Source organism: Thermobia domestica, chromosome 2 (genome assembly GCF_964235325.1).
Source record: "Thermobia domestica chromosome 2, izTheDome1.hap1.1, whole genome shotgun sequence".
In the NCBI taxonomy this organism is placed as follows: domain Eukaryota; kingdom Metazoa; phylum Arthropoda; class Insecta; order Zygentoma; family Lepismatidae; genus Thermobia; species Thermobia domestica.
In genome coordinates, this window is record NC_137455.1 from 311,023,946 (window position 1) to 311,168,124 (window position 144,179).

Consider the following 144,179-nt stretch of genomic DNA (forward strand, 5'->3'; position numbering starts at 1 on the left):
TCTATTATATAACATCCTTGATTCAAACGGTCAACTCTACTTGGGTCCTATTTCTTGATTGCTTAATTGATTTAGTACATCGTTCCTTTTAGTAACGAAGCTACATGAGATGTAGACATACAGTTTAACGAGAAATCCGAACCACATGAGCTTCCGCCGGGAATCGAACCCGGGCCTTCTACGCCATAAATGCATATACTAATCTCTTAGCCACGTGGGTGCTCTCGGTCCTCATTCTATAGTTGATACAGCTGCGTTCGACATACAAGCGTTACAGGCTGAATAGTACATATGATTATCAGGTTAAAACTATTCCCCTTAAAGAAAACAATAATGAGTGTCTAATTACGCAGATGCTGTAACTATCAATTCAAACAGCTTTAAAGTATCATTTGACTGTTTGTCCTTAAAGAGCACCTTGTAAAATATGTAGTAATACGAGCTGACACATCAACATATCACTGGAATTTTCATCTAAAGAACGTGTCACGTCTCGCTATGGTTTGGTTCTTTTTTTCTTATTATTTCATTACCTTCCTCTTCCACATACACTCAGTCACTTACTGCTGCTTCTGAAATATGATCAACTTCTCCTCCAAATAACGCATCACTCTACTAGTATATGTAGAGAAGGGTAATTATAATGTTCAAGGACCAAAGTTTCTACATTTTATAGTTTTTATCACCACATACTCAATGTTATCAAAAATGTTATATTATACTCCGAAATAAGATCAATACATGCGCATATTCAAGAAGAAAGCTCAGCCTGAATTCGGAGAATATGAAAAATATAGAAGTCGCTATTATCAAGACTAGGCCATTTTATAAACTTAATTGCAGAAAAGTCTACTCTTGCTCCCTCCGAAAATAAATCATGGATACAGCACTAGGCTATTAAGTTCCTTCTGTGGCAGGATTTACGAAATAGCATTATATAGCATCATTATATAACTGTAGCATGCATGATATAGAAAATGTCATTTTCTTGTGGTTAAAATGTAGTAAGGAAAAGAATGAGTGCTAATCTATCGTTTTACATATTGTTCTGAATTTATAGATTTTTAATATCACACGATTATTCACCGGGGCTAAAGGAAACGGTGATGATGAGAATGAGTCAAATAGTGGAATAAAGAAAGTGGGAGGAAATGCGAGAACCCCCAGAAAATCCACGTACATTCTATTTTCCCACCAGAAGCGAATCCAGAACAGACTCTTGGGGGGAGGGCAGTGAGGGCAGAAATCACTGTTAATTAGAGTTACTTTAGTTTTATTTATGAACAATCCGGACTTTTGCACCAGTGGTGGCTGTGTCGCTGGAAGGCAAACGGTCATTCGCTCCTGAACCCTCCTATGTTGCCAAGCACAAATCTCACTTCACGCGAGCTAGAATTGAACCAAGGACTCCACATACCAAAAGTAAGCGTTCTAATCCTGTACCACTGCAGCCCAAAGTATACAAATGTTTTTGTTTTTGGTAAAAACGTATTTCTTGAAAAAGTGTGTGATGTAAGTAAGACATTTTTAGTATAGTATCTTTCTACACTCCCCCTCCCCTCATTTTCAATTGAACATACTTTTTGTGCCATTTTTCACTAAATTATTAAACTTATTACAAATACGAGTAACTCTGAAAGTATTAATCAAAATTAATTTACAGTTAAACTTTAAAACTTACTGATAATTTTATGTTAGATTGTATATTGAATTATCGAAAGAATTAATCAGTAAGAGGGTAAGAGGCAATTTGGTGATGGAAATAATTTTCACGTGAAATCATAATAATCATAGAATTCATTGCAACGGATATGATTTAGTTTAATTTTGAGCAGAGATTGACGGTCATTACAATCAAAGATGACGAAATAGTAAAGAATCATCAAATATACTCTTAAAGTGGACATAGCATTTAAAAACATTAAAACCAAAAAAAAAAAATTGAAATAATATATATAATTTTTTAGAAATAATAAATTTAATTGTGTACAACATATAACAAAAATGCGTACCGGTACTTGTTTTTCAGCCTGTTGTATTAACTCAGCGCGAATCTGCAATGTAGGAAATAAAGAAGAAACTAATTGATTTGTGCATTTCTTGAATTTCATCACACACTCAATTTTCCAGTGATCATTAATAGCTGTATTTGTAACGTAAACGGTATTCAGAATCTACCTGTTTTGTATATATATAGGGCCAGATCCAGGATTGGCTGAGGGTGGGTGCACCAATAACTACTAAAATAATCATACTGAAACTCTTCAAAGTGACATGTGACAATATTCTTTACCCCTGACAACACTGATGCATAGAACTGAGGAAAGTATTTTAAAGAGGGTCGCAAGTGTTATGCAGGAAAAAATGTTCTCTCCTCGTGGTTTCTGATTTCTTCCCTACTTGACAAATGTTATATTGTTTTGCTTGGTGAATTCTTTTCCTTCAATCTTCAGAAAATCAACTTAAACTATTGCTTTTGCAAAGCTCTGCTTTCTTTTAAGCCCCAAACGGAAACATGATGGCAGAAAGTTTCGGGAAATGTTGCGCTTTTCGCTGCCAGCTTCTCATTTTAGGTAGTGTATATTTACAACGAAGGGGGGGGGGGTGCAAAGGCACCTTTGCACCCCCCTGTATGTATATATATATAAATGAAAGTGATTATGTTTGTGCCTTAAAAACTCTTGAACCAAGTGACCGATCTCGATCAAATTTTCAACATAGATGAGGTTCGGACTTGGGATGGTTTTTATAATTTCAATTTGACGGTGCAATTTAGAGGATATATATAAATGATCGAAAATGACCGATATTACTGTCGAATTCATAGTTTTTGGGGTCTCTAAGTTGATTGATAACAGTTTTGATGTCCTTTATGCCAGAAATAAAACGTATTCTCCCAGTGCAAAGGATGGGCATTCTGCTAGTAAAAAATAAAGCTACAATGAAATAAATTAGAACCTTTTTTAAGTTGAAAGTGAATGCAGAAATCATTATTTCGCCAGGAAAAAAATTTCTTCGATTGGTTGTTGTTTACAATCCTTGTCAGTATCGAGGCTATATGAGATCTATAATTCGAAGTGGAATTCGAACCACTGTAACGCGTTCAAATCTAAAGGCATTTTCCCCCGAAAATCGAATGCGGGACGCAAGACCTGGTGCACCAAAGACGTGCTCGCTAGCTATTAGATCATCGGTATGGAGGACAAATAATTCTTCGAGGAAATAATCATAACAAACACTATACCTGAGTCATTACATGAGATATTAGTGAAGTTCCTAGACTGTACATTCTCTTCAAAAAATAAAACAAAAAGACACTGAATTGCAAGGGCCAACCAGGGCAAAATTTTCACTCGTGGCAAAATTACTTTGTGTCCCCCCTAATCCTAGCCTATGGCCCGCTATGAACAATACCAACTCCCCCTCCACTCTTTCTTCAACATGTAAGGTCTCCATTTGTCGATACAGGCTCTCTAGTACTATGAAACTCTCTTCTTCCATGGTGGAATGGAAAAAGATGATGTAATTGACGCTACTTTACAATAATGCGTATATAAACCAAAAACATCAGTAGAAAATATTTTTATAAAATTTACTTTTTAAGGCTCGTTTTTGTGCCCCCTGTCTGTGGAGTCCATGGCAATTGCACGGGTTGCCCGGCCCTTAGTCCGCCCCTGCTGAATTGGGTAAATGTTACGATTTATAAAGTTCTGTTCTAACAACCCTCATACAATATATTATATACAGAGTGTTTCAAAACAACACCGAAAACGTTTCGGAGGTGATTTCTAAACAATTTTTATAGAGGGAGTTTGGCTACAGGCATATAAATTGAAGTCCTCACAAACTATACCTCTATAAAAATTGTTGCAGAAGTATCTTAGGACTCTGAAACATGAATATTTGGATAGGGCACATACTACTTCCTAAGAAAGTCTTGATCCGATTACGGTAGTTCCCACAGTATTGGAGTTATGGACCTTTAAAGTTCAATTTTTCATGTTTTCGGCAGTCTATAACTCCGAAAGGAAGTGTTTGTGCACCCAGGTTGGTCTATACTTTTTGTCTTATTTTGGTGTCAGGAATCACCTGCCAAAGTTTGTCGGTGTTGTTTTGAAACACCCTATATCCCAGCAAGAATAAATGGATCAATCTATAGCATTAATGTTCCCTTTCTTCCTCGTTGCTAAGCCTCTGTTTATTGCACTTCGGTTATTATCTCCTTTCAGTATTGTAAAACAATTTTGAACCCATACGGACAAATGAAGCATTTTAGAAGTAATATTTATCACACTTGACTCTTGTTTAAACCTTATTTTCCCATACAGTAAAAAGGATGGGAGAAAATATAGGCCTAAGAACAAAAAAGTTAATTTACTATTTCCGCAATTTGAATTCAATTTGAATTAGCAATTTAAAATTGTTCCCAACGTGATTTTAGTTGAGAGGATAAAAAAAAAATTAAACGAGCCAGGCAGTCAACTTACGATACAGTTTTAGCGGATAGATGGCAGCGTAATCGCTGGTATGAGAATTGCTGCGTAATAAATCGCACTACTAACTCGACCTTCCGGCCAAAACGAAGAAATTAAGAGGTCCATTACAGGCAGTAGTAGCTTAACCTTGTTAATGTCGGAAAGATTACTGCTCTGGGAATAATATCAACAACAAACAAGTGTAAAGCTAGAAGCCTAACATCATAAAAACCATTCTTGCTGACAAAATCAAACGTCGATATTAAAGCGGCTAGGGCAAGTACGGACAGCTTAATATCGGTCAGTGATGCTATAAAAATTAAATGTTTGTAATTAAAGTACTGGTGTTTTGTGTGTTTTTTTATCGTTTCAGGCAAGAAAATAGAAAACTATTAATTGCTGACGTATAGATTATATCGGAGGTAGCTTGAAGGAAGATCTCCCACGTATTTAGAATTATTTTTTTGAATTTTAGTTATTCATTTCTTATTTTCATACTCCTTATTTATAGTTCTATTTTTATCATTAATTGGGGCCGCAGTGGCTCAGTGGCAGAGCGTTCACCTCTGGTGCTTGGGGTCCTTGGTTTTATCGCAGTTAGCGACAAGTGAACTTTGGAGTGGACAGACACCGTGTGCGTGTGTTTGTAGGAGTTCTCCCACTTCTTCACTCCATCATTTCATTCATTTCTCATTATTACCGTCTCTTTTAGCCTAACCGGCATAACCCTGGGACGTAAAATTTCATTCTTATCATTAGTTTTATTCATTTATTAAAATATCCTATATACTTCTGGTTTCTTATGGATTCTTTTTTCATTTCGAAATTGAGAAGAAAACTTTCGCACACGCTGCATTAAAGCTAATATCCCTGTTAAAATTGACAAAAAATTCTGGCATAAAGAATTGAATAATCGGCAGCAAATTTTAGCTGAAACCTCCTAATAATGAAGTGAAAATCATTCAATAACTGTTATTGTTTTTAAACTTCTATTTCTACCTTTACTCAGAATATAGGTCTAGAATTAAAATTGATCTAAAATTATCTTTTTAGGTTACATACATTATGGTATTAAACTATAAAACTAATAATTCTGGTTGGTCCGTTAGTACATCAATTCCAACAGGTTATCGAGCAGTCCTATGAAATATGTGACAAAATTTTAGAATTTAAAAATGAATTGTCCTATAAGTCAAGGCCTTACGATACATTAAAGCTTTACTATGAGAGCCTTAATAAAAAGTTGAAATCAATTTTGAGGTTCTTGAGTTATATATATGATACTGTAGACCCTACAATATCAATTCAAGTAACTAACCTAAGCGCATTGTGACGTCATTATTTCATGTAATTCTCTGGCGACTTAGCGAAGGTTGAATAAATAACTCTATCACTTAAAAATTACTAAACTATATTTTATATTCTGGGAATATATATATATATATATATATATATATATATATATATATATATGTGTGTGTGTGTGTGTGTGTGTGTTAATTAACTATACCGACAAACCAAAAGATGATCCCTCACATTAAATATAAGAGAAAAAGTGCATATGAACCTATGGCGAAAAGTGCATAGTTTCAGAGCTAGGGCTGTCCAAAATCGCGAAAAGGCTAAATTTCAAAAGGCCCTATTTCAAATTCCAGAAATTGTGAATGGTGAATCTTATCAGCGTAAAGTAAGCCACGCATACGTAATCCAAAAGTGCGGAATTAATCAATTTTCAGTAGGAGTACAGGATATTCTCTACATTGTGTAATTCTCAGATATGCTCTCAATAAAACTTTCAGATATATCCTGATTTCAAGGAGAGTCCAAGTAGGCAGGAGGTAAGCCTTAACAACAATAGACATCTAATGCTTCGGAGAGAAACCGAATGTGTTAGGAACCAGCAGCTCTATGTTCTTTTGTGTTCGAAATAATGTGTGATGCGATGTATTTCATCATGCTATATTTCACGTTTTCTTCCCTTATAAGCGTGAAAGAAAACATCAGTGCCAGGGGCGTCATTTAGGGAGGCAGGGAGCGGCATTTGCCCCCCTGAATTTGAGATTTACATAGATTGTATCAATAGAATAGCAGTACGTCAGTGAAAAACGCGAAATTTTACTTATATCAAGGGGGCTTGCCCCCCCCCCCCAAGCCAAATCTGAAATGACGCTACTGATCACAGCATGCGCTTTCCCGAGTGCAAGAGACCGTGCTGCTGACAATCTTTAACACTTCCGACATTGCGCCAAGTTATTCCATGTTCACTGCTATCAAGGCTTATCGTTAGCCTACTTTGGACCAATTATAAAGTCAGATCATATCTCAAAATTCGGTTGTTGCCATGTCTGTGAATTTCACCTGCAGGGAATACTCTGTATACCCATTGAAAATTAATGAAATATGCATTTTGGATTGCGTATGCGTGACCTCCTTTACGCTGATAAGGACCATCATCCACAGTTTCTCGAATTCGAAATAGGGCATCTTGAAATTTTCCTTTTTCCTGATTTTGGACAGCCCTAGCTCTGAAATTATGCACTTTTCCCACACAGGTCCATATGGACTTTTTTCTCTTATTTTGATGTAAGGAATCATCTTTTACAGTTTGTCAGTATAGTTCATTAACACCCTACACACACACACACACACACACACATATATATATATATATATATATATATATATATATATATATATATATATATATATAAAGTTTTATAGTTTTCTTTAAATTAGGTTAGTCTAGTGTTGGTAGCGCCTAGTTCTCCTAGAACCAATACACTTTTCTAATAAAAATTAGCATCTGTGGACCAGGACTTGTGAAATCTATTTCTTCTTCATTTACTAGGAGACATGTAACATATTTTGTACGTTATAAAGGTATTCTGCTTATGTAATAACTTGGGTGTATAATCACATGTAAATATAATTTTCAACCGAGTTGGGAACACTGTTATAATACTGATGAAGCGTTTGATGATGGTTTGTATAATATGTACTGCGTTATTAAAATTTCATGTGAATTTCTTATTTTTGTTTGAATCATAAAGTATCTCAAAATATTACCATTGTATGGACTTACAATTAATTAACCTTTAATGTACCATAGTTTTATTACTTCTGGCTATTAGCATCTGCAATTTAGAGGAAGTCAAATACAGAAATCGTGATCTTGGCTAAATTTAATAGGGAAGTAGATCTTGATACTTTGTAATCATGTGAAATCCTGTGTAGACCTTTGGTTCCGGAGTAATTAGTAATTAAAGGTTGGTCTTGAACTTAATCAAAGTTTCGCAAAATACATAGATAAAAACAAAAATTGTAACTTGTTCCTATTTAGATTTTTTAAAAAAGAAGGAAGAATACACGAAAAAATCTGCTAAAACAATAGTTTGAAGTTAAATGTTAAGTAAATAGATGCAGTGCATGCTTATAATAAAGAAATGAAATGAAATGAAATCTATGTTTTACGTCCCACGGTTATGCCGGGTAGGCTAAAGGAGGCGGTGATGATGAGAGATGAGTGAAATGGTGGAATGAAGAAAGTGGGAGGGTATAATAAAGAATTTAGAGAATTGATAAAAAAATGGAGAGCTCTTTTTCTTAGCGAACGGGAAATTATGATTCACACTTGAATTTACCATTCGCTTTCCTTAGCCTACAGTACATGACCACAGACAGCAAACTAAAAGATTTTGATTTCGTTTTCTTCCCAGAATTGTGGCTCGTTACATCTAGGAGTTAAGAGTTTGTTCGATTTTTTTACTTCCTTATTGATTCCTCACTACTTGGTTGGGAAGTGCGAGTCCACTGTAGAATGTTCTCGTCTTACTTGTTAGTTAAAATCTATTAATATCCTTTTCTGGTTCATTTCGTAGTGAATTGATAAAGTGAAACATTTAAATTGAGGTTATCATACCACAGGGTGGGTATAAAATATGAAAGAACCGATGAACAGCACAACATCACAATGGAAATTGTAATCACGTGTTCTCCACAGGTTTCATTACGCTTCTTCAAAGTGTCTATTACGTTTCGATGAATTCTTTTTAATGTATGATGATCCAATAAGAAACTCTACAGCAGTTCCAGAGATTCCAGTTCCAGAGCAGATCCAGCAGCTTTAAAATCATACGGTTCAGATTTAAATCATCCTTATTACGAGTTCCATGAAATTGCGGCCGAGTGACTAAATTTTCCATTCCACAAGATCCTTGATCCAACACAGCATCTAATACCATTCTTGACACATTTCCCCAAGTATTATAGCACGCTTCTTTGACTTTAGTTCAACGATTGAGGTCCGTTAGGAAACTCCACAGCAGCTTCAGTGATTATCCAGCGACTTTGATATACAACTGAGATTTCAACATCTCCTCAGTACAAATTCCATAAAACTGCGGTCGAGTGATTGTAAAGACCATTACATAAGACCTTTGTTCTAACACAGTAGTTTACAGTATTATTAAGACATTTCCTCAAAAAACTACCGGGTTCCTTGGAATTACTTTAAATGTCTGAAGATCCAAACAAGCAATTCCAGAGGCTATCCAGTATTTTCGATAATATTCACTTCAAATTTCGAAATTCTCCCTGTTACGAATTTCATAGGATTGCAATCAGGTAACTGTGAAGACTATTACATAAGGCCTTCATTCTAACACATGTTTGGCACCAATCTTAACACATTTCCTCAAACAATCTGCCGTGTTCCTTTAAATTCCTTCCAACGTTTTGTACCGTTGTCGTGGTTGGATAATGTTGCCATTACCAGCCCCTCTCCAGAAAGCCCAACTTTCACAAAAAGCTGAAAATCTCTTTCGCAAAAATAAAAGTTAGTCCTCCTGAGAAAGATATCCCCAAAAGATATGTATTTTTCAACGTCGCTAAACACACGTAAAAATGAAAATATAGCTGAAAAAATAATCATTAAGCACATTTATATATTCTCCCTTTATTAGTTGGAGGATACATATTTTTCCACACCGTTATAGTACACCACATGTTCTAACTTGAAATTTGTTCCAATATGACCACTTATTTATAAATCGGAGCAACAACTTTGGGTAATATTCTAAAAATACTATTTTTTCAACAAGTCTCACTCCTATTTAACTAACAAAATTGTTCAGCATATTGAATGACTGACTATTCTACATTAAATATACTCACATGTAGTAAGAATACAAGTAATAACACCACTAACAAAAATTAAACTTTTTTTTTTTACACAAGTTATATGTTTTACATACCGTTGAAGAGGACAAGTGATGGGTCCTTTCACTTGTTCCCTATTCATCGCTTACAGAAGATCTATTAATCATAATGCAAAACTGTGATCACATGATTGCTAAATAGCTATGCTACCAGGTCTCACAATTCAAAAGAACCAAATTATGTACATACATAAGTATTTACTGCAGTTCGACGAGCTAAGAAAATAAGAAACACGGGAAAAAGGACAGAAAAATGAAGGATGAACAGCGCTGTTCTACGATTTAACAAATATCCCTTAAACCATAATATAACATAAAGAAGTTAGTGGTTACTACCCCACAGTTTGAAGATCAAAAAAAGCAATTCTAGAGGCTATCCAATAGTCTACTTGAAATTTCAAAATTCTTTTTATTACGAATTCTATAGGACTGCGATCGGATGACTATGGTGCTCGTTTCGTAGAACTCTTCTTCTAACACAGAACTTGGTAAATATCCAACCAATGGAAATGATTTGTAAATAAAAATGTAGAACAATTGGTTATACATTATAGCCAACCTGTAGAGTGATTTTCATAGCACATGACAAAATTAACTTTTTAAAATGCCGCATTAGAATCTCGTGTATTGTAAACAAGATTAAAAGCACTACTTCAGACATAAGAACATCCATTTATTTTAATTAGATTTTGTAGTAAAAAAGAATTTCGAGGGGTACATATTTCGTCAATGACAGAGAAAAAAAAAATTTGTTGCTTTTATTTTACTCCTAGGATTAAATAGCAACCACAAAACGTTCTATATATATAAAAAAAAACTTCATACATGTTTGAAAGGGGAAAACCGCAATCGCGGGTAACTTAGTTCCCAGAATTTTTGATGCTTCAGTCTATTAATGTAAACAACCCTAATATTCCATACATGTTTACCATAAATAGTACAATAGCTTTTCAGTTGTTGTTTGGCCCCTTGACATTTCAATTTTAAACCACTTCATACGTTAATTGTAGAAAGTAGTTTTGCTAATTTTAAAACTGTACTTAACAAATAGTAGCAATTTTCATTAATTAGTTGTGCTGTTCAATAAAAGGCAAAATAGAAAACAGAAATTTAAAATAGATTCCCCAACTTGTTTGTTATTTAAAGAGCAATGACTGTGCTAGAATACTTTCTTCCAAACTCAAGTTTACATATTCAATTTTTCCATCATGTGTGTCATGAGAAATACACTGACACGTGAAGGTCCCACAAGTTGTTGCTCAAATCTAATTGGCACATAGCGCATCTGATAGAGCATCATGAGAAATGAACATGAGCAAAAATTAAGGTGCTATGCACCAGAAGGATAGGAGCTACGGGGCTTCAAAATTTGAATATCCCAAAAATTATATCATGGAATAATGTACGCTTAAAGTAAATATCTTGAAAACCGTTAAAGCAGTCAAAAAAGTTGTACAATATAATGAGAACAAATTATCCTATCGACAACCAAAAACAGTGTTATAATAGGTGAAGCAATGCTGCTAACTCAGCATAAAATATTTTGTTTGAAATAGCACCATATACAAGTGTAAACAGATTTAAAATGCACTATTATCACTAAAAGTAATAGTGAAGTGTAATGGTAGAGTGTTGCACACTGTTGGAGCTACGTGTGCTGAAAAAATTCAATGGGGAAGTCTCATATGTGGCAACAGATGGTAATAAAGGAATGCATTAGAAAAACTGAGGGTTTTGCATTATACTTCTGTAGCCCCGGTGATAAGCAGACAACTCGTGAAAACAAAATGATATACGCGAGGAAAGAAACACGTGTTTTCTAATTCTCTAGATTCTCTTATCAATATTTGGAAGAGTACTTTCTTGGTTTATGTCTTCCGTGTTAAGTGACATTCTTTCAGTTCCTCTCCTCCTACCCTATGATTATATCTGTTCACTTTAATACCATATTCACATTGGAAATATCATTATTTTATTACTACCACATTTAATTTGTAGTCGGCCCAGATAGCCGTGTGGTCTAGAAGACTAGACAAACGACATATTAGGGATTGCGCGTTCCAATCCCGCCTCGGACATGTTTTTGTTGTACTTTTCATCTTACATTTCATTGTTATCTTCCTCTTTAATAGTGGTTTGGATCTCAATTTACACTACAGGTCCCGCCCCATATAGCTTCGGATATTGACATAGGACATAAAAATGGCATCGCTCAATTTCGTTTTCCAAATGCATCAATATTTTGTGGCATTGTTGACATTTTGCTATGTTATACCATCGGTTTTATGCATTTGAACTAAATTTATAGTATGACACCCAGATTCCTTTATTACCATCTGTTGCCACATATCAGATTTTTCCATTACACATTTTCAGCACACCTACCTCCAACATTGTGCAACACTGTACCAGTACATTTCAATGTTATGTTTATTGATAATAGTGCATTTTAAAAATGAACTGAAATCTTTAGGTTTCACGTCCCACGGTTATGCCGGTTAGGCTAAAGGAGACGGTGATAAGAGATGAGTGAAATGGTGGAATGAAGAAAGTGGAAGGAAACGGGAGTACCCCGAGTAAACCCACGAGCACGGTATGCACACTTGTATATGGCGCTATTTCAAACAAAATTTTTATCCTGAGTTGGCAACACTACTTCGCCTATGGTAACACTGTTGCTTTTGATAGGGGATTTTGTGTTCATTATATTGTGCAACTTTTATTTTGATTGCTTTATCGGTTTTCAAGATATGTACTTTAAACGTACCTAATTCAATGATATAATTTTTTGAATATTCAAATTTTGAAGCCCGTAGCTCCTATCTTTCTGGTCCATAGCACCTTAAATTTTACTGATTTTCATTTCTCATGATGCTCTATCAGATGTGCTATGTGGCAATCAGGTTTGAGCGACAACTTCTGGGACCTTTCCGTGTGAGTACATACTAATTTGTTACCACATATCATAATTTAGTATCAATTAATTGGTCTGCTATTAAATTTTAGTTTTGTGTCCAAACTTTATTATTATTATTATTATTATTATTATTATTATTATTATTATTATTATTATTATTATTATTATTATTATTATTATAGTTGAGACTTGAAAATATGTTGTTTTATATTTCCGAACTATTCTATGCATAAGCATAGGATAGAACAGCTAGGCGTATACCCGCTTGTCTGTCTATTTGTCAATAGGTGTCAGATCAAAAACAGCAAGAAAAACTACAAGAGATAAGAGGCCCACGTGGCCTTTGTCAATCATGCTGTTTCCCCATCCCCATCGTTACTTGTGCCCGTAATGATTTTCTACTTATTCCTATTGCGCGAAAATCGTGATTTCCGGAGTATGTTCCGAGCCTAATGTTGAAGAACCTCACAAAAGTAACATAACCATCCAAAAAAATATAAGCAAACTAAAAAAGTTTTTGAAATTGTTTTATTTCATCTTCAACTGAAACACACCAGAGCAACCGCGGTGGCTCAGTGGTAGAGTGTTCAGCTATGGTGCTTGGGGTACTGGTTCGATCCAAGCTGACTCCTAGTGTACTTTGTGGTGGACACAAGTATGCTGTGCGTGGGTTTTCTCAGGGCTCTCTCGTTTCCTTACACTTTATGCATTCCACCATTGCTCATCGTCATTTTTCATCATCGTCGTCTACTTTAGACTAGTTGACATAATTGTAGGACGTAAAACTGAAAGCTTTCACTTCATTTTTTGAAGCACACCATAATCGAGAAAACAATTATGATTTTAGTACAATCCGCGGCATAAAATTTGTTACAAAAATTCTAAGTCCAAATTAATAACAAACTCTTGCCCACTTTTCCTATTCATTCCCGCAATACATGTATCAATCGATTAGTTGCTTCTAGTATTAATTCCAACTCCTCCCCGTCCTCCACCTCTCCTTGTCTAAAGCAGTGTGTCTGACGTAGTACACTCTTTCCATTCAGCTGAAAAAGAAACAGGAATCAAGTTTACAACGTTATAGCTTTAAAACAGTCTTTTCCATTCGTTTGTTCTGAAATATTTTTAAGAGCCTAAATTAAAGGAAAGTCACACAATCTCCCCAGAGCTTCATAAATATCTTTAGTTTCATTCTTTTCTTTCTTTAAAGAGTGCAAGCTAGTAAGATGCTCCCTAAGAAATCTATGGAAATTGCCAAGAGCTCTAAAATATCTACGGACAGAAACGAGTTTTATTCAATGATTCATTTAATGTCTTTTCAGTAAGTGCAAGCAAACGTTTCAGGGGCGTCATTTGGGCAGGACAGGAGGGTGTAATTCCCTCTCTCTTGAGCTTCATAACTACGTATTTTTTGATCAAATGTATAGTAATACACTAATAAAAAGTGAAAATCTTATGTCACCGGAGAATCTCTTCCTCCCCCCCCCCCAAAAAAAAAAGTCTAAAAGACACTGGTTTTAACAACAAACCGATAGAGTTACGATAGCACATTGCTAAAAAGCTTACATTTGGTTTCAAGAGTCGAGGGTTTGATCTCAAGCCATATGACTTCCTGGGTGACATTGAGAGAGAGAGATAGAGAGATTCAAGTATGGAGACAGAGAGGGATGATTTGTATACACAGATTTAGAATTGGGGAAAAAATGATCGGACAGCATTCGTATTATGACGAAAATTCTGATTTTGTGAAAGATAAGAAGGGAAGTTTTCGAACTCCGAGGATCACATTAGGCAGTTGTCGAATTAATGTGGAGAACTCTTTTTAGAGCATCAGATGATTACGAAAGGAGAGAAAGATCTTCAGAACTGAGGAATTAAGATTTTTAAAAATCTGATTTCGGCAACGGGTTTCGAACCACGAACCTTGTGGTTATCGAACCATGACTTTATCCATTCTGCTACGGAGAATTCTATTACTGGTTCACATACGTTTCTCTTAGCTGCGTTGAAAGCTACCTTAAGGGGATATTCCAAAAGTTGACTCGGTGGATGCGCCGTTCAGATAGGACGTAAACCTCTTGTAACTTAGTTACAATGTGCAAAATGACCTTCCTCTTCTTCAGGACACTTTTTAAAGTTTTAAAATTTGTTACTATTGTTTTAATTAAGTTACATTTGATAGAATCATCTGATAAAGTCGGGTCAAGCCCTGTGCGTCATTGTCTGTTAGGTGAATGGCTAATGTAAGTTACTTCTACGTGGATGGTCCGAGCTTCCAATCAAGACCATTTTTATTGATTATTTTATTTGAGCTACGCTCATACTGTATATTCCACAAGTTCAATTTTGAAGTAATGTAGTCACAGCTAGTTTAATTCGAAATAATTTTCCAATATTATATTTGTTAATAAATTTACATGGCACTCCTCACTGTTTGTAGCCCTGCATAAACGCTAAATTGTTTTAAAAGTATATTTTACTTTCAAGTTTTATTGTTTTCTTTAATTGTCCTTCAACTTTATTTTATAATTATTTTCTATTTCTTAATTATAACATATTTTCTATTTATATTGTATTCTATGTTACACGTTTATAATTTATATTTTATGTCTTACCTTTGAAGACGAGCTTTTGACAATTCAGAGCAGCAGGGACATACACAGGATGCAGGCCTTTGCAATCAAGAGCTTTTGCCCCTACGAAATCACTACTTTCTTTTGTAAATTATATCTAATTTTAGAGATGATGATAGCAGGGGCGGATTCAGGGGAGTGCGTTCGGGCGATCACATCCCCCAGAATAGGGAACTTTTTATACTTTGTATTTTAAAATTAAAACATATTCTAAGTATATTTCATCTTTGTATTATAAACTTAAATTAAAACCTAAAGTAGATAGGCCTTACTTTCTTAAGAAAGTTAATTCTGCAGAAGAGGTACTTCTCCTTTTCTAAATTTGTTTTTTCCTTTTCCTTTCTTTCTTTCTTTCTTTCTTTTTTTCTTTTCTTTTTTTTTTTTGCAATCCGCTCTTACCTTGATTTGAGTTCGAACGACCGCCCCTCCCAAACAAGCATCCTGGATCCGCCCCTGGATGATAGACATTTTAGTAAAATATGCCCTCAATCGCTGAAATAAATTCCTGTCAAGCTTTCGATCACTGAAATAAATTTCTGTCTACGGCCCTGCAAAACAGTGACGATTTTAGGGAGTGATCAGTTAGTAATGCCTCCCTGGAGCAACGACACTTCCCCAGAAGTCATATCTCCGATAATTCAGAATGTGATTTGTGCATTATCACTTTTCACTCTCAGTGTCTTGAAACGCACCAAAAAGGAACTGTTCTGAAGTATTTACTGGTTCTCCCTATGACCCCATTTCAATATGGCCAACCTTGGACATATACACATCTGAAATATCACCTTTTATGTCAGTGATCCCGAAAATTATCCATTCGACACAAATATAGGATATTTTCGATTCTTTATTCCTGTCACCCTCCCATTGTCAACTCGAAGCCAACCAAGGCTTATTTTGGACTTACGCAGCATCCACAGTGTCACTTTTCATCTTTGCATATGAATTCGACACTAATTTCTTTCGTATTTGACTACTTTTACATGTCACCTTCCCCTCTTGGTAGGAATTTTTTCAGTATCTCGCCCCCACAACTATGGAGAAATTTCAACCAACTAAGTAGAATTATAAATTATCATCTGAAACACAACAGTACGGGTGATCTTTTTCGCAGAGGAATTCGTTAACTATTGTTTCAATATAAATGTATTGGCATTTTTGCTGTCCATGCTGAAGATTGCCAAAGGGCTAAACTTCATCTGCACTATTGTGCAATGAATATAGGTTTTAGTGGTTTAACTTACTGAATGCTCGCTTAGATGTTGCTCTCGTCACAGAAAAAGTGATATACAGTTATAAAAGAAAAATGAAATGAAATATCTAATTTTTACGTCCCACGATTATGCCGACTATGCTAATGGAAAGAGTAATGGTGAGAAATAAATGAAATTGTTTAATGAAAAAAGTGGGAGGAAACGGGAGAAACCCGAAATACTAGAAGCAACTAATCGATTGATACATGTATGGCGGGAATGCATAAGAAAACTGGGCAAGAGTTTGTTATTAATTTGGATTTATAATTTTTGTAACAAAGTTTATGCCGCGGACTGTACAATTATGATTTTAGATACAGAGCTATACATTTTAGATGTTATATTTGAGATGATAGAAAACAACAAGTTTTTATAGCTGCTGTAGTTTATTTTCTGTTGGTTGGATTTTATGGCATCCTCACCTGTTTTGTTCATTCTTTTGGAAGGTGATTTTTTTTAAAAAAAAAATAACTTTTAATTAGCAACTTGTTTCCAAATATCTTATATTAAAGGAAATGTCGCTATGTTAAAGGAAATGTAGTTTGTGGAAAGCATAAACGGACATTTTATTTTATTTTTTTCTTTTCTGTTTATGTTTTATTCTTCCATGAATGCAGAAGTTCTTTTGTTGTATGGTTACTAATTTTTCAGAATCTCATTCTAGTTTCAATGCTTTTGTTGCACTTTTTATGCATGATAAGTTCTTCTATTGTTACTCTATGTAATTTTCATTCATGTGAAATGTGTATATTACAAACCAGATCTGACAAAAATATTCCTTAAAATTGTTCTTAACAATGCACTGCTGTGATCAAAATGAGTAATTTTGTGTCAAATTCTGCCACTGACAAGGTGCTCTATGGTTAATTCCTTAATCCTTAGGTCTGCTGTACCTCAGTGGTAGAGCGTTGACCTCTGGTACATGGGGTCCTTAGTTCGATCCCAGCTTGAACCAAGTGAGCTTTGTGGTGGACAAACACCGTGTGCTTGGGTTTTCTCGGGGTTCTTCCGTTTCCTCCTACTTTCTTCATTCCACCATTTTATTCATTTCTTATCATCATGATCTCTTTTAGTCTAGCCTTCGTAACTGTGGGACGTAAAGATTTCATTTCATTTTTCATTTTATAGAAGAAATAAAATCTTATAAATCATCTAATTCGATATTTTCTTTGTTACTTTACAAGATTTCTCCCTATCCAGAAACGACCATAAATGTAAATAAATAAATGAAAAACTCAGGACATTTATTTTATCGTCAACACAAGAAAAAATATCTTTGTTAATAACAACACTCATTATTTTAACCTTCTTTGCAGATAGAAACGAAGTTGTGTTCGGTCTTCTTTCTTTCAACTACACGTGCGTGAGCCTCAACCGCTAGAAGCAAATTGGTCCTTCGATATTCTCCTTAGCAAACAGGGTAAATAATTAAAATACTCCCCATCTTCTCCCCTTTGAGGTTTGGAATTACGTTAATTTTCACGTGAAGCAGAAAATCTAACATTAATCTCCGACCTTATTAATCTCAAACACAAAGAGCACGTGTATAATTTAGTGTTAAAGTCTAAAAGATAACTACTGTATAATTTAAGTTGAATTACATTGAAAATAAATTTCATAGAATTCCATAATGAAACAATTTAAAAGGTTTAACATTTTTTTATTATTACAAAGTATTTATCGTTTTCCTTTAATTTTTCCATTACTTTAATTTTATCATATTGCTGTGATAACATCTCATTGTTGTTATAATAACTGCTCAAATATATTATAATAACTATTCTGAAATATAGTACTAACTGAGTTTCCTAACTAAATTACTCTAAACTTGTTTACCAACATAATTTTGCTACTAACAAACTGCATTATTTGTGCAGTATAAATCAACAAGAGCAAGGTTCGTATATACACTACAGGTTGCGCCAGCCCAATCGTTGGATGTGTGACGTCACCGGGTAAGCAGACGCGAGTATTTTCTTGCAGCAAAATTCCCGTCCAAAGCCACAAAATTTCCCGATGTGATGCAAAATTTCCCGCTAACCTAAATAGATATAGTTTATATCTAGTAGTAAACAATTTTAAAAAATACCGCTTTAGACAGACTATGATGTACAATGGAATTCATTCTCGTAGTATAAAAAGGTATTATTTATAGTTATGCATGATAAGGTAAAAAACAATTTTTTAAAAAAATACTGTGTACACTTTTTTGTAACGAACACTATGTTATGTGTATCACTTTTCAGTGTGTATATCACTTGTCTTCTTCCTTCTTTTAGGAATTGCAGTTTAATTTAAGGTGCAGATATCTGTCTCTGTCGTCTGTCACCAATTATCTAAACGATATCAATCAATGAAAATGATCATAATTTAAACATAAATAAATGATTTAAAACAATAAACATTTCTACTTTTCGAATATTTTTATTAGTTTTGAAGATATTATAGAAAAACTAAAATTAGCGGTAGTTTAATTTCGCTGAAGAGAAGACCCTTAAAGAAAGTCCTCGTAAAGTGAATCTGCACTCATGAATGCAACTCCTACCCTGAGAAACAATTTTTAAGGCATTACGAATTAATTTCGTGAAGAAATAACTACATATAACAAGATAGCACATGATCGTTCCACACACATCATATACAGGCATATTGTCAATCTGTACGCAATAATCTGAGCATGCGCCAAAGTAATAACATGCCAGAACGTCTTAATCTTTTAAATCAAGAAAAATGAAAAAAATGTTTGCTTTTTTTTAAAAAAAAGTCACGGAATATTCTCAATCTACGCCAATTTTGGGAAGTCGCCTGTAGTACTTAGCACTAATATTCTTTAAGTTTATAATTATACAAAACAGATTACTGCTAGTATGCATCAAAATAATATCAATTGCTTTCCGTGTCCACATACTCAATTTTAGTGCCACCGCATAGCGATTTTCGTTTGTTTTATTTGATATAATGTTGGATAGAAATAGAACAAGTTCTAATTTAGAGCTGTTGTGTCAAATGTTGTAACCAACCAAAAGTTGCATACAACTTGGTATCATAAATGTTCAAATTCCACTTTGATGAAATATTTGATACAATATATGGTGGAATATTTGTTCGTCTATAGCGTATTTAAAAAAGTTGAGAATGTCTCCATTTCCCGTTTCCAGCCTATTTTAAAGAAAAATTCCCGCATTCCCGCCAGTGCTCAGAATTTCGCATTTTACGGGAAATTTCCCACAAACTGGCATCACTGGCTTGGCTGTGCTTACCACATGACGTCACACGTGTTCGGCATAGTTCGTAATCTCAGTTTGCGGCGCCCCCCTGAACAAGAGCAACTATTTCATTTATTCACCACTAACAGTGATATACATAGGTGCACCAAACATCACGTTCAAGTGTGCTAAAAATGCAACTAAAATATAAATGTTACATAGATTAATGTTTAAATTGTTTTACAATATATTATGAAAATTGAAGCATTTGCATGACGAAAGTAATCAAATACTATTATAGTTAATAGTTCTTAATTGCAAAGTTGCTATGAGCTATAATTGATTCGTATGTTTATATTTTCTTGTTGTGATAGGTAATGCAATAATCGCAGCATTTGCATGAAAAATTCGCTGTTGAAAGTTATTTCTGTAACGTATTTAACACATTTCTTTGATATATTATTATTATTATTAGTTTTTATTATTAGCCCGAACAAAATGTCGAATTGTCTGAAATTATGATGAGTATTTAAATAGAAAAAAGTCAATTATTTAGTATCTAAATTGTAAATGATTTATATAGAGTCCTGGTAATGAGTGATCGTCAATTGTTTTTCAAGGAATCTTATTTTAGCTGATTAAATTTAGATTTGTAACTGTTCACTGTAAACCTGAACGAATTCTAAAAATGGAGTGAATGTATACGTATATTTCACCAAGAGAGATAAAAAGAAATATGAAACATTTGTATAAGATTCCAAAAACCAAGAACACTAAACACACACTCCTATACATTAACACGTCATCTGCAAATTTCCTACTTGTCAGCTCCAACAATTATATTTCATTTCCATGTCTAACAGGGCAGTATCAAATATTAACAACTTTCTGACAACCTATCTAAACATATTATCACACATTAACACTAACAAGGTTTTACGTTCGAATCTCAAGATCATCCTCGTTGAAGCATTTTCCTAAAGGAACAAGGGGATAGTGCTTTCAATATTTTAGTAGGTGAACTTTGTTCCCCAATTGATTGATTGAATTGAATTGAATTGAATTTACGTCCTTTATCAGCGGTGAGGCTACACAGGAGAATATCTACAGTTTACAGTGAGATTTAAAACAACATAAGAGTACAATCTCTTGCAACTGAAGTCGAACCTGGGACCTCGTACACTAAAGATAAGAGCCCTAGTCACTAAGCTAACGGGGAAGATGTTTCATAATTCTTTCCATTATTGTATTGTCAACTTGCTAATAAGGAATCTGTGTCGAAATAAAATATACTCCGAGAAGTTTTAGTACAGTGCAGTGGCGTATTTAGAGGGAGAACTATCGGACTCAAGCCCCTTCCGAAATAAATTTGATGGGTTTTCGCATTCCACGTAGGGCTACAACAATAATCCTTCTCACCATTTCTAAGAATTTCATTAACTTTCCATTTTCTTATAGTCTTTGTTCACAAATAATACTGTATTTGTCAAATTTCATTCCATGTAAGAACTTGTGTTCTTTTTTCTATCTTTCGTCCAATCCACTCTTCTGTTTGTTTTTCTTGATTGTTACTTTCTTTCGTTTTTCTTATCATAGTTTCGACCGTTGTTGGATGTGATTTGAGTTGGCCGTCGTCAGTAACACCAAAACTAGGAGAAGCTGATAAGCGAAACTGATATTCCACACCAACTTTGGCGGATATCAACACAAGGAGACTTTAGTTATTATAGCAAAGGAATATTTACATCGTTTAATTATAAAGAAAACTAAATGTTTAAATTAAAGAAAATCAAGGGGGGGGGAATAAGTAACCCGGGCCAAGTAGGTCAAGAAGATGCGTCCTTTTTCTTCTATGATATAGAATAAAAGGTTAGATTCACTGTTAAATTTTTGTGTGTATAGTCATTCAGGGAATGACTGACAGTTGGAGAATACCGACACTTCTAAGCTTAAAACGCTGTCAATTCTACCTGGAAGTGAAGGAGTTAGCATAATCAGTACTAAGTAAAACTGTGGGGTGTATGGAATGTATATCTGTAAAAGTTTAAAAATGAGTAGAATAATTTGACGAGAAAGGTCTAAGTTTATGAGGTAAGGTGTAAGAGATATGTGAGAAGTTAAGGGTCACCGTAAAATCTGAGTATGTTTTGTTAAGCTCTTGTTTAGAAGTAAAAGTTGTATTGTTCAGCACTCATGGTGAATAACATACAGTTGAAAGTTGTGCAATTACAGGTAGTTGGTTCATCAGTGTGCAGTGTTTCTAACTTGCAAAAAATATAGTTAAGTGCAACATATACATTAGGGGTATTTTCAGCATATATATATATCAAAAATACCACATTAGTACATATAGGAAATAAAATATCTGCATCCTTTTTGCATTGCATGAGATGCTCCTTGCATTTGAACAAAATGTCAGTAGCCATAGCGACCGTAAAGAATGCAGTGCTACTTGCTACTGATTCAAGAGCTTTTTAAGTCCCTCGGATACATTACGTAACAGGTTATTTAAAGTTAACTGCAAGAAACATTTTGGGGAGCACACACTAGAAGAAAAGTTATATTAGACGGGTATGGGTTCATCCAAGAATATGAGATGTGGTTCTGTAAAGCGAAAGACAATAGTGCTAAACTGCACAGAAAAATAGTAAGATAGAAAAATCAAAAGAATGTACAGACATAAATATTGCAAAACACAGTTACAAAAATGAGAAAACTCAAGAAAATTATTGTGCTATCTGCCGTGGTTAGTTTACAGCAAAAACAATTCCACTGATTAAGTTCAATGTACAAAATATTTTCATCGGTTTAACTAGGACTGGGTTCTTCATCCAGACGATCCCTTTTTTGTGTTTCAACAATGTGAAATATCAGATAAATATGAGTACAATGTTTGCTCTTTCATGTATATGAAGCTAACACTAATATTTTAATCTATAACCACACTTTTGGTCTGCACTAACTCACATTTAGTACCTTTTTTTTTTAAAAAAAAAAAATCTTGTTTCGTATATTTCTTGTGACTGAACAAATTTTGTGATTATTCTTTCCCTCATTTGTAACTCAGTGTTATTTTCAAATATTTTCCGGAGCTGTAAATAAAGGTATTCTACATTTCTAAACATGTAGAATACCTTGTGGAATAGATTCCCGTGTTTGTTTAAAGTCCATGAACTACTTTACGAACTATAATGTGCGTTGTGGAATTATTAGTGACACTATTATAGTACGTAAGATTTTAATGTTGATATCGGTATTACCCCAAGAACCTGTCGGTCCTCCCCATAGAGTTGGAGAAGACCGACACTTCTTCATCGTTCATTTCAATTGTGCCTCTACAGCCACACATTGCTTTTGTGTAACATGTATTGTATCTGTCAACTAGCTGAAATAATATACTTAATCATGGGCTATAATTCGTTTCTTTAATAATTCATTACAATCTTGTAGTAGCGTTAATGTCCTTAGGGAGTCGGTATTGCCCCAAATGATCACATTATATCACATAAGATTCACCAGTCTACAATTCTTGCCATTAAAACTGCAATCAGTATATTTCAGCTTCAACTTGTCTCAACAATTTCTTTCAGGTAAAAACTTAAACAGATAAAACTGAATATTAACATTTTTTTCTAAATTGAAATCAGTTAAGTTGAAATGAGATTGCAAATATTCAACGTGTGTTTCTAGGAGCGTCATTTCGGATTTGCCTTGGAGGTAAGATCCTCCACCGACATACGAGTTTCACGTTTTTTCCCAGTACAGGATTAGCAGACAATTGATTAAAATATTAATTCTGAAACTCATATGGGCAATTGCCGCCCTTCTTCCCCGTATTGTGCATAGCCCTCCCCGAAACAAAATCCTAAATACGCTACTGGTACAGTGAGTTATCCTAAACGCTGAAAAGTAACATCTCCTGAACAGTGAACAGACTGAGGTGTGTGTTTCAGTCTCTCAGGTTTAGTTCCATGTTTCGTTGGCAGCTATTTTACTGTGGACAATGGATATAAGACAGTTTTTAATAAATATCTGTTCTACCTTTTTTTTGGTATAATACACCTCTTTTAAATTAGAAGGTTGACTACTTTGAATGAATATTCATAATAATTGTGGTTATGCATATTTGTAACTTAAATTTAACGTGGTGTTCTAGTGATTACACAAATTATAATTATGAGCACACTTTATGGAGACGCTCTCACAGAGGATACCCAATATCCTTTATACACTATGTACGCTCAAGTCCAAAATTATTGTCGCATATCTATAAATATGTTGTTCTAGGAATATATAATTGATAACGAATTCGCCCGGTATTTCTTATAATGTTAGTATGTGTATAATTGGCAGACATGTATGTGGCAAATTTTATGTCAAAAGAGCAGTAAATAAGAACAATAAAACGAAAATAAACTTTTCTTGTCCATTTAGCAACATTTTGTTTTACTCATTCTAATTTTCGTATTTATAATTATTTTCCTATGAAATTTACCACAAATATACATTCCCCGATTATATACATTGTATCAGAATTAAAAGTACCCTGCAAAATCATGATCAAATTATATTCTTACAAGAAGGCAGTTATAGATATGCGACAATAATTTTGAACATGAGTATACATTAGAAAAACTGAGTTTTCAGGTCTTTTGTGAGATAAATACTGCGAACTGAGAAATTATAACCTTTTCCATATTGTACAGGGGTATTTTCCTGCGAGTACAAGTTTCTTTTGGATTATGTTGAGAAATTAACACAGTCAGCAAGACAGTGACGTATTTTGTGGACTACCGGGCTTACCGGCAGCAGCCCTAGAATATGAACTAAATTATATTAATAATTTTATACTTTAGTATCTTCTTTCAATAAGTTTCTGAGAGTTGCATGTATTTAGAAAGATCCATTTATTTCTTTGCACGCAGCCTGTCTCGCGAACTTAAGAGGTCTTCAATATGACAACGCAGCAGAAACCACTCTCTAGCTACTACAGCAAGAATCATATCGGTGTATTACCCTTCGCTCCACCTCCGCCCACAGCGTACGAACGGGCAGCAAGGTAAAAGCAGTTGCCTCTAGAGAATACTCTTGGGCGTGAGTGAAGAGTAAACGGAAATTATACAAGTAATGACAGTGCATTTTGAGGGTCCCTGGGAATTGTTTTGGACATCATGAGCCTCGTTCCGTAGCAATTTGCGTTAATGCAACGAAAATTTTGTGTTTTATAGTAGTTTGCGTAGCTCTTACAGATTGAGGCTCCTTCTTTCCTAATCGCGTATTTCAGCGTTCATTATTACTCGGATAGCTTCCATTTGCTCTGGTGAGTATTGTTACCATCTATCCAATGCGAAATGTAGTGATACTTCATGCAACAAATAAAGGTAGAAAGTACGATCTTTTTCCGTAATACTAATAAGATAATATAAGTCTTGCTACTGAAGAGAAAATGATATTTATCTACTTGATAAAAGGATGGTGTAAGTTTTTTTTTTATTATTTTGGAGATTGTATAATAACGTAGAAACTAAAATCCAATAATAATAATAATAATAATAATAATAATAATAATAATAATAATAATAATAATAATAATAATAATAATAATAATAATAATAATAATAATAATGTAGATGTGTTATAAAGATTAGTGGTAGCCCAAGCCATCAAACCAGTATACGCCACTGCTGCAAGAGTACACTCTTAGTACAAGTATATTTTAGGCCCACACTAACTTCCCCCCCCCCCACCTCGAAGTACTTCAATTTCCACACTGATCAAAGCTATATGAGACGTGGATCAACAGCTTAATTAGGGATCTAAATTATATGAGCTCTCGCCGGAAATCGAATCCTCATTTCCCGCGTTGAAAATGCGTACAGTTATCATACACCTACAAGAAAGTTCCGTAGCTTTAGAGAAGGCCGTCCATTTCGTCCTTCCACTGGATCTAACACTGAAATAGCAAAACAATATTGTCTAACTACTTAAATATCCGTCTGTGGAACCACAGTGTTTCACATATTCAACAAAAAACTTCCTACAAAGAAATGGATAACAATATGGCTCAATCTTCAGAATGTCACTCTGTCTACGAAGGTTAAGAATCACAGGTATCTAATTGTGAATAAGCTCTTCCTTAATGATGTTAAGTACTGAAAAATATTGGTGCATTGCTTACGAATGCTTGTCAACATTGTAATCAACAAGGTAAGATTCAAAACAGACTGGTGTGCAATCTTCTGTTATCTGCAAAACTGTAACAACAATGTTAAGTATGATTTGCCGCTATGTTTGGCAATTCGTACGTACTATTTCCGTGTTATCCGATAACGAAACACAATACTGTGACGCAGGGGCGAATCCAGGACGGACTTCTGGGGAGGCGATGGGTTGTAATACTGTTACATAGAGCTACTTTTAAGAGCTCTTAACTCTGGGATGGGTTTTATTTATATATAAAATACGAAAGTTTCCTCTTCTGGGGGCGATCACTCCCCCCTGGATCCGCCCCTGCGTGACGTCTCACTTGGTTACTTGGTCAATCACTTTTGGAATACCAAGAACACGTATCTATATGAGAATAAGTAGTGTTATGTGATTTGTTTAAAAGGAAACGCTTGTAATCAATTTTTTGTTCAATGTAAAACCAAATAATTTACTCATTATTTACGCATACTGTATTATCAATATATGAACTAAGATGTCATATATTGATGTCATCGTAGAACTAAGATATCATATATTGTCATTTGTAACTATATACAAATGAATGAAATGAGAGCACAGTGGCTCAATAGTAGAGCGCTCACCTCTGGTGAGTACAGTCCGTGGTTCGATCCAAAGCCAAGGAATTTTATGGTGGACCTCGAGGTACTCCCGTTTCCTCCCACATTCTGATTCCACCTATTAATCCATCATCATTAATTTGCCTTAGTAATCGTCTCCGTAGCCAAACGGGCATAATCGTGGGACGTTAAACGGATAGATTTCATTTCAAATGAATAAAATAGAAACATAGAGATTATTACTTAAAAACTTATGATATTGAATGGCGATTCAAAATTGGCTACCAGATGTTTTACTATAATGAATATAGCACAGAAAAATCAATATTTTAATGTTATAGTTTTTAAAATAGTGAAACACATTTTATATTAAGGAAGTTATCTTATTTATTGAGTTTACTTTTGGATATATGATATAACAAAAGTTTCACTTCAATAAATTACATCTTGAAATACTTTTATATTTAACTTGTCTTTCTTTAAAAAAAGCAATGGCATTACCAAACATGACAATTAATATTCTGTAAAGGCAGTGGTGCCCACCCACCCTTATGTCCATGGCGCACCCCTCCCCCCCCCAATTGTCTATCCGTACGTGTTCTTCCATGAAAAAATCTTTTTTGATTAATTTTTACACCTCCTCAAACATATTTATATAGATTTTTAACCCCCCCAAATATTTCAATGATGCAGTTTGCGTCATAGTCCTTCCTGTGGGCACCCCTGGTAAAGGTAAATTAGAATCTCTTGTATTTTTAAGACCCATGAACCTATTATTAAGTACTACTAAGTAGAATATAACTTCTTTTGACTTAGCATCAAATCATATCTTTTTTTTAGAACATAAAATACGGAAAAGTCAAAACTTTACGAATAACTCTCTAACATCAGTCAATGACAGTATCCTGAAATCTGATAAAAAAAAAGTTTACCCACAGAAATATGTGGGAGCGAAGTAAGTCTGTCTGTGCATACTCAATTAACTTAACGTGTTATAGACACCAAAGCTAAAAGCGCGTAGCCTTTGATCTTTGGTTTGATTTACGCAACTTTAGTAGCACCTCAAAGTTAGTTAATATGTTATAAAATCAGTGGGGAATTCTAACCAATCGTTGCCATACTCACCCTAACACACTACGGAACGTGACTTTAATATATGAGACAGACATCAATAGTATATTTCTTCCTCGTAGTGAGATTAGAGGCTAAGTATTGATGTGATAATTGACTTCAATTGAAGATTTCGGTGCAAGAAGGGGACAGCTCCAATTGTATATTTTTTAAAAAAAGAAAAGGAGTTAAAACTCAACTTATTTCATTTTAGCCTCCAAACGTTTTGTAAAGAGGGGTGCTATTATAGGGGGTGAAACCTTTCTTCAGAAAAAGTTTGGAGGCTAAGGTATTGATTTTTTTAACGTTTTTTCTTTCAACCCTGAATCAAATATATAATTGAAGTTTTTGCACCGAGATCTTCAATTTAATGTACTATATAAAGAAAAGTTAGCAATTCTTCGAGGGAGACAGAAACATTAATAATTGAAACAATAATAATAAGCGACTATCGTTTGGCATTATTGAACTACAGTGCCCGAGAATTATCCTGGCAGTGACGTAGACTTCGCTCTTGCTCAAATGCCATCCCACTGGTTAATGCAGATGCTTCGTTCAATTCAACGTCCAATCGCAGGAAAGTGAAAATGCGCGAACACAAATACCAACTTAAAAGCACGATCCGTTCTCTACAACAGGAAACCGAAAGGAAATGAACCGAAATGGGAGATTCGTTTTTGATAAATATACTTGTCATCTTTGTATAACGATAACTGGAGTTCGAGGAGACATAAATGCTACATTTTTTGCTTTTATATTTAGGCCTACATAACTTTCATGAAGAATATGGTTATTTTATATTTGAATTTTATATTATAAGTATGTGGAAAATAAATTTTAATGATAGACATTTATGTTTATTCTGTTCTAACAACACTCAGATTTCAACATGCTACAAACTTTCGTTCTATTGAAGATAGACACAAATATGCAGTGAACGAAATGGGAAGGGAAGTCCAAAGTTTATTTTAAAGAAATCCCCATGTCTTTACCTATCACGGTCCTTGAGTTAGAGGATGATATATGAACGTGTTTCCTGGTCGCGGAAACAGAGCGTGGGGGTTAGTGAATGTAGCTTCGAAAAGTATATTTACCAATAGGACATAAGAACAGCACTTCCAGGAAAAACACACAAACACACTAAAAACAAAAGCGAAATGAAATGAACTGGAAATCGCGTGTTTTCTTTCTGTAGGGCTGTACAGTCTGTGCTGACTGGTGAAAGTCGTCAATCCTTTGTTTTATTCTCGTTCTCGAAATTTTGTGTATAAGAATGGGTGATAGTACCTTAAAGAAAGGCAAGCCGTTGCATTGTGATGCAGGAGACATTGTTTTTAATGTTCACAACTTTTCCTGCAGCAAACAATAATAAATCTGACAGTGTTCATGAAACCTCCCGAGCAATATGTGTCAGTGAGAGATCCGTGTGGCGAATTGTGAAAGAGAAGGAGTAAAGTCTGAACAACCCGTCGTAACACTCTAAAAAGCAAGGCCAAATACACAGAAAAGACAAATTTAGATTCTTCCGATGTAGTAGTTCGTAGAACAATTCACAATCTCTATGCTGAAGGCATTGTCGCCGCCTAAATTATTGTGCGAATTTACGAAAAGCATTGACTTCAAAGGTTCTGACGGTAAGTGGGCATTACAACAAACACTGCGCAAGTTTGGATTTAGGTTTTAAAAAAATTCTATTGGAAATAGAAAACTGCTGTTTGAAAGAAAAGATATTGTCGTTTGACGACATAAATATAGGATCTAATCTTATTTTTTCTTTCTTTGTCGTAACAATGCATATATATGTGCTAGTATTATTCAAATACATTGTTATCTAAATTCTCTCTGGTTCGCTACCAGCATTATTTTAAACTGTAGTTACGACGTGACCTGCGAAGCGTTGAGTGTTGCATCGAAGCACTATTTGTGAATAGCGTAAGTTGGTAGCCTTGCAACTGAGAGCGTTGACGTCACTGCCAAGATAGTTCTCGTCGACTGTAGGGAGGGTTCCAAACAATGTGAATTTAATACTGAGATCGAAAGTAATTAATCAGTAACTTCCGGTTACAACACAGAGATATGAATAGAAATGGAACTTGTACTATTATTCTGAATCCATGCAGAAAATAGTTTCTCGAATATCCCTTACAAATGTTATTATACTACCTAGGAGTTAATACTGAAACTGTTAGAATAGCGGGAAATATGACAGAGGAGATTATAATTGGAAGGGAAGTTCAACAGGAATGCTGTCTCTCGCCAACATTAGTTAAGATATATCTAGAAGAGAGTGAAGACGCATTTTGGTAGGAGGTAGAATTATTAGGTGTAGGCCTATACGGTTTGCAGAGGATATGGCACTTATGACGAAATCTGAAAAGAAAATCAATAAGATGTCAGAAAACTTGATGAAGGGCTGTGAAGAATATGGGATGAAAATAAATGCTAGAAACACAAAAGGCATGATGATTGGAACGAAGTGCTCGGTGTCAAATATAGAAAAAAGAGGAAGTAAATAGAACAGGTGACTAGTTTTTCGTACCTGGGTAGTATTATTAATGATGATATGAAGTGTGAACGTGAAATAAAAGTAAGAATAGGAATGGCGAAAGTAGCATTTAGAAGGAAGAAAGATCTGTTTTGTGGTAATTGGGAAAAGACTCATAAAATGCTTCGTATTGAATATTGTACTGTATGGAGTAGAAACATGAACATAACGCAAAAATGATGAAAAACGATTGGAAGCTTTCTAAATGTCGATGTGAAGAAGAATAGAGGAAATTAATTAGGTCGAGCGAAAAACGAATGAAAGAGTATTAGAAATGGTGAGGGAGAAAAGAACAATTTTAAATATTAGTAAGAAGAGGAAGACAAACTGGTTGAGGCATTGGCTAAGAAGAAACTGTATCACGAAAGACGAGCTTGAGGGCATAGTGGCAGGAAAGAGAAGGAAGCGATCAAGAAGACTACAATTGATGGGCGATATCAAAGCAGAAAATTAGTACATGAAGACGAAGAGGTTAGCAGAAGATCGTGGAACATAGCAGCTTCTCAGTTATGGCAAGTGATTTGCCAATAATGACAGAATAGCTATGATGATGATGGTGATGATGATAATGATTGAAACTACAAGTTGCACTAGTCTTTTCCTACTTCTGGTTTCAATAGAATAATAACTCTTGACATGAAATCAATTGAAAGCAATTCTTGAAATCCTAAATCCATATCAAAAATCCACCTGTTGCTACTTATGATCCTTTCCTCTTGGCGGGATCAATGCTGAAACCGAAAGTGGCAGAAATCTATCTTTTTCGGTTGTACCTAGGTAATAGAGAAATAATGTGGTATTAAGTTGCTTAGATGAAATATTTTCTTGCGGTACTGAATCCATGTAAAAAATAATCTTACTCACTACCTATTACTATTTTTGTTCTATACTGATTAACGTTAACACCAGGAATGGTTATTTTCAACCGCTTGGAGCCTATACTTCGAAAAATGAATCGATTCAAAAGAAAATTGGTTTTCACTATATCTTTCCGTTTTCGTTTTGAATCCTCTGGACAGACGGATGCATATAGCCATAGTACAATGAATGGTTTTGGAGATCTAATAACTGTTTATATTTAACATGAAGCTGTCATTTTATATTGATAACAACACAATAAAGAACATATTCTATAAAATGTTGAAAAGTGTAACTTGTTGAACACATCTATCAGAGATGACATGACTAATCGATTATATTGTTCTATTAAAATTTTTCAATAATTTTTCTCTCAAAATTTTATTCAAAGTGTTTCAAAATATTTACAATAAATATTTACCACCGTAGAGTAATTGTTTCACCACTTGATAGACATATATATAGAGGGTAACTTCAGCAAATAACACCAATCGGGTAGTAACATCGTTTAAAACTTTCCATAGTGCTAGTATGAACACGTGGTTCGTAAGGCAATCTCTTATAGGTGTGTGATAAGCAGTGGCACCTGTTGTCTTTGTAGACACAAAGACTAGAGGCCAGTCACGCGTCAGTAGAGAGAAAGCAGTGAACAAGTGTTGATGCGGCAGCCGCGGAGCAGAGAAAACAGCACGCAGATTTGTAGTGCGTCAAAAGAGGTAGCCCAATTGTTTCTTTAAATGTAAGATTTTACTATTACTAAAGGTATATGTCGACAGGGCCATACTTGCATAACAGTATTATGTAGATAATATATGCAAGACCGTTATTCTTAGTGTAGAAAGAATGGTCAAAACAAAGTCTATTGCTTCTGAAAATAACTCCGCTATCGCGTCGGGAAATAATGCCACTCCATCTAATCGCTAATGTTAAAAGCTTTTTTTGTCGAAGTGGCTATGAAATATGAGACGTCTGATGTCTTGTTCATTTTCTTTCCCAGATGGGAAGGAAATGTCAAAACATACGGGCCAGGTGGTCTGAAAATGATTTACGTCAAGCTATCACAGCCATCCAGCAAGGTATGAAAATTGCAATGGCTGCATGTGTGTTTAACATTCCTCTCAAAACGTTAAGAGACTGGGTAAAACGAAAGGACAAAAAACCCATTCGAAAACTTGGTCGCAGCAGTTCTTCCAGTATCACAAGAACTGGAAGAAGAATTAAAACAAAGAATAATTCGTGTGTGCAAGCAGTTGGATTTGGTTTAACTAGAAAAGATGTTTGTGAGACCGCATATAGAACATGTGAAGAGAACACAATAACTAATCCATTTCGTAGTGCTAGAGTCGGCAAAGATTGGTTTTATGAGATCACGGCAAGACACCAGGAAATCGTGTGAAGAAAGGCAGAAAATTTGAGCTATGGTACACTCATGCGTTTCAACAGAACTATAGTGAACGAATTTATACGCTACCGGTACTCGAAAATACAATTGTTGCTATGAACTTACGTGACAATCCTGAACTTATTTACAATACAGATGAAACTGGGCTCAACTAACGTACAACAACAGCCTAAAAATTCTGGCACAGAAAGGGAGCAAGCGAGTACATAACGCCACGCATGGCGAAAAAGGTGAGACTGTGAGTATTATTGGGTGCACCAATGCATCAGGTTCAAATTGGATTCCTCCAATGGTGTTATACAAGGGAATATATATATATATATATATATATATATATATATATATATATATATATATATATATATATATATATATATATATATATATATATATAAAAGAGTTTGGTGATGATCTTTCTCAAGGTAGCATCTATGTAATGACACCTAAAGGCTATGTTACAAAGGAAGAATTCCGTACATTTCTGGAATATTTCAACAAACACTGGATCTCCCTGGCCGAGCATTGCTTATTGTAGATGGTCAACGCAGTCATCCTGATATTACCACTTTAAATGCTGCTGAGAGCATAGATATTCAACTACTGTGCTTGCCTGCACGTTGCACCCACGAACTTCAACCCCGCGACAAGAGCTTCATGAAATCGATAAAAGTGTACTGGTTTGCAGCAGTTGACAGTTATCGACGAACACATCCCGGAAGAACACTTGGGAAGCTACAGTTTCCAAAACTGTTTTCACAGGCATGGTACCGTTCATCAATACCTCAGACCGCAATTTCAGGCTTCAGCGCTACAGGCATCTGTCCTTTTAACAAAAATGCTATTCCCGATGTCGTTTTTGTCCCAAGTGATGTCTCAGAGCAAGCGCAACCTCCACCAACATCTCAAGAACACGACCAGTCTCCATCTCTTCTTCAACACCACCGAGTCCCACTCCATCCACGAGCTTCTACCTACACCTAAAATAACTAGGAGCAAATTTGATCCCAGGAGGCGTTCCCTAACAGCCAGAGGAGTATTGGTAACACCAGACCAGGTCCTTCCACTTCTTCCAGCACGAAGAAAAAAGAAAGAACAAGGATAGAGACATGTACTGTGGGGGCTGTGGAAGATATTAATATGATTCCAGGGGTCCTAAAACCTAGATTCAGTATTGAATGCAAGATTTGGTTTCACGAATTGTTTGATTCTGGTAGCATTGTTAAATGTGGCTTGTGTACCTTGTGTGACGCTGGTTGTGCATTATTCTCTGACTCCGACGAGTAAATCTAGTGCTTCGTGTGACTGCAGTTGTCATGTTTATTACGGTATCCGGGCTCGATCCGTGTACCTTCCTGATTGAGATATTTGTCCCTGCGAAGTACTAAGCCATTCTGTTGCGGTACAGCATAGTGCTGCCCGGCACACACCATCCTTAACCAGCCACCGTGGAGAACTCTCTACTCTTCACCCCCAAATAATATAGCTCTGCACTATTGTATTTGTGGGTTAAGAAAATTCGTCCCCACGACAGTTGTTCAAGGAAGGCGCGTTATACCCACCGTAACGGTCCAGATTCGGACGGAACCACCTGGGCGAAGATCTAAGGCGTGTTATGAAAAATAGATGAGAGCATCACCTACTTTCGTGGATTGAACACAAGTTTTTAACAATCACGTTCTCGTCTCGTCATGCAATCTGTGAAAGAAAGAACTAACAAAATTACATATTATAGTGCCATTTATTGAAATGAATAAACGTACCTGAGATAAACAAGTTTTCTTTACACTTACTGCCCCAATTGCGTAACGAATTCGTAAGTATACTTTTAATTACTCACTTCTATAGTTTTTTAGTCCGCCATGGCTCGTCGATAGGTGTGATCACATTTTAAGTAGAAACACTGTATATCCATCGAATCCACTTGCAAAAATCGTCCTTTCTTCCGATTCGAAGAATTTAATAGACAGTCATTCCATGCAAACGCAATGACAGCGTTATGTCGTGATTTCTGTAGAAGAATTGACTTATTTCGACAATTTTTGTGTTAGTAGCCGATCGTGAGTCCTTTGCCTTCGAGTGCAACCCGCCAAGTTCTTTGTTTCACTCTTAATCTTGATCAAGCTCCCCCGTCGTTATAAAATATTACTTGAGGCTGATTTACTTCGACAACAACTTACGTAAAAATTACCAAAACATCCACATCAACAGCACTGTTTTTACTGGTGGTTTACGTGGTATGAAAAATATCAAAGTTTTCTTAAAAAAGTATATTACTATTTATATTTTCCAAAGTATAATGGGTTCAGGGCTCAGCGTTGTTCTAAAATATTAGCTGAGTCATTCATAGCACACGCACACACTTACACTGAAAAACTAGCTGTTGCCTCTCATTACTTTCCTCTTCCTCTTCTTCTACCCTGTCTTTTAGCATCACCAGGCGGCAGCACGATCAATGAGAAACATATACCAGACAAAGCGTACGAATTCAGATGAACGTCACATAACGCACTAACGCAGAATTTGCGTTTATACAAAAATATTTTAGGCAAAATTTTGGTACAGTTACATGTTAAGGGGTTTGCAATCATCATAAGAGTTACCAATTAACGACATACATTACCAAGAGCATTGTTTAGTTGTGTTTAAAATGTATTTCGTTAGAATTCTAACACCTTTCCGTTGTTGTAAAGTAAGTGGTGTTATTTGCCGAAGATACCCTACACACACACACACACACACACACACACATATATATATATATATATATATATATATATATATATATATATATATATATATATATATATATATATATGAATTATCCCCCCAAAGTTACAGAGAATTCGGTGCCCTTGGCAGGAAGGGCTCTATTTTAAACATGGAGCTGAACTAGCCTCCATTTATAATAATAAAACATAAAATTTACAGAAAAATACGTGTATATTCCTGCCAAGGGCGCCGAATTCTCTGTAACTTTGGGGGATAATTCAGATGTGTATTTGGTTGCAGAAGGCATATATGAAAATTTTAAGACAAATTGAATTCAAATTATGCCAAATATTGTATGTTCATAAATACAATGCGGAGGGTCCACATGAACTTTGGGGGGCCCGAGCTCCCTGGCCCTCCAGGATCGGCCCCCTTGCTTCCTGCTGTAGATAACTTCGATACTGAACTTGAAGTTAAACCATAAATTATTAGAAAGGACTCATAAGTATCTATAAACATGCAGCCTTTTAGTGGTGTGCTTCCGATTAGATTTCTAAGTCTCTATTAATATAAAAAGCCTATATATGTAATGATGTTTGGTAATCAACTTCTCCAAGACAACTGCACCGATTTTGATAATTTTTGGTACATGACTAGACCATGATCTTAAATTTTGAACTTAAGTTTTCATCAGATTAGTTTTTCCGAGAGGATTTTTCCAAAAGATTAAATGCCCCTAGCAATGTATAGGCCTACACATGCAAACTTAGCGACAATGAGTAATTTTTTAAAAAATTTAAATTCCATAACAACTACTTTACCTTTTCTTTCTTTATAAACATATGCAAACTTTCATTTCTAGGATTTCAACGTCATTGTTTATATTGTAACCAACTGCAATTGTGATTCTGCCTTATACACGCAACTACAGATTCTTATTTGAGAAAGTAGTAATGGTTGGGAGTTTGTGCAGGCGAGTTCGAGTGAAATGTGTAGTAAATCTATTCTCCCCGTGTGAATAACGGGTATTTCAGCTAATCTAACATAACTGTAGAACGTAGCACCAAAGTAATACACTGCTGTTAGTGAAAAATGCTACGCCAAGAACAATGACAGAAAGACTTCTAAATTCACAGAACTTGTACAACAGAACATGGCGAAAGAAAGTTTCTGTGCGATAACGCGTGTGTTGACCTTGAAGTGTTCTCGAGTTTGTGCGACGTATTTCTATGTGATCTTACGATAAACAACACTTATTGTGGGATTGTCGGCGCTGTACCAGAACGGCGGAAGAAAGTGCACTACAAGTGTAGTCTTAGTGGGACCTAAACATTGTTCAGCGTAAGCTCTAAACTCCGATAAACAAAATATTTGTATCCTTCCGCTTGTCACAAATACGATTGGCTAGTGATGTACCACTCTCACTCCCCATGGGGAGGAGCAAATTATACAAGTGCATTTTGACAATACTGTCTCGCGTTGTCCAAATACTTACAGCAGCAGCAGAAAAGAAAGAAAAGAAAGTCTAAAGATTAAAAAAAAAGTATTTGAATTTCGCTCGTAAACAACTGTTGCTTAGTGAGTAAAAATTTGCCTTGTTGGTGTTTCACCACAACACTCGCGGAACCGGGATTCATGCCAGTCATCTTTCAGACTTTAAAAGCAGAACACCCGTCCACAGTTGAGTTGGCACCATAATTACTGCGCATGCTTAGTGTTTATTTCTATTGTTTCATTGGCCACATTCGATTGCAGTATTATTAGATAATCCGTATTATATTTTTGTCATTTATAATAATATAGCAGTTTTATATGAAGCTTCATAGTAAAGGTAATAATGCAATGACATGAACTATTTTGCGGAGGAGTACAAGCGTCGGTAGGACAACAGCAAATCAACGAGATTTAGTTTCACGTGGCTTTGTTTATTGCAGTTTAGAGCTTACGCCGAACAATGTATAGTTCCCCTAGAGCCAATACACTTTTCTAATGAAAATTGGCATCTGTGGAAAGGACTTTTCCAATCTGTTTTCCCTTCTTTTATTGGAAGACATATATATTGTACATTATAAAGGTATACTGCTTATGTAATATTTTGGGTGTATAATCACGTGTAAATATAACATTTAATCGAGTTGGGAACACTCTTAATAACACAGATGAAGCGTTTGTTGATAGTTTGTACAATATGTGCTATATAATTAAATTTTCTTATTCATTTTCTTAGGTCCTTTGAATCTTGAAATATCTCAAAAATATTTTTAAAAAATATTACCACTGTATGGAGTCACAATTAATAACCTTTAGTGTATCATATGTTTTATTATTTCTAGTTATTAACTACTGCAATTTAGAAAAAGTCAAATACAGAACACATGTAATCTTGACCAAATTTGGCAAGGAACTAGACCTTGATGTGCTTAGTAATCACGTGAAGTCCTGTATAGACTTCTGATTCCCGAGTTATTATAATTAAATTTTGGTTTTGGACTTAATCAAAATTTCGCGAATTAAATAAATAGCAAATAAATAAATAAATAGCAATAAATAAATAGCAATAGCAATAATAATAATTAAAAATAAAATATAGTAATATAAAAATAAAATATAGTATAGTATATAATATTTATTTAGATAAAATTAGTGGGACGAAAAGATGGAACAAACATGCTAAAAGTTTAGTTTGAAGTTAAATGTGAAGTAAATAAATACACTGCACACTTATAATAAAAGTTTCCGAAAATTATGAAAGGTAATCTTTTCTCTTCAGGTCAAAAGTCATCGCCTTTATGTCGAAATCTCCGAAGAAGGGTTTGGGCAATGATTAGTCTCTGACGTTTGTTGTCCTCGGTTAATGAACGTGAGATCCAACGGGCAGAAACCTTCCGATAACCTACGCTATGAATCATGTCTTGCACCGCACTACGTCCAACACCAAGTTTTGCAGCGATTTCATTTACAATGATACTCCTATCTTCCATAATCATTTCATCAACCCTTACCTTGTTACTTTCCGCCGAGGCAGTTCGAGGACGCGCGCTGTGAGGCTCATCTTCGATACTTGTGTTTCCATCCTTCAAATGTTTCACCCATCTCTTAACACTGCTGGCACTCATGTACACATCTCCATAGGCACGCTGCAGTCGGTGGCGAATTTCAGAAGCAGATTGGTCCTCTTTAACAAGGAATTCAATCCCAGCACGCTGTCGAAACGAAACATCGCTGCCCGCCATTTTGGAAGTCCTGCTTGTGGTCGTGCTAGTAAGAAACAGCGTTAACGTCTGGAAAGAAAGAGAGGAAGGTCTGTAGATTGAGATGATATAGTTGGTTTCACTTACAACTAAAGATTACGGTTCTGAAAAAACGTTGCTCACAACTTTCAGTATGCCCCTCGTAGATTTGGATTTAGTTCAGTTTACTTAGGTTACTTGTAGAGCTTGTTATATTTATGTAGTGCATTCTGTAGATTGAATCTATTTCTGTTGAATTTTCGCGCATGCAGAATTAATTTAGACTTTACTGTAAGATTCATTAAGTTGATTAGACATAGACGTAGAAATTAATGAAATTGTTAGGATTACTTATAAATATGTATGCATTATCAATATAACGTAGAAACCATAGAAGGTAGATATCAAAATTAATAAATGCTTAAGCATGCTATAATACTAGACAACAGAGGTTCATCTTGCACTAGCAATCAATATAAGCTTGCTTCATGTGTGGAATGCCATACGGATGTTTAATTAAATAAAATTGTCTTCGAACCTAATTACGTGAAGTATAAACACGCAGCTAAGCTAAATCACCTACGTAGAAATTGTAGGTTTCTTTTAATTAACAGTATTATCGTAATAACTTATCCATTCTAATTGTTTCATTGCTCATTTTTATATTTCATTTATGATATTTTGTATACATGACTAGCCTTTGGCTAGCTGGGGGCTCCGCCCCCAGACCCCGAGTTTGCTTGGCCTACGGCCTTGCATTTCTTATCTATCATCCTTTGCATCAACGGTGAATTTCGTGAACTTGCTCTTCATATTTCCTGAATCTGCCCATCCGGGGGCTTCGCCCCAATGCACTGTCTTTGCTCGGCCTACGGTCTCGCACCTCGAACCCACAATTCTATCGTTTCTTCTTCTATTTCAACTATCTAAAAGATAAGATTTTATATCCCCAAAAAACGCCCATTTACTGTAAATAGAATGGGAATATCTTCATCCCCCTTTAGATCCCTAAAAAATTTTAAAAATATTCAATTTTGGCAATTTTTCTCTCCGTTAATCCTGGAATGCTATAATCATGCCAAATTTCGTCATTCTAATCATGCCGGAAGTGCCTAAACATTTTAGAGTGTAGAAGTCGTCCCATATCAATAACATGGAGAACATTTTTCAGTTCCCCATAAAACCGCTCTACGGTTGGAATTTTTTGTTTATGATGATTCATTTAGGTAACGCTAACGAAAACGCACAAGCTTACCGAATTTCAAGTTTTTATTTCAATTCTAAGTACCTAAAACATGAGAGTATAGGTCCGAAAAAGGCCCATTTAAATAACATGAGGAAATTTTTCATCCCCTCTTTAGACCCCCCAAAAATTCAAAATATTCACTTTTGCCAATTTTCATGTCGGTTAGTCCCGAGAAGCTACAATCATGCCAAATTTAATCATTGCAGCCCTACAGGAAGTGCTCAATAATTTATAACAGCTCATGTAGTTTTATAATTAGGACTAGCCTTTGGCTAGTTGGTGGCTCTGCCCCCAGACCCCCGCGTTTGCTCGGCCTACAGCCTCGCATCTCTTAGGTATCAGCCTTCGCATCAAGAGTGAATTTTGTGCATTCGCTCTTTAATTACATTTCCTGATTTTGGCACAGCTGGGGACTTTGCCCCCTGACCTTCAAGTTTACTCGGCCTACGGTCTCGCACCTCTTAAGTCCACAATTCTACCAAATTTCTAGATTTTTTTCTATTTTAACTATCTAAAAGATAAGATATTGTATCCCCAAAAAACGCCCATTTAAATAACATGGGAATAACGGCCGTTTTGTACCCATGAATTTAGAAGGTACATGGTACCCAAGAGGTAGCAGGTACAATATCTGTGATTTCGTAGGTACAAATATTGTTCATAGGTACTAAAGCTCCTAATTCCATGGGTATATGTACAGTCAGAAACAGTATACTTATTTCCTACAATTACGCATAAGTATTATTTTCCCATTCTTTAGACAGTAAGTATAGGTTCATTCCATGTATGTTGGGTAGTAGGAGCACGTTAGTATATATGAGCTAAGGTAACGAATAGTGCACTGTTTATGGTCAAAGAAAATATAGCTCCTACTTACAAACACTAAGAGAATAACAAAAAGTTAGTGATGACGTCACATTATAAATATTAATGAAGTAGTAGCTCTTGTGTAGAATTTCTATGTTGTCTGTCGTGAATGTTCATGTGTATATTAAAATGCAAATTGGTAATTTGCTCAACGCTAGTGTACTTCGGTCTCTTTATAATCATTCGTTAATTTGATCTTAGGAACAAGATTTACAAAGCGTCGTCAGGCTTTGAAAACATTCATACATGTTAAGAAGACTGAGAATTTGTTATTCAGTACTTACCGCTTTCTAAGAATCTCAGCTAGTAAGTTCGTAACACAAGAAAAAGTAGGACAGAATTGTAAACTTACTTAGAGATTTACAAACACCTTTTCAAGAATGCTAATTACAGAGAGAACTTTCATCTTTTTCAGTACAGTCAAGTGTAAAAACGAGATGTGCAGTGTAGCTGCTAATGTAAGACAAGTGAAGAGTTCTTAGAAGATTTCGAAACAATCATAAAATTTGACAATAATTTGTCATCATATTTGGAGAAATGTCTTGCAAAAGAGGTACAGGAATACCTATTATAACGTGGTTAATTGGTTCAACAAGCGTCCGCTCTACGCAAAACTGCATTGTTCGAGATCTATTTAGAACTTGTTTAAACTGAATTTAAAAAATTGAATAATAAAATACTTTAAAACGGACTAGCTGAACCTGCGCTCTCTACACAGCGCATCATTTACATATTAGCATGAATCTCCTTGTCATTCCTCACAACATCTGTACATGCCCCTTTACAAACAAATGTGAAAGACTTCTTGATAAAAATCGGCAAGGGGTACCCAAAAGGGAAGATTTTTTTCGATTGCTTTTTCAATATCTCACGCCGTTTGCAAGATAGAGCCTACTTCCGATTGAAGTTTCTAATTCTTGTATGATCAGTGTTTTCGTTCTTCTTGCACGCAGCATGTAATAAGCAAATACATTACATACACAATTAATTATAATGTCAGTGATATATGGTGTTCATTGGGGAAAACACTCCAAATAATAAAGATTCATCTTAGTCTAGAGAAATGGTCATCCTTCGTTTTTCATTATCATGTGGCCATGAAACAAACGCCTGAGAGATATACAACGCCTATATACAAACATGTTGTGTTGGAATATATAATTCATAGAATATGATGCTTTACCTTTTTAAAATTTCAACACTTCCAGTGTACCCCTAAAAATGTAATAAAGAAATAAAAGCCACATTTTTTTAATATTCAATTAGAACTGGACAATCTACACAAAATTTGAAATCAACCAGAGAAAACGTCACGGTTCTAGCTCTTGTGTTTTTCAAGATCTTATTGTCGAAAAGATTGTAGACAAACACATAGAATTTTCTTTGGGGACAATCATATAAACCTAGCATTTTAATATATAGATAATATTGATACTAAACAAACTAAATAATAAAATAATAAAGATAAACAAAATAACACAATAAGTTCTTTTATTAAATAAATAGTAAAATAATACAAATAAACTAAATAATTCAGAAAATAATTTAAATCACATTAAAGTTGTAAATCATAATTAAGAAACTTTTTTCAAATAAAATTTTAACTGGCTTCAACAAAACAACCATTAAAATGTGTTCATGGAACTAGTTCCAAAGATTACAACCAGATGCAAAGAAAATTTATATGAGATCACCAGGAAGTGTACTCTTTAATTAAAAAAGAAGAAATAATAAAGAAAAAAGAACAATCAAAAATAGTGTGCCTGTGTCGAAGTTATGCGTGAACACACCTGCAACCAGGAGCAAAGTTCAGCACTTCATTAACAATTCATATTTCTGCTATGTTGGCAACAGGAAACCAAGAAAGTTTGTGGGGTTTTCGTCACTCGTCAAACACGATCCACAGAAATTATCCATCTTATTCTTCGAAATTATCACCATATGGCTTCAATGATATATATTGTCAACGAGACACAAGCTTATACGTAAATGTCCTTTTTTTAAAAAAAAAAAATCCTTTTTTCTGGAGGCCGGAGTCTCTTATTAGGTACCCGTCATAAAAATGGCAGTATAGCAACTTTGGTCACGCTTTTCAATATTTTTTTAGTATTATATTTTTATGTATTTCAATAGTTTGTATCGTAAATTAGACACTCCACAGAATATATTAAAATAACAACAGTATTTGTTTATGCTTTAATTAACCAGTATATAAAATAGCATCCTAATTTTTAGGGTCTTATATTCGGGGTTCTTACCCTATACATACATACATACATATATATATATATATATATATATATATATATATATATATATATATATATATATACTAGCAGCGTTCACCCCGCTTCGCTGCGGTCACCCCGGAACGCAATAAACTTTGTTACTTAGATAATTTTTACTTTTTCGCTTTCAAGTGATATGATAAAAACCATAGAAGATTGCAGTAAATCTTAACATTATATCGCCTGTCATTTATGTTAACCCGCCCCGCTTCGCTGCGGTCATCCCGGTGCTGGCATATTGTAAAAGTGTCTGTAAAAATAAGCAAATCAATTAAAAAATTTTAAACAGAAGATTCAAGCTATTTTCCGCTGTATATCGCCTGTCATTTATGTTAACCCGCCGAGTGACACGGTCATGCGGGTTGCATATAAATACGTTTATTTTTACCTATGATGAACTAATAACAAAGGATTTGTACGTTATGGACACCTGAATGGTCAATTATCTCAAGACACTGGTAATTAAAAATTAAAGTGATATGATAAAAACCATCTAGGGTCCAAATCCTAATAACCCCCCAAAAATGAAAGAAATTGGTTCAGCCGTATTAGCGTGATGAGCGGACAAAAAATTGTACGTTCTCTTTTATATATATATATATAATCTTTTCTGACTGCAAGTATGTGGTTTGGTGCTGATTGTCACGACTGGCGCTGATTGCAAATATCAAGGTGCTGACTGCCACGAGCCTGGAAGAAACTGTATTTGAAAACAGCAGAATTAATCCCTCATACTAAATTTACTAATCATTAGAAATTTAGTATAAGGGATTAATTTAATAATCATCACAGCAAATCTATGTGGCTTCCTATAAGTTACAAAGTTGCTCACTAAGTGGAACGACATACGCTTGGATGTTTATGAAAGGATTGTCTTTTCTGTCATGTGTACAATTTGCACATTTCGTTGTTTAAATTAATTGTTTTATTGTATTATTTAATGGATCAGTATTATAGAGTAAAATTAGTGTATATTTATTCACCCTAATAATGTTTTTATAGTCAAAAGAAGAGCTATTTAAACAACGCTAGGAGGACAGTTCTTGGCATAAAGCAAAGCAATTCCACGTTTTAAGAACTTTCCAGAGGATCATCTTCGCTTCGAAGACGGAACTTCTTTTCTGCTGTACGATAGATTGGAACAAGATAAACGGATTTTATGTTTTGCATATGTTGGTCTGAAACCAGCGCTGACAAAGGAAGTTTGGGAGAAAGCACTCGCCTGCAGAGAAACTAAGCATGCCATTTGAAGGACTAATTCATGCTGATTACAACAGATAATAAAACTCCTGTACATTGAGAACTGTTCGAGATATCCAGCTTGATAGTTCATATGAGAAAATGAGTGGATGCACATTTCAACACGTTAAGTATTCTCTTCCATGGCGAAGCCTGATTGTTTGAACTTGCTACTGCTTGATCAGTGATGTCCATCCACAGAGAAATTGTCCATTACAAATTGCATGACGGATGGCAAAGACGCAACGGTTGAGAAGATACCAAAGAACTGCATACGATTTGTACAACCATTTGATGTGTTTGGATTCCGACCAATCAAAGATTATGGCAGGAGATTTGTACATAGTATGAAACTTTTTCATTCGGACGTTATGGTGTACCAACGAAATAATCAAATAAAGTTCGTGTCCATACGAATCAGTTCCGATCATCGCGATACATTGGATTGTTTCAGTTTGCGTTCCACAAGGCAGGTTACGAACAAATTATAGGCCTATACCTTTTGAATTATTTGTCGAATTTGCTTTTTGCTTTGGTTCCGCGAACTGTTTCCTTGACGGAAGCAACGCAATTGCACATATAAAATGTTCATGGTGCAAGAAAGTCTTTTGCCTGCGTCATTTCTTCATAGAACAAAAGAATATCAGTGTTTTCATCTCTAATCTATCATTGTGAACAATATAATGACTAATTGTATCTAACAAACCTGTTAGTTATTGCAAAACAGTTTTTTTTTTTTTTTTTTTTTTGTTACTTCCGATAGCTTTCAATTCGTATGTCGATATTCGTTGCTAATTATGTCGTACTTAACGCGTTTAAATGCTCATATCCTCATTTTCTCATATAAACTTCGAAGTTGAATATCTCGAACAGTTCTCAATCATACAGGAGTTTTATTAGCTTGTTGCAATAAGCATGAATCGGGTCTTCAAATGGCATGCTTAGTTTCTCTACATGCGAGTGTTTTTTTTTTTCGAACTTCCCTTATGAGGGACAGCCAGCAGTATTTTTTTTATGGAACTTTCACGGGCTGCTCGAAACAATTTGTGCAGCTGTACACAGTTCATGCTGACATAAAGAGTTCAAGTGAGAACAAATAAATCGTACCAAATTTGTATGCATCGCTCCCTGACAAAACTGAAAGTACATACAGAGACGTGTTTACGTTTGTTAGGAGTTGGTCTTAACAACACGATCCTAAGAGCGTTTGCACACGTCTCCGGCAATGCTCGAGTAGGTAATCTCGAAACAAGCTTTGGGAAAATCTTAGTGTTTTCAAAACGGACTTCAGAGTTTGGTCCTCCAAGTACCATACAGAGACTTCTGGCCTTAGTAAATCGATCTCACACTTATCAGCGTTTCCTAAATTGCTGTTACGTAATGAGATCTCTTTATGTTGTTTCAGAGCATCACTAGTTGCAGGTACTCTCTTCAGGCTGCATATTCCTTTTTTAAAAAAGCCTACAGCCTACCTTCATCACAAGTCTTTGCATTAACCCTGAAGAGCTTTGTGAAAAACAGTTCCACAGATTCAATAGCGCTTGCTGATAAAGGAATCTGTCCTAGGGAAAATAAAAGGTCAGTTTTCTGAGTAAGTAGACCATAAGTAGATAATGCATTGCTGGAATTGAATTATCTTTGTTCAGAACTCTTTTTGTTGTTTCCGGTAGTTTTAAAGATCAGAAGATTGTTAAGTCAAACTTCGACATCGATGTTCAAAATCTTGAAGGAAAGCATGAAGAAGTAGACTCTAGAATGATACTTCATGCTGTGAATCACAATTTAGAAAGAATTATTGTGATGAGTAGAGACACCGATGTATTCCTGCTGTTGATACACCATTATGACAGAATTTCTTGTACATGGTGCGGTATTTCAAAAACAACAAGGTTTATTCCAGTTCACCACCTTTGCCACGAGTTTCTGAGAATGAGGATAAACGTAATGGCTTATCACGCTCCACTTGGATGCGGCATAACGTCATATCCAGTTGGTACATCAAATATCAAGAATTGTCTTATTGCTCAGAAAACAGTGATCTTTTATTTTCCCTAGGATATATTTTTTTATCAGCAAGCGTTATTGAATCTGCAGAACTCTTTTTCATAAAGCTCTTCAGGGTTGATGCGAAGAAGTGTAATAAAGGTAGGCTCCTTCTTTTAGGAAAATGCAGCCTGGAGAGATTATCTCCAACTAGTGATGCTCTGAAACAACATATAAAAAGACCTCATTACCAAATAGCAATTTGGGAAACCCTGATAAGTGTGAGATCGATCTACCAAGGACAAAATACTCGGGATGGTACTTGAATAACCAAATTCTGAAGCCAGTTTTGTAAACACTCGAAGATATTCACGAAGCTTGGTTTTAGAGATTACTGTGTAGCTGTCGGAAACTTAACCCTTAACGAGTTTTCGTAACCATTTGGTTACACATTTTTTGATCTTGCATATTGCGTTTGAAGAGTATTATTTTCAGGAATTGTTTGTTGTGGTTATTTGTGTACATACTTTCCACGATGGTAGAGCAGCTGTTGCCCTCTGGTGACAATTCTCATGAATTTTACGCCGGAAGTAGTCTGTGGATATGTTGTTTTGCAAGCAGTACCGAAAGCAGACTGAAAAGGTAGTGAACCGTTAAGAGTTAAGTATGTAAGTTTGAAATGCAAATATAAGAATCACGTTTTCTCGTGCCTTCCAATGTGTAGTTGTCCGAGCGAGTATAAAAATTCAATATCACTTAATGAACAGAGTGATGAAGAAGACTGAATAATGCATTGAAGACATCGCAAATTTCTTTATCTTTTTGGAGATATAAGAGTGGCATAACATTACTGAGAACTAATTGTAGAAATCAAATAATTTGTTCTCTCGTGTAAAGATTTCTTAAGCATATGGTTTCCTTCTATTACGTTTCTTATTATAGATTTTACACAATCTTAATAATAGGCAAGTGCTTCTTCTGTAAATCAGATTTAACAGTAAAAAAAAAAAAAAGAAACTAATCATCAATAAAATATGATAGTCATATCTTATGTTATGACTATCTGATTCATACTAACTTTGCTATATTCAATAACTTACACTAAAAGTGTACCTACAATAAATCCAGATTTTATTTTCAATAGTGTCTGAAGAAGGATATGTTAGATATCCGAAACTGTCGCACTTATGATTTCATTATTTTATAATAAAACGTTGCTTTGCTCAGCATTTGTATTTTAGTGTAACTTATGCTTTTTTTCCTTACTATTACAGTAAGTATTAAGAGGGAAAGGTGGTAATATATAAAAATAAGGGGTTGGAAAATTGTTCATGATTCTCTCTTGAAAGTAATTTTGAAATCTGGTTCCTGCTTTATATCGTTCAGTACCATTGTAGTACATAAATCGAAGAACTTGTAGCAAAAACAGCCCTTGTCAAAACATTTTTTTTTTTTCAGAAAAATGAATAGAAAGCTGCATGCTTGTGTGTTTTATAAGGTATCAGAGACACGTATAAGAAAGAGATTTGCAGTTTTTCTCATAGTGTGTACTAAAAAAAGCTCACTTTTCATTCTTCAGGGAAATTTTGTTTTGACAAGGGTTATTTTCCGAAAAGCTCCTCAATTGATATTAAAAACGGATATATTTTTAAATTAGATTATAGACAGAGTTAATCATCTGGATTATATACTGGCAGTCAGATAAGATTATATATATATATATATATATATATATATATATATATATATATATATATATATATATATATATATATATATATATATATATATATATATATATATATATATATTAATCATCAGCTGCTAATATATTCCGTTTGTAGGAAAGTAACTCTTCGGCCGCGCCGCGCCGTGATCAGTTTTCAACACGACAGAATAAAGTCGCTTATAGCTCAGGCACTATTAATCCTACACTAATATAAGTGTACATTTTTGTTTGAAAGAGCATAAAATGAAGAAAAACTTTTAGAGGAAACATTTTTCCGAATTCGATCTTGTAAAGAATCTGTGGCTAAAAAACTGACGTCACGCGAAAGCAATACTGAGTAAAAATGGAAATAACAAGAGCACCATTAAATGTAGCTCAATAAAGCACTAAGATTAAATTCTAGAAGACAATTAGACAAACAAAATGTGAAAAGGTTTGGATGTTCTAGCTCCAATGGTTACGGAGATATAATGAATAATAGAGACGGTTAAAATTTCGGCTTTACTCCCCTCCCCTTCCGTGAGGTATTTTTCCTGGCATTCGGTATTTTTGTGATCAGTGATGGGTATATTCAAAAGATATCGGATGCCAAATTGTTACATGATTTGGCCTTAAAATCAAAAAGGAGAGGACTTTTGTCAAGTTGGTGCCTAGACTATAATAATACACGAATATGTTGCTTTATATATATAGTTTTATAAACATAACAGAGAAAAAAGATCAAGCGAGCAACTAATGAGGAAGTTTTAGAAAGATAGGCAAGAAAAGAACAATTTTAATTGTAATTAAAAAGAGGAAGAGAAACTGGTTAACACTTTCTGAGAAGAAAGTGTATGAGGGACGCTAAGCGCTAGAAGGTACGATGGCAGGAAAACGTGGAAGGGAGCAAAAGAGTAATGTTGCCTACGTGGAGGGAGACACCAATGGTATACACTGGGACCAGACGCCCTTTCCTTCCTAACTCAACATACATTTATACCAGGGATGCAAATAAGCACTCACCCACTCGCCCGGGGCGAGTGGTTCATCGGTGCGGGCGAATATTTAGTATCATGCTGAAGGTAAGTAAATCATTTCTATTGTGGGTGTGGGCTAGTAGCTGTTTTCTTGGGCGAGTAAAATTGTGTTGCTTATTTGCATCCCTGATTTATACACTTTTTCAATAAAGCTATACTTGTTTAACAGGGAAATGATTGATATAGTATGAAAATTCATCTGTACTCTTTCTCTTATAAAACAGTCTAGTTCTATCATTATTTTCTGAAAATATAGGTGGAACTATTCTACAAATCCTTATTGTCTTTTCGGGTGCAGCTAATACCCGTTCAATACAGCATAGACGTAGTGATTTATAGTATCGGACCCCTCGTAACAAAAATTTCTGGATACACGCCTGCGCATGAGACAAGAAATGTCTTGTCTCGTATCGAAGAAGAGACAAGAGTGGAGACCAGAACTGCCTTTTAAATTCAATATGAGCCAAAAAAAAAAGGAAAACTTCACGAGTTTCATGCGCAACACTAGTTTACCCTAATCTTACTTGTTAGATCTCAAATACTGTTTTGGTATCACATGATTGTTAATATTAAAACTATAAATTCATAAAGTGGTTGTATGAACGTAATAAAGAGCATTTATCAAGTTTTAGTAATATGTAAGTCATTATATAATATATTTCAAAAATAAATATGGTTTATCTCTTCCATGTGGTGATATGTTGTTTCACTTCCTTCGTGGACTTCTCGTGGCGCAGAGGGATTCTGGTAACTTGTAGATGAAATTAAGAAATAAAAAGACGGTATATGTTTTGTACTTACAGTAAATCTACAAAACGACGCTAGACAGTACTTCTATAAAATTTACTAGACATGATAAATAAGTCTTATCTCTCCGCTCGTCTCGCCTCCTTTTGTGAGCAACGTACGAAAAACATTATCGCTGATGAACGATATTAAAAGAGAAAAGTACTACGTCAAGACGAAATTAGACAAGTTAGCATAGGACTATTGTGCATGAAAACGTAACAGTTTGACGTAAGTGAAGTTGGCCCAACCACCTTTCGAAAAGCTTTCAAGCCAGGAATTAATGCTCAATTAGTGATATTTATTGCCAGATTCCGAAAAGTAATGCTGGTCTCACTGAGAAGTTAGGATAGGAAAAGTAGCTGGACCAATTTCACACTGGCCCAACTATTTTCTACGATCTTTCTCCATATCCTTCATTGTGACCGTCCCTTCTATTCTCCTTGGTCAAGGATACTTCAAACTACACATTCTTTCCTTCATTGTTGTCCAACAAAGACGTGGCAATGTTGTAGTTTTCTTTATCATTGGGTGCTATACCACTGTAGAGTCCAAACGGTTGGTCCAGTTCCAAGAATTCCAACATTTTAGATTGAAAACACATACTTTCCAATAACATCACTCTCTTATCATTTTTTCTTATATTCAATAATTACCGAGTAGTCTATGTAAACGGATTTATGGGACACCCTGTATATACCACTTTCTCGATTATGGAGTATCGCATTGTCTCAGTTGAAGATTAAGAAAAATTAAATTCAAATAACTTGTCATCTTATATGCTTTTTTTTTTTTGTTCCTATTGTTCCCGATTCAGATAGAGCTAAGATTTCACCTTTACACCTTGACTCTTCACTCTAAAGTCCGGTTCAAACCTCTTAACGTCTGTCGAAAACCAATGGTGTGCGGGTGCGACGTTGTCGGATTTCACTTTCTTTTGTGTACAGGCATTACGTGAAACATTAAGGCGAGGAATTAGGATATTGAAAAACGAACTTGTTCTTACAAATTTATTAACGTTATAGTGGCATATCATAAGGACGTACCTTTGACATTGCTTTCTCCTAATCCAGGAACAAAGCTATTAAACTTGCCCAACTTGCATTAGATATTGTGAAAAGGAAGACACGCCTTAAATGTCACGAGGTTTCAGCCGGCCTTTAGGGAAATAAAACCACGATTAAAAATTATTAAGTGAGAAAGCCACGATGTTTAAATTCCATGACAAGCAAAAGCTACACAATACATGATACACTAATAATTTCCAACACAAAATGTTAAATGAGAAATAACACCCTCATAATTCTATGAAGACAATGTTAGAAATTTGTAAAGTATATTTTTCATTAACTATTGCCTTTTTTAAAAACAACATGTAACTATGTCCCCAATTGTTGATATTTTCATATATAACCAATAACCAATTAGAAATATAATAATTTAGTAGTGAATTAGGATGTTTTGAATACCTTACATCGTAAAACATACATCTCCAGACTAACTAATTTATTTCATGGAATCCTTAATACGTTCGCATTTACCATCTAAATATCTAACACTTGGAAATAATTATGTTATATTTGCCATTTTAAAACTATTACATAATTAATATGTGGGATGTTGCTAAGGTAACCATAATATCAATAACTAACAAAGGAACACACGTATATACCTACAAAAGTTGCAGCTGAAGCTTATTTTGGAATTAATAAATAATTTCAAAGTAATACATTACCACAAAATGAAAATATAAAATAAAAGTGTATTGTGCTGTTAGAAACACACTAAGCAGTGTTACATAAAGATCATGGCTATATCATAATAACATTTACCCTAATTATGGTGTTTTTGTAGTGACAAAATTCTGTGGCGAAGTACTAATATTTGCTCATTAATCGAGACAACGTTATGTGTTACCAGAACGGAACAATCCGATTAATTTGGAGGTATTGTCATCCTGCTAATAGCCCATCGCCAGTAGAAATATTATTCATTAACACTTGGTTAATAAATGTTTTTGTTTCGTTTTTCCTTAAATTCATGTACTTCCTTGTTGTATTTCGCTGTTACGATGTATGATGCCTGAAAATAATCAGATTAAAGCAAAACCAACGACCGTAAGAATGTATCAATACGCGAAGTGTTTATAGCAGTGGATCTCAATTTTTTTGACTGACTACATACTTTACTGTACACCTACGACATCGCCACATGTTTGTTTGATTTCTTATTAAAATAATATAAATTATAATTGTCAGTGGCGTATGCACATTTCAGGATGAGTTCAAGCACTCAAATCATGTCCTTTCAGGATACATATGATTTTTGTATATATATATATATATATATATATATATATATATATATATATACAGTCTTTTTATATATAATATGTTTATCAAGGAGTTAAAAGTCTGAGATCCCTGGGATTGCCACTGATAATAATGAAAGACTATAATTAGTGACTCAACGAAATACTAAAGGAGACGGTGATGATGAGAAATTAATGAAATGGTGGAAGGAAGGAAGTGGAAGGAAACGGGATAACCCTGAGAAAACCCACAGACAGTATTTGTCCACCACAAAGTTCACTTGGCGCGCACTGGGAGTTGGAGGCGTTGACTGGTGCAGTCTTTCTCAAAACTGATTTTGATTGGTTCATTAAATTCTAAAGTTACATCCCGGGTTCGACAACCAGTGGGGACGCTCGGTCGAAAAGGTGTAACAGCTTCTTTTTTAGGACAGCTATCCTGAGTGATGACTTTCCTGAGTTTTCCTCATTCACGACAGGCAAATACCGGGATGATACCTAACACACAAGTCTCAAGTTCACTTCCTCTTGTCCCCATTTCTTTCCTTCTCCCTCCTCGCATAGTGTTCTATGTGAGGGATGTCATCCCTCATACCTGGCGGACTTAAGGCCAAAGATGCTGGTAATTCCCAGAAGTATGTACAGTGAGAAAAATTCTTATCCGGACAGCAGTGTATTATTAAAATATATGGAACCCGTATGTTTACTACTTAAATCAGTACGAGGCATACGTTATCTATACGCTACATACTTTTCCCGCTTAGGTATTACATCATGCCGTTGTGGGATGTATGACATCTAACAGTCTTCCGTATATTACATGCATATACATATGTTACATACGTCAGCTGTATGTTACGTACGTCCATCTGTATATGAGGTCCTGACCGCCTATATACAGTTCATTTGTTCGTACGGAAAGTACGTTTATTCGGAACACTTGTACCGAAAGTACGTATAAAATATTTTTTTTCCATAAACGTCTGCTGTACGTTAAGTGCAAAAACTACAAAAATTACACATGTAACCTACGTTTTTACCTACGATATATACGTTTCTTTTCTCAGTGTATGTATGTATGCATAAATTCTAAACTTTCGCAACAGACCGTATAGGACCGCGTGACAAATTGGTTAGAGACCACTGGTTTATAAGCCTATGTACTGACATAATAATAATATTTATCTCTTATTTTTTGGAATACAGTGGGTCCATGCCCTACGAAATCAATTTGCTCAGTAACGCTGTCCGTGAACCAACATTTTCGTGAATTGAATTTATTTTTACCATTGAAATTAATGTAAATATGAAACCATGATCCGTGAATCTATCGAAAGTGGCAAAAATCAATCATTTCAGATGTATTATCGTTGATCACTACAGAGCCAAGACTACAATAGAGAGTGAGTAGCTGTTTACTGTATTTTATTCAACGTCCCGAGAATAATACATTTTAGTATCTTCATTCTCAACTCTACTAAAGCCAAAAGTGATATAAATCCACTACAACTTCCAGTTTCAGTATTGATCTACATAGTGTGAAAAACGACAAGAGACAATGAGAAGTTTTTTTTTTTTTTAATCGATTTAGCGTTCTAACAAGGAAGGGTCACGCAGTGGCTCCGCTGAGATCCAAACGAGACAATTGTGTTTGCATTTGAAATGTTATAACTAGATGAATCCCAAAGTTATACGTGCCACCGGGAGGAATATCGTGAGTTACAACATATTTTGTAATGTAAGAACTACAAAAAAATTACATGGCAGCATAGTTTGAACCGAGTCATTTGTTCGGAAACGGTTGGGTAAGTGGAAAACTCGGCCAACACGTATCCCATTATTTTTAACGACAAACTTTTTGGGGTAAAAAACTTTATCCCAGGGTCCCCCGCAGGGTCCCAGACGGGGTCCAACTCAAAATTTTCAAACGGCAAGGGGGGTTAAGTGGCACATCATTTGAAAGATGTTGTAAAATGAAAGAAAATGCAGCAGGTATCGACTCTCTACAACAACCCTGTGCGAAATGGCGACGGGTCAAATTGTAAACAAAAACTTAATTGAAAAGTCCATGGTCACCCCTATAAATCGGAAATGGTGAGACAAATGTGAAAACAGAAAAGGATGCGTGGTATTATTTTCAAAGTATAATGATTTAAGTGAAAACGTCTTGTCCCAGGGTCCCCATATGGTCCCAGGTGGGGTCCAACTAAAAAATTTCAAATGGCAAGAGAGGTAGGACATCGTTTGAAAGCTCTTGTTAAGTGAAAGAAGATGGAGCACGTCTCGACTTTCTACGACAACCCTGTCCAAAATTGCGGTGGGTCAAAATGTAAACAAATTGGAAAACAATCCAAGATGGCCGCTTAAAACCTATATCGAAAGGATAAGCATAACAAACTGCTGAAGCTAGGAAAACAAATTTGGCATTAATGTTGATTAGTAAGTGACTAAAATATGCAAAATGTTCAAAAACGCAACATCTTGAGTTCAAAATGCCGCACTATGTATCGAACGCATATCCAGCTCACACCACTGGTGTTGGAGAAGTAAACGTTTATGGTTAATAGTCCACAAAATATCAAAGAGTATAATCTGTAATCCAATATGGCTGCCAGCGTGAAAAATGAGTTTGTATATAAACATGTTATTTCTTGGAATACTGTGACCAAGCCAACAAAGTTTCACGCAGTTCGATGTACTGAAATGACTTACATATGTTTGGTACTACTTACCAATCTTGCAAATGATTTATTTTAATTTGGTATTGTTTGAAGTATTGAGATCAAACCAACAAATGACATACAAATGTAACCATCACGAATACGTTACAATAGAGCCCCGAACTTACTGGTGCAGCAAGTTCTTTCTGTATGAACTACGTATGACAAAATTAGAAAAATACCCGAAGGTATTCAACTTTTTTTTTTTTTTTTTTTTTTTTTACTATGAGTAGGAAGTCATAGTTGTGTGTTCATCGCATATTCGTTATATTCAAGTAAATAATGCCGAGAGAACCGTGACGAACGTGCATTAAGAAGAAACCATATATGTGTTGTTACCGAATGAAATAATAGTTGAAGTGAATGGAAATTTAATTGTTCTTTAGTCTTCCTAGTATTTCTAAATACATAATAGAGAAAAATAGAGATTTAGATTTGTACTGTTATGAATGGCATAGGTTTTAAGCGGCCATCTTGGATTCAAAGTGGCCATAGTTTTTCAATTAAGCTTTTATTTACATTTTGACCCGCCACAATTTGGACAGGGTTGTCGTAGAAAGTCAAGACTTGCTCCATCTACTTTCATTTAACAAGATTTTGTAAACGATGAGCTTCTTAACCTCTCTTGCAATTTGAAACTTTTTAGTTGGACCCCACCTGAGACCCTGTGGGTACCCTGGGACAAGACGTTTTCACTTAAATTGTTGTACTTTGAACATAATGCCAGACTCTCTTCCTATTTTCAAGTCTCACCATTTTCGATTTATAGGGGTGACCATGGACTTTTCAATTAAGTTTTTGTTTACATTTTGACCCTCCGTCATTTTGCACAGGGTTGTTGTAGAGAGTCGAGACTTGCTGCATTTTCTTTCATTTTACAATAGCTTTCAAATGATGTGCCACTTAACCCCCCTTGCCATTTTAAAATTTTGAGTTGGACCCCGTCTGGGGCCCTGCGGGGGACTCTGGGACAATTTTTTTTTTTTACCCCAAAAAGGTTGTCGTTGAAAATGATGGGATAGGTGTTGGTAGAGTTTTCCACTTACCCAACCGTTTCCGAACAAATGACTCGGTTTAAACTATTCTGCCATGTAATTTTTTTGTAGTTCTTACATTACAAAATATGTTGTAACTCACGATATTCCTCCCGGTGGCACGTATAACTTTGGGATTCATCTAGTTATAACATTTCAAATGCAAACACAATTGTCTCGTTCGGATCTCAGCGGAGCCACTGCGTGACCCTTCCTTGTAAGAATAAATCGATTCGTCCATTCTTCCTGATGTAAAAGGGTTCATTCGCCTAGAGGCCGTATCGTTTAACGTACTCACACCAAAGGGTCTTTCCTATTTAGACAGTGAAATCGGCCCTTGATCCAAATTGGGTTGACTCAAAAAGTTACCCTTGGCCTAAAACTATCTCAATTTTTTAACCCCTACCCCCTCCCCTTACCGATTATCGTATCATACATGCTCAAAATTGAATATTTTTTAAAATTTTGTTGGGGGTGGTCCAAAAATTTTGAAATTTCCACAAATTATAGATACTATGTAGATGCAAATGTTCATTTTTTCAAAACTATCGATGCATATTTTCTTTATTTTTTTGCGTGTTAAAAATTTCCAAAAAAAATGTAGAAAAAATTTGGGAGGAACACGTTCCTTAGTTTTTGGTTAAAAAATTTGTTATGCCCTTAGGTACAACATATACTTTTTCGGGGCCTGAAAGTGATGGCAACATTGTCAAAAAGAAATAAAACTGAAAACAAATGCGTTTTTCGCACAGTTTTTCCACCATTTAGGGGCCCTCAAGGTGAGGACCTCTTCAAATAATTCTTTACCAAAGTTCACAATTTTCCTTTCTCTTGCGTCCCTTCTGCTTCTGTCGTTCTTTGGGTGCTTCAATTGTGTCCATTTCGAAATAGAAACACGAAATATATCTCCGCAACAGTGCTTCAACTTCAAGCGACTCTTGCAAAGTTACACATACCTTGCGTCGGTTCCTCGTATCTATCAGTGCTTGCTTCAGTGGCCGCAACAGTGGCGCTCTCTACCGGCAGCGCTCTCTATTACGAGCTGTGTGTAGCTTCGTTGTGCAAGAATCGGTTGAAGTGGAAGCACTGTTGCGGAGATATATTTGGGGTTTCTGCTTCGAAATGGACACAATCGAAGCAGCCGAAAAACGACAGAAGCGGAAGGGACGCAAGAGAAAGGAAAATTGTAAAGTTTGGCAAAGAATTGTTTGATGGGGGCCCTTACCTTGAGGGCCTTAAAATGGTGGAAAAACTATGCGAGAAACACATTTCTTTTCAGTTTTATTTCTTTTTGAAATTGTTGCCATCATTTTCAGGCACCGAGAAAAATACATGTTGTACCCAAGGGTATAACAAATTTTTAAACCAAAAAATCAGGAACGTGTTCCCAAAATTTTTTTTTCTACAATTTTTTGAAATTTTCAATACGCAAAAAAAATAATGAAAATACGCATCGATATTTTTTAAAAAAAAATGCATATTTGCATCTACATAGTATCTACAATCTGTGAAACTGAATGATAGGAAACTCTTACCTATATCCTTATAATATGTTTGCCTCTTAATCGTGATTCTACTTGTTTTCCGCCATTTTTGAAGCACAGTCCCCGGTGTTGACTCGTGAGCTCTAGTGCAGTGTAGAAGTGACACAGTAATACGATGTTGTTTCTCGCTGTTGACATATTTCTTTAGAAACATTATGTAAAACAATTGAAAACAACATCGCGCGGTTTGCATGTTGAAATTTTGCGTATACCTGGATTTGTTTAAGTATTTGTTTCTACTGTGTTTGTCTGTAGCTTCAATTCTTAAGCATTTATAATTAGATGCCCAACATATTTGGCAATCACGCAGAAAACAACACATTTGTGTTAATTTAACACACAGGCTGTGTGTCATTTCAACTACCGGCATTTGACACACAACTCCAAATAGAGAGTGAGTTGTTCTAACCACCTGTTTGTGTTATTTTAACACAATCGTGTTAACATATAGGCATGTCGTTCAAATAACACAACGATTTTTTACAGTGTACAGATTGTCTATTAAGTGATAATTGTATGTTTAGATTACCTACTCTATATAAAAATTACTCAATCATTTTCGTGTTGATTTGTGTTCTTTTTCGGCTGTTATGCAGATTATCTGGACAATTCGTTTATCCGCGAATGTTGAATCACCCCATTCCGCGGCTAACCGGGAGTTCACAGCTTCGCTTTTATGTTGATAATGAAACATGTTTCTGGTTTCGTATTGATAGCGAAGTGTTTAGCCCTAAAGTCCTTAATTCGGGAGATGCCAAATGTGATCCACGGAACAGATTTTTCGGTTAGAATCCGGAATCTTTAGGCTATTGAGAAAATAAAAGAAAGTAAACTTCGGTCCAGAAAAGCAATAATAGCCTAATTGTTTCAATCCAATACGCGAGCAACATAACATGTAACTTAATGTGGGCCATCTAGCTAATCAGGTTCCCGTTGAACTGTTAGCACCAAGGAGTTCCAGGCCTACTGCAACGTTGGGGGCCACGGTGGTTCTGTCGTAGAGCATTCATCTCTGGTGCTTGGGGTCCCGGGTTCGATCCCAGCCCCCGCCAAGTGAACTTTGTGGTGGGAAAACACCGTGTGTGTGGGTTTCCTCGGGGTTCTCCCGTTTCCTTTCAATTTCTTCATTTCACCATTTCACTCATTCCTCATCATCACCGTCTCCTTTAGCCTAACCGGCATAAGCATGGGACGTAAAACTCAAAAATTTTATTTCATTTTTCTACTCCAACGTTTTTACTCTGTAACCTCTTAATTCTACAAAAAGAGGGGGCCACAGTGACTCAGTTGTAGAGTGCTTACTTCTGGTGTATGGGGTCCCTGGTTCGATCCTCAGCGAAGTAAGTTTGTGGTGGAGAACGTCGTGTCTGTGGGTTTTCTCGGTGTAATCCCGTTTCCTCCCACTTTCTCATAATACCAATTCTTCAATAATAATTCACTTGTTTTAATCATTGTCTTCCTTAGCCTAAAAGGCACCATCGTGGGACGTTAAACTCTAAGTTTTCGAGATCTATCTATACAAATCAAGATAAATGGCCAATTCTGCTTTTCATTAGGGGAAGATGGGGTAATAAGAGACAAAATGGCTGGTAGTTTGGTTTTTCATTAGAAAACTGAAAAAAATTCCACAACTTAACTATCTTTCTGTGTACAAGCCACAAAAAATTAATTGCTGGTACACAGAATGAATTCTTCTTATTTACAGAGACAACTTCTTTACCTTCTTCACTGCCTTTCAAAAAGTGTCTATTAAAAACTTTAGGTACCTAAAATCAGTCTTTTTCGTAAAAATGTTTTTACAACTTAGTTATACATGTTTCTAAAAAATTGTTCGTATAAATTTTTACAGCATTAGTGATATTTCAAAGTGTAATTGTTCCAGTTTTTCTCTGATAAATGAGCTTGCCAAAAAATGCTTGTCTCTTATAACTTTTTTTTTTTTTTTTTTTGTCAGGGTAATAAGAGACAGTTGTTTGGTCTTTCCAGGTTCACTAACCACCACCAGGTTCCAGGAAGATTAAAATTCCACTGGCCTCCTCATGATGTTCAGGAAGTGAATAAAACGTTTATCTCTTATGGTCTTGTAATTTTATTAGGAAATGATCCGTTCATTCTTAAAAGAGAAGAACTTGTAAATATTGTAAAGGAATCTGTGTGTTCGTGCTGGCGCCCACATTAAAGACTGTTAGTGATCAAGCTATAACTGATTGATTGATTTTGTATATAACATTTTTCCATCGAAAAATGATGTGGTGCACCTATTTTTGTCCGTGCTGTTTGCGTTCTGTGAGATTTAGAGTATTCAGGGAAAGCTCAGAGACCTTTGCATTGTTATTATGTGTTTATGTAGCGGCGCAAGAAAGAAGCAAGATGTGGACTAATTCTCTAAAGAACCAGCGACCGACTGTTCTGTGTTTTGCTGATTTAGCACCTTGTAATAATTTGTGTAATTGTTTTTTCTTGTGTTTTGAAATAAATGTTTGAGAGACTCCTTTCCTAACTCCTCCCACTATCTCATACCACACCTCCCTTGACATCTGGGACTCGCTACTTGGCTCACTTGTAATAGTCGGCTAGCCCTGGGCCCGACGTTAAATAGGACAGAAGACTTCCGCTTTAGGAGTTGGATTGGAAGTTGGACTGGCAGTTGGAGTTGCAGTTGGCGAGTGGTCGAGATTCTGATCTACAAGAGAGAACTTCTACAACGGCTCGAGACCAGCAGACGGCAAGGTCTCTTGAGAGAGGAAGGAGCCAAGTCTTTGGATACATGACCCGATCTTCGAGAAGTGACATCTCTAGGTCGTAATGAAGGTATTCCCATCATACACCTAATTTCCTTCCAAACCCAGTCTCTCCTTTCTAGAAAATCATATCGCTAAATTCATTACTGTATAACCATGCCTTTACCCTAGAGGACAGCCGTCCGATCCCATTAGTCAATCATTTCGAGCTAGATCCCCCGCTTATTTCTACTGACGGCAAGTGGTGTAGGAGGGAGTTATAGCCGATTCTCCTGTATTTTTCCTCCCTCTTACACGCCCTCTTCAATATTAAGAGACTTTATTCTGTTAAAAAAGAATGTTCGGCTTAAAAAGTTTTGGTCTAGGCCTATTTTATGTTTTAGGGCTTATAGTTTCATTCCATTATGGTTAAAAGTTCACGCAGGATATTTCTTCATTTAGGTATAGTCAGTGGCGTGTTTAGGGAGGGGTTTCCGGGCGTAAGCCCCCCTGAAATCTTACTTACTATTGTAAAATATATGAAATATCTTGCAGAATTTTCACATTTTAAGGCAAAGCCCCCCCCCCGGAAGTTAGCAAAGCCCCCGAAACAAAATCATAAATACGCGTCTAGGTATAGCCTATTTAATTTTGTATAGCTTACTATAGGTGTATAAGAAGTCACTGTAGCATAGAGACTTGTTTTACGGTGTAGGTCCTACCTTTTTAATAAAAAAAGGTTTCTAAGACTACAATGTGTAATTTTGTCATTCCAAAATGTTCAGAATGAGTGAAAAACTGCACAAATTCTGAAAGGCTGTAATTTGTCTAGTTTGCAATTAAAAGCATTCAACTTTCAAGTACGACTTTCACTAACCCTAATTTTCACATGGCAATTGACAGAAAAGTAGCCAGAACGAAAACCTGTAAAAAGGTAGGGCAATAGAATGCATCTTAGGCATATCCCATGAAACTCCAGTTTAATAACAAGACACAGCATGAAAGTAATCTGGGCAGCGTCTCTTTAATATCCCATACGGGGTAATAAGAGACAACAATTGAATATTTAACAAAAATATTTTTGCACAGTCTTCCCGTACATACGGAAGAAATAATTTTCTATTGTGCTTCCCAGTAACAAAGTATATAGGGGACAATGGGGAAAAATCGGGACACTAAGGCTTGAATGCTTCCAGAAATCACCGTTTTTACCACAAATGAACAAAATTTTGCAAACATGTGCACTACTTATCTGTTAATGCAGGCACAGTTTTAAAAACATGATTTAATTGTTTTGTAATTGTAGGTACTGCTTTTGTAAAATAAGTCATTTTGTCACTAGTGGGGTAAAACCGGGTAGACATGTTATTGTTATGAGAAAATAATAAAAAATGTTAAAAGTTTCCACAAAATTCAAGTTCTTTTTAATTGACATAAGATGACTATTGTTGTAAAATATAGGAATAAGTCTAAAAGTATACAACTTGATGAGTTGTTAATAAATTTAATTGTCTTTGTCTTTACTTTTTTGCTGTAATAGAAGGCCCATTGACACAAGTCGCAAGTAAAATAGTCATCTTCCTCTTCGGCCCAGAGCTGCTTCCATGGGCGCAACACCGACATTGAATGCATTGGATCCATCCCTCACCACCCTTGGAGTCCTGGTAAAGCTCATTGCAGTAAATGCAAGCAGTATTGTCATCCTCTTCACTGGAGACATCCCACATTTGCTCCTTCGATTTTCTTGTTTTCGACGCTTCCCGTTTGTTGTTCTTTTTTTTTTTTTTTTTTTTTTTTTGAGGGGAAGGCCATTTTTAAAAGTTGCTTTTTCTTTGACTCGTTTATCATTCCTTCAGGTTTTATCCATCTTTGTTCTTCTTTCCTTCATTTTTCTTTTTCATTTCTTCTAATACTGTCTGAAGTTGAAGTTTGCATGGAGAGCCCGTCAAAATAACAGTTTTTCCTTTTCTCTTGTCCTCTTTCGTCTCTCTCTCTCTCTCTCTCTCTCTCTCTCTCTCTCTCTCTCTCTCTCTCTCTTAATGTATAGGAGAGGCATCAATTCGGAGGGTGAAACATTGAATGATGCTTCGGGAACATGTTTAGGGTTAGGCGTCAAGGACTTAGAACAGCAGGGTAAGTTGAGTGGTTTGGATTCAGAAAGTGTTAGATTCGATGGTGTTGGCACATTAGGAATACTTGTTGCAGGACCTTTACGGACACTTACTGCTAAATCTTCCTTGTTTGTAGAGTCTTGATGCTGGTTTTGAGAATTCCTTGGAACTTCCACTGCGGTTTCTTCCGTTCTTGGCTCTGGCGCAGGTCTATCTGTGGTCAATGATGGCGTGAAGAGGTGTTCTGGAAATACGTTTCTGTTTAGTGGATATATGCCTGTCTGTCTGAATCCATCACAGTTGCTGTTTGCATCACAGCTGCTTTCAAAAAGGCAGTGCCAGGGTAGCGCCCGGTTTTGCCCCTCATATACAACTTTCGTCACACATGGCATCATCTGACTGTACAAAACGCTACAGACAATTACTTAAAATGATAATGAAGGTAATTAAATGTTGTACAAAGACAACTACATACCTTTACTCTTGCAAGAACAGGAACGTAGTAAAACCCGTCTAGTTTTCTCCAAAAATCGTAAGCAAAATCCACTCAATTTTCTTCACAGCAACAAAAGCAGCGAGTCGATTGCGTTCTGGTAATAGCCGCTTCTCCTTCGTCAAGGTGGAACGCAGTTTGTCCGTTGTCCGCGCGATCGCAGCGCATACAGAAGCTAGAAGAGGGTACCCGGTTTGCACCTGACTTCCCGATTTTACCTCACTTTCCCCTATATACAAAGAATCATAAATGTGAATTGAAAACTGTTAATATTTTTAATTACTGTTGTTTCTTATTACCCCGAGTGTCTCTTATTATCCGATCTTTCCCTATATATAACTAGTGGTAACTATTAGGAGAATCTTCCAATGAATTCGGTTCAATGATAAAGCCCTCACCCCTGCTACGAAGATCATTTGATTCAAGTATATGTGAGTCTGTGGGGGACAGCACTGGCGTCTCTGGCATGTAAAGTTTGGGGGGGACATGGAAGAAAGTGGTTAAAATGGTGCTACCCAGCCCAACCTATTTATTATCTTCGATTCCATTTGTTACCTTTCTGCTTACCTTCACGGATCCCCTAAGGTATATCAAGAACTCTGATATTTCTATAATCGTTCCACATCCTGAATAATATATTCCAAATAAATATGATTATTATTATTATTTATTTATTTATTTATTTATTTGTTATTCTGTCGTTAGTAAATAAATTAAATTAGAATGAAATATTCAATATTTTGTACTTCAAAATATGGGGGGAGACGCGACCCCCTCGTCCCCCCGCCAAAGACGCCTATGGGGCACAGCATCATTTCCGTGTGTTTTCTCGGGATCTTTCCGATTTCTCCCAGCGAGTTACTAATAAATAGCTCGCGGGAACATTTTCAGTAGATTAAGTTAACGCTTGGTTGCTGACCATGACTCCTACATTGAGCTGAGGCTAACTACTGGGGGCGCTGACGACAACAACTGCTTGTTTCTCTCGTGCAATTATCCTTGTCAGCCTCATCTCACAGTTGATTATATTCGCGTGCGGTTGTGGACGTTATGTTTTTCGTGTGTATATTAGATATTTGCTAACTAACATAGTTTTGTTTCATATTTACTAGAAATGTAAGTTTATGAAAATAAACAAATGCAAGATTTTTTTAATAAAAAATGTGGTATAGTTTTGTTTCATATTTACTAGAAATGTAAGTTGATGAAAATAAACAAATGTAAGTTTTTTTTTTAAAAAAAAAAGGTGGTATACTTTTGTTACATATTTACTAGAAATGTAAGTTTATGGAAATAAACAAATGTAAGATTTTTTTTTAAAAAAAAGGTGGTATAGTTTTGTTTCATATTTACTAGAAATGTAAGTTTATGAAAATAAACAAATGTAAGATTTTTTTTTAAAAAAAAGGTGGTATAGTTTTGTTTCATATTTACTAGAAATGTAAGTTTATGAAAATAAACAAATGTAAGATTTTTTTTAAAAAAAAAAGGTGGTATAGTTTTGTTTCATATTTACTAGAAATGTAAGTTTATGGAAATAAACAAATGTAAGATTTTTTTTAAAAAAAAGGTGGTGTACTTTTGTTTCATATTTACTAGAAATGTAAGTTTATGGAAATAAACAAATGTAAGATTTTTTTTTCTAAAAAAAAGGTGGTAGTTGTTCTGGTTGGCAGCTCACAGTAAGATTTAAAAACACTAGGGTAGCCCAGAAGCTTTATAAGATTCGCGACCACTGGTCCCTACAGGATACAGACCCTAACCTTGATACGTTAAAGTAAAGAGCACGCTCCGTAGGTGTAGTGGCTAGCCGCACACTTTTGGTGCACGAAGTCCTGGTTTCGATTGCCGGTGAAAGACCATTGAAATTTGAATATATTATGGTGGTTCGAATTCTACCTTAAATTGTAGATTCACGTCTCATGTAGCCGTGGTACTGAACTTAAATAAAACAAAGAAACATTAAAATAAATGTTTAATTTATTTCTCCAAAATCAACAAATCTACCATTAATTAACAACACCTTCCTGTGTTAAGAGATTTGGTAGGAAAACCAAAAAGAAACTGCCAAGAATACGTCCTTTATCTCTCCTTTTCTCTCTAAAAACTCTATTCTAGCGTCTGCTTTTATGTGAAAAAGATTTGAGAAAAACTTATGAAAGTATTGTGTTTGACCGCTTGGCTCTGAACTGAAAGAGTCCGCTGTTCATTTTCTCTATATACATGTATATATTGATCTTTCCGTTCCCTTCTGAAACAAAAAAAGGGCTTGTAACAACCGATGTTCTTTTGATCGTCCAATCACAAAGCATACGACAGAAAACGTGCTTCTGTGCCCACACAGTGTATCTAACCAGTAAACCCCGATTAAGGGAACAGTGGATGTTTGTGTTTGATTGACTCGTTTGATCTTCCCTTGGATTTCAAACACAGGATTTCGTAATAATTTCATTCAGCATACTTATAATACAATACGTATCTCAATTAACTCATTTTTTTAAATATTATTGCGAACAAAGAGCAAGCGAATAGAATAACAAACTTCACAGGACAAATTTTCAAAGCTTTAAGTCAATTGGTTTTGAAAGTTGTACTGTATTTAAAAATGGACATTACATAAATAAGTTAAATCCAAATGGCATACATTGTATTTACGAAATTTTAACTAAGAAGAGAGGATTCTTACAGTGGTTAACATTTGCTTTATAATGGCCGTATTTTTGGATGAATGAGCCGCAGCTTTAATTTTGCCTACAAATTCAGAAATATTATATAGCCTACAGATTAAGTAAGCTGCAACCACCCACAAATTATTTGTGGTCTTAACTGCTACTGCATGAGAGTACCTGAAAATTAAAATGAAAAGAACATTATTACACATACACACATTTTAAAAGCATTTTTCCCTCTGCATGGAAAATAATAGGGATGGCCAAAATTTATTTTCCGAAAATTCCGGAATGTAGAAAAATCCGGATTTTTTCCGAAATCTGAATTTTCTACATTCCAGATTTTTTCCGTAATCGGAATTTTCTAAATTCCCGATTTTTTCCAGAAATCGGAATTTTTACAACATCCGTAATTTTACGAATTCCAGAATGTTTAGAATTTTACTTTCCGAATTCTGGAAAGTAAAAATTCCGGAATTGGCCATCCCTTGAAAATAGTCTTTGCTTTCTCTCTCACTTTCTCTCATTGTCGACTTCTCTTTCTCAGTTTTGAATTATGTTTATCATTATTTGTTTCGTTCATTGTTGAATACATTTTCTTACCATTAATTTTTCTTATTGTTGAGTTTTTATTTGCTTCACATTTTTTATGTTTTCTTATTATTGATTTTTCTTAAAGTGTTGATTTCTGTTATTTTGTTGATCATTTTTATTTTCGTAATTGCTGAAATTTTATTTTGTTGAGTACTTTTTCTTATTGTTGAATGTTTTTTTACTGTTGTTGAATACTTTTTGTTATCACTGAAATAAAATTGTTAATTATAATTTTGCATTAAAACTCATTAACCATTTTGGATACTGACATCTTAGTATTACCATAATAAAAGAATTCGTTCCCCATGGGCGTCATGTGGAGGGACCGGGGACCAGGAGAGACAATTGCTACCTAAGTTTTGTTTTTTAAAAAAAAAACATGTTCATTTAATATATTGTATACCAAACCATTAAAAAAGTGAAATTCTTATGTGAGTGGACCATCTCCCTCTCCTCTAGCAAATCCTGAAATGATGCTACTCTGATTCTCGTATAGTATCAATTATAAAAAAAAAAAATCTTTTTTGCTGATTTCCTTGAAAACTATGTATAACAGTGTACCTTCAACCATGTCATTTTCATCAGCTCCATGAGATTTATCGCATGATATTACGTCTAATCTTTGGACAATTCTTTTTCATTTCACGCTAATAAGATTTTCTACACATAGGAGTGGAGTTTCACGTGTTTCATTAGTATACATGGTGTTCCAAAAGTGTGGAAACACCCAAATAAAATAAAAACCTTTCAGAATTGGAAAAAAAATAAAAAAATAATGATAATAGAGGAGAGAGGAAATCTTTTGAGAAATGTGGCACCATCGGTCCCTATCTTGAAATGGCGGGAACTTTTTAAAATGGGAACCCTATCGTGTGATACTTCAAATAGGACCGAATCTTTTCCAGGAATCCAGTGGAGAAATGTTTTTGCTCTACGACCAACCGTTGTGAAGTTTTAACCGATTTTCTTTTGTTTCAGGTGGTGTAACACGGAATGGCACTAACAATAGATGCGCGGATAGAGATCGTATTGATCTCAGGAGAGCGCAGCACCAGACAGATCGCAGACGATTTCAACGCTCGTCACTCATAACAGGAACCTATCTTCCGTAGTGTAGTATGGAAAGTTATAATGAAATTTAAGGAAACCGGGTCGGTGGAAAACAAACCAAAATCATGCAGGCCTTGCACAGCGACGGACGAAGCTGCATCTACTGCTGTGTTGGCATCATTCGCGAGAAGTGTCACCCGCAGTACCCGTCGCCTAGCCCAAGAATATGGTGTAATCAAGTACGCCCATCCTGCAAATCGTATATGTGCATAAGTGGCACCCATACAAGATACTGCTCCAACATCTAATCGAGGATGATCCAAAATTCTGTGAGTGGACCGCGGAACAAGTCAGAGAAAATCCTCGATTCGCATATGACGTACTTTTCTCGGACGGACGAGGATAGGCCAGTGAGGACCTGTGGATTGGCTCCCGCATTCCCCAGACCTCACTCCATTGGATTTGTGTGTGTGTGTGTGTGTGAGGCTACGTAAAGTCCGTTGTGTATGCTACCAAGTTCAGGGACATTAACCACCTTCAACGCAGGATTATTGACACGTGTGCATTTCTGAGGACATACTGAGGAGGGTAATTGTAGCAGTGGTTACATTTAACGAGTGCTCAGGAGGGAGGGCACATTAAATAATTGCTATTGGTCACTGGCCCACACATATTCTCGCAGTGTTATCTCCAGGTAAGTGCAGAAAATCGGTTAAAACTTTGCAATGGTTGGTCGTAGTGCCAAAAACACTTCATCACTGGATACCTGGGAAAATGTCAGTCCCATTTGATATATCACACGATAGGGTTCCTATTTAAAAAAAAAAAAGTTCCAGGCATTTCAAGATGGCGGCCAATGTTGCCATATGTCTCAAAAGATTTTTCCACTTGTGTATTATCATCACTTTTTCTTTTTCTCAATTCTGAACGATTTGGATTTTATTTGGGTGTTTCCACTCTTGGACCACCCTGTATATATAAAGAAAGTGACTATGATACTTAATAACTCTTGAAACATCAGACTGGTCTCTAGGAAACTTCCAACATATATGCCCTTTCTGTCCAAAATGAAACATATTCTCCCAGTGCGAAGAACGGGCATTCTGTTAGTTAATTATATATATCAAACTCATGGATCAATTTCTTATCAGCTTCCACTAAACGACGCCCATGAGGTAACCTGTAAGGAAGTGTCATGAGCCAGGAGATTTGTAAGAATCGTTAATGGACAATGCGGACAGCAAAAACATTGACAACTCAAAGTTCTTTAAGAAATACATAAGCAGCTAACTGTAAAAGAGTTTACACTGTTTTTTTGAAAATAATTTCTCGCATGGAAAAATTTAGAATCGATGAATATTCTTATATATGGTTATTTTATTCCTCCCACTGGATGTTCTAGAATAAGACACCGACTTCAAGTAACACATGCGAATCCGCCCAAAACATGTAGTTGGAAACACACCATTGCTGCCTGGTAACATTAGTAAACAAATATGTCGTAGAATTAAACCAGCAATGCAGACGTTGTTGCAGATAAGCAGTACATTTAAGTGCTCAATTCTCAGCTATAGAATAACACATTCAGGGACAAATACTTGACGATAGATTTGTGCTACTCATTTATCTGAAGGTGAATCTAGTACATAATAATAATAATAATAATAATAATAATAATAATAATAATAATAATAATAATAATAATAATAATAATAATAAAGCCCGCTATATTACAATTTAAATTATAAAGCTAGACTCCCAAACCGTACATAATTAATTTTATTACTATAGGAAAGGTACCGAATATCAAATACTGTTTGAAAAAAAGGAATAAAAACTTTACCAACAGATATTTCATTGATATAGCCTCTTCTGAACATTCTGTTATCTTTGTAGCTTATAACTTGAAAGTGTAGAAGCAATAAGGAAAATTTTTTAAAAAAAGATATATATACACTTTGGTACAAAGTAGCATTTTTCTCAGTTCGGAAAAAGGTTGCCCAACATCGGATAGTAAGGGGTCTTAATTCGGACGGAAATTAAACGAGAAAGATTTAAGGAAAACCACAATTGGAGAAGACTGTCCACTATTATAGTTATATTACATAGTGTAAACATGTACAAAACGGAAAGTTGCAAGACGTAGAATTAACTAAACGTTGTTCTACAAAATAGTCTACTTTCTAAATATGAGCATGTCAATTTATCTTAACTAAACATTGTTCTAGAAAGTCGTAAACGTTTTCAACATGTAGATTTAGTTTTAACTATCAGACTGTAAAGAAAGTTCTTGCGGTTTTCAATCTTCAGTTTCAAAAAAGCATATCTCAGTTCAAACAAACCTTTATTAATCGAAATAAAAACCATGACAGTCAATACACTTTTGACAACGAGAAACAAGTATGTTAATCCCGGTAGCATAGAATGCTGGAGTTCTGGACGCGACAAAGTCGTTGAAGGTCGCTTCGGTATCGTCTCAGCTTTGAAACATTTCTCGCGGAGGACGTTGTCCAGATGCTTGAAAAAGTGGTAGTCGGTGGGCGAGGGGTCCGGCGAGTATGGTGGATGAGACAGAGTTTCGTAGCCCAATGTATTCAACTTTTGCAGCGTCTGTTGTGCAACATGCGGAAGACCGTTGTCGTGGAGCATGATTGGTCCCTTTCTGTTGACTAATGCCGGGCACATACGTCGAAGCTTCTGGTGCATTTCGTCGATTTGTTGGCAGTACTTCTCTGCTGTAATTGTTTCGTTCGGATTCAGGAATCTGTGATGGATGAGACCGACCGGCTACAGATCATCAAATAGTCACCATGATCTTTTGTGGGTGGAGTTTCGGCTTCGGGAACTGATGAGGAGCTTCGCCGACGTCCAACCACTGCGCCGAATGTCGCCAATTGTCGTAAAGGATCCAATTCTCATCACACGTCACAATCCTGTCGAGAAACGGGTAATTCTCGTTCAGCAGAAGAAGAGAAGACGACAACTCCAGACGACGATTTCGATGATTTTCGGTCAATTCGTGCGGCACTTTTTTTTTTTTTTTTTTTTTTTTTTTTTTACTTCCCAATCTCTTGCAGGTGGTTGAAAATTGTAAAATTGTCATAGGTGTTACATCCAAGTCTTCAGCAAGCTCTGGAACACTTGTGCGTGGATTGGCTTCGACTAAGGCTCTCAGTTGGTCGTTGTCAACAGAGTAAGGCCGACCACTGCGCTCGTCATCTTTCAGGCTCTCGTTCCCGCTGCGGAATTTCTTGAACTATTAGTGTACCATACTGTTACGGGATATAAAATCAGGACAAGCTAGGACATCTTTATTTCATGTGATAATTCAACCAGCCATCAATGGAAGCCAAGCAGCCTTCAAGAGTTCACTGCCTGATGTTATTAACACCAATATTCTGTTCTACGTCGCTAGCTGACTTTACATTCAAAGCTATTGCTTTGCTGTTATTGAGGAAGTCTTTGTACTTGTAATTTTTAATAAACACTGGTAGCAACTTCCTATTACCTTTTGCCTACCACACAGTCTCACACGCGACGCTTTTAATTTGCTTTGTTAGATCAATTGCTTCTCTCAATTGGTTCGACCTCATTGGCCCATCATAGTCAGGCTACTGTAAGACATTGTCCGTTTCGTTCGTTTACCCACGACACGATGTTACAACAAGTAAGTAATAAATACAGATGTAAATACTTTGACTCAGGTGAGTCTCTTTTTAGTTCCTTTACCTGACAACGTTAGCAATCTTAGGAGCAAGTTTGAGAACTTTGTGTTGAGTCGACGACATGTAGAAACATGGACTTGGCCAATGTCAGTTTTGGGTAATTGACCACGCTCAGGAAACTCTGTGGTGTCACCATCATCTCATTCTGACGTCAGAGGGACAGTCAGGTCAAAAGCAATTGAGAGAGCACGATCTGGGCTTTTGAATCTCAACCACGACGCGAGACACATCGGAGTCTCTCTGCTTTGGGGTCCGGCATTCAATGCCATGGTTGATTGTCGGACAAGTATTCAACATGGTCTTCATCAAGACAACTCAACCTGCAAGTCACTGGAACTTCGAGGACAGCGCCTAAACATCACCTATGAGTAAGAGGGAGAAGATTGGAACTACTTCGGATTAGGGTGAGACTGTTCAAAATTAGTTGCTATTCCTTTGTTTGCCTTCTATTCCTTAACGCCCTTATTGCTACCAATTTTCAATGAAAATACATTGGTTATTTTAAAACTATTTTAACACTAAATTCATATTCATTACCTTGTCTAATTTTGCTCGTGGTTCTAGTCGCCTAAGACTAGTGGTGGAGTCGCCCCCATTTAGTATTGCTTTATTGCTATAAATTTGGTATTGTTATCCCGCACCTCTTAGGTGCCTCTCGTTTCTATCCCGACAGTTAAGTGGTGTCGGAACAATACGTTCGTTAGTAGTTCCTGGGCCAAACGCATCGTTAATATCACGAGCTGTCTGGACAGCTTTTCGGCCTAGCTTGAACTGGAACAAGAAAATCGTGCGAATTTGCCTCTTGTCCATGCTACCTTTGAAGTTCTGAAAAAGTATTTTAAAACAAAACCAATACAACGAATAGGTAGAGCGAGTTGAAAATACATCTTTGAAAACAGAAGTAACAAAAACCGCAAGAACTTTCTTTACAAGACAACTTTCTAAATATGTAGATTATCTAGTAGTTAAACGTTGTCCAACAAAAGAGGCTACTTTCTAATAATATAGATTTATTTGTAACTAAACTTTGTTCTACTCATCTGTAGTAGGATGTACAAAGAAGTTAAATTACTGACAAAAATCACAAATAAAGGATTTCCACGTTTTTGGATCAGTGGAATACACATAGCTCGTGTGCCCATTTAAGACAATGGATACATTGTATCCATCGTTCACCACATTTGTCAAGTTTATACGGCTGTGAACAAAACACACATTCGTCATCTGTACTATCTTCCGTATCGGTTAAGAGAAGAGAACTTAATGAACCGTCTGAAGATGTTTCATCTATAATTCTTTTTCTTTTTTCTTTTTCTTGCTTTTTATTTTTATTTCGTTTTTTTTTCTTTTTTTAAGAACGCTTGCTCATAGGATCTGCGTTGCAGCAACAGCCTGGAGCATATCCTAAATGTCCCACTTCTTCTATCTAGGATTTCTGTCATCTGTAATAATCGAAGAATGACATCAGTAATACTGTTCCCTCATATCTGATATCCGATATTTGGAAGCTCTGTACTATACAACGCAGGTCGTGTGGTAACTTTCAATTATAAACATCACGTAAACAAAGGAACTACCAAAACAACATGTAATTTAAAACTACTCTTCTTAGTCTATATTATAATTATAGTATGAATATGATTAGGTTACCTTGATGGGCGACATAATGCAATAAACTGCAGTGTTAGAAATATTTCACAAGATCAAAATCACAAAACATTTCACCACACAAATAAACATGTTGCGAGAGATATAGTAACTTACGCATCTAATGGCCCACCGATAGGTGTGCAGTAACGATAACGGCAGCTAGGCTCCAGCACATTACATGGAATATTTCTCAGTATCCAATATTGGGAAACTATTCGATATTCGGTATCTTGACCCTACTGATAATTTTGTAACTCCAGGGTCACTAATTTCCATTTTATAGCATAACTACATGTATATGACAAACACCGTGTGCGTGGGTTTTCTCGGGGTTCTCCCGTTTCCTCCCACTTTCTTCATTCCACCATTTCATTCATTACTCATTATCACCGTCTCCTTTAGCCTCACCGGCATAACCGTGGGACGTAAAACTCAAAATTTCATTTCATTTTACATGTATATGAGACATAATTTTATGAAGAAAAAAATACATTTCCAAAAATATCATTATCATCATGACAAACACAATAAAAAATACTTTTAGTTATGACACATTTCATTCAAAAAAAGTTCAGGGTTGTACTTATTAGGATAGAAAAAAGTAACAAACGTTTGCTCCTTTTAAAAGTATCAAATCAACATTTGGCAGAAATTTTGAAACCTCCTATCCCCCATACGCCTTTAATCAAATAGATATTATTAAAAAGAACAGCTTGAGGTGAGTACTAACTACATTGTAAAAGTCATTTCAGACCTATATATTCAACACTATCTTACTCATTTAGTACATTTTATTTTTGACCCTTTCCTTATTGATTGCACACTAATATAATTGACTTTAGATTATTTTTATATGGGGTGTCCCTCCACTTGGATGTCTTACCTCCACAATATACAGCAATAGCTGAAATGCTCGATCTTCGCACGGGAAAAATAGGTTTATGGAAAATGTTTGAATCTCCTTCCCGCTTAGAATACGTGTTACAGTGAAAGTTTAATGATACATATTTAGAAGATACTCTATTTTTGGCATATATTTTGAAAAATTCTACCCCCACATAATGTGTCCTTTAATCATATTTACATTATTAAAAAGCCCAGCTTAAAGTAGGTAGTAACTATATTTCAAAAGTCATTTCAAATGGGTCAGCCATTCTCTCGACTCTCAAAACTATGAATTCGATAAATCTCAGTCAATTTTGACATTTTTTTAAAAAAAACCTTCTTCTCTCTCCTTCTCTGTCGATGAGACTGAACTTTGAATTAAACAACATTGGAAGCATCACTTTTAATATCAGCGATCCTGAAAGCTATGAATTGTAATAGTTAACATCGGTCATTTTGGATTATCTTTACATGCCATTTCTTCCAACTCCCACTTTATCTTTTCCAGATTGTAAATCATATGCCTAGCAATAGTGTTGTCAACGGCTCGGCTCACGGCTCAGTCACCACCGAGCCGAGCCGAGCCATCGGCTCACGCCAACCGAGCCGGCTGGAGTTGATGGCTCACTTGATCTGAGCCGAAGCGAGCTGATGGCTCATCGCAACTGAGCCGGCTTGAGTCGATGGCTCACCTGAGCTGAGCCGAACCGAGACGACGAATCAACTGAGACGAGCCGTACCGAGCCGATGGCTCACGTGAACCAAACCGAATCGAGCCGATGCCTCACCTGAGCCGAGCCGAACCGAGCCGGCTCGAGCCGATGACTCAGGTGAACCGAGCCGAGCCGAGCCGAGCAGGTTGGGCGCAACATCGTCCTGATTAACAACAAAGAAAAGCTACAAGTGCGCTGAGAAATATTTTTCCAGTATTGATTAATAGATGGAAGTAATAAAACAAAGCAAGTCTTTAGATAAACACAAAGGATGCCTTTTTAAAAAAAAAAGTACATAGATGCTCTTACACGACCTTAACAATAATAGTTGTAGGCGTACTCAAACTTTCACAAATTTGTACTATTACTTCATTAGTTTTTTGAATGATATTTACAATCGAGCCGGCTAGAGCCGATGGCTCACCTAAGTCGAGCCGAACCGAGCCGATAGCTCACCTGATCCGAGCCAAACCGGGTCGAGCCGATGGCTCACACAAACCAAGCCAAACCAAGCCAATGGCTCACCTGAGCCAAGTCGATGGCTCATCGCAACCAAGCCAGCTCGAACCGATGGCTCAGTTGAACCGAGCCGAGCCGATTGATATCACTACCTACCAACATTGGTTGCAAATGCTCCGTAAGTTCCACAGTTATCCGCTAGAATATACATGCATACACTTAGGGGATGACATGCCCGTTCTTGCTTAAACTCGAGCTTAAATATCATTGGGGATGTCACCTAGCAGTTCAGCGACCCTGTAAATAGATTCGATACTAATCTGGGTCATTTGAGACATTTTATTCTTTGCCCCTTCACAACTCCATTATCGTTAGAAGCTGAACTTGGGATTTAACGGTTAATATGTGACTATTGATCTCAGCGACTCCGAAAACTATAAATTCGACACTAGTATTTGTTTTCGATCATTTCGATGTTATCCTCTCCCACTCCATCTGGGTGTTGTAGGAGGTTTTACCTCCACTATGGGAAAGGCCATCAAAACTGTCACAAAGCAACTTAGAGACCCCCGAAAACCCAAAGATCTGACAACACTATCAGTCGTTTTCTTTTATTCTTACATGTTTACATTTTTCCCCCTCCAGAGATGCTCAGCAACCCCCTATTATCTCAAATATGGGGTTGAAGTTAAATTTTAAGGCCATCAAAACTGTCACATATGAACTTAGGGACCCCGAAAACTATGGATTTGACACTAGTATCGGTCTTTTTCGCAATTTCTCCCTCTCTGAGTTGCTTTAAGAGCCAAAAATGGACTTAAACGACATCTTAAATGTCACTATTCATCTCAGATTCAAAAAGCTATGAATTCAAAAGTAATATGTCTTCTCTTTATTGATTATTTTTATGTCACCCCTCCAACTCCTACTAGGTATCCTAGGGAAGTCTGTTTTCTAGTCAGTGGCTAAGTAATATGTGTGCCAGGTTTGGCTAAAATTGCATCAGGCTTTCCAGAGTTGTGGAACATATATACTAGATGAAATACCCGTTCTTCGCACGGGGAGAATAGGTGTATGGGAAATATTTGAATCCCCTTCCCCAGTAGGATACGTATTTCAATGAAAGCGTAATGATAATAATCCATAAGATGCTTTACATTTGATATAAATTGTGAAACACCCTATCCTCATAGAATATCAACTTTAATCGAAGTGAAATTATAAAAGTCCACAGTCACTGTTAACGGGCAGCCCTTTCCAGTACCTCGGAAACCATGGATTCGATACTAATATATGTCTTTTCGAATATTTGAACATGTCACCCGTTCCAACTTCTCATAGGGGATGCTAGATGTATCTTACCCACACTGGAGACTGAACTGGACTTAACGGCATGAGGAGTGTTGGTATTGATATCAGTGACTCCGAAAACTATTTATTTGATATTAATACAGGGTTATTCAAAAAGAAAGAACAGATTTCAAACATTTATTTCTTCCAAACTACAAAAGATAGAAACATGATTCGAACGTTACTTGATTAAGAAAAGTTTACAATTTATTGTTAGTAATTATGGTGTGCATTCAATATGAGCACCGTGTGTTACACGACAAATGTCAAAACGGTGGCTCAACGTTTCTTGCTGATGATTAGGCTCCGGATTCTTAGGTTCGAACCTATTTTATTCCTGTACAGTGAATGCAAAAAATTCGTGTTTTCTTTACATTTCAAGTTGCTATAAGTAGAACTATATTAGTTTTATAGGACCTAAAATGTCCTAATTGGGGGGTTAGAACCTAAAAAATCCTAAATTAGCTTTTAAAAACTATAACGTCCTAAATGATTCTTTATAGTTATTTTTAACTTGAAAAATACTTTCAAACGCGTAGTCAATCGTCAACGACATAATTTCATCTGTAAAGAATGTTTTCTTGAAAGCTCCTAACTGAGTGGCTACCTTCAAGGATATGCTTAGAAACAAACCACTGCTACCACAGCGTTGAAGCCGCTTCAATCACGTCTGCAAAAAAAGCACTGAAGTCACAGTTTGCTGTACAACAACTAAGTTACATTAAAGTCAATTTTTCTCATCTGCCTCAAGCCATCACTGAATTGGAGAAGTCTCTTCCACTAACAGAAGTTCTTCAAATTCTTCAAGAAGTTGGAACAAAAATTGCGGACAAGTTGAAGGCGGTTTTGAAACGCAGTCCTGAATTCACACAGATACAACTAGTGGGCCAAATTCTTCGTGAAGACAATGTCCAAGAAAATTTGCTATGGAATCCCGAGGAATTAGCCAGTATGAAATATGCGCCTCTTACATCGTGTGATGTGGAACGCAGTTTTTCTGCATTCAAGAGAATTTTGTCAGACGACAGGAGAAAGTTCAGAACAGAAAATCTTGCCAAATATTTTGTTGTTCAGTGCCATTACAGAGAGTGAAGTGACCACTTTTTGAGCTATAGAAAACATGTAATGTGCCGGAAAAACAATATTTGAACATTCGTATTTCCTCAGTGTATCGTTAAAAAAGTGAAGTGATATTTGTGGTGTTGTATAAAATTTCAAATATAAGAAAACTGACAAAAACTACTACTACTACTACTACTATAGTACGACAGGCCATACATATGTTCAACTATATTTCAGCCATCAAAAAAAGTCGAAGGTAAGAAGAGTTTTATTACTTTTATTACGCAGAAAACTGGCTAGCATAAAGCTTACTAAATTAAGGTTACCATTTAGGTATGAAATAGCTAACAAAGTGTTTAAAGTGTAGTAATATTCCGTTTTCAGTAATATAACGCTAAAAATCCTAAACGGTGTTTTTAAAAACCTATAAAATCCTAAAATGCACTTTTTAAAATCCTAATTTGAATTTTTTGGGACGTAAAAATCCGAAGCCTACTGATGATTATTCTTACGTCACTCCTGTGTACCACGACTCCTAGTAGAAGTAGGAATGTCTTAAAGAACAGCAATTTTTCTCAGATTGTAAATCATACAATTACGAAGCTTGATTGAAATTACTCCATGCGTTCCGGAGTTATGATTGAACATATACACACACATATATATAAATGTTTCAGTTTTCAGTTTAACGTCCCATGACTATGCCCTTTAGGCTAAGGGAGACGAGTGATTAAGGTAAGTGAATGAGAGTAGATGAATTGGTGGAATGAGAATGTGATGCAAGAAAACGAGGGTGCCTCGAGAAAACTCACGAATACGAGGTTGCTCACCGCAAATTTAATTGGCCGGAAATCGAACCACAGATCCCTAGCAAGATATATATATAACATAGATGTTTGAACAACGCCTTTGCCGCTGCCCCGTAATAAAATAAGGAACAAAGTAGAATAAATCACGACATGAAACTCATTAGGTGTGTTCCCTTGTAAATTCCCCAGCCAGCCGACATGCCCATACTTACCTAATCTTGGGCTTAAATGATATCAGGATTGACACCCAACAACTAAGCGATCGTGAAAACACAGTAATCGACGGTTGGATTCGGTACTAATATCGGTCATCTTAGATGCTTTGTTTTTCAGCCCTTGTCACCCACCATATCGATGGGAACTGAATTTGGAATTTTAAAAGTAACTGGATTGTGACTGTTTGTCTCAGCGACCGAGATCCCTCGTGGCTTTGTGGATGGCGTACGCGGCTCTAATGTGGGAGATCAGAGTCAAATTCCAGGAGTGATCCCATGTGATTTGAATCCCATATTCTGCTGTAGGTCCAGTCTCATATAGCATCGCAATGAATTTACACGATGGGGGCAATGAGGGCAATGGGGGCATTGAATTTACACATCTGAAGTGTAACTATTCACATTCTGACCCCAAAATCTAAGGATTTGAGACTGATGTTGGTTGTTTTTATATTTTTTTTCACATCACCATTTCACCCCCCTCCCCTTCAGGGTGCTAATAATGGCTGAATATGGACTTAAAGACTCTGAAGTGTCCCTGTCTATCTAAGCGACCTAGAAAATTATGAATTCGACACTAATATAGGTCGTTTTCGTTCATTTTTGTTACCCCTTCCACTTCCCCTAGATGTGCTAGTAGGTCTTGCTACATAATTCATGCCACAACATCCCCTTGATCAATGTACCAAATTCTATCTGTCGATAATTACACTCACTTGAAGTGTCAGAACGCCCCTTCCTGACACAGTACGCATAGTCACACAAAACATGACTTCCCGTGCTGTTGCTAGTCTGGCATAAAAGGCAGAGAAGGAATGTTCCCTTTCTATTGCACTTGTTTTTATATATTTGTTTATTGATTGATTTTTGTATAGGAATGTGATTTGGTATTTAACTTGTTAACGTATTTTTACAGGGTAAACTCAATAGCTATGACTTTCAACATTTTTCAATAGCTTGTAAAATTTTAAAACGATCCAACGCCGTATAGTCACTTCTTCACATTTTGTTAAGTCATTAAAGATTTCAAATAAATAACCTTTTAAACGTTTAGTACATGTTAATAGAATTAATTATTCAATAGTTACCAGGTTATTTAGTTCTGATGCTAATTAATACTACTTAGGTATGTATTGGAAAATCATTGGATTTTTATATGTTTCTATATAGAGGCTACATGCTTATAGCGTACTCTTTCCTCATTCCTTCTAATGAAATCGTGCTTATTAATTGAGAAGGGGTGTTTTGAAAATTCTTAAAATGAAAGTACTTCTTAACTAATAACACCTGATTATCGGCAAGATACATTTTGGCACAAACCAGACACATTTTTTAATGAGTGTGCGTTCTGACAAGAGGCGTTTCGGACCAAATCTAAAAATGCAGGACTGTTTAAAGCGAAGTGGATGCACAGATTTTTTAAACAAGATTGTACATCTATGAGGCTTAGACTGAAAGTAGTACTTAGAAGAAACTGGAACAACAATAAGAGTGAATCTTAGATCCGATGGTCTTTTGGATTCGAAGAAAAACGGTAGAAGAAACAATTGAAGTTGTGTTTCAAAAATTGCAGAACGGAAACAACTTTTGACGGGTACGATACAAAGAAAGGATTTCGTAAATAAAACTAACAGAAAAACACACGGAAGCAAGTTATCATTCATTTAATTCCCCCCAAAGCTCAGATACTGTTAATAGACGAAATAACATTGGCGCTGTGGCTAATTGGATGCAGTATCGAAATTCGATTTCAAATGAGCATGAAGGCTATGGCAGTACATTACAGAATCAGTCACTGGTTAAACACTAAACCGCGTATTAAAAATTTCTAAACCGCAATTTAATTACTACTAAATTGCCTGACAGCATTAATTTCCGCCAAGTGAGGTTCACTTGGATCTCAGCGAGTGAACGAGAGAAAGGGTAAGAGAGAGGCTGCAGTCCTGTTCCCTTCTATTCGTCACTTTCACGCTCAATAAAATATTCTCTCTTTAAGCGAAAAGAAGAAAAAAATTAAAAGTTAATTAAACATGACTAGGCTAAGTTTGCCAGTCTTTATTAACATTTTACATTTCTTCTACAATAAGCTAGGATAATTCATTGTTAAAATTCTCAAAATGAAATTGAGTACATAACCTACACAACTCTTTCCACCAGTACATGCAGCAATACTCTACGCTAATTAAATTGTAGTAGTGTTACATAGATTTTTATATCCCAATGTTTTCTCACGATCTTTCTTTCAGCTTTTGTTCTTTGGTTGTATTTTCCTTGAATTGTTATTGATTTCTTTGTGCTTTTACTTTTTGATTCTAGTTTTCAGTATTCTTGTCCATGTTTACGCAATAAATTAGGGACTTTGCTAACCTCGCATCAGCACGATAGTGTTTTCATAAGATTTTCCCCTGATGGGATTTTCAATACATGGAGGAAGAAAAAGTAGTACTGCAAGAATAGTTGTAATCCACATTGAACACGATGGAAAATATGGCATTCCGGAGGATTCACCCAGGGGCGGATCTAGAAGGTAAAAATTGGGGGGCAGCAAGAACACAGATTATGAAAGGTATACCATATTGTGTCGCAGAATGTAGTCACTGGATGCACCTCTATAATAAGAGTACAAAATGTGTGTTCACATGCAATTCACTGGGAATGTTGCAGGGGATAAAGATTGCTGTCTGTGTGTGAACAATATACGTACTTGCCTAAAACACGTTTCAATACACCGTGAGTTGTTTGAAATACAATAACATGAATCATAACATAGGCAATTACAAGTAAATATAGGCGCAAAAAGATACCAGTCTATGAAATACAGTTGATGTGGAAGGTATCGATAAGAATGTGCTGGAAGCAAAAGACATTTTATGCTATGTCAGAATCAAAACAAAAGGTCATTGGAGTTTGGAATTTTCCCGGATGTTCTTCAAGATATCCAGCTATGTAGAAGGCATGCTTAATGAAATTAATGAAATGGGAAGCACGAAATTGAAAATGAGTGAAAGCCTGGAGACGGATGAAATTGTCTCGATGCCAGATATGAAACCCATCAATGTTCAATGCGGCATCAGTGATAAATCGCACATACTGCTTGTAAGTGCGAAAGAATCCAACGTCTTGAGGTTGAATAAGTCCAGTGCATTTAGGCGGTATGAGTTGTTTGTGAAGGACATTATCTGGAACAGTAGAATGTATCAATTGCGCATCTTTGTTACAAGACCACGAATCAACCAGCAACAAAAAGAGATTTTCCGTCACAGTTGTCCAAAATACGTCTTGGAGAAATAACTTCAGATCATTCTTGCTTATATTTGCAGTTTTTCGAGCAAATGCCTTGATATTTGAAGGAGTGTCTCGCATATTCGCGGGAAATTTACCTTTAGGTTCAGCAGATATTAAAAATAATAGCGATAACAGTTTACCATCCATCGCGATAATCGGCATTATCATATAACAGTACGTAACTGCTGTCGGTGATCCAATGCTAGAATACACCCATTTGACGCCTTTAGTTGCCAGTGTTCTTCCTGAATGCAATTGCTTGTCAAATCGACTTTGATCTGTGTTAACCACTTGGCCTAAATTGAGGTTTTCTTCCACGATTATAGCCTTTGTTTCCTCGACAAACACGTCTGCAGTTCTCTGTAATTCTTGCTCACTTTTGGCAGATTTGACACGGAGTGCGTAATTTTGCGTGATACAATATTGTTACGCTTTTTAAATTTTGCCACCCAGGAAGACGATGCCTTGAAGTTAAGAGTGTCAGTTGAATCAATTCCTTTCTTTACATTCATCTCCCACATTCGAAGTGTCCGATCGTGAATTATTCCGTTCATGGCCCGCATTCGTTTAAAACGTAATAGCACCTCTTCGTTTATTTTTCTGATGGACGCTTTGTTGAGGTTGCGTTCAAAACTATGAAGGGGCTTCAAACTCCCCTGTAGAAATTTGTACCGTGAAAATACAGACGATGCTTTTCTTCTTTTACCTGATGTTTTTTCTCTCTCAATCCAGTAATTATAGGCTTTCCCTAACTGTTCCTTCGTACATTTTGTAGGTTGTTTTGATGGAGAAGTGGCGTATGACGAACTACTACTCTGCTCACAACTGCTATCTTTTGGAGAATGAGTTGACGCATTCGCTACACAAGATTCTTCACTGTCACTACTCTCACTGTCAATCTCATTCTCATCTGCTAGACACTCGTCTGTAACTCACGTTAGATATTCTTCGAGCACCGTATCGTTATTTACTAATAAGCGTCTGATGCGTTCAAAAGCATTACGATCTTCTCGACGGGGATTATCATCGGACATCCCAAACTCACGAACTAATAACGCTACCACTACTTGGGGATTCATGTTCACGAACAGGGCCCAAATACCTTCTACACTTCAAGCACTACAACACAAAACGTCAATTTATAACACTTATTTACCAGGAAGTGAACGACCTAGGTCACATTAAACTTCGCACTAGTCACTCTCTTGTCTCTATAGTTTCGTCTACTTGCTGCTAACGCATGTCAGTTATTCATATCGCTCGCGCATTCTCCCTCTGTTAGCACAGAATGTTGTCGATGGCTCTGTACTATCTGGTCCGACCTCTATCGTTTGTAACTTCTTTTTCCTACGCACAACTAGTTTGCATCTAGCCACAGAGTTTATAATGATCTACATTGAAATTGCAATTGAAATGTAATGCAACAAAAGGCCACATTTACAATATTTTATATTACAATGTGTTATAATATTAACCAATTAAGTCTATAAGTCACAGCATTATAATATCAGTCACTTATTACGACATTCTTTGTGTTGTCCAGTGTTCAAACCCCTAGGTGCCAAAATTCCATCATTGTAGGCTTGTAATGCAACAAACAATACATACGAATCAGAAACTGTCATCAGCCTCAACCTAATTACCTTGGGAGGTTTTATTCTTAAGGTTTATTTCATGGGTATGGAATTACTTTTGGAGTTTTTGTTTACCCATCTCTGTGCTCTTTCTTACCTGCTCGTTTTAATTCACAAGACAGTTACAATAGCGGTTTTCACACCAATGAATTTCTGGTAAAATTTCAGTCTTAATTGATATACCACATGCCCCACTTTTCATTTAACATTTTGAAATCAAATTCAAGATGGCTACTTTCAAGATGGCGCCCATAATGTCCATATCCCCCACAATATAGCGCCTCTTCTCATGTTCTACTTCCTATACATTTGACATGCATTTCTTTCACCATTCGCGAGCGAAACGTGTGATTCTGCATATTTCTGTGTTATTAAGTCCCACTGTAGGCCCTACTTCTTCCGCCTCTCACGCTCGTCCATGTTGCCCTCAGCCGCTACAATTTTGCATATGGACATCTTTTTACATCCTCTTTCACATGTGATGCACCTCGTCCGGCAACTCGAGTGCCCCATTCGTACAGTTCCCTGGTCAGTGTAGGAAGCAAGATCTTCTCTCCTCCAGAAAGATAATGATGTTCGAATGAGAATTGGAGAAAGTTTCTCAATGGAGGCAATCATTTTACAAACTTTTTTTAAGCAGTTATTTTAGATTTGATACTTTCAGCTACTGTCAAGCATTTCCTGATTCATACGTGGTCAATATTTTTATTTCTCTAAACATACAGTATATATGGAAATAATACATTACATACAGAGCAATATTGAGATATGGCGTTCTTTGGAAAACACGATCCAAACCATAGACATTCATCATAGAATTGAGAACTTTCATTAGTCACCTACTTTACAATTTTACCTGCATAGGATCAGGGCTACCAACTGCTCAATGCCGAAAAAAGTTACGTGTAAGTTGAGTTGTATCTGTCTAGGCGTACTCACAATTGCGAATGACCTGGACCCCAAGTAATGGAATTAGAGCACTTGAGGGGAATACTTTGTGGTTCGCTGTACAAGAGTAAATTAACATTAAAACTATAAACCGGTAGAGCTTATTACACACTGTACAAGAGTACATGCAATATATACAAGAGTAAAAGTGTACTGCGTAGTATTACATTATTTAAAAAGAAGTATTTCATTCCGAAACTTGTGTTTCCCTGTCACGGAAAAATATCATTCTTAATAGATTTCAGAACATCTTTAATACACGTACACTCTGCATTTACAAAACAGATAATCAAATGTCACATCTTTTACTTTCTTATGCCTTATACTAACAGGCACCATTGTTCCATGTATCTTTATTATAAGTAACAAGTGCAAATTCCTTAGTATTATTATTTTCCACTAAGTCTAAATACGTATGATGCTCAGGAACCAAAGGTCTATACAGGAAAATATTTCACATACATTGCAAGCAGGTGAAGAGCTAACACTATGCTAAACTGGAAGATCGAATGAGTTTATCCGAGAACGTATAATAGCTTATGTGTATATTGTTTTTATAACCAGATATATATATATATATATATATATATATATATATATATATATATATATATATATATATATATATATATATATATATATATATATATATATATATATATATACGGTGGTCCATTTGGGCCGTACAATTAGGAAAGTTGGACAAGCAATCATACAATGAAGTAAGTAGTGTTGATTGTATCCAAGCGGTAACATGCCTATGGAAGAATTTTGTCTTCGTATAAACAAATGTATTTCATATTAAAACTAACTTACTAATTCTGTGGCCTTTGGAATCTGGAAGTTCAATGCCGTCTTCACAAAAGCTCACCATTGATTTCTATCCTTTGCCAACTAATCCAGTTTCTACCTTATATTGCTATTTCTGCGAGATTCATCTTAATATTGCCCTCCTATCTGCGCCTTGGTCTTTCTAATGGTCATTTTCCAACTGGGCTTCCAGTTAAAGCTTTGAAAGTGTTCCTACGAAAGTGTTAAATGTATCATACATTTAAGAATTATATTGTAGGCATCATGCGAACCACTTTCAGCGACATTCGTATAGCATAAGACATATGGAAGTTGTTTAGTGTTCCAAGAAAGTATAGACATAACCAACAATCTAAACTTGTGGTAAATGAGGGAAAAACGAAAAGTATACACAAGTTTGAGTGAGGAAAATTGCTAAGGGAGGTTATGTGCTTCAGCAATTGAAGAGTTTGATGCAATAAGGGTGTAAGTCTGAAACATGCAGTTGGAGAAAAACGATGTTGAAAATTTAAGTAGTGTTTTTTCTTACATAGACAATGTAATGTGCAGCATTTTATTCCGATATTGAATTGAAATGTTACCAGAAGGCTAAACAAGCATGGCAAAAACCACAAATGCCTTTGATGTGAAAAGGGCGTAAACTCTCTTACGCCCTTATTACATCAAACTCCTCAATTACTTTATTATGGGATCGTGCTCTATGACAAAAAATCTAACTTTAGTTGTGAGTGAGTGTTTTTAATGAAGTCTAGCCGAAATTCCTGAATTATATACTAGTAATTAGTAATCAAAGCACTAATCTTATTTGTTCACCAATCAAACAAAAGAAACTATTTTATTTTAGACAACCTAGACTACACCTGTAAAGTCAAATTAACAGACATCACTAAATAAGACATACTCTTTCTGAAATAAATGATCGCTTGTTACATATCTATATCTTCGATGACAACTAATTCACAAAATTTCCCCTTTAATTTAACTGACTTAATCCAGATATGCCAGATAATAATTTCAAACACAGTAACATGAATATTAGGAATGCTATGAAGTCATATACAATCAATTTTGTTTATTAAAAAAAACATTTAAGATTACACAATCTTCATTTTCCTAAAGAAGCATGCACACCGAAATGAATGATAGAGAATACTAGCATACGAGCATTTGGAGAACATTCGTAGATGTTCATTACCATTTCTTACCACGAATTCCGTGCGTCGTTTACAGCACCAACAACACCTTAATTTGCATCAGCATTGTCATAGACAATTCTCGAATTATGATACACAAGCATCTTTCAAATTGTACGTAGTTCTACACAATTTACTCCACACACACGTTCAATTTAAAATAATTTATACTACACTATGACGAATATTTATGTTCATCTTATTTTCGAATATTAATTATACTAGTATGTGCACAGGTTATACGAACTAGGACGATTTGCATTTTTTTTATTTTTCCAGTTGTAATGCTTAGTTACTCAAGCTGCACAGCAGGGAAATTGTGGATGTATGAATCTAACATTTCATTTGAAAGTAAGTTTACGAATATTATTTTCCAGGTTAATCGACATCTGCAATCAGGAACCCCATTTCCCATTTTTCAGAATATCTCACGAAAATAGGGAATAAGATAGATACTCATTTGTGCTGGACAACATTTTCAGAAAAGTACTTACGCAATTAACTTTAACAACCTTTTCAGTGAGAGTTCAATAGAAAGGATGCTTTATCCAAGACAGTAAAATAAAATTATTTGTTTTGCAATACACACACACACACACAGAGAGAGAGAGAGAGAGAGAGAAAGAAAGAGAGAGAATAGGAATAAGAATTAACATTTAAACGAGAATTTTCCTGATCGTGATTGTGTTAACCCGTCAGAGCCACTCTCGCACTGTTCACAAAAAGGAACGAACACTAAAGTCTTTCTAGCCTTAGAACAAAGTAGATGTAAGCAAAGCGAAATGTATTAATCCGAGGCTCACATGTGATTCGGCAGCGAGAGACGTGAATAGCAAGATCTTCTGCTAGCTTATTGTCGTCGCATAATTTCCAAAGTGTAAGGCTCTGTTGGTTGGTATATAATTAACGCACTGACACTGACTACTGTTATGTTGTTAATACATATTATCTTAAATCGTTATATAAACGAGATTGCTTCTGTTCCTGTTGTTCTCTTTTGTGTTTTATAACACGAGAGAAAGGTGGATTATTGTAACACTTTTCCGCCATGGAACTCTCTGCATTCTACAATTTCGAATGAGTGGGGCCGGCGCGCGAACGCATACGCATGCGCAGTAAATACTATATGTCCAAGGACGGGTGAGGTTGAAATAAAGCTACATATGTTAAATATTATATATATTGCGTTTATTTTCACAAAATACAGGATATATTTGGATATTTTAATTTGAAATTATTATTTTAGTAGGGATTATATTGCGGTAGGATATTAGTGCAGTGAGACCAACAACCAATCACTGGTCATCGACCCATGGTAGTCAGGTGGGTTTGTTTACATCCATTTTTTTTCTAAGGCTGGAAAGAGATTATCCATTGTGAGGTAATTGCGCTACGTGAAGACACGGGCTATTGTTTAATGTAATGTAATACTGCATTTTAAACAATATTTGACAATTACTACGACGTCCACATTGGGCCGCGACACCTTTGGGAGCCCCGACGCACAGTTCGGCATTTATGGATTATTTGAACAAAGCTATTAACTCGCATAGTTCATTATAGATTAAGTGCGACGCCTTAAATAGCAAGAAATGTAACAAAGACATTGAAATAGATTCCATTACATATTTACTATGTGTCGGGTGTTTTCGAAAATAACCAATCATTCTTTCTACATTATCCTCGTTGTTACGTACTGGTCTGTGTCTTCTTGCTTACACCTTGTATGAGTCGTATATTCTAAGTTTTATATTTGTACGTTTAAATACATGTACTGACTGTAATTGTCGCATAGTTGTTCATAATATACCCTCTGAGCTTCGGACGCATTTCGACGCGTTTCGCCATAAATGAGACTCATGTTCGTGTACTCTTTCCGTAAAAGAACCTTGAACACCAGCCATCTTGTCACAGATGAAGTCACTTATTAGTGATTGCCACAATTGGTACAGTCTATTACCATCATACATAAATATAGACTCAAAAGGAATACAGAAGTTCATCTAGAGATCATACATAGTTCAAATTAGTTTTATTATTATTCGCAACCGGGTGCGCCGTAGAGTTAGATAACTGCTTTTTCACATAAGTATGGATGGTCATCTACTTATGTATTGCACGACCCAAGTGGAGTCCCTGGTGCATATATAGATATAAACCCTATATATATGTTGTGTCTATGATCAAAAGTAAGTTCAAGATAGTTGCACTGATTTTAATGATTTCTTTCGTTTTCGTATAAAAGAGTATTCTTTCAGAACTATGCCATGCAAGTTTTATGAGGATCAAACAGTTTTCGAACCTTTCCCATGAAACCCCTCAACGACTGTTAGTGTTAATACCATAATTGTGTGCATGATCATACGAAGCTCTAGTGATTTTGATTATTCAATTTTCCTACTGAAAGATTGTACTTTCCTCCAATGCTCCTATATAAATTTTATAAGCGTATTTTGATTAGACCATTAAATTCTTTAACGCTTGAGAGTGTTAACATCGAAATTAGCTTATTTCGTTGTGTGCATATTTACGCATGACTTCAACATATGTATACCGATTTTGAGTATTCCCTTTTTTATTTCAAAGAGGATAGTTTCTCGGATGTTCTGTATAAATTTTATGATTATCTAATAATAGTCTCTGGAATTAGACTACTAAACTCTTTAACAGATGAAAATGTTAATTTCGTGTATGCAGTCACGTATAATTCCGTAACGCGTAGACCTAAAGCCACGCTTGTTTCGTACGCCGACACATTTTTAAGGAAGTAAGTGTCCTATCGTTACGTATGTAACTAAACTACTGGGGTAATGAAAACTGGAAATAATTAAATAACTTAACAGAAAAATGAGCGATTTCAAGAACATACTAAAAAGCAGAAGGAAAAACAATGTTAATACAGTTTATGAAAAGCTCTCAAAAGTAGAAAATAATAGAAAGCACCAAAAGAAAGAAGTTAATAATAATAATAATACTTCTGAAAGTACAAAATAATTCATTATAATTATCTATTGTTTTTTTAAAAAAAGAAGTTTATACCAAGTCAAACAAATTAATCGCTCATAAAAATTATCATTCAAACTAATTTTGTATTAGGCATTAATTTGTTTGGCTTGGCTTCAATTTCTTTTACAGATAATGGTAATGAATTATTTCCTGTTTTTAAGAAGGTTATTATTATTATTATTATTATTATTATTATTATTATTATTATTATTATTATTATTATTATTATTATTATTATTATTATTATGTTTTATTAAGTTTTTAATAAAACGAATAAGATGAAGAACAAAAAAATGTCGGGCTTCGGAAAGAAATACATGCGAATCAATTACTATTAATTCCCAAGATACTCCCCATGCATACGCACACACTTGTCCCATCGATGTGGAAGTGACAGTATCCCTGCGGCATAAAATTATTTGAGACGATCTTTCATCCATTTCAGGTCATAGGGTCTACGTTTTGACTTTGTAGTTGGTGTGGAATTTTTACCCTGGACGGGAACAAAAAGATGGAAGTTGCAAGGTGACAGATCGGGGCTATACGGGGGTTTAGAATCTCCCAAGCAAGTTTGGTGATAACTCTGACGATTGTCGTGGTCATATGAGGACGCGCCTTGCCGTGCAGGATGATGACGCCATCCTTCATCGTCTGTGGCCGTTTTCTTCTCAAAACCTCTTTGACTAGTCCAGAGGAGGTTGCTATAGTACGCTACATTGATTGTGGCCTCGCGTGCCAGGAAATTAGTGAATATCACCCCGTATTTGTCTTAGAATACCACCAGCACCACTTTGCCAGCGGACGCTTGTACCTTGATTTTTTTTTTATGGTGGCGAGTCTGGATGTATCCATTCCATGCTGGAGCGCTTTGACTCCGGAGTGTAATGATGAACCCAGCTCTCAAAGCAGGTAATTATTTTTGCAAGGAATCTCTCGTCTTCTATCTGAAATGGCTGCAGGTGCTGAGACGAGACGGTTTCCCTACATTGCTTCTGGTCGAAAGCTAGCATTTTTGAGATCTATCTGGCTGTGTTTTTTCGGAAGTACAGGTGTTCGTGGATGATCGTTTCCACACTTCTCACGCTTATGTTTGTTTTCGTACTCAAATCTCTCACACTGAGGGGTCGTTTACTTAGAATGATCTACTCTACCAGACGAATGTTGGTTTCTTTGTCTGCAGTAGCTCGGCGTGGAGTACGGGCCATATTGAGAAAGGATTTTCTTCCTGCCTTGAATTTTTGACCACTGGTACTCGACTCAGAGAAAGTTTCTTCCTCATATTGCGCACTTAATCTTCGGAAGATTTCAGTAGGTTTCATGCCTTTCTGCAGGAGGAACTTCATGAAGTAGCACTGCTTCACTAGGACCGCCAGCTACATAGTGCCATGCTTGTTGCTATCGTCTATCGCCGCTTTCTGAGACTGTCTCCTCAACAGCCCTCATCAAGAAAAGTATCAGAACTACCTTATCACAAGATGGGACATGGACGCCAAGCTGCGCACAGCAACACTTGATTAAAAAGAAAATGTGGTTATATTGAAGTCCCTTGTACAAAATTTAAACTAATTTAATCCAGAAGACGCTAAAAGCTTGAAGTTTACAACGGATTTTTTTTAAAAAAGAAAAGTGTCAGACATCTTGTCCTACTACAATACTTACATTCCGTTATACATGGAAAAATTCAAAAAATAGTCAATATTTTAAAATATCGAGATGATTTTTATATTTTTTTTAAAAAAATATGACGAATTCCGAGAACTAACAAATATCTCTTGAAAGAGATACACTTTCAGTTACCTCGAGCTATTTCTAGCGCTAACCTTCCTAACTTGCATTATTTGTTTATTGACAAATTAGGATTCAAAGTATCTTCCCAGAGGTCGGACACCAGGAAACGTACAAATGGACGATTACACTATCTTGTTTTACGCTCAAACTCACCAATATCTCGAGTTAAACTCAACTTACCCTCACCTTTTCCAAACGACTTAACTCATGATGAAACTCATGAAAAACGAGCGCACTCATTTACAACACTACATTTTTTGTAAAATTAGATTTGAATAAATGTGTGATATCATTCTAATGTTACACACATAAAAAATAATGTACTTGGGGGAAAAGGTGTTTTAACACATTAATGTAATAACAGATTAGTATCACAAACATCGGCACGGCATTATCACAGATTATGGGAGAGTTTGAGGGAGTATTACCCTATGTCTAAGTTACCAACCAAGAATTGACTATATGGAGTTCATTGAATTAATCTTGTTAATATTAGGACATTCACTGAAAGCTATTCATGTGAGAGAGTCAAAAGAATGCATCATGCTCGTTAGATGACCAAACTTATATAACTTCATACTGTATTTTTTTTTTGAACAACTCGGTCTTTTTCATCTTACAAAGAAACAGTTAATTCAGAAATATTCATATAGTTTGGAGTATTGTTATTTACAAAAAAAAAAAAATGGATAGATGCACCAATCACTGCGAATGCCCCCAGCAAGGATTTACTCCTTTACAAAGATGCTGGGAAATATATATATATATATACTAGCAGCGTTCACCCCGCTTCGCTGCGGTCACCCCGGAACGCAATAAACTTTGTTACTTAGATAATTTTTACTTTTTCGCTTTCAAGTGATATGATAAAAACCATAGAAGATTGCAGTAAATCTTAACATTATATCGCCTGTCATTTATGTTAACCCGCCCCGCTTCGCTGCGGTCATCCCGGTGCTGGCATATTGTAAAAGTGTCTGTAAAAATAAGCAAATCAATTAAAAAATTTTAAACAGAAGATTCAAGCTATTTTCCGCTGTATATCGCCTGTCATTTATGTTAACCCGCCGAGTGACACGGTCATGTGGGTTGCATATAAATACGTTTATTTTTACCTATGATGAACTAATAACAAAGGATTTGTACGTTATGGACACTTGAATGGTCAATTATCTCAAGACACTGGTAATTAAAAATTAAAGTGATATGATAAAAACCATCTAGGGTCCAAATCCTAATAACCCCCCAAAAATGAAAGAAATTGGTTCAGCCGTATTAGCGTGATGAGCGGACAAAATTTTGTACGTTCTCTTTTATATATATATATATATATATATATATATATATATATATATATATATATATATATATATTCGAGAAAGAAAGAAATGTGACAACAAGAAAAGACCCGCAGTCTTACTTACGATACCTCTCAGATGAATTGGTTGATATCTCTCTGTTTTGTAAGAAAGCATCAGAAGTAAAAGCTAGTATTGTAAATAATAATAATAATAATAATAATAATAATAATAATAATAATAATAATAATAATAAAACTGCTGTTCCACTATTTTGTATGGTAAAAAAGAGTCATCATGTATTCCATAATGATCGTGTTCTATCTGATTTTGCCAAACCTAGAGATGATGCTCAGACTAATAACTCAAAATCCCGTATGCTCAAACCAATCATTTCTTACATTACATCCTAGTTAATAGACTCAAAATCCCGAATACATGAAATATGAAAAAACAGAAAATCTCAAAGTTGTCAACGATACAGTTGTAAGGGATGTCAAATTATTTTAAGACTTCAACAAGTTAATGTCGAATGACGAAGAGGAAAAATAATTCTTCTTCAAGAAATTGAAACTAACAGAAAACTTGTTAAAACCAAACCAATAACAAGAAAAAAATGTGGTAGAAAGTGTAAAAGTTATCTACTTCAAATGCCTGAATCTAAACATTGAAGCTGACTTTCATTTTAGAATTTTAATTACGGGTAATTGATCCACTTCATATGTTTTTTTCATCTTAAGAATTTGTATAAATACAAATTTATTTATTTGATTGATTGATTGGGTAAGGTTTAATTTGGACGTCAGTATTGTGGCTCTTTGTCCCCATCCCGGAGAAATTTATTTGAAGCAAGTTGTTCGTTTTCTTTTTCTTTTCTTTTTTTCTTTTCAAAACGGCAAAAACAGCGAAAGTTTTGTTTGTAGTAGCTTTGAGCATTACCTTCTAGGTGAGATATAAGGATGACACTGCAATAGAATACTTCTCTTACCAAATGGAATGAATATAGGAGGTGACTTGACCTATGGCTTGAATTTAAATTTTGGCAATTACAAAGTGAACCACTCTAATGATCAAGCAATAAAGTTAGGATCATCTATTTGTCATGTGAAAAATCCCGTTTATGTGTTGCACTGTGTGACTTATTTTCAATTAGGAGTTTATATGCAGAATTTTATCTCTCTAACTTCAGTCTTGTGAGATGCTCTATTCTTAACAAATGCTTTGATATTCCTTCTTCTTAGGATACACATTTCAGGCGAAGTGAAATGTTAAAAATCCAGGTCGAATTGAAAGTAACATACGGTGCAATTTTGTCCAATGTAAACTGCAAAATTTCGGGAGATAGGATTCACCATATTCTCCTTACTGGGTACGACTCAACTACCCACCTAAACCATCATCATATTCACAGATATTCTGCAATCAATGGAGTTGCTTGTAGCAAATGATAACATTCCATATGTTCCAAGGACCTCAGCTAACCTCTTCGTTTTCCACACAGAGAAAAAAACTTAGATTAATCTGGTAATTTCCAGGCAAGGCGGACAACCGGAGAAAACACCATGCTGTAAACGTGGAGAGTTGTCTGTAATAAACATACGTATCGAAGGCTGTAAGGAATATACTACAACCTGTAGGATCGCATATTCACAAGGTATGAAATACACGGAAGGCAATGAAAAAATTGTTGGTGGCAGCTGGAATAGAACCAAGGACTCCACGCTCAAGGACGCGAGGCTTGCTTTCTACAACTTAATCACATTGGCTTACAAAGAAGGGAGTACTTATAGTTGAACATTATATTTACCGAGAGATGGACTAAGAAAAACATTCTAAGGGGCCTCAGAGCTCCAAAGTGTATTTAATTATGTCTGAAACGTCAGTAGCATGTGCCATATGCGACAAAATGTCACTCGACATCAGGTAATATCAAATGGTTACCTGTGTGTCAAAACCATTTGCATAATCTCAGCTTGAAGAGGGCTATGTCCCATGACGGTAAATGTGGAAAGGAGTGGGAGAGGAGACAACTTCCTGTAGGATACGGCCATCATAGACAATTGCATCTATCACTTACGTCTAATACGAATGTTCCCTATGTTTTTCATGTCCAATCATGTTTCATCCTTCCCTGTCAATCTCTCACAAGTAAACCTTACGTTTGGGTGAATCGAGTTGCTGACTGAGACACATATGAAAAAGTAGTACTAAATGTGGTCAGTATTTCAGTGAAGTTGTAGGTGCGAAGCTCCAGGGGTTTAGGAGATACAGCTACCAGAACATCACATGGAAGTACAGAATAGTCTTCATACAGTTGGAGGTAAAAGCTCTGTAAGACCTCTTGTATCGACAAAAGATGAATAACAAATATATGGGTACATATTAGGACTAGGGGGAAGTCATATAGTAAGGGTATACCTGACGGCGGCCATCTTAAAATCCGCCATTTTGAATTAAGGTTAAGTTTTTAAAATAGGAATAGGGTCATGTGATACATGATTTAAGGCGCAAATTTAACCAGAAGAACAATGGTGACGTTAATTTTGATTTACGCGCAATTGGTAAAAAGTTACAGGGAAATTAAATATTGTTGCAGCATATGTATTAGTCCTTTACCCCACCTTGTAAATTTTGTGTTAATGATAATAATTAAATAAAAAGCAGGTGGATAAATATTAGGTCTATGGTAAGAGTTGCCTTGATGGCGGCCATGTTCAAATCCGCCATTTTGAATCAGACAAAAGTTTTAAACAAAACGCAAAACAGTGACACCTTATTAATAGCAAATTTTACCATAAATCCAACGCTATAACCATTTTTGCTTTATCATTAACCAGCACAAAATTAAATGGGAATAGAGTAATGCAATAGATGACTTGGGCTAGAAGTTAATCAGAAATACAATGGTGGCGTAACAAATGCTGGCTAATGATAAAGCAAAAATGGTTATACCGTTGGATTTATGGTATAATTTGCTATTAATAAGGTGTCACTGTTATGCGTTTTGTTTAAAACTTTTGTCTGATTCAAAATGGCGGATTTAAACATGGCCGCCATCAAGGCAACTCTTACCATAGACCTAATATTAATCCACCTGCTTTTTATTTAATTATTATCATTAACACAAAATTTACAAGGTGGGGTAAAGGACTAATACATATGCTGCAACAATATTTAATTTCCCTGTAACTTTTTACCAATTGCGCGTAAATAAAAATTAACGTCACCATTGTTCTTCTGGTTAAATTTGCGCCTTAAATCATGTATCACATGACCCTATTCCTATTTTAAAAAACTTAACCTTAATTCAAAATGGCGGATTTCAAGATGGCCGCCGTCAGGTATACCCTTACTATATGACTTCCCCCTAGTCCTAATATGTACCCATATATTTGTTATTCATCTTTTGTCGATACAAGAGGTCTTACAGAGCTTTTACCTCCAACTGTATGAAGACTATTCTGTACTTCCATGTGATGTTCTGGTAGCTGTATCTCCTAAACCCCTGGAGCTTTGCACCTACAACTTCACTGAAATACTGACCACATTTAGTACTACTTTCTCATATGTGTCTCAGTCAGCAACTCGATTCACCCAAACGTAAGGTTTACTTGTCAGTATATAAAAATTTTTGTGTTATACTTCCATACACCCTATGTATCCTGCTGCATGTCTATCCTCGGAACCCAGATCAAGAAGATCCTTGCTGGCCGGTTGAGAAACATTCCAAGTTTATGACCTGATTTTATAGGCAACCAAAATTTAGTCATCGACCCTTCCAGGACATTTACATTAATTACGTTACAATCCTCGAGCTTTGGAATGACATTATAAATTACTTTGACTAACAAAAGCAAATTCCTTGTTTGTAAATTAATGGAAATAAACCTTAGGCTAGCAGCTTTCATCTTGTCTCTTGAAAATTATTTTCTTTTAATTGCAACTATATATTTTCTTCATTCTGAGTGTATCATGATAATTCTATTTTACTTTTATTTACATCATTAATGCTTCATCCTGCATTGATTTGTTTCGTGCTTGATTTGTGAAAATTGCACGTGTGGCAAGTGTATTTACCAGAGTGACTTTGCAGTATTTCACCTTCAATAAGTCAACACAGCGATTTTGGGAGGATGTGTCACTCCGCTGTCCAGATAACAGCGTTTACTCCAGAACTCTATCTTCAAGGTAGTATGTGGCTGTATCTTGCCACATGCCAAGAACTGCAACTGCATGTCCTTTTGGTTTGGACAGAATCACCTAGGGCATCTCTGGTAAAGCTGACGCCTAATTTTTGGAATCTTCCATGCCTGCATGAACCCGATGTCACACCTTCCTGCTCCATCATCATACACCACAACTCAAGCAGAACAAAACCGTTCTAATAGTCTTCGACAGGGAGACAATAGGAGTGTTTTGAAACATAGAACTTAGATTCGTATGTGAGCTTGGAACTCTGAGATAGACTGCAGATGGATAAGTTGGTGAAATCTAAACAGTAAGTCAAAGTTGCAATTTCATTCATACCTCATTTACCATATAGCTACTGCTTACTTTTTATTAGAAACATGTTAAAATTTATTTGTCAGATATATATTAACAACTAGTACCATTCTGTTCTCTAAATATTGGTATCTTAATTACGTGTATTATGTCTAGCTTTATTGCTATTGTCTAGCTGTTTTTAGACGCCCCCATTCTATTAGCTTAATTAATCCTAAACGTTAAGCTTATCATCTCTTGTTAACCACAACTGAAGTGACTCGCCTTACTATACGTACACCGTCTATATCAATAGAATTCTTGGAAATAGCTCCTTCATGTCTAAGTGGTTAGCGTACTCGCCTTGGGCGTGGGAGAGCAGGGTTCGATTCCCGGCGGAAGCTCATGTGGTTCGGATTCCATGTTAATCAGTAGGTCCCGTCTCATATAGCTTCTCTGCTGAAAGGGACGTTGAACTCAATAATAATTCTTGTAGAAGGACATATATACGGCAGCAGCAGGATGGCGGCTCCACCTCCCGAGTGGTGAGGCATACTGGCAACGAATGAAACAGAAGGAATTATGCACATTTCTTGGGTAAATTCAGACATATCTTATTTATTCAGCCAATATAAACATGACATTTTTCCCGTGAAGGTAAGTACAAATTGAAAAATCGCTATAAATATTAGGACAAAACAGAAATACTTACATCTTTAAAGAGGCCTAGTGCTTCAGGCGAGACCTCGGAATTTCAAATAGCGAAAACTTGTTCCAAATACTTCCTTTCGACTCCTTACTCATCCTCCAACTTCCTTAGGATTACTTTTAAAAGTTCTTTAGTTGAGACTGGTTTTGGAGGCTTCCTTAAGAGTGGTGTATTATCCTTGGGTTCCTCCATAGGCAGTTGGGACTGCTTCTTCAAATTATCTGTAGCATATCTCTCCCATTTGAATGCCAGTTCACGATTTATAGCACAACGCATGGCTCGAAGCTTTGACAGATCACCTACAAGAAAGAAATAATTATGTACACACCTTATACGATAAAACTCGTATAGCATATACACAGTATCACAGTTCCAAGGACTGTAGTTTAATGAATTTTGAGCATTGTAATTTACGATAACCATTCCATTAACAGCGCTTAATATCTGCGCCATCATGGTGTTTAGCATACTGATTTATATAGCGAATTATTTTTCTCATTTCTTTGAATTGAACTAGAATTTTAATACTTACTGATTCCATTTTCAAATCTGTTTAAATGACCCTTCCCTGGTGGGACTCAAATTTTGTTATAGGAGATGCACAACTAGGTATACAGTTATAAAAGTTTCTTTTCTTTTAATAGCAGTCATTGTATTATATAATAAGTTCTTGAATTTGAAAAAAAATCTTTATGAGATCATAATCAGAACGATATTGGAATTACAATCAAGTACAATTTGTACGGTTCTGAAAGTGTCATCCTTCAGCATTTACACATTCCAGCAGTCTAGCCTCTATATTCAAGCCTCTTATGAAATTATTCATGCCATCAATAGTGCGTGGTTTCCTTAAAAAGTATCTTTGACAGCACCCCCCCAAAAAAAAAGTCCATTGGGGTGGATTCTGGTGATCGTGGTGGCCATTCTACTGGCCCTCGTCGACTTATGCAACGATTAGGTAATTCGTTGTGAAAAAACTCGCGCAGTATTATAGGATAGGAGAATGAGCTCCATCTTGCTGTAAATAGAAATCGTCATTATCATATTGTTGTCGTAATTGTGGAATAACAGTGACTCGTAGCTGTTAAGATACATGTCGTGAGTAACAGTTCTACTTTTTAAAAAAGATAGGTTTAATGACCACTTTACATGAAAAGCTCAACCAAACTGTAACTCCAAGTTGATTCAATTGTTGTCAGAGTATTAGATGGAGATTTTCTTTTGGGTAATAGATACATTTACGCCTATTGACAGCTCCTGTAAGTTTAAAATTCGCATTATCTGACCAACACATTTTTCTCATGATGCCATCATTTTCCCCTTCTGCATTCAACATTACATCGCAGGATTGTAATTATGATCTGTATCATCTTCTAATAACCCATGAAGTAATTTGGCCGATACGTTTTCAAACCTAAACATTGCGTCAAACGCCCCAAGATCTACGGGAAATGCCAAACTCACGAGAAGTTCCCCTCTTTGATTTTTTTTGGGGGGGGGGCTTTGGATAAATTCCTGCTTAAGTAATATCTCATTGTTCTGGGTAGTAACACTGATGATAGGTCGGACATTCTTTGGTGCATTGCAGATGGAGACAGTTTCATCGAATTTATTGCGTAATCTGTAAATTGTTAGTCTACTTGGTTGAGGTGCGTCAAATTCTGTAGTTCATTTCCGACAAACCTCAGCCTTGATTACGATTATAAATAATAATAAAAAAATGATAAGTGTAACAAACATATTAAATATAATATAATTACCAACCATGGTTATCTGAAAAATAATAAATAATAAACTGTATACCTACTCTTGAGGCCACGATATATAATTTTACTATTTAACTAGTTGAGCCTGCGCATCACTCACATATGAGCATGAATTTCCTTGTCATTCCTCACAACTTCTGTACATGTTCCTTTACAGACACAAGTGAAGGACGTTTTGATAAAAATTGGCAAGGGGTATCATAAAGGGCAGACTTTTTCAATATCTCTCACAGTTCGCAAGATTTGAGTCTACTTCCGGTTAGAGTTTCTAATTCCTGTTTGATCAGTGTTTTCTGTCTTATTGCATGTAGTATGTATAAAAGTAACAAAGAAATTTGTGTATGCTTTTTCACCCATCACCTTCGAACTTCGATGTCACCCAAGACGTACCTGGAAGATCAAAAATAGTCCCCATGAGCATCGACAATCATCTGCCAACGTTCTGGAAGGCCATGGATTCTATCTCGGTAGAACTTGGTGGGCCGTGAAGCGAAGAAGGTATCAAGTACATTTTGCACTTCTACTAGGGATTTGAACAGGTGTCCTCTAAGGTGATTGTCCAATGAATGGAACAGGTGATAATCGGACTGTGCAATGTCCGGAAAGTATGGAGGATGCAATAGAGTTTCCCATACAAGGCGCAGAATGATGTCCTGGGTCATCCTAGCCACGTGGATCTTAGCGTTGTCCTGTAAGAGGAGAACCCCTTTGCGATTTAGAAGTGCTGGCTCCAGAGTTTTATTTTTTTAACGCGACTCAACTGCTGACAATACATAGTTGCATTGATGCTCTGACCAGCTTCTAGCAGTTCCCGATGCACGATGCAACGAGCAGTTCACTAAATACACAGGAGGACCTTCTTCTAATCGAATGCTGTTTTCAGATGTTTTTGAAGACGTTCATGGGATGCTAACTACTGACAACGGCGCCGTGGGGCTTCGTACAGTACCCACTTCTCATTATATGTCAACACTCTGTCCAGAAATGGCTCCTTCGTCAGACAAGACAGCAAAGAAACACAGGTGTCTGCTCGCGTTGCCCTCTGGCCAGGAATCAAATCATGTGGGACCCATCGACCCAACTTGTAGTGCTTCCCAAGTCGATGAAGATGCTGCCGAATAATTTCTCCACTCACACTGAATTGTAATCCCAGTTCCTCACTGTTCGCCTCAATTGCTGCCTAAAGATTTTCATTTTGTATATGTATAGATCTTCTTCACCGTCCTTCGAGTGTCTCGTCAAAGTCCTTAAACTTGTTAAACCATCCATTGCACTGTCCGTGTAGTCACGACACCCTCAGCAAAGGCCTGGCATATCTTCCTCGCGCTGCAGCGGCGCTTGACCCCAGGTTGAATTCGTACAGCATACACGCCCTTATGACGCTCTGTGGAGATCCCATGTTCACTCTGTTTTTACGCACTGCCACAATCAGATAGTATGTTGGTTATACCCACACCAAACTGACCTTCATCTTATCTCCTTTCGCATTCAACTGACGGTGTGAGGGCCAATGGAACAAAGACTTCCACGAAGAGGGAGAGAACTTTTTGGTGGCCTTTCTAATAAGCAAATACATTACACACACAATTAATTATAATGTCACTGATATATGATGTTCATTGAACAAAACACTCCAAACAATAAAGATTAACCTTAGTCTGAAGAAATGGTTATCCTTCGTTTCTCATTATCATTTGGCCATGAAACAAATGCCTGATTTTTATATATATATATACACTAACTCCGTATACAAATGTGTGGCGCAGGAATGTATAACTCGTAGGATATGATGCTTTACTTTTAACATTTCAATACTTCCAGTGAACCCCTAAAAATGTAATAAAGAAATAACTGCCATTTTAAAAAGATATTCAATTAGAACTGAACAATCTACACAAAATTTGTAGTCAATCAGTGAAAACGGCATCTTTCTAAAGTCCATGGTTGCCAAGAACTCACTGTCGAAAGGGTTGATCACAAACATATAAACTTCTCTTGATTACAAACATATAAACCTAACATTTTAATATATAGATAATCAAATTTAATTGCAAAGTCATGAAGAAGAAATAAGTAAAACCATTAACATCATTAAATTTCCAGTTCATTTAAAAAATAGGAATAAATACGCGTAGGTACCTGTGAGCTTAAAAATAACGATGGCGTAGATACCCAAAATCGTTAACAATTTTACTGATTCAACGTGGTCCTGACTATACATGATCCGCCTTATGCAGAGTCGTTTTGACGTATGATTAGCGTCATACTAAAGGCCTGACTACTGCAGGAAACATATCTTAGTCGAACTCTTTAATATGCCACTAATCACGCGTCAGAACGACTCTGCATATGGACCGATATTTGAGCAATACCTACATACATGATATTTACAATATATGTTAACTGTCCCCTAAAATTAAAGAAAAATAATTTAATAACCGAAATTTGTGTTTTTATGTGGTTTTGGAGAATAGAAAGGTGTAACCAAATGATGACGCAGAAAAATTGCCATTATAAATTTTAGGTATACCGTGTTTGTCCATCAGTAAGACTGACGTTTAATATTACAAGTCAGAAACAGTATATCGATTATATATATATATATAGTTATTTTTAGATAACACAGATTGAACAAAGTTGAAGTCATCGACATCATCCTTCATTGAGGCAGACAAAGAACAAGGGATATTGTAGATAGACTTTTATTACAGAAAATAAGATGGGCGACAAATTACACATAGTGCTATAGTGATGTTCATATGGAAATTCCTTGTAACTGGGGTAAACCGAAAAGAGGCCGTCTCAAACCAGTGTTCATGGAGGACACATCTACATTGTATTTTCTTAGCTTTTAGACTTCCAAACTATACTTCGCATAAGTATCGAAAGCCTTATAGAATGGCTATGTCCGTCCGTCTCTCTGTCAACAGACGCTTTTCTTAAATAGGTACAGTGTTTCAAGTGAAACGTCCATCTCCACCCTATTCACATATTCAAATCGGAAATTGTAGAAAAGACCAGTCAAAATCTCTATTACTTCTATTTATTCGAAATACAGAAGGTCGCTTCAGTCTTATGATAATGATTTGCACCCGCTGCTTTAGGTTGTAAATCTCTTCTTTAGCACCAATCATGTTACATATGAAAGTACTGGCGATGAATAGTTGCTCATCGAAGCATCCATTGGAGATTATTATTTAGCGCAGCCTGATCCAATTTAACCCATTCACCATCAAACTTTCCAGATGTTGTTCAAGTGTTGTTACTTGGTGTTTTGCGATGCTAATAAACGAAAGGCACAAAAGGTCTATGATTAACAAATATGACGATTTAACAGGGATGTGTCTAAATTGAATAGCCTTGGTCCATGTCTCCTGTTCCGTACGAGTCACTGAGGCCATTGTTGTTTCGGTGGTGCGACTGCTGGCCTTGTCTTGGTGGATGTAGATTTTAGCGTTGTCATGAATTATACAAAGAATAGGCGTATCTGCGATATATGGGATGCAAGACGTGTTGTTCATAGTAAGCAGCATTTTTTACCTTTATATTAGGTGCCAATTTGTGTTCGAAGCTATCCCTACGAACAAAATCTCCCAACTACCATAGATCGTTTGGGGAAACTTTTCTCGCACTTGCGAATCCACCATGCGTGCTCCTTTTTTATCGATCGGACAGTGGTAAACCACACGAAACTGCTTCGACCTGATCCAACAAACCCACACCTCATCTAGGATGATGACATAATGCCATTTATCGCTCGCTAGATATCGCTCACACAGACGTTTGCATGAAAGTCTCCGTTTGGCGATGTAGTAGCTGTTACACCATGAACTTAATGTTTGTAAGTCGTTTTCAGACCTAACTTTTGTTGAACGATCCAATTAAAGATTGCTGCTAGTGCCACCGAGCACATTCTGTTATTTCCCGTTGCGGTAGTAAATTCTCTTTGGTCATATATTTACAAACTTTAGCAATAACGTCTTGTATAAGTTTCGAAGCTATGCTTGCTTGCTTCTGAGACTTTTGACTGGATGTTGTGCTCTTTAGGTTGGACGTACACCACGATGAATTAAAACACTGTAAATCCTTTGCACTTACACTCTTGTGTAATCTTGCTATAGATATAGCCCTAATCGGAAAATGTTACTATGTAGCCCTCCCAAAACAAATACATTTTTAGAGACATGATGATCCCTGAGACTCTTACACTCTCCAGAGAGCTTATGGTACTGGAACGAACACAGTACTTAAGGCTCAATTCACTACTGTATGAATGAAGAGAAATACAATACGTCATATGATGAGCATTGTGTTTAAGACTAAGGTGCTTTGAGTGTGCAATGCACTATTCGTCTCATTTAACTTGTTATTCTTATAGAGGTCTCACAAATTTTGATATATTTGATACTGTTGCATCTTTAATTTGTAGCATTGAATAATAAATGTGACATTTACGTTTTCGTTTAATATGTAGACTTTAAATACGTAATAATATAATGCCATGCCATTAAAAATATTTTTGTTGGACTGGTAACCAGTGTTTCTTCCAGACACGTTATTTGGGAGGCACTGCACCCCCGGAGCTCTGAGAGTACCCCCGGAGGATGCCAAAATAATACGTATATAGTATAATCATTAGTGATAGTACCAGCAGTGCCCCTCCCCCCCGGGAATACCAAGTGTCCTCCAGAATACTTTTTGTGAATGAACGACTGCTGGTAACATTGTTAATCTGTTGTATTATCGAGGATCTAAAATAATTTCCGCCTGTTGCCATTTACATTGTACAAAATCTCAGGGATTTTAGTAAAGTAATTTAAAAGTTACAAGAGTACTGTATACAAGTAAATTACCTGTTACGAGCTCCTCTTCACTTTCCTCGTGTTCTAATAAATTTTTAGATTTATCAGCGTAGCTGAACTTCGTTTTCTTCCGCTGATGGCCGTACATATCTTCTGTAACTTCCGTCAAATAAATTTTATTTTCGTCTTCGTCGCCAGTTTCTTCTCCCAACTTCTCGGTGTAAGGTCCTTGATATTTTTGCCTTGACTTTACGACTGCAGCAGGTTTTCGCTTTGTTTTATGTGGTTTTATTTTAGGTTCAGGTTGAGTTTGAAGTGGTTTCGAAATTTCTTCTTTGACGGTCCTTGGTTTTGATGGTCTATTTCTCTTTCCATGAATATTCTTAACTTCTTTCCTGTAGGACTCATCTTCTAACCATGGAGAGGAAGACAAATATTTTGTTGGTAATGTTATTATTGTGTGTCGTGACTTATGTTTCAATTTATCATCTTCTTCGATGAAACGATGATATTGTACATCATGCTGCTTAAGAAATTTGTCAATGGTTGATCGAGATTTTACAACCGATGTTACTACGGGATTGTCATACATATAAATGTTTTTCAGGTGCGGCCACGACATCATTGACCAAACATGTCTCTCTTCCTTAATCATATTGCCGCAAAGGAATATGTCTTCAAGTTCTGGAAATGGTATATGATCTATGAAGTAGATCTCAACTCCTTGTAACGTTACTGCCTTTAGTTCCTTCTTAGAAGATCGACATTTTCTGATTGTTGATGTTCTTTGATGACTATCATGATATTTGCGATCTTCAGAAAATAAGGAGATACCAGTGTTCTTTCGAGTCGGGTCAGTTTTACGGGAAGGACCTGTGTTTTGTCCCAATTCGTCATCCTCTCGACATATGGAATCTGCACTTTCAGTTGGTAAGAACTGCTCAGCCTTCTGTATCGCGGCACGCGATTTCCAGTAAGCGTTTGGTTTACTACGTCTCATTTCATGTCGAGACGATTCTCTTTGTTCGCAAAGTGATTCACACAAAGACTTCGCAGAACTTGTAATATCGGTGACGTAACTTTTACCAGTTTGCGGCCGTTGAAACATGTTCCGTATTAAACATGGCACTACAGTAATCTTGTTATTACTTAAATTTAGACATTTGAGTTTCGGCAAACGAGATAAGACCCACAATACACTAGAATTAAATAAATTACGATCCAGATCTAGAGTTTTCAAGTTCGGAAACAATTCTTTTACAACCATTTCATTGGGTAATTTTGTTAAGAAGTTTTCAGTCAATCGAAGGACCTCTAAGTTTGGTAAATAACCCAAATTTACAATTTCTTCATTTCGGATTCTATTGAAAGATAAATCTAACACACTTAGTTTACTAAATTTTTCGGGTAGAATTGCCACTGTTTCAATACCATTAAAGCATAAAGTAAGGTCCTTTAAGGAAGGAAAATAACGAAAGTCATGAAGTTGTAAAGAAGTTTCACTAGCATTCATCTTTACAAGATTCTTGAACATAGAAAGATCTTCATCACAGGAAGCAAATCTGTAACCAGATACGTCAGCTGATACTAAGTCTAACGGATCGTCCAAATGATAGATGCCAAGAAGTCGATCTACCGTAAGTAATGAATGGCAAATTTTATATTTAACTGTTTTCTTTTTACTGTAAGAGGATATCTGAACCATATCAAACTTCATCTGAAATGAAAGAAACATGTTTATAATTATGTATATTAGAGAGAACTATCATTGAAGCTATCTTGTAAATTGAATTATATTGTTCTGAATCAAATTTATAGAGTAGTTTCCTGATCTAAAAGGAAAGCTAGTAATAATTTCAGAAGAATACTAATAAGAACATTTCTTAAATATATGATTATAGTTTCCTTTGAAATGAGTTGAAACTTTACTGATTTCACCTTCAAATTTATGCACGTATGTTTAAATGTCTCTTGTTTCCTGAAAATTAAATATTGTAGTATATATATATATATATATATGTTGTATTTCTGATCTTACGAACGTATCCCCTGAAATATCCTATGTCATCAGAAGAATACGTCAAAACGTTTCAGTATTTATATAGCAAGTCAAGTCATAAATTGCTTGTTTTTGTTCTTCATTTAAGTCGGGATTTACATCAAAGAGGTCTTTTCTGTAAAACTTCTTTGCGTATTCTAAATGTTCTTTAATTTCTTCATCTGTAGGATACTGTTGCGAATTTTCTATCGCGAATGTTTCTACTGTGTGTAAGGAAAATTTTCACTTACCTTAAGAGCCGCCACTGACGTATTCTTTTGTTACATTGCGACTGTTAGGATTAGAGATTAATATAACTAAGTTATTCGTGTCAATTTTCTGGTCAATGGCTTGTAACCTATATTTCTCAAACAATCCAGGAAGTATTGACATAAGAGAAGATTCCGGCTGTCAATTTTTTCTTTGCTACTAGGTCTACAGGAAGATGATAGTGTGAGCGCGCAGGAATTGTTATTTTTTTTTTTTTTAGCCGAGGAAAAACAATTCTGCTGAGGTTGTTCTATAATACGAATTAGAAATGCTGACAGCGAATTTTCCTGTTTCTCTGTCGGGATTATCTGCTTCCTTGGTTTCATGTAAAGAGAAATTACGTTTTTATTTAAATCAATAGTGGCGTAGTGCGCTGGAGGAAATCTACGCCCAAAATAACGGGCATCGTAGTTTTATGGCTGATTCGAAAAGAAAGCTGTGTTTTCAAAAAGATCTGTTTTCCCGATAATCCTTTTAAAACAGTTGAAAGTGGAATTCTGTACCAAAGAGGTATGCTGTCCGAAGGCCAAAGTGAGACGGTAATAACTGTGCCAACTAAAGCTATCTGTGGTCCTGTTTTAATACTAATAGTCAAAATTGACTCTTAATTTCATTCTCCAACATAATAATTTCTCGCTGGTCCAATGAATTTTCCGACTGTTGTTCTCGAATAGGAATCTCATAGTTAATATCACACGAATCGTTTTTATTAACTGCCACCTTGTCTGTATTAGAATTTGACTGTTTTTGAGTATTGGACACCTTTTCAAGGGGCAACTTTATGCGTTTTTGTCATTTAAAACACACAAAAGCACGTGACCGAGCTTTCGACAAACCGCAAAGACCAGTATTTGGTCTTCTACAGGGGTGCCTTTGTTGATTCTGCGGTGGTGTCCTTCCCTGTTGTTACTTCCCTTCGCCGCCATTTTGAAAATAATTGTTTCTTTTCCTGTTTCCCTGCCTTCCGTTCTTAGGTTTATTCCTATAATTGGGCTGAGGAATAACGAAGGAAAGTTCCGCCATTTTGTTATCCAAAGTAGAAAATTCAGATTGAGGAAGATTTTTTCTGGGTGGGGAACGTCCCTAGGTTCGATAACATTATGTTGGTTTTGGTGATTGGATATAGGTACTTGACAGGGTGCTACTGTTGGATTAGGTTGACAATTGCTAACTTCATAATGATAAGCCGATGGCCATAAAGTGGGTTGAATCAGTACAGGGTATGTTTGTTGATTGTAGAATTGTACGTACACTTTTAGGATCGTTTGGTAACAAATAAGATGGGTTGAGGGATAGTTACTGAATTTTGGCCATATAGTGTATAATTTCTGTGCTAATTCTGCATGATCCCTCTTCCTTAGTAAATCATTGGCGGATTTCAATTGATTTAACCGAGTTTGCACCGTCTTTACTGTTTCAAATCTTTCGAGTGCTATTTTATTGAGGAAATCTCTCTGAAGACCTAAGGATAAATGATTAATTTTTTGCTCTTCCTATGCGTCCGATAACAACTGCCTTTTTGCCCTTAATTTACGTAAAAAAAATATTAAGAATGTCACTTCATCAGGTCCCTGCTGAATTTGAAATAGTTCTTGTTCAGCTTTATAAGTTGGTACTTTCGCTCTACTCAATGCTACTAGCTTGGCTTTAAGATTTTCATAGGTTAGTGCTCCGTATTGATTTTGATTTTTTAGTTGTAAGACTAAATCCAAAGCGGTATCCTGAAACTATATAGGCAAGACTTCTTTTTTTTTTTTTTTTTTTTCGCTGGCGACCATGACTGCATAGGGGCCATATGGTCGTATAACATAAAAATCTGTCCGGACCTTCGTGTACGTGGCCAGAATATTTAGTCAGGTGGGCATGCTGAATGACATGTTTCAGCATTCCCAAAAGTTGCGTTGCTATTGTCTCCAGCTCTATATGTCTGTCTACCAGACCTTGTCTCTGGCATAAATCGCACTAGAAGAGAAAGAAGAAGAGAGAAAAAGGAAAAAAGATGGAAATGTAGAAAAAGTGGTCTGACCTATTAATTCTGTGCCAAATATGAAGTTGGAATTTGGTTAATAATGAGAGCGTCCCGTACAAAACTTTTCGCGCGTATCACCGTATAATGTCTTTGAGGTAGAGTCAATAACAATTCAGGTGTTTCCCCTTCACCAATTTTATTACAAAATCTAAATACAGTTATCTTTGAATTTACAAAGAGCAATCTAATAATGTATTTCCTTATGAGTGACCAAGATGAAGGAGAAAGGTGTTTTTGCACGGTGCCCCTTTTGCTCAAAGCAGCCTCCAAAGCATCTGCAGGGTTTAGGTGAACTTGCAGGAAAACCTCCTCAGCCCAAAACAGCTTCGCGTGGTTTAGTGGTTGGGATCCCTAGTCCAAAGTGACCTCGGGTTTTGGTATAGGTGGACGCCCTAGTTCGAAGCGACCTCAGGAGCGGGTGTAGGTTATTTGATCAGCGGTCAAACTGATAGCTGGTTCCTCTTCAGGCTTCGCTTTTACAGATGGTCTCCTGGTGGCTCGTTCCTCTTTGGGCTCCGTCGTTTTGGTTTCGTGTCTTCCTGGTTGTAGTTTCTCATCTGCTTGTGGTGTTTCTAATAGTAGCATATGTTGTGGTAACATAGGCTTGCACTGAAAGTGGGGATTCTTACTATATATATATATGGTAACTTCGGCAAATAACGCACCAATTCAGCATATTGTTCTGGTGTTCGTTTTTATATCTAGAACCGTGCAAATTACATGGAGAATGGAGTGAACCCTTCGCTATAATGGAATGAGAAAACAAAGATCCTACACACAAATGTCGACCAGAACGCACTGATAATCGGAGTGAGTATGAAGTGGCGTTATTACCAGACGTGTCGGCAAATAACACCACTTGCTTTACAATAACGGAAAGGTGTTGGAATCGTGACGAAATACATTTTGAACACAACTAAACAATGTTCTTGGCAATGTGCTACCTGCTTTGCTGGTACACAAAACTCATAGTCATCGTACATGTCGTTAACCGATAACTCTTCTGATGATTGCGAACCTCTTAACTTAACAGCTGCAGTCATATGCAGCATTACTCGTCAGAGCCAGACATCAATGCACAACCGGCGTCACAAAATGTTCAGAAGTCACATTTAACAATGCTGTCTGAATCACATAATTCGTGAAACCAAATATTGCATTCAATACATTGAATTCACGTTTTAAGACCCCTGAGATCATAGTAATATCCTCCACAGTCCCCACGGAGCATATCTCCATCCTTCGTCTTTCCAGAGGATGCTTGTTTCTTCGTGTCGGGAGAAGTGAAAGGGTCGCTCTTGCGAATAGGTCTAGTGTTACCAATACTCCTCTGGTAGTAAGAGAAATCCACCTGGGATGAGATTTGCTCCTAGTTATTTTAGCTGTAGGCAGAAGCTCGTGGATGGAGTGAGCACTCGGTAATGTTGAAGGAGAGATGTAGGCTGGTCATGTGCTTGGAGGTGTTGGTGGAGGTTGCTGTTGCTCTGAGACATCATTTGGGGAAAAAGCGACATTGGGTATAGCATTTTTGTTAAAAGGGTGCCCTGTAGCGCTGAAGCCTGAAATTGTTGTCTGAGGTGTTGCTGAACGGAACCATTCCTGTGAAAACAGTTTTGGAAACTGTAGCTTCCCATGTGTTATTCCGGGATGCGTTCGTCCATAACTGTCAACTGCTACAGAGCAGTACAATTTTAGCGACTTGAAGAAGCTCTTGTCGAGCGGTTGAAGTTCATGGGTGCAATGTGCAGGCAAGCACAGCAGTTTAATATACGTGGTCTCAGCAGTATTTAAAATGGTAATATCAAGATGACTGCGATGGTAATCTACAATAAGCAGTGCTCGGCCAGGGATCCGATGTCTTGAAATGTTCCAGAAATGTACGGAATTCTCCCTTTGTAACAAAGCCTTAGGTGTCATTGCATAGGTGTTACCTGGAGGAAGATCAAAACCAAACTATTTTTTTATACTTTCCCTTGTATAAAACCATTGGAGGGATCTAATTTGAAACTGATACATTAGTGCACGCAATAACACTCATAGTTTCAACTTTTTCGTCATGTGTGGCATTAAATACTCGCTTGCTCCCTTTCTATACCAAAATTTTTAGGCTACTGTTGTACATTATAGTCCTGCATTTAATCCGCATTGTAAATAAGTTCAAGATTGCCACAAAAGGTTCATACCATCAAGTGTATTTCCCAAAATAATAGGTCTATAATATAGTAACAAATAGAATAATACCAGCAGTGCCCCTCCGAATACTAAGTATGTCCCCCGTTTTTCGGAAAGAATCACTGCTTATGTTTATCATATTTCACTTCGATTTTTTAAAATATGAAACCCATGTCAATTGCCGCCTTCGCCATGACCATTTGACCTGTGCGTAAATACGGGCCTGTTTGGAGGCTTAAGCATTACTCTTATTGGCTGATGTTGAGATCGCTCAAGGGTAAGGTGCTGAAAACGTCAAACTTAATAAATAAATAAATAAATAAATAAAGCATTTTCGGTCCCTTACAGAGTGTATGCCACCATTATGTTATGTACTAGTACTAGGAGGTTACATAGGATACATTAGTTTCTCTCGTTTATGTTGTTAAAAAGATTAAATATTGAGTAGAGTATGTTGTAAATACCAAATTGTTTCCGTAAATAATATTATCAGTGTGATCTCAATCATTAGTTAGATAAAATTGATTAATTTGTTTAAATTTAACGGAGACTTCAGCATCGAGGATATTTTAAATTAGTCAAAGAAAACATATCTAAATATCAAAATATAAAATTTAACTACCAAACACTAAAGAACTATTATAGGAGGCAATTACAAGTTTAGGCATCCTGAAATACAAAGAAATAGGGATTTTCGGTAAGCTCAACTTGAGTTATTATTTTACGGAAATGCCTTACTTTTCTTTTAGGGTTCTTTTATAGGTGTTTCTGTTATGGCTGCTGGTCGACTAGAACATTTGTGATATAGTGCCAATGCATACCGTAAAATTCTATTTCATTAATTTACCTTAATATATTGGAATAAAACACTTTTTTTTAATTACTCAACAAAAAACTTGAGTTCGTATTTTGTAGAGTTTTACCAACAGGATTCCCCTAGCAACTGAAGAATTTTGTGGATACAAAAGTTATGTCAAAACAGAATTTTATATAGGAGTATAAATTACAATCATTAAACAATCCAAACCCGTCCGTAAAAGAATACTTTTATATTTCATCATAGGGCATTAAGATGATTAACACTCACTTCGTGACTCATATTATAACCTAATCTCAAATTCAGCTTTAAGCCGATGAGTAGAATTATCATAATACAAATACAAGTTCTTACAGGACATGTAAGGACATACACTTGAGTTGTTCTTATCTCAGGCTGACTGTTACAGCTCGTGTGACTACTATGTAAGTCAGTTCAATTTATAGTATGATAGTTTTTGTGTTTTTGCACACACATGCCACTGTAATCAACTTTTTTTCGGAAATGGTAAAGCATTTCGTATAGAGCCAGTTCATGTTGTTTACTATTTCAACCCCTAGAAGCATTATACAATTCTTTTAAATGTCATCTTACTTGGTTATCTTCTATAGTTCCCTGTGTAGAATTTGACATAAAGTTAATATATTGATATATATATTAAAGTTAATAGTTAATAGTTTGACATATATTTAATTTTTAGAAGAACCAGCACGATTGCTTGGGTAAAAATTCTCATGTTACAAGGATTGGTTGATTATTTTGGAGTTTTACGTTCCTTTTAGAACAAAGACTGTATAAAACGTTAGCAGGGACGTACAGAAGGGGAGGGTCATAGGGTCCGTACTCACCCCCGACTATTCTGTTTAGTTTATTCTGTAAATTCATGAGCTCTGACCTGGATGCGAACGCTGGTCTCCCGTCCCAAAGGCAAGTATTAACAATATAGCAACGAGAAAATGATTACGCGTTACTGCTTTCTGTTTTTACTAGATGAGCTTCCATGAGGAAATCGGCTCCGTAGTCCACCAAAGAATAAGGGAACATGCAGTAGCCAAACTACCAAAGGTAGTCGAGAAGCACAGTTGATTAGGGTGGTGAAAGCTCCGGGACGGGTGCCACGAAGGCAAACGACTACTGAAAAGATGAATACATAGCATAAGGAAGACTTTATTTTCACACGCGATTTGCAATAGTCCCTACTTGATTCAATACATTATCACTAACGCAATCTTCAACTGTTTTTGAATAATTCCCATTATTCTCCCTGGCACTGCAGTGATATCTATGCTTCAACCGAGGGCGCCGATCCTGGGATGGGCAAGGGGGCCCGGGCCCCCATTGTATTTATGAATATAAAATATTTGGCATAATTGGAGTGTAATTTGTCTTAAAATCTTCATATATATACCTTCTGCATATGAATGGACCTCCAAATTTACAGAGAAATCGGCGCCCTTGGCTTCAACTATTCTTCGAAGTCCTCGCATTGCCAGTTTAAAGTCATAAGTAACATAGTGACTTATGTATGTTGGTGAACACATTTACCTATTTGTGTTTAGGATTTGGTGCAAATTAGGAACATAGTACGACTTTTGCAAAATTTTGGAGGTAAAATCTGTTAATTCGCAAAAAGAATGATATGGAACTTGTTCATGTAGCTGGCCAGTCTGTAGTTCATATATTAACCACCTATTTTATGTTTACATGTATTATAAGACTACTAGTGTTGTACAACGCTTAAAATAAGTGACTTCATTTGAAAGAGCTCTGTATAAGATGTTATTTTCTGCTCACAGTATATTTCTGCACAATGTATATACAAAAGCGTATTTTATACAAGGAATGTTCACGTTTTGCACACATGGTTGTAATGTTGTTATTAGTTACAACATGATGATGAAATTTTAGATGAGCGCTCTTTGTATTTACAAATGTAGCTTACTACCTTGAGACCATAACAACTGTTACAAAAATTCATATCACTGCGAATCAACATTAGAGTGCTCGTAAATACAACATATAAGCACTAATCTAACCTAACACACTCTACTCTTTTCTATTAACCTAACTTACTCTACTCTTCTATTAGCCTAATCTACTCTACTAATCTAACCTAGTCTATTTTACTAACCTAATATATGCTTCTAACGTTCTGTACTAACCTAGTATAACTACTCTATTAACCTATCTTACTCTATCCTACCCTACTAACCTAATTCTTGTTTCTAGCAACTACCCGGCAACTACCATCATAGGTTGGTATTACAGCTTTTTCGCATGACTAATAGTTTTATGTCATTTTAATTTGAAGGCATATTATCAAGTTGTTCATAGTTATTTGGGCATGTGCCAAGAAAATAAGTATACCAAGAAAATACCTTAGGATATTATTTAAAACAAAAATAGCGATCAAAATTAATTTTTAAAAACTGGTGCCAATATTCCTAATCTTCAGGCAGTATTTTAACTTACAACATAAATTGATAATACAGTACTTAAAAATTATATTGAAAATCAACAAATTTTACCTGTATATTTTCCAAATAGTTGAAAATATAAGTTGAGTCTGCACCAACAACTTTATGAAATTTACCAAAAAAGCATTCAATATTTTAAGTGCCGTTTCCTCAAAATATCAGATTCAATATTGAAGAATTTTGAACAAATTGCACTAAAGCATATCACAAGAGCTAGGTCTAATTACCCCGTCTCCCAGAGGTAAAACCAACTATTGTAAAATTTAAAATGTAAGTGCTAAAAAACGAAGAACAAATAGAAAATAGATTTTCTGTTTCTCAAAGAAACGATTCATATATATTTTTTTAAAAATTTAACGTGACCGAACGTTATAAAAATTGTTTCAAAAATAAATAAAAATAATTTTTATTAAAATAAACAAAATAGTTAATTTCTGCTACTATACTCTTTTTACCCCTTCCATTACGTCAATTGAAGTTCTATATATTCAGATGCAGATCTAGGTTCCAGTCTCCAGTTACCTATATAACTCGTGTTCTGAACCACATAGTCACACAGTATTTATTTTGTAGCATTTATAGTGCAGTCAAATTACGAAAAAGTAAGGAACAAATTAGTAACCAACTGAAAATTGGTACATATGTTGAGAATGATATTCTAAACAACATACTAAAAGTCCTCTGAAATTCCACGTGACCTTCGCCACCATATTGGAAAATGGCCGCTGGAAAGGTCTGGTTAACAATACCCAGATATAAATAGCAATATATTCGCTAAAGATAAATTTAGTGCCATTTATAGAGCATACATAACAAAATATTTTTTATAGAGAAACATTTTTTCATAAAACTCATACTTTTAGAAATATTTAGTTCTAAATTCTAAAATTCCGAAAATTACCGTCAAACTGATTTAAAATTTTATTGAACTTAGGAAGTAATTATTAACAAGTTAAAATTTGACATAGATGTTGGTTAAGTTAAATGACATACTAAAATCCCACAACTTCTTCGTTTGCCATATTGGAAAATGTCCAACTGTCGGAAGTAATTGAAAGATGATATTTTGTTAAGTGAAATACAAAATCTGGAACGGGCTAAATAATTGAGAAACTGTAAATGCAGTCGATCCGTAGTCAATTGGAATTAATGCTGATGCGAGGGGAAAAACATTATGACGTGTTTAATGTTATCGTCCGTAATCTTGTGGCCGCCATCTTGGAATTAACTTCTTTATTTTAAATGGCAACGTGGTCGTGTGACATATTAAATAACATCCTCGTTCGAAGAGAAACCCAACAGTAAGGTTATTTTTTCAAACCTTGCAACAGTTTTGAAGTTGTGAATAGATTTAGGATATGTTATGTGTGAAATTCTGTGAAATGTGCAGTGCGAAATTTCGAATTGAATTATAAAGTAAAAATAAGCTTTGTAACATCTCATATTACAGTGAGATTAGCAACCGCACTAGGATAATACAAAACTTAATTGGATAGATGCATTAATGATGCAAGGTGCAGGTAAGGTAATAGTGTGGTGTGGAATATGGGGTGAAAAACTTATCGGACCTGTTTTCATGGATGAGACGTCGGATGCTGCACAATAAGGAGGTATGAAAACACTGTTATGATACTTTTGTTGAACGAGGAAGGGTGATTCCATCAATATTGGCAACAAGATGGACCACCGCCGCATTATGGTCGTAATGTAATCGATGGCTCAATGAACATTTCCCCGGTTCCTGGACAGGTCGGCATGGACCAGTTGAGTAGCCAGCAAGGTCCCCCGACCTACCTCCGTTGGATTTCTATCTTTGGGGGCACTATATTTTTCCGGAAAATTTTCCGTTCTAAAAAAATTTCAGTAATCAAGTAACAATTCCTCAGCAATCATGAAATTGATTGAATTCATGTATAGAAATATTAAAAAGTGAAAGATCGTTTAAAGAATCTGAAAATTTTCATGGCTCAGACAATTTTCGGTACTATGTAGGAACAAGTTAAACAATTTTTCATGAATCCAAATATTTTAAGCCTTATATGAAAAAAATGAAGAACTTTTTATGAGTCGGAAAGTTTTCATAATTTTGAAGCAAGAAGTAAAACAACTTTTTTGTGAATCGGAAAGTTTTATTGCTTTGTAGAAACAAGTGAGAGGAATTTCATAGATCGGAAAATTTTCATCACTATGTAGAAACAAGTGGAAAACACTTTTCATAGGCCTGACAATTTTGGATATTATGTAAAGTGATGTTAGGTGGAAAATTTTCCACTATATTTAACTACACATAGAGCTACAAAATTGAATTTCAGCAGAGGAAAGTTATTCAGCAACACATTATAATTTTCCAATTAGCTTTCGGGAACCGGAAAATTTTCAATTTCAAGTTGGGAAATAAAATTTTACAGTGTTTCTCTCTCTCTCTCTTGCTCTGCGAGCTCCTTCGTTGCTAAGCGGTTAGCATACGCGTCTTTGGCATGGGAAACCTGGCTTCGATTCCCAGCGGGAGCTCATATAGTTCGGATTCCACGTTAATCAGTTGGTACCTTTTTATACAGTCTCGCTGTTGAAAGGACGTTAAACTCAAAGTCAACTCAATTCAACTACTCTCTCTCTCTCTTTCTCTCTCTCTCTATCTCTCTCTCTCTCTCTCTCTCTCTCTCTCTGTGTGTGTGTGTGTGTATGTATGTATGTAAAGTGCAGAGAACATATCTCGAGTTCGTAGAGTACAAATATCCCATTCTATTTTCTAAAATTTCAATTTACTAAAAGTCATGAATATTTTCCGATTCATAAAAACATTCTCCACTTATTCATTCGATTCATGAAAAATTGTTCCACTTGCTCCTACATAGCACTGAAAATTGTCTAAGCCATGATAATTTTCAGATTCTTTAAAGATCTTTCACTTTTTAACGTTTCTATATATGAATTCAATTGATTTTATGAATACTGACGAATTGTTACTTGATCATTGATATTTGTTAAGAACAATTTTTTCCGGAAAAATATAGAAGAAAATTTTCCACCTCACATCACGGCTAAATAACGATGTAGGAATAAGTGGAGTATGTTTTTACGAATCGGAAAATTTTCCGTTTCAAAATTTTCCGGAAAATTTTCATCACTGTACAGGACAGACAATTTTTCGATTCATGAAAACTTGTTCCACTTGTTCCTACATCGTACTGAAAATTGTCTGAGCCATGAAAATTTTCAGATTCTTTAAACGATCTTTCACTTTTTAACATTTCTATACATGAACTCAATCAATTTTATGAATACTGACGAATTGTTACTTAATCACTGATATTTAAGAACGGAAAAATATAGAAGAAAATTTTCCACCTCACATCTTGACTAAACAATGATGTAGGAATAAGTGGAGTATGTTTTTGTGAATCGGAAAATTTTCCGGAAAATTTTCCGTTTCAAAATTTTCCGGAAAATTTTCATCACTGGTCTCATGGTTAGGGATATGCATAGAACAGAACGGTGGGCATGCTGAACCTGTCATATGATTGTAATTCTCATGTGTTTTAGATCTCTCTTTTCCTGATTATTAAATAATACGTAATGTCAGATGTTACAAAGTTTGTTTTTACTTTATAATTCAATTCGAAACTTCGCACTACACATTTCACAGAATTTCACACATAACATATCCTAAATCTATTTACAACTTCAAAACTGTTGCAGGGTTTGGAAAAATAATCTTACCGTTTGGTTTCTCTTCGAATGAGGATGTTATTTAATATGTCACACGACCACGTTGCCATTTAAAATAAAGAAGTTAATTCCAAGATGGTGGCCACAAGATTACGCACAATAACATTAAACACGTCATAATGTTTTCCCCTCGCACCAACATTGATCCCAATTGACTACGGATCGACTGCATTTACAGTTTCTCAAATATTTAGCCCATTCCAGATTTTGTATTTCACTTAACAAAATATCATCTTTCAATTACTTCCGACAGTTGGAGATTTTCCAATATGGCAAACGAAGAAGTTGTGGGATTTTAGTATGTCATTTAACTTAACCAACATCTATGTCAAATTTTAACTTGTTAATAATTACTTCCTAAGTTCAATAAAATTTCAAATCAGTTTGACGGTAGTTTTCGGAATTTCAGAATTTAGAGCTAAATAATTCTAAAAGTATGAATTTTATGAAAAATTGTTTCTCTTTCAAAATATTGTATTATCTATGTTCTATAAAACGAAACTAGGTTTATCTCTTTATGTTCTACCATAGCGAAGATATTGCCATTTTTATCTGGATATTAATTAGACCTTTCCAGCGGCCATTTTCCAATAGAGCGGCGAAGGTCACGTGGGATTTCAAGGGACTTTTAGTATGTTGTTTAGAACATCATTCCCACGATCTGTACCAATTTTCAGCTTTTTATTAATTTTTTCCTTTCTTCATTAAAATTTGAGCTTCATTTACTGCACTAATAAATTTAAAGTACAAATTTATGAAAATGATTCATAAAAATGAAAGATGGAGGATGAATCTCGATCTTCATTTTCTTTTCACAACTAAAAGATTCCGATTCGTTACCAGAAGATGGTTTACGAGGTATGTACTTCGACCTAGACATTAAGACCCAGTTTCTACCAAGTGGACCTTTTGGTGTGTTAACACCCTGTGCGTAGGTTTTCTCAGGGTTTTGACGTTTATTTCCATTTTCATCATTTCATTGTTATCATCTATCTCATCATCACCGTCTTCTTTGTGTCCAGTGCACAACCCAAACACCCATCATAGAGGGTAGATAACCGAAATCTTGAAAATTTCAATTTTTTTGCAAATTTTTGTACGTACAAGGAACAACTCATACTCAAGGAAACCATAACTCATTCAAGAATTCATCAGATTGTTTTTATTGTTTATACCTGTGTTCCGTTCTTCTATACCAAAGATTTGTTCTGTTTATGTTGAATTCACTTCAGCCCATGTCAGAACTAGTACCGGTAGCTCTTACTAAAATGTCATCTATCACTCAAGTAGAGATGGTTGGGAATTCTCAGATAGATTATACAATATACCATCAATAATGAATTATTATTATTTTACGAAAATAAATGTGAAATGTATTTTCTTTAATCATGAGGGAGAAATAAGTGAATCCTTATTTCTGACTAACTTCAACTCCAGGTAGTATGGAATCTGTAAAAGCCTCAATAATAAACACATTCATAGTTTTGTATCAAAATTACACAGATTTTTTTAAATGACTGTTATCGTGAAACTTTCTTTTATTAAAATTGAGAAGAGAGGATACCACCATTTAATTTTCACTGATTTCTTTTAACTCAACTCAGAGGATGATTGCGGAACACGAAAGAAAATATGTTCGCTATAACATAGAGAATATGCTATACTCAGTTTAAAAAAAAAAAAAAAAAAAAAACTATTTTTAAAAATACCGAGAAATATGTTCTTTTCTGAACTGGGGAAGGGTAAAGTAATCCTTTCATTTTTGGAGTAACAGATTTTAACCTCTAGTTGTAGAGATGATCAGAATGACCAAAAAATTATGTTATATTGTTTCTGAACAGAAAGCTGTATGGAGGAACACATCAAAAAAGTTAAGGAGGAACAATGTGGGTTCAGGGGGGATAAGGACACAAGAGGTACAATTGAATTATTAAGGGTAATCAGTGAAAGGTTTATCCAGAAAAGAGAAAGAGGTGGATGTTGAATTTATTGATATATAAAAGGCTCTTGATACCTCAGTGGGGAATTGTTTTTGAAAGAAGGTTAGGTTGGAATGGAAAGAGATAAGATTCATAAGAAACTTCTAAATGAACCAACAAGTAAGTGTCTGAATACGGGATGAAATGACACAGGAGAGTGCAACTGGAAGTGAAGTCCGATAGGGATGTCGTCTCTCGCCAACATTGTTTAATATCTATCTAGAAGAGATAATGATAATGATGACGGCATTTCGGTAGGAGGTAGAATGATTAGGTGTATACGGTTTCTAGATGATATGACGCTTATTGTGCATTCTGAAGAAAATCCGGTAGATGTTTTTAAAAACTTGAGGATGGGCTGCGAAGAATATGGCATAAAAATAAATGTTAGACAGGCCAAAGCCATGGTGATTGGAACGAAGCAGTCGATGTGAAATACAGAAATAGGAGAGGAGAAAATAGAACAGATGACTTGTTTTCGATAAATGGGTAGTATTATTATTAGTAATGAAATTAAGTGCGAACATCGTAGGAAGAAATAAAAGTAACGATAGGAATGGAGAAAGATGATTTTAGAAGGAAGAAAACTCTATTTTGTGCGACCTTGAATAAAACGTTGAGAAAAATCTCATAAAATACTTCGTGTGAAGTGTTGTACGGTATGAGACAGAAACATAGACATTACGCAAAAGTGATTACAAACGATTGGAAGCTTTCGAATTGTGGGTGTAGAGAAGAATGGATAATTAGCTGGGTCGCGCAGAAAAAGAATGAGTGGGTGTTAGAAATGTTGGGGGAGAAAAGAACAATTTTAGATGTTATTGAAAAGAGGAGAAACTGGTTGAGACATTGGCTGAGAAGGAATTTTTCATGATTGACATGTTTGGAAAGGTGGCAGGAAAGTGAGACAGGGAACGTACACTCATGTCCAAAATTATTGTCGCATATCTATAATTGTCTTATTGTAAGAATATAATTTGATAATAATTTTGCAGGATACTTTTAATACTGATACTATGTACATAATCGGGAAATGTATATTTGTGGTAAATTTCATAGGAACAGAATTATAAATACGAAAATTAGAATGAGTAAAATAAAATGTTGCTAAATGGACAACAAAATTTTATTTTCGTTTTATTGTTCTTATTTACTGCTCTTTTGACATGAAACTTTCCACATGCATGTCTTTGCCGATTGTACACATACTAACATTATAAGAAATACCGAGCGAATTCGTTATCAAATTATATTTCTAGAACAACATATTTATAGACATGCGACAATAATTTCGGACATGAGTGTACAATTGATTGACGGTATAAAAGCAGAAAAATCGTACGTGAAAACGAAGAGGGTAACTGAAGACTGTGGACCATGGAAGCTGTCAGTTGCAGAAAGTGACATGCCAATAATGGCAGTATATCTATGGGTATACTTGATGGATTGCTCTCTGTGGTGAACAAACACCGTGTGCGTGGATTTTCTCCAGGTTCTCCCGTGTCCTCCCACTTCCTTCATTCCACCGTTTCATTCATTTCTCATCATCACTGTCTCCTTTAACCTAGCCGACGTAACCGAGGAAGGTAAAACTTAAAGATTTCATTTCATTTCTTGATGGATTGTAACCTAAAACAATACAGTTATTTATACAGATTAAACAGACGGATAAACACACATATGTCGACCGAATGAATGGTGTATACTTAGCTACTCACGCTTCAATTACTCAGAAGAAAAAAAAGAGAGGGAACAATAATAGACAAAGACCTTAACAGTTTCGTAATAAGCTTACCCTAGCATTAGACGCCCGCAATTTTTTTCTAGCTGCTTTTTACAGTTTCATTCTTATACCTTTTAACTGTTGAGGAGAAATATTGTTTTGTTTTTGAGTGTTACCTTCTTCGGAAGAAAATCCGCTTGTAACTAATTAAATACGCGTAAAGTTACATTTTTTGCAACTTCACTTCCGGGTGCATTTTTCAAGTTCACCTTTTGCCAAAGACAATTGGCAATTGTTTCACTGCAAAAAGTTTGGTAAGTTCTTCATTATTAAGTTTCGCATTTTAGAGGTTGCGCTTTCTGCATCGTAAGGAAACAAGGTGGGAAGAGTGAAAAGTGTCAAAATTTAGGCGCGAGTTACGTAAGGAAATGATAGCATATTGAAGATTTGTTTTCATCTGAAAGATGTTCACAAACTCCCGGAGGCGATTCCTGATATCCAAAGAAGACAAAACGTTCTCTTGCATGTTGTCGCATTCCGGGTCGTGTACGAGTGACAGAAGTGCTCATCTTAGAATCGAAATACCAATCGTGACAATTGGAACGAAACAGCAAAATGTGCACTTACTTCGGGAAGGGATTCGTTAACATCAAAAGAAGACAAAAAGTTCTCTTGCATGTTGTCCAATTCCGCGTCGTGTACGAGTGCCAATTTGGAATCAATACTCGAATCCTGACAATTGGAACAGAATAGGAAGATGTGCAAAGAGTGCATGATACGGAATTCGACAACACGCAAGACTTTTTGTCTTCTTTTGATGTTACGAATCACCTCTCGAAGTATTCTATATATATACGGATATAACTTCTAGTGCTAAGTGTAAGAATATACGTGCTTCTGAATAATCAAAATAGTAAATTACTTTTGCTTCTTCAAAATATGTATCATGATAAAGAAACTTGGAAAGTTATAGTTTATTTTATATTTTGTATTTTCTGTTAAGTTTGAGGAATTTGTTACCTAGAATTTTCATGTAATATGTATTCCTCATTTTTTGGCCTGGTATAGGGATGCGCACAAGACAAGATTTGTGGCTGCCTCGTCTCGAAAATGTGCTGTAAAAGTGATGTCTCGACTCGAAAAATGTATATTTCTCTATTGGAAGAGCCGTATCTCGACTCGAATTTTGTCAGGAAAATCCTGTCTCGAGTCGTCTCGTGCGCATCCCTAGCCTGGTATTTTCTTGTTAAAACTGATATACTAATGTCGGATATGAGAGATATTCAAGTTCTTTATTATTTGACTGACATGTGACGTATTATTTCATTAACATGTATAAGGAATATGTTGTAAATAAATATATATTCTAATTACATAATATTCTATTCCAGTATGAATTCGAAATAGTTAAGAGTATTAGTTATTACAGCAGTTCTACTTCACCTCTATTCTGCGGAACAAAATTCCGTGCGCGATTGAATTCGTAACTTTTAAACGCAACTAATGAGAGCTTAAATAACGTTATCTTTTCCAATTTTCATCAAAAACACTAACTTTTAAACCGTGAACATAAAATATCCTAGTAAAGTGGGTGCTCAAGAGAAAGAGTTTTACTAAAGAAAATTGAAAGAGAAATTCTCTTATTTGGGTTTCCATTAATTGAAAATAGGAAAAATTCCGAAAAAATAATATGTAGAACATGAAATATCCCTTTCTCGAAAAAGTATGAAGAACAGTAAAAGGTGAAACAAGAATTCTTGTTTCTCCTATATGTAAGGTGAAACGGAGGCAACGATGTATGAATAACTTCCTTCGCTACTGTACTCAAAAGTGGAATAAGCCAAACATAAAGTCGTCTTTCCAAGTTTATACGTCTTTAGCGGTCAGTAATACATAAACCGAACCTGTTGTTGTTGAACTCAAGGAAACAGATTATTCATCGGACCACATGACTCTTTTCCAACTATCGGCGGTGACGATTTATGTTCTCGGAACCAGTGGCGTATGCAGAATTTTATCAAGGGGATCAAGTACTCAATCTTATATTCTTTCAAGACAGTCGTGGTTTTCTTTTATATATCAGGTAACCAAGAAAGTTTGTTCGGTTTTCGTCACTCATTAAACACGGTTCACATAAATCATAAACACCCAATTTTATTCTTCAAAATAATCACCATTGGGTTAATGACATGTTCCCGACAAGATACAAGCTTATAAATGCATTTAAAAAAACTTTTCTGGAGTCCAAAATATGTGATCATCTTTGTGGCATCGTCGCACTTACGGAATTGCTGTTTCCGCAGTTGGTTATCGATCACCAAAAACAGGTAATAGTCCAATGGGGTGATGTCCGAGGAATAGGGTGGTGAGGCAGAACTTTCCGGCCTAGTCTTTTGATCACCTCTTTGGTCGCTTTTGCCATATGAGGTTTGGTAAGATAGTGAAGGAGGAGAACTCTTCTTCTGCTGATAAGTGCTCACTGCTTCTGGAGAAGTGCAGTGAACCTCTTTACAATTGTGACAATAGACTTCGCCTGTTATGGTTTTTCTGCTTTCTAGAAACTCATAGTGGACTATGCCAGATCAGGTCCATCAAACTCATAGCATTACCTTCGTTTGCTGAATATCTGGTTTAGCGGCCAATGAGACCGGACAAGAAGTCGACAAGATGTTTCCTCTTTCGGTTATCATACATGATTCATTTTTCGTCACATGCTATGATTTGGTTTAGGAACGAGGCTTTATTAAAGCGCGACAGCAACGACAAAAAGAAGTTCAACCATTGCAGCTTGTTCTTCTCGGATAGGACATGAGGAACCCACTTGCTTACCTTCCATGTCATTCCAAGATTATGAAGACGTGATCGAATGGTTTCGCAGCTTTGTTTCCTAATTTGTACTCGTAAAGCAAAATAGGCCTCCAAATCTCCTTTTCCAACTATATTTTCTTTTGAAGACTGCACTTCCTACAAAACCGATAGCGAAAAATGTGATGCACTGAACAACTCTCTATTGAATAAGGTTTGAAACTAACGTAAACTGTATGACGTCATTAGAATCAATTTGACCACACTAACGCGACAAATGTAACTTCTCAAAAACCGCACGAACTTTCTTGGTTACCTTATATACACTATGCGATCAAAAGTATCCGGACACCTGGCTGAAAATAACTTACAAGTTCGTGGCGCCCTCCATCGGTACTGCTGGAATTCAATATGGTGTTAGCCCACCCTTAGCCTTGATGACAGCTTCCACTCTCACAGGCATACTTTCAATCAGGTGCTGGAAGGTTTCTTGGGGAATGGCACTCTATTCTTCACGGAGTGCTGAACTGAGGAAAGGTATCGATGTAGGTCGGTGAGGCCTGGAACGAAGTCGGCGTTCCAAAACATCCCATAGGTGTTCTATAGGATTCAAGTCAGGACTCTGTGCAGGTCAGTCCATTACAGGGATGTAATGGTCGTGTAACCACTCCGCCACAGGCAGTGTAGTATGAACAGGTGCTCGATAGTGTTGAAAGATTCAATCGCCATCCCCGAATTGCTCTTCAACAGTGGGAAGCAAGAATGTGCTTAAAACATCAACGTAGGCCTGCGCTGTGAGAGTGAAACCGAAACAACAAGGGGTGCAAGCCCCCTCCAAGAAAAACACGATTACACCATGACATCACCACCTCCGAATTTTACTGTTGGCACTATGCACGCTGACAGATGACGTTCACCACGCATTCGCCATACCCACACCGTGATTCGTCAGTCCACACAACGTTTTTCCACTGTTCAATCGTCCAATGTTTACGCTCCTTACACCAAGCGAGGCGTCGTTTGGCATTTACCTGCGTGATGTGTGGCTTATGAGCAGCTGCTCGACCACGAAATCCAAGTTTTCTCACCTCACGCCTAACTGTCATAGTACTTGGAATGGATCTTGATGTAGTTTGGAATTCCTGTGTGAAAGTCTGGATGGATGTCTGTCTATTACACTTTACGACCCTCTTCAACTGTCGGCGGTCTCTGTCAGTCAACAAACGAGGTCGGCCTGTACGCTTTTGTGCTGTACGTGTCCCTTCACGTTTCCACTTCACTATTACATCAGACACAGTGGACCTAGGGATGTTTAGAAGTGTGGGAATCTCGCGTACAGACTTCTGACACAAGTAACACCCAATCATCTGACAACGTTCAAAGTCCGTGAGTTCCCCGGAGCGCCCCATTCTGCTTTCTCACGATGTCTAATGACTACTGAGGTCGCTGATAATGAGTACCTAACAGTAGGTGGCAGCACAATGCATCTAATATGAAAAACGTTTTTTGGGGGTGTCCGAATACTTTTGGTCACATAGTGTATATACATTAATACAGTAAATGTTTACTTTTCCATATCTTGTTAACCCTCCTTGTGTACTACTACTCTGAACTATCTTCCACGGTCTACTACTTTAGCAGTCTAGAGTCGCAACCCGCGCTTGCCGGGGGTACACAACTCTACTATGACTGCAAAACAGATCATGCCAGATGCCGATTGAGTTCTTCAGTTAGTTTTGCCGCATTAACTCTACGGTTCTTTATGACAATTATCTTCATTGTTCGGTGGTCTCCTCACCTAGTTTCCGTACACTACCTCCCCTCTCTAATGATATCACAAGTTCTGTATACCCAATTACCTTAAATACTGTTGCTCTTAATACGCCAAACACCAGCAAACTTGGACACAATTGCTCAAACCAACTAAACTACCACAATTTACCTTCTTTCAAAATCGGAGAAATCTTTCATTTCATATCACCAACGACTAACCTATTGTAATAAACACGTATCTGCGCTACATTGCTTTCCGTACTACTATCACCGAACACAATACTAGTAATAAATGAATGTTCAGCATAACTAATCCACGTACTACTGTATTTAGCCGTTTTCCCTATTTTAATAACTATCTACATGTTGCAGAAATCGTGTCGTAGTGAATCATTATTATACATCACACAACATTTCGGGCTTTATGCAGAGTCGTTTTGAAGTCTAATTAACGTCATACTACGGGGTTGACTAAAGGATGGTTATCAAAATTGTATTCAGAGTCTCTGATTAGGACGTAGTACTTGACGAAGTTAATCACACGTGACTAATTAATCTAGTCAGAGGCTAATCTTTTACCCACGGTTTAGCGTGCGACACGACAACTCGTATTTCATATATTTTCATTTTTACAGACTACGCATGCGCTCATATACTTTTCCGTAGTTGCCACATTTTTTTTCTCACCCGATGCATTGGGTTTATATAAGTTAATCATACCCAAATCATCATTTTAGTTGTACTCAAAGTAGACTCTGAATATCATTACGTGCACCTTCCTCAGTAAAGAGTTAGTATGATTACTAACTAGTCTGAGACTAACCCCTTAATTAATGAATTCTCTCTGAATACAGCCCTTCATTTCTATTTTATGACTGTAATGGTTGGCATTAAACAAAATAGTGGCACCATTAATTACAGTATAAAAATAATTCTAGCATTCTAAAATCATATTGACAACGAATTTAAGTACATATTCACTGTTGGAATACAATTACTTTTACATAAAATTTATCTTCTTAATATATTTACAATCCAATAATAGATTTAGTTTAAGGATGGTGTAAATAATATTCAACCCGATAAGAAAAATCTAAATAACAAGAATTTATATTAACGAATAAACTGTGACAATTTTTATACGTATACAACTTATTTAACATAACCGATTGGCTCGGCTAGTGCTTGTCATTGTTATTCTTCAAATCTTGTCCCGGTTCGAATCTGGTTGCAGTTTTTTTCCTTTTATTTCAATAGGCAAATGCAAGAACGACATCTTTAAATACCTGAATGTTCTGGCATTTCATTTCCTGTTGTTGTTTCTGCTAACAGTGGCGGCTCGGGAGTGAAGTCAACTCTGAAAAAATACAACTTTACCCGCTTCAAACTAACAATATCTAACATACCTAATTTCTGTGTACTGGAATATGTGTGTTCTGTATGTGGAATTTCTGTATTCTTCCCTTATCTTGAAGTGAAGAATTTTACTCAAGAGTCACCACTGGTTGCTAATACTATATATCTGCAACCTATATCCGAACTTCTGCACAAGAACTCGGATTTTAATCAGAGACATTTCTTTAGAATAGCAATCTATATCTTTAAACTGACAAATCACTCACCCACCTACACACAAAAAAAAAAAAAAAGAAAAAAAAGAAAGAAAAGAAAATTTAGTATGAAACTCACAAGTTTTAAAAACTATTATTAAATCTATAAATCAAAGACGTTGGCGTTACTTTCTCACTGGGTCAACTCGTTTATTACAAAGTAGTAATGCCGTATGGGAAGACGCTTGACATTCTGTAACTACGTCTAGAGATAATTAATTTGCATTTTTAATTAAATTCAGATATTCATATGTGTGCATAATATTATTTCCTAAAAATGAGAATTAAACTTTTAATAAAACGCTAATTACATTAATTATAGCGTTCGATTAAATTTATATGTCATATGAAATATTATGCAATTTTATTTTTAAGAATCAGAGTGTGGTCACTGATCATTTTAAAAACCTCTAAACTAGGATAGGTTTAAAAATAATTGAAATGTTTACTTACCTTGAAGTCGGTATCTTCTTTTGATATTTGTGGGCGCCAGGAGACGTTTGTCTTCTTCTTTTCCACGAACCGTTAGATATATTTGCTCGGTTTAATAAACCTCGCTGAACCTAACTTTCCTATATTAAATATTGTGACTGGTTTGGTCCATGGGTATTATATTTTATTGCATTTATAATTTTATAATATAGAATTGTAATATATAGATATCGCATGAATTTGTAATTCTGTTTATTGAAAATATTTGTATTACTTAATATATACTATATTATGTATTATAGGGAAAACTATCGATTTTTAAAAAATCATATCACGTGAAACGCTTTATTTTAAATACTATATATATATATATATATATATATATATATATATATATATATATATATATATATATATATATATATATATATTCTATAACGTTTTGCTTTGAAATAACTTAAAAGAATCACACCGCTAAAGGCGTGGGAAAATATTTGACTTACAGCGAAAATATTTGTTACCTAAATTACGAGAGGCGAAGGTAGGTCTTTAGTGCAAGTAGCACACCGTTATTTGTATTTCCTTGTATGGAACTTTTGATGTTTTTAGACTTGATTATTAAACCTGATATGTATGACATCTATCAGTTAAAGTTGGAACTAGATGCATATGACTTGATTATTAAACTTAGTATGTATGACATCTAGTGGCTAAACCTGGAACTAGCTGCATATTTATATTTATTTTTATAATTATTACTTTTTAGCGCTTTATTAAAAAACGTTTCTTTAACGAGTATATACAAGGGTTACGCTTATAGTTATTATGTGTATTTAATATTTATTATGTAGGTCCGCCAGTTTGTTTCTTCAGAAGTATATATTTGTACTTGCTTGTGGTTTACTTTAGATATTTTAATGAATTAATGTGTGAGCATTGTATCAAATGCTGGTTAACTATTACGATTAGGATATTACTGTAATTACTTGCACATACTTATTTGTGTTTGAGTATATTATTAGGATTTATGTTAGTAGAATTTTGTGATCATTAGATTTATAATTATTTATATTTATGCTACCTTGAACTTGATATTATTATTGATCACTTTTGCCTTACTTGTATGTGAATAGCTTTGAATAAAGACTTTAGTAAAGAATACAAGAATCATATAAACAATTACAATAACATAATATACTTAATACATACCTACAATGGCGGAACCATATTTATGAATGTGTGCGTATATTGTTAAATTGAATGTAAATTTAACAAATTGATTAATTTAAACGTAATTATTGTTATAGGAAAATGTGTTCACGTTTCCCTTATAGCATTTAATTAAGAACATTGAGAATTGTATGATATGATACTTAAATATTTACTATGTATATGATTGGTTGTTTGCCGGAATTGTTGTTTGTTTATTTCAACTGGCTAGGAATGCTGTTTGAGTGAGTATTCTATGTTTTAAGCAACCTGCATATCATATGTGAGATACCACATACATTATGGTAATATGAAATTCATTATCATTTATTACAATATTAGTTATCTATGTTAACACGATTTACTTATTGTTGCACTGAAAAGTAAGATCACATCACTGAAAAAATAAAAACAACAATGAAAATAAAAATAGAATACTGAAAAACAAAAGTAATACACACACGTAAAATCACAATAATGAAATAAACGAAAACATTACGATGAAAATACAAGTATAACACTGAAAAATAAAACCACATCATTGAAAAAACAAAAAATAAAAATGAAAAATAAATTTACAAGAATGAAAAACAAATTTAGATCATTAAGAACAAATCATGACATTCAAAATAGAAACATAACATTGAAAATAAAATCGCAAGACTGGACATAAATATACAACATTGAAAAATAAAACATGGCTTTTAAAAATAGAAATGCAACAGTGAAAAATAAAATCACAACATTATAAATAAATTCACAACATTCAAAATTAAAAAAAAAACTTGAAAAATAAAATTACATAACTCAAAAAAAAAATCATTACACTGAAAAATAAATTTACAACACTGAAAAATAAAATCATAACTCTAAAAACCAACAACAAAACACTGAAAATAAATTTGCAACACTGAAAAATACATTTACAACACTAAAAAAATAAAATCACAACACTAAAAAAAACAACAAAACATTGAAAATAAATTTACAACACTGAAAATATAAATTTACAGTACTACAAAATAAAATCTCAGAATTATCGTTCGAAAGGCTTATAACACACTTCTGGGCAGTTCTTCATCTGTCCAACCAATAATTAGGAACGTGTGACATGATGGTTCCGTACAATGAGTTGTCTAGTATTGTAAGGGGCCGCGGTGGCTCAGTGGTAGAGCGTTCACCTCTGGTGCTTGGGGTCCCGGGTTCGATCCCAGCCCCCGCCAAGTGAACTTTGTGGTGGACAAACACCGTGTGCGTGGGTTTTCTCGGGGTTCTCCCGTTTCCTCCCACTTTCTTCATTTCACTCATTTCTCATTATCACCGTCTCCTTTAGCCTAACCGGCATAACCGTGGGACGTTAAACTTAAAGATTTCATTTCATTTCATTTCTAGTATTGTAAAGTTCGAACTTTTAATATGGTTGCCACCTTTCCAAAGTCAAATGTCGGGACATTTCATGCTTTTCCTCACCTTTTCAAAGCAAGGTATACGGACACTTTGTGCAACTATCGGGAAGGAGGATGAATTATTTCTTTTTCCATAATAATGTAATATAAATTTTCTATAGTGAAGAGTGAATCATATACAGGGTGTCCCAAAAGTAATTGTGAAAAATGAAACCACAGATTCCTGACACTAAAACAAGAAAAATGTATATATGGCATAAACCCGGAAATTGATAGGAGTGGAGTTAGACAACTTCAAATGTGGGGAGAAAGAAACTTCACACCTGCCAGCGGAATAATGGAGTTGCCTTTTGAGCTAGGAAGGGAGTTCAGAAAGCCAAAAAAAAAAAAATCTTATACGCTCAACATGTTAAACGTGTTACATAAATGACGTCATTTAGGGATTCACAGAATGTCTGTACGGCAGGGGTAATGAAACGGTGCAGCAAATATGGAAACCATACAGAAAAAAGTTGTTATCCATGGCACGATTGCATGCACATCTACAATGGAAATCAAAGTAAAGATCACTTAGCATGGTTGCATAATCTTAGGAGGCAATGGAAAGTGGTATACCAGATAGAAACTTGCAGAGAGAGGGTAGAGATAAGAACAAGTGTAATTAGTCGTGTCATATAATGAAATAACAGGCAAAATCCACAACGACGTACTACATTTGTAACGTAGTATCTTACACAGAATAGCACTACTAGGTCATACGTACTAACAATAAACGTACAGTACCTACAGAAGATGTTCAAAGCGCTGTCCTCCCACATCTATGCAAACGTGCTAATAGTGAGTTTCGAATGCATTCCATCACTGATGTGTTGCGAAAGTATTCACACGCATCTTCAATGTGGTTTTGTAAATCACCAAGTTCCATTCCCTAAGTACGAAGTTCCTTTTGGTGCCCCTTTTGGTGCCAGAAATCTGTGGTTTCATTTTTCACCATTACTTTTGGGACACCCTGTACATCTAATTGAAAAAGGAAGGTGAAACAATTTAAAACATACTAGTCGCATAAAGTGTAATAAATAGTAAGAATGTTGTCAATTTGAATAGTATATATTCTATGTATAGATCTATATGTTAAGTGCTTAAATACATACAAAGTAAAAAATAGAAATGGTTAACTATCAAAATATTTTAATGTATTTTTTGCAGTAGAAACAGAAGCCTTCCGTTTGTTATTATTGCTTCAACTGCTGCCACGCCCAAGCCTACCGTTGCTGTTCACATTTAAATGTGTATTTTTGGTTATTTGTTGCTTCCTTGGAAAACCGCTCCTTACCAATTAACAACTGAGCTTAAACTTTCTGTTCAAAAACACATTGCTATCTAGTTGCCGCTGTTGTTAAGGCTCTGTATAATAATGTGTAAACTAAGTTTCAATAATAATAATAATAATAATAATAATAATAATAATAATAATAATAATAATAATAATAATAATAATAGTAGTAGTAGTAGTAGTAGTAGTAGTAGTAGTAGTAGTAGTAGTAGTAGTAGTTACTAACTCAATCACTAAATATGGAAGTCCAGATAGACCCTATTTTAAGGCCTGACAGAATCACGGCGGGACTCGGGACATTTTCTCCGAAGTTGGGATTGTCCCGATAAAGTCGGGACAGTTGGCAACCTTAGCTACTAACCATTTCTCAATTAGTAGCTATCAAGATGTAACAGCAAATACTCTCATCTTCTTCTTCTTCGTTGTTCCTCATTAGAAATATATGGAGAAAAAACTGTGGGCATTTATCCATTTCACCTGCTATTTATAATTCATATATCTTTTTAAGGTTGAGGAATTTTTCACATTGAGTAGTATGAAACTATAGACCCTTTTTTTGCCATTCATTTTTCTATTGTATATTATACTAGTGTCCTTAATGTTAGTAATTACCATAAATATATTTTTATTAGTAGCTATAGGCCTATATATTTGGTCTAGGAATTAATTCGTGCGGTTGGTACGCACACATTGAAGCTGTAGTACAAACACAAAATACATAAATACCTTAAGAAAAATATTGGCCATCGCTAGCCACCACTTTCGCCCATCTGTCAGGCAATGTACGGATTCCGTGGCGAAAGAAGTCCTCATCCTTGCAAGCGATCCAGTCAGAGACCCATGTTTCGATATCTTCTGAAGAAGTAAACCGCTGTCCAATCAAATCGTTGTTCATGCAATCGAACAAGTAGTAGTCCGAAGGAGCAACGTCTGGTGAATACGGCGGGTGGGGTAAAACTTCCCATCCGACATTTTCTAAATAGGTTTTGACCGGTTTTGCGACATGTGGGCGAGCGTTATCATGTTGAACAATAAGTTTATCATGTCTGTTCTCCCATTCTGGTCGTGTTCTGGCCAGAACTTGCTGTGTAACGCATTAATTGTCGTCGATAACGTTCTCCATTCATAGTTTCACCCGGTTGCAGCAGCTCATAGTACACCACACCTTTCATATCCCACCATATGCACAGCATAACCTTTGCACAGTGAATATCTCGTTTTGGTTGTGATGGACCTGGTTCACCTGGTTTCACCCAGGCCTTTTTTCGTTTAGGGTTCTCGTAATGGATCCACTTCTCATCACCCGTAATAATTCGATGCAGAAACCCCTTTCTGCTCTGTCATTGAAGCAGCAATTCGCAAATGGTTTTTCGTCTTTCAACGTCTCTGTCTTTCAATTCATGTGGAACCCAATGTGACATCTTTTGAATCATTCCCATGGCTTTCAATCGTTTGGAGTCTGTTGTTTGATTAACGCCTAATGCTGCTGCAAGTTGTTCCTGCGTTTGACACGAATCCTGCTCGAGCAATGCTGTCAATTCTTCGTCTTGAAATTATTTTGGCTGTCCAGCTCGCTCTTGGTCTGCCAAGCCGAAATCACCACTTCTAAACCGTGCAAACCACTTCTTACACGTTCGATCAGCTAGAGCATGGTCACCATACACTTCCACCAAAATACGATGACTTTCAGTCGCACTTTTCTGCATGTTAAAGTAATGCAGCAGGACACCCCGCAAAAACACTTTATCAGGCACAAATTGCACCATGTTCACTTAACTACAAACTGGTGTTGTTGACGCTTTAATCCACTGCCCTATACTACGAACGATACGCGATGACAGGGGTTTGCAACACATGTGTGGATACACGGAACTGTGGGACGCTCCGTTCGTTGCGCCATCTCTTGTCCAACCGCACGAATTAATTCCTAGACCAAATATTAAAATTTCTATATCATTGGAACAAAATAGTAATTTACTCTTATAATTTTAGAAACTCAGACTTTCTTTCAAATATTTTATTATTATATCATATGCTGCTGTGTTGTTGCTTGCTAAAATTAACTGAATATTAAAAGAATCGTGGGAAAAATAGAGTAATTTGAACATAATTTCTCGGAATATGATGTAAAGTTTGCACTGAAATATTATATTATTTAAAGAACGTATTTCTAAGAAGCGGGGACATAGTGGTAAGTCCAAACGTTTCATTATGTACAGTTCTTACGAACTGAGAGCAGTATTTAATGTAAATATTATAATATAATATCACGTCTGTTCCATTTTTTAAGATCTAGTAAAAATGGGTTGTCAAATTGATGGGTTGAATAGTTCAGTAATGTTTTCTTTGATTTTGACGAGATGTTCCTTTTCTGCTCACATACCTACTTTCAAAGTTATCTTGAAAAATGCGACAGAAATTGTTATAAGGGAATTTAATAGTTCTTGCAGTACAATGATTGCACGAATCTTAAGCCAATTTGTCATCTACATTATTTAAGATTGTGCCAGTATGAGAGCTAATTCACACAAAGTGAACTTGGGGATATTATTGAGCTGGCTGCAAATCAAGATAATTAGTATTGTGATTTTTTTTTTTTTTTTTTTTTTTTTTTGCAATTTTTAGATCTATAGAAGCTAGATCAACTTCTAGTAATGCATTACGAGAATTACATTTAGAGTGAGAAAAAATATTTTTTGTACGTCGTATTTAATTTTGATCATGTGTTTCTGGAGAAGGAAGGACATGAAAGTACTTCCATATAATAACTTCGCTTCTATACACTGTTTATTTAGATGTTGCTCAAAAGGATTCGTTTCTTTTTTTTTTTTCAACAAACTCTTCATAATGTTCGTAACATCGTTGGTTTCCAATTTTAATTTGTTTATATGTTGAGAAAAATTAAGTACCGGTATAGAGTTTAACTTCCTTCCCAGGTACTTCAGCTTGACAATTACTTGAAATATGCACTACAGTCAATGTAAACCAATGGACTCAAGCAAGCTTACCAAGCTTAGGAGGTTGAAGCTTAAGAAAACTCTCACAAGGTACATTCGCGAAGTATACCCTCGGGATTCGTCTAAAATTGATTTAAATGCAAAATTCTCTGCGGCCCAAAGTGTATTGTGCTAATTTTAGCGGCCCATATGGATAATTTGCATATTTATGGGCCTTCAAATGTCCGGAATTCATACACCACTATAACGCTTGGTCACAAAATTGCTTTTAGTTTCTTTAGATGTAACTGAACATGAATGTGGCCATATGCGAAACAAATTGGATCAAGTACTGCTTCTCTGACACGTGTTATCCACACCAGCCGCCATCTTGGATTCGCCATATTGGATTCAACTTTCGGTTTTTCAAATGGAAATAGGTGCATGTGATACATCAAATTCATACAAAATTTTCTCGAAAATTTATTGGTGTAGTGAGTTTTACGGTAGCTTGTACCATTTGCAAGATAATGCATGTTAAATGTAAGGCACTTCACAAATTCAACCATTAAAAAGTTGTGCAGGGTCCCGTATGTATATGTAATCTTTTACGTGATTTATTGTTGACGAAATGTTTTCTGAACGTACATACATACAAACACACAGACGTAAATAGAATATGGTAGATATTCACCAAAATCTGGTCGTATCTAGATTTACATTAGGTATTTTGTTCGTAATACAATACTTCCTTGTTATAGTATAACATGGAAGTAATAACAGTCACTCACAGAAATATAAGATTATGACACCAATGTTGTAGAGAGTTTGTTTATACCTACAGTACTTTTTCAGTTAGAAATTGTTTTGATTTGTCAACATCAAAAACGTAAGCGTAACTTATATTACTCTGCAATGTCTATTCGCTAAGTGCCTAGAGGGAGTTAACATGTAATATCTCGCAAATGGTACAAGCTATCGTAAAACTCACTACACCAATGAATTTCCGAGAAAAGTTTATATGAATTTGATGTATCACATGCACCTATTCCCATTTGAAAAACCGAAAGTTGAATGCAATATGGTAGATCCAAGATGGCGGCTGGTGTGGATAACACGTGTCAGAGAAGCAGTACTTGATCAAATTTGTTTTGCATATGCCACATTCATGTTCAGTTACATCTAAAGAAACTAAAAGCAATTTTGCGACCGAGCGTTATAGTAGTGTATGAATGAATTCCGGGTATATGAAGGCTCACAAATATGCAAATTACCCATATGGGCCGCTAAAATTAGTACAATACACATTGAGCCATGGAGAACTTTGCATTTAAATCAGTTTCACATGGATCCCGAGGGGACACTTCGCGAATGTACCTTGTCAGATTTAAGCCTTTCAGCTTTCCTGTCCTCATGTTTTGGAGTGAAACCACTTGTCTCTAACATACTAAACATTCCAGTTCACAGAGTGGAAATTCGTCACCTGTAGGATTGCAGATATGGAATGGTATATACAATAATGAGACTCCTGCTGTGTTGGACTCACAACAGAACTGGATAAAATTATATTAACAACAATAATTGATAACGAATTGGTCCCTGAAAATACATCTGATATTGGCCGTTTAAAATCCTTACAAAGAAAAGAATTTGGTATATGGCTACAGGCTATACCGTCAAAAATATTGGAAATTTTTTGTACGACAACACGTTTCAAATTTGTGTCGCTCTACGTCTCGGTTTAAATATCTATCACAGTTTCAAATGTACACTCATGTCCAAAATTATTGTCGCATGTCTATAAATATATTGATGTAGGAATATAATTTGATAATGAATTCGTCCGATATTTCTTATAATGTCAGTATGTGTATAATTAGCAAAGATATGTATGTGGCAAATTTCATGTGAAAAGAGCAGTAAATAAGAACAATAAAACAAAAATAAAATTTTCTTGTCCATTTAGCAACATTTTGTTTTACTCATTCTAATTTTTGTATTTATAATTTTTCCTACGAAATTTACCACAAATATACATTTTTCGATTATACTCATAGTATCAGTATTAAAAGAACCCTGCAAAATCATTATCAAATTATATTCTTACAAGAAGACATAGATATGCGACAATCATTTTGGACATGAGTGTACATGTCAAGAACAGGTTGATGAAAAAGGCTTATATGCACTAAGCTGCTCTAGGAGTGGAGATTGAATTTCTCGTCATGGAGAGCTAAATAATATAATAAGAAGAGCTCTTGCACGTATTGATGTCCCAAGTATTTTAGAACCATCTGAAATGTCCCAAGATGATAGGAAACGACCAGATGGAGTGACATTAACCCCTTGGAAAATGGGGCAACGACTGGTATTGGACGTCACATGTGTAGACACATTTGCATCTTCCCATTTAGCTTCATCATGTAAAGAGGCAGGATATGCTACTGAGACAGCCTGTAAGCGAAAACACACGAAATATTCCACAATAAAAGATCACATGTTTATTGCCTTTCTACTGAAACTATGGGAGTTTTTAGCCAGGAAGCTAGGAAATTCCTAAAGAAAATAGGATCGAAATTAAATCTCAAGACGGGAGATCCGAGAAGTGCACAATTTTTATTTCAACACATTAGTTTTGCAATACAGCGAGGTAATGCGGTTAGCATTTTAAATTCCTTCCCTTCTTCTAAAATGGAAGAAATTTCTTATTTGAAATGCACCGGTATTTATGAACCCTTTGGATTGAAAATTTTGTAAACTATTTTTGTCAACTGTGATATTTCCCATGCTACTTGCAAAGATGAGGAAGATGGACTTACTCGCTCTTCTCAATTATGAATTGTTCTATAGCCTATATATATATTTTTTTTTATTTATTCGAGTATTGACCCAAAATCAGATTTGAATCGACTATGTAACGTTTTTTAATCTCTTTATTATTGAAAATGTCAACAATATCAACATGTACGTAATAGTAATTATGTTATATTCCTTGATCATTGTTGTATAAAAAAAACTATAGGCTTATACAGTAGTTACTTTTATAGTTGCAAGCAGAATACATATACTGCTCCTAGATATTTTGTTGTATTGTTGTTTGATTTCTAAAATTTTAACTTTATATTAACTTGTGGTGTTTGTTTTATTCCTGGTAAAGACAATGTGATTCGTCTTGCCCCTATATGTAGCAAGGCCATTGTTATTACACCAGATCATTCGTCAGTCATAAAGTTTTTATGCTATTTTGATATTTAATGTGTGTACAAATTAGACTATATCGTTTGCATCAGTGCTGGGACCTATGTGAAATGAATATATTTCAAATATTTATTTAAAATACAAAATACCATTTTGTACTTTATATTTTAAATACCTTTTCAAAAAAATTATTTTATATTTGAAATTGGTTTTGTAGTGTATTTTCTTATTTTACATAATATGCAACATACAAAATAGATCTGATCTTGGCAATAAAATATTACGCAGTTCATGAACCTGCACACAGCATACTAGAATCACAGTTATAAACAATACCTGACGACAACATTGTAGACTGCCTGCTGTTGCGGAACTTGCAGTTAAAATTCCCGAAATCATACGAAGGTTTCAAAGATATTGTTGGTGTGTCTCCCAAAATACCTTGTCGTACAAGGAAGAATTCTTATTTTGATAGTTTAATGAAGCTTCAAAACATAAAAAGTAGCTAAATGATGCATGCCTTGCACTGGGAATTCCCACTTTTAAAGATAATGAGCTGGAATTTCTCGGCGAATACCAGAGCTGTAACTACGGGGAGGCGAGCGAGGTGATCACCCCGGACTCTGACAGCAAGAGAGCGCCGAACAAGCAAGAAGAAATGAAAAGTAATGGAAATGAGGAAACATGCGTCGCTCCGAAAAGGTATTAGCGCCCTATTAAATCAATATGGTTGACGGTTTGCAAAGAAATAGATGTTAAAAATTTTCTTGCTCGCTCCGCTGGCAATCCGAACACTTCAATAAGACTGATAACAAGTTTTAGTCCTACTCAAAGAAAATTACTATATAGGCCTATAATTTGTTAATGACAATGTGGTATACACTACAAGGTGTCGAGTAATGATTTATAGTGCACGCAGAAGCGTTTTCAAAGTCAGGATCTCTGAAAACATGATCGGCGTTTTGATGGTGATGAGTTTGCTTAGTTAATCACACTTTTCTACCCAATTGGATTAATCACGGAAATGAGAATGAAGGTATGGAAATGAGAAGAGAGTACACAAGCACGCAAGCTGCTGTTTGGGCTGGAATATGAAAATGAAGGTAAACAAGGGGAATAATAATGTTTTCGAAGTTCAATCAGTTGAAGAATAGAGACTTAAGGGGTCAGAACTTAACCCAACGAATTTCGTCTTTTTCAAAGACTGATCACTACCAGTGTTTTCATTCTTATTTCATCCACATATGAAATGCTTCTAATTTGAATATGAATTTATTAGGATTATTTCTCCATCAACTACTTGTATCACCAGGACACTCTTTTCTGCGTACGTATCTAGTTGTGTGATGATTTTACATACAAAACATATACACGCATTATCTATCTATCTATCTATATCTATCTATCTATCTATATATATATATATATATATATATATATATATATATATATATATATATATATATATATATATATATGACGGGTGTCTTAGTGTATTATTCAGTAATTTCTATAATTTCAAACATATGTAAGTAGCCAAACTATATTTTGGATTTTAAATACAAACATTAAACATATTCTTCATTTCTATCGTTCATTATTGAGAAATTCATAGAGAAGGCTTCTTTTGAATTTCCTTTACATTTCACAAAATGTTTTTTTACTGCAAAAGAATCGAAATTAAATGTTACTTGTGAGGTCACATACAGAATAAAATTTCAGAGGGTTACAATTCTTACTGAAAATTAATGCTATCATCCATTTCGAACATTATAAAAGCGCATAGTTTCTAATGCACTGAGATTTCATTTCTTATCGATAGTGTGAAACGTTGTAAAAGTTGTAAATGTCCATAACTGTTCTCCAAGTGGATTTGTATACAAGCACAGGGAGTTTTGTCATGTTTAACAAAGTCCAAAATAAGCCTCCTGAAAACAAGTCTTCTTTTGAAAAGAATACATAATGATCGCTTTTGACTGTTGCAATGGTCTGTTCAAGCAGCTTGATAAAAATTCAGCGTAGTGTAACAATAAAAGCTTTTTTTCTTTTCTATGTAATGAAAAAAGGGGAAAGGAAACGCTTGGTAAGGTGGTGTAGGGGCGCCGAATTCCACTTCACCCCGGGTGCTAAAATATCTAGCTACGACTCTGACGAATACGTAAATTGTATGGAGCCCATCTCACAGTGACTTGATCGACTCCAATCGTGTGACTCTTTCTTTTATGGCGATCTCATCCCAGAAGTTATTCGCATGAAGAAAGTTCTAGATAAACTGAAACTACGTTCATTAAAGTACTGTAATCCGCTAGTGAAGACATTATTAAAGGACATGGACAAAAGATTCCATGAATATTTAACCTTGGAGTCATCAGTGAATGATATTATTCTTGCTTCTGTCACTCATCATTTTTTAAACTTAGATGGGTTCCCAAGGAAAACAGATCATCTGCGAAAGATGCATTTAAGGAAAAGATTCGTCACGGACACTCAACTGACAAGACTGTACCATCAAATGAGAAAGCAGATGATCTGGATGATGAACAATACTATTTGTTCGAATCGGACACCAACGACCACAAGGAAGGGTCACGCAGCGGCTCCGCTGAGATCCGAATGAGACAATTGTGTTTGCATTTGATATGTTATAATTAGACGAATCCCAAAGTTATACGTGCCACCGAGCGGAATATCGTGAGTTACAACATATTTTGTAATGTAAAAGTTACGAAAAAATTACATTGTAAAATAATTTGAAACGGACCATTTGTTCGGAAACGATTGGATAAATGGAAAACTCGGTGAACACGTGTCCCATAATTTTCAAGGGAGTACTTCTGGGGCTAAAAATTTTTGCCCCAGGGTCCTCTGTAGGGTCCCAGACGGGGTCCAACTCAAAAGTTTCAAATGGCAAGGGGGGTTAAGTCGCACATCGTTTGAAAGCTGTTGTTAAATGAAAGAAGATGGAGCAAGTCTCGACTCTCTACGACAACTCTGTGCAAAATGGCGGAGGGTCAAAATGTAAACAAAAACAATTGAAAAGTCCATGGCCACCCCTATAAATCGGAAACGGTGAGACAAATGTGAAAACAGGAAAGGACGTGTGGTATTACTTCCAAAGTACAACGATTTAAGTTAAAACGTCTTGTTCTAGGGCCCTCACAGGGTCCCAGGTGGGGTCCAACTCATAAGTGTCAACCGGCAAGGGGGGTTAAGTAGCATATCGTTTGAAATCTGTTGTTAAATGAAAGAAGATGGAGGAAGTCTCGACTCTCTACGACAACCCTGTGCAAAATGGCGGAGGGTCAAAATGTAAACAAAAGCTAAATTGAAAAATCTATGGCCACCTTGAATCCAAGATGGCCGCTTAAAACCTATTTCAAAAGTATAGGCATACCAAACTGCTGAAGCTAGGAAAGCTAAATTTGGTATGAATGCTGATCAGGAAAAATAAGTGACAAGAGGATACGAAATATTCAAAAAGTGACATCTTGTGTTCAAAATGCCACACTATTTATCGAACCATGTCCAGCTCAAACCACTGGAATTGGAGAAGCGAAATGTGGTATTTACGTTTATGGTCAATAGTAGATATCCAGAAAATATCAAAGGCGTATCATCTATAATTCATTATGTCTGCCAGCGTGAAAAATGAGTTTGTATATAAATATGTTATTTGGAGTATTATGACCAAACCAACAAACTTTGACGCAGCTCGATGTACTGGAGTGATTTGCACGTGGTTGGTACTGCTCACCAATCTTGTAAATGAATGTTTTGTTTTATATCTAGTATTGCTTGAAACATTGTGATCAAACCAACTAATGGCATACAAATATAACCATCACGAATACGTTACAATAGAGCTCTCAACCTAACTGGTGCAGCAAGTCCTTTATGTATTAACTACTTATGAGAAAATTAGAAAAGTCCCGAAGATATTCAACTTTTGTTTAGCATTATGAATAGAAAGTCAGAGTTATGTGTTCATTGTATATTCATTATTTTCACGTAAATGATATCGAAAGAATCGTGACGATCGTACATTAGGAACAAAACATATATGTGTTATTACGGAATGAAATAATAGTTGAAGTGAATCGAAATTCAGTTGTTCTTTAATATTCCTATTGTTTCTAAATACATAATAGAGAAAAGTGGAAATTTACATTTGTACTGTTATGAATGTACACAATAGCAAAATGATATTGAACAGATACAAAATGTAATGCAACCGGCAAGACTTAATATAGAATACGCAAAATTGTACAAATGAAACAAATATTATAGGATATTGTACTTAACAACTGAATATCTATGTTTAACATATCTATGTAAGTGAAGCAGTGCAAAAGGTGTGCAAACATGCAAGCAAAGTATGATTGAGGCAAAAACATTTGTTACAATGAGCACATTTCATGAAAGCTGGCGTTTGACAATTGTCCATAGCACAACTGTCTAGCAATCCAGCTTCAAAACAATACTCCAGAGGCGTTACGAACTCTTCTGGCTTGTCATCAACATAACCACTTGCGAAAAACGCATACTTTATCATGTTTTTAAATCTGTCCGCCATGAACTGATAATGTACGAAAGACTGAAGCCGAAGAAAATGATCTCTATGCCACAAATTGATATCAAATTGTGTGAGAACGGTATCTGTGATGAATCGTACCATATTCTTATAAGGTCTGAAAAAGTAAACATCTGTTGGTTGAATAAGTCCTGTACACTTAGGTGGTATCAATTCTTTGATAAGTTCCACACCTGCAGGAACAGTAGAGTTATTTAGGTCAGAATCCTTATTGGATGTCCACGAATCAACTAGTAGTAGAACTTGCTTTTTACCCTGCAAATCTGGCCATAAGACATCCGTTAAGAAAACAGTAAGGTCATTCTTTGACATGTTTGCAGATTTACCAGCAAAGGCTTTGATGTTAGGTAAATCGATTTGAAAATTGGCAGGAAATTCTCCAGTTGGTTCTGGAACAAGAACGTACATATGTGGTAATAATGTTCCATCCATCGAAATACTTGGCATGATCATGTACGAATGGGTAGTTGCAGTTTGGTATGCCTATACTTTCGACATAGGTTTTAAGCGGCCATCTTGGATTCAAGGTGGCCATAGATTTTTCAATTTAGCTTTTGTTTACATTTTGACCCTCCGCCATTTTGCACAGGGTTGTCGTAGAGAGTCGAGACTTCCTCCATCTTCTTTCATTTAACAACAGATTTCAAACGATGTGCTACTTAACCCCCCTTGCCGGTTGACACTTATGAGTTGGACCCCACCTGGGACCCTGTGAGGGCCCTAGAACAAGACGTTTTAACTTAAATCGTTGTACTTTGGAAACAATACCACACGTCCTTTCCTGTTTTCACATTTGTCTCACCGTTTCCGATTTATAGGGGTGGCCATGGACTTTTCAATTAAGTTTTTGTTTACATTTTGACCCTCCGCCATTTTGCACAGAGTTGTCGTAGAGAGTCGAGACTTGCTCCATCTTCTTTCATTTAAGAACAGCTTTCAAACGATGTGCGACTTAACCCCCCTTGCCATTTGAAACTTTTGAGTTGGACACCGTCTGGGACCCTACAGAGGACCCTGGGGCAAAAATTTTTAGCCCCAGAAGTACTCCCTTGAAAATTATGGGACACGTGTTCACCGAGTTTTCCATTTATCCAATCGTTTCCGAACAAATGGTCCGTTTCAAATTATTTTACAATGTAATTTTTTCGTAACTTTTACATTACAAAATATGTTGTAACTCACGATATTCCGCTCGGTGGCACGTATAACTTTGGGATTCGTCTAATTATAACATATCAAATGCAAACACAATTGTCTCATTCGGATCTCAGCGGAGCCGCTGCGTGACCCTTCCTTGTCAGTTGCAATGTCTCCAGTACCTTGAGGATTCAGATACTTCACTGTTTGTACTGGAGAAGTGCCCTTTTGTTCTTAAATTATTTGAAAAATTCAATACATGTGTGCCAAGCTCAGCAGTTGTTGAGTGACTTTTCTCATTTGGGGGCCTGAGTGTGAGTGACGAAATGTTCGAGAAACAATTGTTGCTGAAAGTAAATAAGCATTTCCTTAAATAAAAGAATCGTGTTTGATGTAGACCGAATGGAAATGTTTGATGTTGCTTAGTACAAAGAAAATGATTGCCTAAACTGAACCATAGCCAATACAAATATTTTGCAGACTATGTATAAAATTAGTGATACCTATTTTGTATTTTGCAAAGTGTTTGAAATACGTATTTTGTAATTTGCATTTTAAACACACTTTTGAAAACTATTTTGTATTTTCCCAGACAACACGTACCTGTACGGCACATGTGCACTTTCCATGCATAAGCCGTACATATGCACATGTTCATTTGTGTGGATGATGCATACATACATAACCCGTGCTTAAGCCGTACATGTGAATTTGCGTGGATGAAGCACACATACAGAACCCGGGCAAACACACATGTGCATTTGCGTGGATGAAGCACACGCACATAACCCGTGATTAAGTCGTGCATGTATACATGTGCACCTGCATGGATGAAACACACATTTATATAACCCGTGCTTAAGCCGTTATGTGCACATGTACATTTGCGTAGATGAAACACACCCACATAACCCGTGATTAAGTCGTGCATGTGCACATGTGCACTTGCATGGATGAAACACACATTTATATAATCCGTGCCTAAGCCGTTACATGCACATGTGCATTTGTGTGGATGCTGCACACGTACATAACCCGTGATTAAGAAGTGCACGTGCACATGTGCATTTCCATGGATGAAAAACATTATATAACACGCGCTTAAGCCGCTATATGCACGTGTGCATTTGTGTAGAATAGGCACACGTACATAACCAGTGATTAACAAGTGCATGTACACATGTGCA

General features: G+C 35.8%; 2 protein-coding genes across 5 annotated transcripts; both read right to left on the minus strand.

The window, feature by feature from the left end:
• Positions 1-37,880: 37,880 nt before the first annotated feature.
• On the minus strand, positions 37,881-38,225 carry LOC145679481 (protein GVQW3-like). Its single transcript, XM_081750060.1, has one exon. The coding sequence runs from the start codon at positions 38,223-38,225 to the stop codon at positions 37,881-37,883; it is 345 nt and encodes a 114-aa protein (XP_081606186.1).
• LOC145678617 (uncharacterized) lies at positions 38,049-113,648 on the minus strand. 4 transcript variants are annotated; one of them, XR_014130418.1, is made up of 4 exons: positions 113,183-113,648; positions 103,380-105,045; positions 96,764-97,059; positions 38,049-38,390 (listed from the first exon to the last, which is right to left on the minus strand). XR_014130418.1 is itself a non-coding variant. In XM_081748970.1 (3 exons), exons 2-3 carry the CDS (start codon positions 105,043-105,045, stop codon positions 96,848-96,850), a joined length of 1,878 nt encoding a protein of 625 aa, XP_081605096.1. In that variant the 5' UTR covers positions 113,183-113,648; the 3' UTR covers positions 96,654-96,847. The 4 variants fall into 4 exon arrangements, 1 of the variants encoding a protein (XP_081605096.1); XR_014130417.1 differs by lacking the exon at positions 38,049-38,390 and adding an exon at positions 64,603-65,272; XR_014130416.1 differs by lacking the exon at positions 38,049-38,390 and adding an exon at positions 71,528-71,906.
• Between the last annotated feature and the right edge of the window lie 30,531 nt (positions 113,649-144,179).

Coding starts and splice junctions, on each gene's coding strand:
- LOC145678617 (XM_081748970.1), bottom strand. CDS start 105,045: ATGAAGTTTGATATGGTTCAGATATCCTCTTACAGTAAAAAGAAAACA. Junction 97,060..103,379: donor TGAAGAGGAGCTCGTAACAG/GTAATTTACTTG, acceptor TCTTTCTTGTAG/GTGATCTGTCAAAGCTTCGA.
- LOC145679481 (XM_081750060.1), bottom strand. CDS start 38,225: ATGAGTGCCAGCAGTGTTAAGAGATGGGTGAAACATTTGAAGGATGGA.